Source organism: Ambystoma mexicanum, chromosome 8, assembly GCF_040938575.1.
Source record: "Ambystoma mexicanum isolate Mex_15411 chromosome 8, UKY_AmexF1_1, whole genome shotgun sequence".
NCBI lineage: Eukaryota > Metazoa > Chordata > Amphibia > Caudata > Ambystomatidae > Ambystoma > Ambystoma mexicanum.
Window position 1 is genome coordinate 407,608,052 of NC_090929.1, and position 144,179 is coordinate 407,752,230.

Genomic DNA, 144,179 nt, shown 5'->3' on the forward strand with positions numbered 1-144,179 from the left:
AACCCGGGATCAGAAGAGCTGCACAGGAACAGAAGCCAGCCAAAGCCCTTTTCTTCTAACCAAAAGGTAATGTACAGTCTAAGAGAACTTCCCTCTTGTCGTGCAACCTCACTTGTTCTCTGCTGAGACCGGTCTGGGTTGCTTTGTAGAGTTGCTAACAGCTTCTTTACTTCACAAGCCTTAAAAACTTGTGGCCCTACTTTTGATTTCTTCAAAGGCTTCTAAAACATTGTGCAAGACTTTTACCTACCTCTGAGAAGTGCTTTAGCTCACCTAGATTTTTGCCCAATTGACTTTGCCCTAACCTGGCTCCCTGAATGACTCTTCTTCCCTTTGACATTTTGTTTGGTCTTCCTTCCAGGAACGGGTTAACTAACTTTGCATTGTTTTTTTTTCCAAGTACTTACCTGCTTTCAGAATATTTGTGAGATATCTTGTTTTGTCCTAAAAACCTTTTTCTTCGACAAACTCTTAAGTCTGATTCTAAATGCCAACAGTGATATATTAATGTCCAGTGTCCTAGTTACTAGTGTCACCTGAGGGTGTAGGAAGTGTCTGTGTGCCATCCCAAAAGAGTACTTACTGATTTCGAAATATTAAGAGTGTGTATTTTGGAGTGTGTTCCTATTATATTGCCCCTTCTGAAGAAGGCTTATTCAAAATGATTTAAATAAATTAATAATTGTTTAATCAAGAAACCTTGTGTGTAAGAGTTTATTTTAATACTTGCCACTGTGAATCTCTGTCTAACTCCACTACAACTCACATTGACCCCTCTTGAGATAAGCCTGGCTGTTCAATCATGCTACCAACCTGTGTAGTACTGACTTATACCAAAGGTTGGGTTCCTATTGCCAGGTCAGGGTTGTTGTAGTGCATCCAAACGGTACTGCATACAATCTTGCCTAACACCCAGTGCGGGAGCCTACAAGCAGCTCTGTGGATTGGGAGACACTGACCTGACACACATGGCATGCAGCCATAAAGGGGTCTCAGAAGTGATTTCTATTGTTAGAAATGTAAAGAGCAAGAATAGGATTGTTAAAAAAAAGGATCCTGAAAAAGTCAGAAACGCACAAAAATACTAGGGTTCAAAGTGTTGCAAGCTAAAAAGATAGGCCAAATGAAGCATCTTGCAACTAACATGGTACAACTAAAGAGCTCAGAGCTAGACTGGCCCGCTGAGACACTTTTGTTGGAGCCTAAACATATTCCCCCCCACACCTCCAAAATACCTTTAAATGATTAGCATCGATTAGAGTGGGGTCGAAGATGCAATAAAACAAAGGAAAAATAGCACTGCATTGAGACCATTTTTTTATTGTTCATCAAAAGCATTGCACAGTTTATGTGAGGTTTTAATGTAAAACCTCTAGTTACACATTCTACATCTGCTGTACAACACTCAGGGTAAACACTTACAGTACTGGTCTCTATCAACAGGTTTGTTGCAACTTCCTATATCTGTCCAGCAGCAGGATGCTGCTGATGTTCAGAAGGAGGAGGGGAGCCAAAATGGACGTGGGGGAATGCAGGAGATCTCCTCACGCTATATTATATGCAGGGAAATATGCAATATTCCTACCAACACGACTCAAGACTCTTCTCTTCCCCAAGGGAGAGCTATTCTACACAACCTTTGTGTAGCTCAACCTATAAGCTGTTCAAGGCACTTTTGGCTTCCATTGTCAGAATGATGGGATACTGGGCAAGACTGCACAGCTGCTTCAGAACAGAGTAAATTTACGTAATGGAGAGAAAGCAAAATGCTTACTTTGAAATGTCAGTGCTGCCCACATACAGCATACTGGAATGCCCCACTTTCATACACACGTGAGCAGTACCCAGTCATACACATGGCATACTCACATTCTGGTATCAAATACTGTGCTTCAGATGGCCACAGTACAGCAAGTCACAACTCATGAAATCCCAACCTGCTGTATAAAAACCTTCCAGCAGGGAATAGTATTCACCGATATGTCTCCCAGCTTCTTTCATCCTATGCAAATGGTTTTTCTTTTGGGAGCTAGAAATTATCATGGTTATTTTTTATGTTTTCCCTCTTAAAATGCTATTCAGTGATTTCAAAGGAGTTGGCACATGTCTGTGACAAAACAAACTCCAATTATCCTTCTAGTTTTGGGAGGCCCACCGTGTGCTGGCAATGTCCATACCTACCTACCTACCTACCTACCTACCTACCTACCTACCAGTCAGCAAGGTTCAAGTATGCTACTTTGTCAGGAGAATATCATACAAATAAGAAATAAAAAAAATACTGTCATAGGGTTGTTGCACATCCCCTCTACCATGTGATGGCCCCGGCAGCGCTGGCTCTTCCGATTGCATTACCAATGTACACATACACTTTTCACTGTAAACTAAGACCATTAAAAGCACAGGCATTGCAGTGCCCCCAAATATCAAAAGCCTATAGGCAGAATTCTACAAGCCGGTTCTGTCTCTTGTCAAGAGTGTCCTGCACACAGGTCAAATACTGACCCAGCTCACAGAGGCCTGGATAAGAACACGTACCTTTCACAGATCAGCAGAAAATAGTCTCTGAAAACAGAACCAATTCACCCAAAAAATTTGAAACCTAAAACTTGTGTTGAATAAGTGTATCGGAGTGAACAACTCCAGTATCAGAAGCTAAACACAAAGACGTCTCGGAAGCCAGATGAATCACAGACGGTCCAACAACGTTTGGCAACTGACATGGTCTTCGACGGACTGTAAGAAAAACTGGCCTCTTATGGGTCGACAAATGAGACGTGGATGTAGCGGGTGCCTTTTGTGGTTGGCAGTCCTTCGTGGTAGTGTGTCAGACGTCCTGGATGCATCAGTGCCCACCCCTTCCGGGGGGCTCTGATGGAGCAGTTATACCGTAGGAAGTTACAACCCCCTCCCTAAAAAACAAAACAAAACAAATGGAATGTAAACAGACATTTTTATAAAAACATCATTAATTATCTGCACATCTGACCCTCTACAACAAAAAGTGGATTTGACAAAGCCAACTGGGAACATCCGGTCTGGTTTTTCATGTGCCTCGCCACACAGAGGAGAGCTGGGACCAGGGTGTTCAGTCTCTTATGTGCCAGTATGGACACAGCAATGGGTATTAATACATTTGATATGCGTCAGAAAACCTGCTGCGACTATAGCCTTCACAGCGTGCTTCACATGGGAATAGTGCATGGATTTCGAACATAAAACAGATCCATATGGACCCAATCAATTACCAGAGCTTCACTATAAAATCCGGTTTAAGGGAACATGTGGTTGGGTTGCATAGTTCCTCGTAGATAAAGGAAGAACTAAAAATAAATTGCTAATAAAGATTTTTTTTTTTTTAAAACAAGAACAAAACAAAAAAAACACTGATCATTACCATTTTCTCCTACACCCAGCATGTGCAGTATTATAGATAAAACCAGTTGGGAGAGCACAAGAAATTATCGAAGACTTACCTCATAGTCCGTGCCCACACTGTTCAGAGCAATGTTAATGGTGAACGTAGAGGCATCGTGATGAGGCATGAGAGACGGTTGTTCATCTGGCTTGTATCGGACGACAAAGGCCAGATCAAACAGGGCCTACAAATCAAGAACAAAAGTCAAGTTGCATAATCAAAAGGGACTGCCTGCAATCCCTAGCACTCTACATTGTACCACTTTGCTGCCCTCCCAACAGTGATCTGATCTGAACTCATTCTATCTGCTACAGTAATTAGTTGCCTCTTTCTGAACTTGCTGTCTTAATCACAGGAATGAGCTTCCAATATCCCAGGAATGAGCCGTCACTGAAGTTCACTGTCCAAGGAGTGACCCACTCATGCCAGCCACTGTTACAGGGGTGAGCCGCCTCAACCTGGCACTATCCAGGTCAGAGTTTATGTAGGTTGCATTTATCGTAGAGGTACGCCATCACTGTCTGCGTCTTAAGGAGCTGCATCAGGCATCAATTAATCCTGTTTACCAATGAGGTGGGAGCTTATTTTACCCATCACCGTCTCATGTGAAGCTGAACTGTACTACTAGGATAGCCCCCACCTATTTAAGTGACATCTACAAATATCTATGGCTTGGCCTCTTCAAGTAATGGAGCAAACAGCAGACATACTGAAGGTTCTCTAGAAAATTATTTAGGGATTCACTAGAAACAATTGGTGCACTACAAAACGTTCTTCTCCTGTTTCCCTACTTCGGAGGAGTAGGAATGGGGCCCTTCAAACACCTGTGAAATGGCTTTTGGAAACGTGCTCATTACCTTATGACAACCAGCTATATTTTGAACTACTGCAGTCTTGATATTACACATAACAATGCTCACACAAAAGGATGTTCCAATTTGTTAGCAGTGCCTGTAATGCAATAAGTATATCTACTTTGATGTGTTAAACATTTGTGAAAACTATTTATTTGCGATTTATAGTGCCTTTAATGCCGTCCTCCAACTTTGATGGGCTGGGGCTCGAACCAATGTTGCACAGCATTGCCCTGTTCCAAAGGTGGGCATATTGCTCCATGCCATTCTCCCAGTCAATAGTATAAAATTAGATGGTTAGCCAGGGCTGTACTTGTGATTTTCAAATTCCTTTTCCCACTTTACAGCAGACATTCTGTTTTTGTTTTGGGTCTTTCTTTGCCCAAACACCTCCTATGTTTAGAATAAAAGTGTTTTATCAACCAATTGAAGTTATCATGGAACCGCCAGGAAGTAGCGTTTAACATCTGAAAGAATACTGTGCAATTTAAGGACCTCTGATGCTACTGGAGCATTTCGGGTCTTGGGCCCGCCTATGTACCGAGGTCTTATCCCTAGAGGCTTAGGGCCCCATTGTGATTAAGTGATCCCGGGCAGGGCAGTCAGAAAGGAGTGTGCAGCGGGTACAAATTATACCAGGCATTACATGGTCAGGGGCCACATGGCTCCTACCCTTAACACCAACACCTTTGAACCAAATCACACAGGGCAATCAGTGACCTCTCAGTCCAGCGCCAAGCAGTAAATGATACATATCCATGGAAGTAGAAGCACCCCTTCCTTATATGGACATGAATTGCACTTCCTTCATCCTGATTGACTGCCACTTCTGTGTCTGGATTTCCCGCTTTTCCAGAACTAAGGGTATGAGATGAAGGGGCATGTGTGAAATTCGAGGAGGTGGGGTAGGCATAGGAGATTATCACCTTCAGTTCAGTTACTCTCAGACCCTAATTTTGATGCGACTTTAGCACTACAAAAGTGATATAGATGTTCATGGTGTTACTTGTGTCCCATCAAAACAGATGTGAAACTTATCAATAATGTAGTGAAAGGTGGCAGGGGTAAATGACTAGCCTGGGTACCATCCTGTTACAGCACAAATGCATGCTAGAGCCCCGAGGTGTGCAACCTGCTGCTCTCTAGAGGTTTTGGATCACGATGCCCATGAGCCACAGCACTGGAAATGGGGACTATGGCTGATGTTGTAGTCCAGAGCATCTTGAGGGCCAAAGGTCACAGACCACAGCCTGGCCCTCCTTTGAAAAAGAACCACAAAGTGGATAGCTTTTTAAAGGTGCTTCTTACATGGAAGTGCTATAGAAAAGTATGATATTAGAAAGAGCAGCACTGTTTAAACTACACTATGCATCACTGCCACCAATGTATAGCTCATTTTACTTTCAGGTAGAGGAGCTTAGCAAGATGAGTGCTGTCCTCGAACATCTGTTTAAATTCAATTGTTTTCACCTTTCTTATCAGAATTGGAACTAATCATAACATTTGAGGTCCTGTATTGAAAACTACACTTGTGTTCCATGTCACGTTTACTTGAACGTATCCCAAATAATTGCATTTATTTTTGTATGGTATCCCCGAGGCCAATGTAATTGTATTGTATGGCAATATTTGTATAGCGTACACAATAATAGTACCTTAAAGCAGTTAAAACCATAGAAGAAGTTGGACCTTATCAGATTAGGCCGTGAGTGTTCCTAACAAATATATTCAGAGAGGAGTTGGATGTGACTGCTGACAGTAACTTGGAAATATACCAGTAAAGATTCGGTAAGAGGAGGTGATGCATCATGAAGAGGTGGAGACCCAGTGTGAAGTGGTGGTGAAATCACAAGGAGGTGAAGATGGTCAAGCAGTGGAGCAAAGTGAACAGAAGAACAAGTAGAGGAGAGAAAGAATAGCATAGAAAGGCTTAACCAGAGAAATGAGCAACCCCAGGTACATCAATCAGTTGTATGAGCGGATAGGAGGAGGAGGAGGAAGCATGGGCATGTGGCAAGATCGCAAAGACCACAGAACAAGGAAAAAGAGAGGGAAAGTAGAAAAGAATCCCCGCAGGTATAAGGACACCCATGTATGGCAAGGAGGTTTACGAAAGGTAGGGGAGTGGGAAACAAAGTCAAGTCCCTTAGAGGGGAATAGCCATACCAAACCAGGCTTCAGTGGTCAAGTCCTTGTTGGAAGCTCTGGTGCATAGCCTTGTGATGGGCGCTGCCTTCCCGCTGCCTAGCCTGAAGGCATGGGTGCACTTGGGCCCAGAGACTCAGATGGAGATGTCTTTCAAAAAGTAAGAACACCCAAAATGAGCAGCAGAGGAGCAACCCAGACAAGTGAAATAGCATCCAGAAAAGGAGTTGAGGTACAGGGTCACAGGGATACCCCCTCAGACTTTAAGTGACCAAGACTACATTGCTTTTTGTTTAAAGGAGAGGCAAGACTTTAAAAGGATAAGAAACCCCCTCTGGCCACCAGGTTCTACCGTAGCCACCTGCCATAACGCTACAATCTCCTTGGCCAAAGGGCTGAAACCCAGAAGTGGAACGAAGTGGATGATCATGTGTTGCACATCATTTATAACACATTCATGTAGGCAAGTGAGAAATATAAACTGAAACGGGTGTCTGTATTTTGATCCTACACAGCTTCGTGACAGAGTATCTATGTATCACATTATTGCCCACAGTCTGGGGTCCTTCAGGTCTACGATTCACGCAAAGAGTGAGGTACTTATTAGACTGGCGATTAGGTGCTTGCAGAGTCACAGTATTTGAAGCTGGCAGAAATACGTTGCAAGTGGCATCTGTGACTTGGAGGAATCCAAGACTGGAGTTTGATAATTGGATACAACTAGGGTTTGGCATATGCCGAGTTGGGGGATCAGCCTGTCTGGATAACATTCTAGCCATGGGTTAATTTTCTCTTTTATTTATAATTAATAATCAAAAATCAGATCAAATCAAAAGCATATCTTCCAAACCAAACCTCGATTTGTGAACAAAGTCAGACCGATATACCCAAATAGCCACTGGTAGCACTGCTGGGCCAGTGCCACATAAGTGCCATGCATGTATTTCTATTTGGCCTGGGTTCCACAGATGCCCACAACTATCCTGATCCTGGGACCGTGAACCCGTTGCTTGCTCACCTTCGTGTAATATCCTGGGTATCTAGCTTCGGTCACAGGCGCAATGTAATCCAGCAGGAACTTTTGCCACTCACGCTCGAAGCCAACTTGGGTCATGTGGATATCAATGGTTGGGACATTTTCATACCCACCTTGAAGCCTCTGGTCCTGAAATGACAGCACTATGAATATCAAAGCACCTAATTCACAAAAGCAGGCAAAGACAAAATCCAGCTTAATGATGGCAAGATTGTACAATGCATGTTAACCCAACGCAGTAATGTGAAAAAATACCAAGGGCATAAAAGCAGTCAATCTGGATTTTCCCACTAGACAGCTGGAGTGTCATTGCACGACATATCTAATGCAGTCACACTGCAAAATACCAGGGCACCCCACACTAACAAAACTATGCATGCACCATAAAAATGGCAGGATTATGCAAGTGAATAAAAATCCAGGGCCACCCAGTCACAAAGGGAATGCCAACTTCAGATAGAGCTACTACATGAGAGGATTGGAATAAGCATCTTAATCGGAAACACGTTCAAAAGCAAAATACAACTCTTTCTAAATTCACTAAACCAGATAAGTATACAGAGCAGGTGAATAAGCAGGCATTGGCACAGCAAACAGTTTTGGCTTTTGGGTAGATACAAGATTGGGGTGAGATCAAGCCGGATTTGCATATGGTCTTTACCCTTCTGCAATGGCTTGGCAGGCTGAAAAGCTATGGTCTGGAGTGTTGGGTAAGAATTGATGCAGTAACACTCTGAGACTACACAACATTTATCTGCTTGGCATTAGGTAACCCACCTTTTGGTATAGGTCTGTACTACACAAGTTGGTAGTGTGGCAGTGTGAGTGAGCAGCCAGGCCTATCTCAAGGAGGGGTAAACGCGAGTTGTAGCAATGAAATTCGTAAATACAAGTAACACGTACACTCAAGGTTTCTGTTATAGTTATTTAACATCAATCTTTAAATAAGCATTTTTTTTAAAGGCAATTCATGTAACAATGTAAATATACTTTAAAATACTTTTCAGGATCAGCACAAGTTAGTGGATAATCTTTGGATATGCTTCTTACACAATTCCTACACCCTGAGGTGACTTCAATCACAAGGACAGTAATGGCAGTTATATATCAAACTAGTTATACTTTGCAGATTCCGAGGTTGCAGAAAGGAAAGGTTTAAGGAAGGAAAAGGTTAAACAGGTACCAAGTATATGTGAGGACACTTAAAAATCTCCCTAGGAAATCTAGACAAACCTTTCCCATCAATAACAGTCTAAAACAAGTTATCACCTATGAGGGACAGCATGGGCTAGAAGAGTCTGCAGAGAGCCAGGACAGCCAAAGTCAATTTGACACAGTCTATGAAGCGGAGGCACATCAAAGTCTTGCACAAAATTAGAGAATTTGTTAAAATAAAATCACTTGTAGGTTCACAAGCTGCCAGCCTGTGGAAGAAGATTTGAAATCAACTCTAGCACAGCCAAAAAACAGTGAGGTAAGTACCCCAAGTCTAAACAGTAACTCTGGTTTGAAGAAGAGTGGTCCAGCTGGAATCTATAATGTTACAGCAGTGCAGAACCCTGCGTTCCTGACCCTCAGTCGTGGGGACAAGAAGGAGGACATCTGGAGGGCTCCTGTGGCAGTAGTTTGGAGGTCATCGGCAGATACAGGCTCTTTTCAGTTCAACGGCACTTTGTGGTTTCAGCACTTAACAGCACCATCACGGATCTCGGATATCATTTGGGCTTCCTTCACTCTTTGCGACCGGCACTCTGGTGAGGGGACTCGAGCTCTGGTCGGATTTCAGACGTTGCACTTCACTACGGATTTCTCGACCCCTGGTACTCGGTTCTTGAAGCAGCAAAGAAGTACAGCCAATCAGGGAAGATGGTCCAGTGGAGTTCGTCTTGGGATTAGTTAGTCACTAACCCAAGGAAAGAAGTCGTCCCTTCCGGAGCTTCGCTGTCGAATTGAAAAAGGAATTTCAGCGCAGCAGCAGGGCTTCACCGGGCAATTCAAAGGTCCAGTAGGATGCAGCAAGCTTTGTTCATGGTTTCTTCGTCGGGTATTTCTCCAAGGGGTCGACTCTGCCTCTAGTCCCAAAACCCTCACATTTTAAGCAGGTTTCTAGGCTGTTAATCACACAGCAGGGTGGCTGTCCTAAAAGGACAGCTAGCCAATCAGGACTGGTTGCATTCAGGCATTCCTAGAGACAAAGGACAGGGGAGTTCCGGGAACCTCTCATCCTGCCTTTCCAGAGACATTGGCGCCAGAGGTGGGCTTAAAGGCTGAAGCTCGCCAAAGGCAAAACGAACAAAGGGCTCAAACCTGGCTCAACACACAATAAAACTCAAGAAAGACCTCACAAACAGAAAATGCCGAAAAAAGGAAGACCGGGCCATTTTGACAAAATGGTCACCCAAGGCTGCTGTACTGCAGCCGAGGATTCAGCCTGCGGTAAAAAAGCACAATGGTAAGAAAATTAAACCACTGCCACCAGTCATTTAAAGTAGTGAGGTTAACATAAAAATGTTAATTAAGAGTGTGTAGGATAAAGAGGCTACTAGATAACCACCCCCGCCCCACCAGGCAGTGCACATAAGATGGGGTGTGGTGGACCTAAAAAGAGAAAAGGTAATTAAAGTCAATTTCACTTTACTATTCATGGGAATGGTAGTTCACACAAGAAAAGGTATTTAAACCTTATGCAAAATCTAAAGGATTCCTCTGACACTGCACTGAAGGTGCAGAGTGCGTCACCAAACAAAAAAGTCAATGCCTGTGGAGTTTGACAGACTCCAAACACAGAGGAAACAGTCCAAATCAGGTCAAAACACATGAGGGAATGAGAAAAAGGTCACTCGCACCAGGGTTAAAATTAAAAATGTCCTTAAATCCAGCAAAAGAGCTGGGGGTCTCTAAGTTTGAAGGGAATTAGCACAAAAATGAGAATCCTCCCCAACATGGAGGGTTGCCCAGAGCTGAGCAGTGGTTAGGCCTTCTGCCTCTGCCGGAATCCCTGTGTGGCTTACCCCAGCATCCATGCGTCTTGAAGGTAACATTAAAGCCTAATGGCTGGCATTTTGTGACTGTCTTTAAAAATTTCAGAACGTGTCTGCATTTAACTTGTGCTCCGTGCCCAGTACACCCTCCCAATCTACTCCCACCAGCAGCTGCCGAAGCCTAGGACTTCTCTGCACTAAGTCCTGCTGCTCACCCTACTGCTCGCCATGCTCCCGTTTGTGACTGTAATATCATGTGCCTGCATAGTGCTTTTACATGGCCCCCCACTTTTGCGAGATGATGACTAGACAAATGTATCCTACGTGCTGCATCCACTGAATTACTGCCTAACTATTAACTATTGACCTTAGACTGATGAAAGTAACAACAGCCCCTACTATTGTTGTATGATCAGCCCTTATAGGGGTCTATAGCATTTAGCTGAACCATCACTGCTTTACCAGTCACATGTACTCATAGCCTTCACTGTGTCCGCCATATTTAGACTTACCTTCATTGCTTCAAATCATTACATGCATCAAAACTATTATTGTTACTAGGCTACATTGACTAGCCTAGATATGCCCTGCGCCTACAATTGCATTTAGCCTATGTGTGTTTTGCATTGACTAGCCTAGATGTGCCTTGCGCCCACAATTGCATTTAGCCTATGTGTGCTCTGCATTGACTAGCCTAGATGTGCCCTGCGCCTACAACTGCATTTCGTTTATGTGTGTTTTGCATTGACTAGACTAGATGTGTTCTAACTACAACATAGGCTAGGTATAGCACAGAAGTCCCGCCAACCCTTCATTTACACTGAATCAACACTTAGATGTTAGTATGTCCTCAGCATAGTTTGACAATGACCTCTGCCTACTCGACTAAACTAGCCCAGACGGCACTACTTACCTGTGCCATCATAACCATTATGGCCACTGCCATCATAACAATCCCTCCTAAGGATAGAAATCTGAGACTTAGGTCTAGATTGTCTCCTATCTATGAACCTTATAGAAACTTCCCTAACAACGTCAATAATCGAACGACTACCCGGTCTAAGAACCCCTTCTCCACATTAACCCAAACTACTAATACCACGGACAAAACTCCCCCTAAAAATCACACTTCCCGAGATACCCTCTCTCACAAAACCTTGCTAACCGCCAACCCTTACAGTACCCTAATGCTAACAGGGTCCCTCAAACTCTAGATCAGTGGTAGCCCATGCTACTGAAATTGCAGACATCTTAAATAATGACAATCTAGATTCACTGGCCATAACTGAGACTTGGCTACATGAGGCCGCAGGACCAACTCTCATGTTAGCAGTTCCTGACAACTACCAAATCAGAGTGGACAGGCCGAATACCAGAGGTGGTGGCCTAGCCATCATCTTCAAAACAACCCACCCTATTAGACTTGCCACCTCAGCTCCCTTTACATCCTGTGAAGTACTAACAGCCAAATTGCCCTTTCTCCAACAACCGTACTCTAACTATCCATTTGATATATAGACCCCCTGGGCCTCTAGGCACCTTCAAAGACGACCTAACCAGTCTTCTAGCCGACAACACCAAAGATCACTCCCAAACACTACTGTTGGGAGATTTCAATCTAGGCTTTAATGATACTGACAACAAACATGCTGAATCTATTGCTGCCTTATTAAATGACCACGGTTTTACGCAAAAAGTCCTTTGACCAACGCATATCAACAGGAAGAACCCTTGACTGGGTATCTGAACTAAACTGTAACATCAACATTACCAATATCGTCCCACAATCCTGGACAGATCATCACTTAATACATTTCTCTGCCGCATTAGACCTCAGCCCCAAGCCTAATAATATGGCACTGCCTCTCCCTACCAGAAGTAAGAAGGACATCACTGCTGAAAAGCTTATCCCTCTTCTCCTGCCTGCCATCTCTGGAATGGAAAATAACAACCCTGACGCATTGGTAAATACCTTTAACAATGCTATGGCTAAGGCACTGGACATGATTGCTCCTGTCAAACTGCGCAAAGCTAGGCAAATAGCGCACCTGAATGCCTGGTTCAACCCCCCAACTCAAATTTTAAGATCACAAAAAAGGAAACTCCAGTCCATTTGGCGTCACTCCCCTTCTGAAAATTTGTGAGAATGTACAAAAAAGAAATAACCAAAGCCAAAAAGAACACCTTCAATGACAGGATTGAGAAAGCTAAATCCAGCACTAAAGAATTATTCTCCATCCTCGTGAACTAGAATCCCCAATTCAAACGGTAGAAAATGCCCCAAAGGATAAAGTATGGTGTGCTAACATACAAAATGCTCTATCGAATAAAATCCTGTCCTTACAATGCAAAATTTCAACAACAAAAAAAAGGCCTCACTACCACTCACTGACCAACAAACTAGTCAACCTTCGCTGACTAGGACAACCACACCTTTTAGATTCAAGACTATCTCCATAATTGAAACAGAAAAAATAATCTCTCCCTCAAACCTTCTAACTGTAAAGGCGAAACATGCCCGGCAAAGATAATAAAGGATGCAGCTAGAGACCTAGCCCCTTTTATCTCCAAGCTGATAAACTCCTCATTTAAAACTAATACAGTACCGGCCAATCTTAAAGAATCCTAGCTCCTCCCGTTACTTAAAAAACAAACTCTGGACCCTTCTATCCCTACCAATTACAGACCCATCACCACTGTGCCATTTCTACTTAAAATTTTAGATAGAGCTGTTTACATACAAATTCAGGACTATCTACAAGCCAACCACCTACTTGGCTCACGACAATCGGGCTTCCGCCCTCTCCATGGCACTGAAACGGCGCTGCTAGACCTCAAGACACAAATTGAAGAGCTAAAGGATAATGGAAAAATAGCTTTGCTACTCCTACTGGACTTGTCGGCAGCGTTCGACTTGGTGGACCATGCAGTGTTATGCAACCAACTCCAATCTGCCGCCAACTTCACCAAGGATGCTATAGCTTGGGTCCAATCCTTCTTAGCTAACCGGACCATGAGAGTCTTCTCTATTTCAGCCTCTGCCGACCCCATTAAAATAACCTGCGGGGTCCCACAAGGTCCCTGCGTCTCCCATACTATGTATAATATCTTCACCAAGCCTCTGTTTGACAAGTTGGATAGACTGGGTGTCACCTACACTAATTATGCAGATGACACAGATCCTCATACCCCTTTCGGGCAACTTCGAGACTGACTCAGCCTTGATGAACAAAATATACACCCTCATTCAGGCATGGATGGCATCCCATGGCCTCTGCCTGAATGACGAAAAAACGGAATTACTAATCTTAGGTTCTGAAGCTAATATCCAAAAAACTCAGCACAAACTACACATCCTTCAACATTGATAACAACCCTATCAAGGTGATGTCTGTAGTTAAAACTTTAGGATTCTACTCAGACTCCTCTCTCACTCTTAAAAAGCAAATCAATTCCCTTGCCTCATCCACAGCGTACACTTGCAAACTCAGAGCTTCCAGACCATACCTCTCGAGAGCGAGCTGCACCACACTAGCCAACGCTCTTATGTCAAGATTAGATTACTGTAATGCCCTGTACTCAGGAACCAACAAATACATTACAGACAAAATGCAAAGACTGCAGAATAACGCCCTGAGGGCAGCATTGAACATCCCTTACAGGGAACATATTACCGAATTCAGGAAGGAGGTTAACTGGCTGAAAATAATCGACAGAATTCTCCTCAAAACAGCATCCCTCACCTCCAAATGCCTGAATAACCTAGCACCCCCATACCTTATGGATAAAATTACCAGGAGAACAGCTACCCGCCCTACGAGATCTGCTAACTCATTCATGTTAGAGATTCCTAGGTTCAAACGCTCAACAGCAGGAGGAACCATTTTCCCTGTTAAAGCGGCACAATGTTGGAACAAATTACCAGTTGACCCCAGACTAGAACAACCCTACCCTATATTCAGACATAAGATACTCAATTGGCTACACACTAATGACACCTAACTGCCGAACTACACTTCTACCTCTGCACCCCCTACATGACCCTTTGTTCCCTCAAACTACACGGTAGATTGGTTACCTATACACGCATGGTTGTCTGTTATGTCACATTTGCATGCACCATGGATACAGGTTAAGGTAGACATGTAAGGTGGTATATACATATCTGTATATGTATGCGTGCATATATTGTTACTCATGATAATGCCTCCTTGACTTACCAAGACCATTGCTTTGTATTTAAAGTATCTTGTACCTGTATTTTTGCTCCTACTGCAATCACTGCTCTATGTATTGCTACCTTGTACTGTAACTAAGATTTCTTGTTTCTGTTTCGCCCGTCTACCTAAGGACTTGGTGCGCATTACCAAACAAATAAACAAACATTGATTCAAACCCTTGCAGCCATCAACTTTTGGTTTTGCATTTGCCATGTTAATAGTGCTATCTGGTCATAAAATGGCCAAAGCTATCTAAGCTATCAAATGGAGTGATTTCTTGGGCATGTGATGCAGAAGCCTGGCAAATGTCCATCTAATTCCCATTAAAAAGTAAGAACTATTGGAAATGCTTGTTTTTAACAGAAATAGAAAGCAAGGTATAGGGACGGATTTACAACTTCAATTTAGCCGTTACTTTTCAGAGAACTCCTTAGAGAGACCAAAGGCAGTCTCATAAACACCTTTAATTTGCTTTATTGCAAGATATAACTAGCTGAAAGAGACCACCACAGGAGATGTACTTTGGTGGGGGAGGGGCCAGTAGTGGGTGGGAATAGCTATAGGCATTAGCCAGTTCATTGGTGGTCCGTGGGTGGATAAAAATCTATACAACAGACACAGGCCGTCTGATCCTCCTCACATTGCATCTGCTGCCTAGATGTACTCCTATATAGGTAGCGCTGAGGGGCCACCTAACAGTCCAAACCCCAAAACAGCAACAAACTGGTCAACTCTTAAAGCTAAGCACCCTGAGTTTTGAGAGACTATGAGACTTGTGCTTTAAGACCGGTCTGAAAGTTGGTGGCGCAGAAGGGTGTTTTGAATGGTCTACCATGAAAAGATAGACCTGTGCATTCCGAAATTCTACAGCAGATGCTTTTATACCGTTCCGGCTAATGGAAACCATGTAAATGGGTATAAAATGGAGCTTGGCTGGAAAAAAGCGGCTCAGGTAGCAAGCTGCACGTTGCCAACCATTTTAGTTTATGCAGATCATTTCCTCAATGGTTTTAAAGGTTTCAAGTGCCTTGAGTAATGGCTTTGGCTATTAAGTGGAACCCAAGCACCAACTTGAGACATATATATACTGCTCTACAGTGCAACGAGGGAAATGGCATGCTGAAGGCAGAAAACAGATCTTAGTTGTCCAAAGGTTACTTAGTTCTGCCCCACAGGTTGTCCTTTAGCCAGAATTACTGTAGTTGCCCCCAAGCACCACAATTAGCTCTGGATCATAGACAGTGCTACAATTAAAGTTGGGGTTATTTTTGGCACATTGGCTCGGGATTTATTTCTGACTCATGGCACTTAACCTCCACAAATTAGGTTAGGCTCATAGGGCTTTATCTCCACAACAGGTTTGCCCTTTAAATTGGTGCTGTAGCCCACCACCACAATTATTTTATTGGTGCTCTATACTGTACCGAAACAATTCCCTTCAGTGTGCACTAGGGCAGGGGCATGTAAAAGGAGAAAAAAAGGGGAGTGGGAAATGGATACAAGGTACAGCATTAACAAGTAAACAATTAAGTAATAGCATTTGCATGCAGCACAAGGTATAAACATTCTTGCCCATCATAGTGCTAGAGTTGTTGTGGTGCGTCTGGTTCAGCCGTGGTGTATCCCCCCACCCCTCGGTAGAGGGGGGGGGGGGGGAAGTCAGCAAGCTGGTGCCATATAGTACCTAAGCAGTTGGTGATGTAGTCTATGTCAAAGTTATTATCTTGCAGTTTGGACAGTATTTGAGAGTCAGCCACGTAGAGACGGATCAATGTGGAGAATTTGGTAAGACTATCTGCCAGCACACTAGTGAAACTGTTGAACAGTTATGGCAGAATGGCGGAGCCATGAGGAACCATGTATAATAATACAAGTGAGGCTGGATTGGAAAGGCACAAGTTTCACAGTGGTGGATCAGCCTGGGATGGGCCACCCATGTATACAACTCGTGTATCGGATGAGGTTGACGGAGAAGTTATCTACTGTGTCAAACTGCCAACATGTTGGTGTGACAGCATAATTGGAAAAAGTTGATGAAATTGACCAGAGTGGTTGTAGGGATGAAAGCCATACCCTTCTTGTGAAAATGTTTTTCTATCACAGAAAACTCTTTAAGTTGCAAGATTTTATCTTTTGCAAGTTCTTCCCCATATGGGTGAGGGCAGGGTGGTTAGATTGGTGATAGGTATCTACTGTATTTCTTTAGTAGTGGTGTTACAACAACTTTTAGTTTATCAGGTACTATTGGGGAGTAATAACTTACAGAGCACAGGGAATTAGGATGCTGGACATGGGTTTGCCTGAGCTTTGGTGGCCTTCCTTTTCCCAATTATTTTTGTCAACTCTTGATACGACACGGGTGAAAAGATGGTGAACTTCACCTTTTAGGGTGCTCTGATAACTATATATCATTTAAAAGAGATTTTTTATTAGCATTGTCAGGGTAGATTATTGTAAGGGTAGATTTGAATGCACAATCTCCTACATTTGTGATTCCCCAGCACTTTTTGCTGGACTTGAGGATTTTTGGTCTGTTCCCCTGAGTGAGTGGGAACCTTTTCCCGCACTCACTCATTCCTTTACCCTATCTTTTGGGATACTTTGTATTTCTTTTTGCAACTCTTGGAGAAATGCATTCCTCCAAATTCTATGGCATCCATCATTGAATTTTGGTACACATTTGCAGCGTGGCTGGGAGCCCCTTGGGTTTCCCTTTTTATTTCCTGGCATTTTCCTTGTAAGAACGAATGTTCCCATAGTCAGGGGGTATTTAGTATCCTTCCTAACTTTTATATTGCAAGATCAGCACACCCTACTTAATGTGGAGTGCTGAGGGGTTGCACTGTATCCCCTTTCTCAATGTTCCTGTAACATTTTGGTTAGTGACAAGCAATTCTGAATGGCTGGTGGCAGTGGTTTTACCCTACCTACTTTTGCGCAATTTTTACTTCTGTGCACTACCACGGCTGTGAACATCGCCTGGAAGGGTCATTATTGACCAAAATGGTGGCTGTATTCTTTTTTTCGCCATTTCTGGTTTGCGTGTCACTTCTTGGTCCTCCTTCTGCCATGCTGGGTGGGGGAGGTCCTGGTTTGACTGGTCTTCGCTGGAATCCTTTGTGAAGCCCGCCAAGGCTCAAGCGTGTCTGAGGACAGGAAATGGAGGAGGACTCTGAAACTCGACTGTTCTTAAGTCTTCTGATGTGTCTGCCTGGAACAGGTTCCAACTGGGAAGGACAGCCACCACTCAGAGTCTGAATGGCTCATGGGTACAGATTGGCTGGGTTCCTGCATAAAAGGCATGGATCCTGAGGCTGAAGACAAGCTGGTCACTGGAACTGAAGAAACAATGAGGAAGAAGAGGAGCCGCTCACAGCCACTTCCTGACAACCGGAGATGCCTTCTGTGTAACTGCTCATGTGCGACCCCTCCTTCCAAGCGTCAGGAGAACTACAAAGAGGACGACTGTCTCCCATAGAATGGTGGGACCAATCACTCGTGAGACAACCTGCATTTCGAGCCATCCCACGACGAGCTGTGATCTTCACGGGCTGCAAAATGTCAATACCCTGGGACCTGTAGACATTGCGCAGTACATTGTCTTCCGAAGACGGAATCCTCCCGAAACTTTGGTGGACTCCTTCTGGACCTTCAGAGGCAAGATTCCACTCTTTAAAATCCCCTCACCAGAGTGCTGTACTGAGATAGCGAGACAAATAGACTGGGCGGTAATCGTTCTTCACTGGTGCTTCCCAAAAGGCACCAAAATTACAGAACCCAGAAGAATTCTTTGCTGAGAGCCTCTTCACTCGACTGCTGCTGTAAGATTCACTCCAGTGTCCCTTTGATTTAGTTGCAATGCAACTTAAAAAATATAGAACATTTTCAAATTTAAAAAAAAAGGAAAATGTATAGCTAATCATTAAAAATCAGCAGCATTCGATACATTGCAAGTACAAGCATTTAAAGTCCTTTCGCAAAGGAGTGCATAACAAATTACCAATCTGCAGTTTTGAATGTTACTGGCATTTTCGATACATTTTTCTTTAGGTTATCAACACTTTTCACTCAATGCATCATGTGGACTGTTAGGGAGAATTCTCAGAAATGTGCTAATTCCTCTCCACCTTAGAGAGCCCCAGGAACTTTGATGGCTTTTGACGACTTGATTTTTTTACCTGGAGAGAGTGAGACCCTTTCCCCCCACTCTTATATATTTTAATGTGATTTTTGAAGTCTGTTTCTTTTCGTTATGGAGTCTGACATACTCCATAGGCATCATCTTTTACATTGTGTCACACAGCACCTTCAGTGCAGTGGCACAGGGAAGTCTTTTAGATTTCCCAAAGGTTTCAATACCTTCTCTTGGATAAACTACTGTTTCCAAGAGCAGTAAAGTGAAATTGACTTTACTTACAATTGTAACTTTCGAAACCCAGCACACGCTATCTTACAATAGGATCCTGGAGGGGTTACTTAGTATCCCCTTTTGTCTAGCGTCTCATGTAACATTTGTAGGTTACCCTTTCCTCGATGAATGGCTGATGGTAGTGGTTTACTTTTAACTACCTTGGTGTGCATTTACCACAGGCTCCAGCTACAGTAAAGCACACAAGTGTGCCATTTTTGTCTAAAGGGCCGGGTCTTCTTTTTTCACCATTTCTTTGTGTAAAGGTACTTTACTCTGCACGCCAAACCAGGTTTGGTCCCTTTGTTTGCTTTGCCTTTGGCAGGATTCACGAGTGAAGCCCGCCTCTGGCTCCAGGATTTCTGGTGGAGCAGGAAGTGAGAGGTGCCCGAAGCTCCCTGTCCTTAGTCTCCTAGGAGACCTAAATGCACTCTGTGGTGATTAGCCGGCTCACTGTCCGGCAAGGACAGCCACCCTGCTGGGTGACTGACAGCTAGGCTGGAATGAATGGGAGAAACCTGCATAAAAGGTGAGGCATTTTGGCTTGGAAGGCGGAGTCGAGCACTGGACAAAGGAACCGAAGAAGAACTTTAAGAGGACACCTGCGGCAACTCCTGGACCTTTGGTTTGCCCAGTGAAGCCCTACTGCTGTGCTGAAACTCCTACTTCTCCCCTTGAGTTGGTGGGTCCAAAAAACTCCAAAGTAAGCCACTTGGACATCCTCTCGGAGCCGGCTATATTTCCACAGAGTTGCTGCTGGGAACCGAAACGCCAGGGAGAGGAACACCAGATTGTGTGCGCTGCTTTTAAGTTGGCCAGAGCTCCAGGAAGATCCTCCGGACTCCCAGGAAACAGGACTGACCGAGCCTGAGCCACCGGAACAGAGTGCTGCACCCCAGATGCAAGGAAAGTCCATCTCAACAGCCAGAAACCGCAGTGTTGCCATTTGCAGTAGACGGGAGGAGCTGAAACACCGAAGTGCCACTTGTTTGAAATTATCAGTTGCGGTCTGTGACCGTCCCATTGCAGTGTAGGAGTCCCCAGAAGTCCTCCCTCTTGTCCCCACGACTGAGGCCCAGGAACACTAGGATATGCAGAGCTGCACAGGAACAGAAGTCATCTGCTGCAATTTTCTTCAACCCAACGGTACTGTACAGTCTAAGAGAATTTACCTCTTGTCGTGTAACTACACTTGTTCTCTGTTGGTGAGACTTGTTGTGGTTGCTCTGTAGAGTTGCTGACAGCTTCTTTACCTCACAAGCTTAAACAGTTTGTGGCCCTACTTTGAATTCTTCTTTCTTCAAAGACTTTTAAAAACATTGTATAAAACTTTTACCTACCTCTGAGAAGTGCTTCAGTTTCACCTAGACTTTTGCTCAAATTGACTTTGGCTTAGCCTGGCTACCTGAATAACTTGTCTTCCCTCTGTGAATGTGTTTGGTCTTCCTTCCAAGAAAGGGTTAACTAACTTTGCCTTGGGGGGTTTAGAAAAGTACTTACCTGCTTTGAGAAATATTTGTGAGATCTCTTGTTGTGTCATAATAACCTCTCTCTTTGACAAACTCTTAAATCTGATTCTAAATGCAACAGTGATATATTAATGTCCCCAGCACCCTAACTATTGAAGTCACCCGAGGGTGTAGGTAGTGTCTGTGGGCCATCCCAAAAGGGTACTTACGGATTTGGAAATATTAAGAGTGTATTTTTGAAGTGTATTTGAGTGTTCCTGTTATAAATCCCCCTTCTGAGGTTTACTCCAACTGGACTGATAAATTAATAATTGTATATTCAAGAAACCTTGTGTGTAAGGGTTTATTTAAAAAAAAAAAAATGTATTACTTGTATGTAATCAACTTGTGATTTTTACAAGGACGAGTAACATTAAGAATTTCTTCATAGGAAAAATCCAAGTTCAGTGTTCTACACTCTGTCTCTGTTTTCCCTATACTTTCATTTTTTTTCATTTTGTCGAAGGGAATGTTCAGAAGTTTTGCTGTTGTGATGGTCAATTTGGTTTTTTCCCCCGATAGTAAGTCTGTTCCACCCACCACACGTCTTCTTCTAGAACTGAAGAAAGCATCCCAAGAGGTGAAAGATAGGCCCTTCTTTCTTGATCTAACATTTTACAGTGCAGTAGTCAATGCTTCAGATTTTCAGGTTCCTCAGGTGACTTACATAGTCTGCATTCTTTGGACACCGATTGAAGCCTAATACACATGATTTCACGTGTATGCATTAGATTCAAACGTGCTCTCAGGAATGTCTTCATTAGGTTTTTGTCAGGAGATTTTGAACAGTATAGCAGAGGGGCTTTTAGTTTGTTCACAGTTGGTGGCAGGTGTGTGGCTAGTTTGTTAGCTTCGGCTTTATCGATCGTATTGATACAGTCCATGAGCTCCATTGTATGCTTTATTCTCTCAGGGTTTCCAACCAATTCGTCTTCAGTGCAAGCTATTTCATCAAGTTTTGTTTTTTGCTTTACAGCCCATTTTTTTTTAAATGTTGATTTGGCAAGTTGAAAGTTCTGCAGCAATCAATTTGTCAATTTGTATATCGGCAGAGTGTCTTGAAGAAGGGTTTTTCTGTAAATTTGCATGGAATTCTGTTCCACTGATGACAGTAGGGATGGTAGCCCTAGGTCACGCCTAATATTTGCGATTGCGGCTGAATTGGGTAGACCCAGGACTGAACGCTATAGTAGACCTTCTATTTTGGTCCAGATTGAAGTCGGCATGGACAGGGTTGTGCCCATTCCATAAGTTAAGGCCGGGACGACTTTGCCTCTGTAGAATTGAATAGTGGGAACCAGGGAAAATTTACCGTACTGTTTGTCGATGGCTCTCATCTGGGCAGCTAGGTTCCTGGCTTTGCCCCAGAGGATAGATTGCATAGATGTTTCCTGTGCTGAATTGTCTATCATTATGCCCAGGTATTTGTACTGCTCAACTACTTCAATCTTGGTATTTTCCATAAACCAACCTTTATTACGTCTGTTGTAGGAGCAATTTTTTGATAAAATCATGACTTTCGTTTTGGCTTTGTTTATTTCCAGGTTGTTTGAACTTATGTATTGTGCCAAATTAGATAGTTGCCGCTGTAATCCTATTTCCGTCTGATCTAATATTAGATTGTCTGCGTACAATAGGAGAGACATGTTTAAGTTTCCTATTTTAGGTGGAAATGCTCGGACTGCGGCTCCTGTCTCCTTCAAGTCATCGAGAAAGCTGGTAAAGAGGGCCAGGGCTAAAGGACAGCCCCGTTTCACCCCACGCTCTGCTGGAATCTCTTCAGACAATGCTCCTTGGTTATTGAGTCGAACTCGTAGTTTGGTAGCTGGTATTGGTAGTCGTAAGTGTTTATTTGAATATTTGTCACTGTGAATCTCTGTGCAACTTCCCTACAGCTCAAATTGACCCCTCTTGAGATAAGCCTGGCTGCTCAACATGCTACCAACCTGTGTAGTACAAGCTTACACTCGGCGTGGTAGGCCATAAATCAAATCGAAATCGTATGATTTTTTATCTGTAAAATAAGTCAGGTTGTCTCTATTTAGGGAGTTCATTTATCATATTTCATCCAAAATTTTCTATTTTGAATTGCTTATATTTCTCACGTTCAGATATTGTTTTAATCCAATCTGTCCACAAGAATTTTTTCTTAGCTCACTTTGGGTTATTTGTTAGCAGATCAGAGCTTCTGTCTGCATCTTTCATTATGGTTTCACATTCTGATTCCAAAATGTTTATCGTTTCCACTCGATCTTCAGTGAAAGCCTGGGAGATGATGTTGATCACCGTTGTTGCAAAGCTAGGTTCATTTCTACATTTAACAAAGTAACAGGGCATTCCAATTTATAACAGATCTCAAGGAGGCCAGACCCAGCTCATAATGGATTATGGGCATAGGGAAACTTTTCCGTAGTCTTGAAAGCCTTCTCCAATATAGACCCTCCAGATAAGACCATTTTGTCTGATCTACAGCTATTTCGCTTGAGGCTTCATATGAAATGGATGGAACGACTTTGTCTGTCGTATGCTAATATAGGGAGACTCTTGAATTTGGCATATTTGTTCTGTATAAGAATGGTTTGAGAGCATAGAATCTTCATCTTTATATGGAGAGTCGGTCTTACTGTCATTTATGTTAATACCCAGGTATTCATACATTCTTGTTACCAATATTCTCTCCCCCCCAATATCCCAAAGGTTTGTCACATTTTTTGGCAGGCCCTTGTCTCCCCCCCCCTCCACCAATATCATAACATTTGACTTGTTAGTATTTATTTGGAGATCATTAACCTTTGCATGCTTTTCCAGAGCACTTAATGATCTGTGTAGTCCTATAGGTGTTTGATCTAAAATTACAAGATCATCTGCATACAGGAGATGGGTTATACTCATTAGATTTATTTTCGGCGAAAAAGATCTTATTTTTTTGCAAGTAATTAATGATGCCTCGAATGTAAGAGTTAAACAGCGTCGCCACCAACAGACATCCCTGGTTTAGGCCAACATTTGTGGGCATTGGTCTTGATAAGAGCCCTTCTCTATTCAGTTTGACTTGGATTGTAGTTCCCGTATAAAACTGTTGTATTAAGCTTAATCATTTTCTGGACAATTCGCCACTTTTAATTTATCCCATAATTTGGGATGCGAAACAGTGTCAAATGCCGGTCTATAATCTATAAAAGCAATATAGACATGCTGCTTTCGTCTTATAGTATGGTGCTTTATAGTCTGAACTATCAAGAGATTAGGGGCTGTTCCCACACCTGCCACAAACCCAGATTGGTTTATATCCAATAGCTTTTTATCTTTTAGCCATCTGTTTATGTCATTAAGCAGGATCTTTGCAAATATTTTGCCTATAGAATCCAAAGGAGCTAATGGTCTATAGTGAATAGGGTTTAAAGCCCGTGTGCCTTTAGGGAGCCTTCTCTGAAGAGCCCAACCCTTTTTCCAACAACGACTTACTTGCTACATAAAACTTCCCCTGGAACCTTCCACCATCCTATGAACATCCTACAGCTTGTGCCTACCCATTTTGAACAGTGAGACCTGCAGAGCTGCACAGGAACAGAAGTCATCAGCTCCATCTTTTATTCATTGCTAAGGTACTGTAAAACAAGTCTTAGAGAACTTACCTCTTACTGTAGAAGTGCTTGTAACTTCCACAACTCACAAGTCTAATCAACTTGTGGCCCTACATTTGATTCTTCTTTTCAACAAAGACTCCTAAGAACGTGTGCAAAGACTTTTCCATTTACTTATCAGAAGTGCTTCATCCTATACAAGACTTTGCCCACTGACTTTGGCTTTGCCTATTGAATTGTATGACTGTCACCAGGATCGGTGATATCCTCGTCAGAGAACGTAGAATCCGATTCACCACCCTCCCCTAACTCCTCACCTTCATCTCTTCTTCCTGTACCCTTCTTTCCTTTACTTCTTGGTCGCTCCTTTTTTTTTTATGTAGGTAAGGGCGCCCACGGAAGGAAGCCACCATGTCACCCAAGAAGGGTACCCGGTGCCTCCTCCCGGGAACGCCGGGAAGGGGAAAAAGCCAAGTGGCACAAAAAACCTCTACGCGACCTGCGTGACTCTCCTAATGAATGAGCTGGTATGCTGGGAGAATGCAGTCGGCTGAAGCTGAACTCTGTGGTAGAAAGGTAGATGCTCCGGAGGAAGGTAGTCAGTAAGTAGTAAGGAATACCACAAGGGGAACCAAGTCCATAGGTGTAGCACAAGAGAATAGGCAGTCCAAATACAGGCCAGGATCCGGTACACGGGAGATCACAGAGGAAGGTATCCGAACAGTAGAATCAGCAATCCAAGAAAACAGGCCTAGGTCTGGTACACAAGGAGGCAGGCAGAAGGAGAAAACAGGAAGGGGAAAATAAGGTATAAGAACGGGAACAGAGAAAAGCCGGGAGAAGGAGGGTGGCGAGGAGAGAGGAAGGAAAATAGGCAAAGAAAAAGGGCAGAAGGCAAACAAGGAGAAAGAGGACAGGGACCCGATGGAGATCGGGAAAAATTTGCAACAAGGGCGAGCGAGAGAAAAGCAGGCAAGGGGCAGACAGCACTAACGGAGGAAACCGGAAGCGTTGCAACGCGTACGCAACCCGGAAGCAGCTGTATTTAAACTCCGGGCCGCATACGCGCATACGCACGGGCAGTGCTGCAGGTGGGCGTGACAGGCTACCAGCGTGTGCGGCGGAATAACGTCCGCGCCGCCAGCGGTTCCACAGGCGCCAAGTGCCGCGTGGCATGACAGACTCTTCCAAGAGGATGTAAAAGTGTTTGCCCTGCCTAATAATATTTGTGATCTAATAACCTTTGCCTTTTACCAACTTTTTAAGAGTGTTCTGAATGCCAACAGTAAGATATTAATGTCTCCAGCACCCTTGTTACTGAAAACACCTGTGGGTGTAGGTTGGGTCTGTGGGCCAGAGTGTACAGTATTGAAGAATATTTGTGTGTTACTTGTATATTGCTCCCTTCTAAAGAAGGCTTTATAACTGACTGATAAATAATTGTTTATGCAAGAAACCTCGAGTGTAAGAGTTTATTTGAATACCTGTAACTGTGAATCTTTGTGTAACTCCACTACTGCTCACATTTCCTCTCTTGAGATAAGCCTGGCTGCTCATCACGCTACCAAAACAGTGTAGTACAAGCTTATACCAAAAGTTGGGTTGCCTATACCTGTAGTCAGAGTTGGGTGTAGTGGTCCCAGAGGGTACTGCATACAAACTTTGCCTAACAGCTCCCGTGGTGTACACAATAATAATGCCCGAGTGTCAGTAAAAGGACGCCTCTCATTGTTGTCAGACGTCTTTTTGGCCGCATTGTATCGGATACTGCACGTGCTTTTCAATTACTGTCCCCCCTCTGCGGTAGACTGGTTGTTTACTTCGGTTAGCAGATTTTTGGTGTCCATCCACTTGTGCACGTCATCTGAGTTATCAAAAAAGACGCTTCGGCCTTTATGTATTACTTTCAAGCGCTCCTGGTATAGTAGCATATACTTTAAGTTCCCTGCGCATAGCCTTTTCTTGGCGGACATAAAGTTCATTCGCTGACGCTGCACCTGCAGAGTGTATCTGGGTATGCAATAATATTGTCCGATGCCCGTTGTATTGTGCCTCCCTTCCGGAAATGTTAAAGTATTTTTTCTCTGTCTTTATAGTTCAGAATTCAAGCTATAATTGGTTGCGGCGGGGCACCTGGTGCTGGTCTCCTTGTCGGGGATCTACGTGCCTTTTCAACCGTGAAGACCTGGGTGAGGGTGCCTGGGCCAATTTCTTGAAGCAGCATATTTTCAATGAAATTGGTGGGATTATCACCTTCTCCTTCTGGAAGTCCAATAATGAGTACGTTGTTACGTCTGGCTCGGCCTTCTGCATCTTCAACGTTTCCTTCCAAGTTCTGCACTTGTTGCTGTAGGGTTTTGACTTCCCTGGAGGTGTCCTTTAGACTGGTGGCATTCGTTGCGACCTCCTTCTCAAGGATCCCTGTGCGTTCTGCAAGTGACCGAACATCTTGCCGTAGGAGGTTTACATCCAGGCTAATGGCATCCATTTTAGACTCAATGCCGCAATGGTCTCCAGAACCTGTCGCTCTCCTGTCATGTGCATTAGTTCCTCCTGTGAAGACTGGGTTCTTGGTGGGATTTCTTCCGCATTCGTGAGCTTAGTAAAGGTGTCCAGTGTAGGCTGCTTAGCCTTATTTTTCTGGGACTTGGATGCCATGACTACTCCTGTGTCGGTATCCTGGTCTCTTCAGTGCGATCTTGTTCGGCCAGCCCTCAACTACGGCAAGGTGTCTCTCAAGCAGGCGGTCACTCGTATCCGCGGATATTGTGTCACAATTGTTGCTTGGTATAATGTACTAGAGGTAGGGTAGCATCTTGTCACTGCGTGACGATGGCATCTTTTGCGCATGTGCGTCGCCTTGAGCTTATGCTGCCCAAACCTGCCACCAATAAGCTACTTATATCTGTTGAGGGCCATCCGTTATCTGTTGGCACCCTCTGGTGTGCTTATCAAATTGACACCAAGGTGCGTAAATACCCCCAGGACTCCGGCACGACCACAAGATTATGCCCCAGTGCAGCCAGGGAAGCCGGTAATGTTCTCTCCTTCGATACACAGCAGTGGCTTACATGGGGTGGCACCGATCTGTGCCCCATGCAAACCTACTCATCAGGTCACTACAGGGTGCATGTATATGGCAGCCTTGTTCCTCTGTAATCCCGACTTCTGGGCAGTGCTTGAGTTGTTATCAGTTGCCCAAGTGTCACAGGGCGCCCTGGTGTCCTGTCCTTCGATGATGGTACTTCCAAGTGTATTGGTCCCTGTCTCGCTGCTGGAACCGTTTGCCACTTATATGTCCCACCTGCCGACTACAGCTCCTTCATGGAAGTCTTTGTCGTACAGCTGCAATGTAAGGGCTAGCATCAACATTGACATCCTTCAACCCGCGTTGCCAGAATCGTGCGGTTCACTCACAGTTGAAGTTGAGCGCAGCGTTACTGCCGCAACTTTAATCTTGGTAACAACCTGCCGACCCGCTGTGCAGCTAGGTTGTTTACTCACCAGTGTCTTCATTCGTGGCCGCCATTTTATACTTCGTCCTTCCGGCGGAGCTACAATCTTCACACGCTCGTTTTCCTCAACCACGTTGTCTGCCAGCAGTACATCAAATTGTGCCTGCAACCTTCATTTCTTCAGCAGGATGTTATTCAAGGTCCAGCGCGAACCGGGTCCATAATTTCAGGCCACGAACTTAGAGGATCACCACGAGCTGTAACAGAAAGTCTCTACAGCATGGCTGCTTAGACACACCCCCTCACTCTCCAAGTTAGTAACTTCTGGCACAAGTAGAAGTGTTTCAAGAGCTCAAACTTCCCACATTATTTTAAAATCAGAGACCCCTAGGACTCAGCAGCTCCATCAGCAGGGGCAAGTGCATAGGGGAGCAGAGATCTCAGATCTTTACAGTCACTAATATATAATCCACAAATCATGATATTTATATTCCCTGCCTCCTTACTGGATTCCCCCACAGCCTCCTTTAGACCTATCCTGGGGGCCAGGGGCACAATAACCATGGCAAAAGGAATCAGGAGAGAGGGGTAAAGCAAAGCCCTGCCCCATACCCTTGGTAAAATGTGCCTACCCTGAAAGAAAGCAGGTTAGAGCGATATTTGCCAATGGGTGAATCTAGTTAGACAAGCTACTCTATGTGAAAGAGGCCTAATCTAAAGGAAGGTACATGTCACGCTTTCGTACAGCTTCTTAAAAAGTAGGATTGATTGAATTCTTGTCCTGTGTGAGAGGTCATTCAAATTGGCAAACTTCTCAACATTGACTGTGGTCTGTCTCCCCATAATACATCGAGATTGATCATTGTGTACCAGCTTGGGTAATAAGGTTTCCAACTAGTGAAACAAAGCATGCGTGTACAGTTTAGAGCCCATGTTCAAAAAGGGCTATAGGCCAATAGCTGGCACTTTCATACAATCCTTGCCCCTCCCCAACCGAAGGAATCATTGTAATGATAGAGTCAGACAGATTGTGTAGTTGCCACCATCTAATGGAAAGTGTTAAAGGCTCTATAGAATTTGGCTGCAAAACCAGTGGCAAGGGGGCTTGTTTGCCTTGAGGTCAGAGATAGCCTGGATAATCTCTTAAGGTCCCTAACTGCATCCAGTGTAAGTGCTGGAAGCTGGATTTTGGCTTACTCTGCCCCAAGAATGGATGAATAAAGAGATTGAAGAGAGTCTCGAGAGGATAGCTCAGGGGCAACGGGCTTGCCTTGGAAGCAAGACGGCACGAAGCAACTCAGGCTCGATCCCCGGGTCTGCACTTCGAAACCTCTGTGTATTAAGCATGCTATAAATAACCAATCACAATCAGTAAAATGTCATACAATTATTGTTGCCAGGTATACTCCCCTGCCAGGGCTTCTTGTTCACACACTTGTATTTGCCCGGTATACTTTCCTGCCAGGACTTCTCATATTCACACAGGGCTTCTGCCCTTCTCCAAAGTTGCATATATACTTTGTTAAAACTATCCTCTGGATGTATTATCTGGTTTGGCTTTTCCCCCCACATGTGCATAACATATATCCTTTTGCTTGAAAGGGGTTTATTAGTGGTTCCATTCCGCTCGTTACATCAAGTTCATTCGTTCTTTCTCTCCCGTTGACTTGTACTTCATTTACTTTTACTCTGCGTTGCCGCAAAACGTGCCCCGGGGTCTTTGCTGCCTCTGAGTGGACTAACAGGCTCTGGTTGGCATCTTCCAGTTCCCCCAGTCAATATGAGATGCCCCTCCATCTGCTTCCTTCTCACGACCACCTCAGTTTCCTTTGTTCATTCGCTGCAGCATCCACTTCATGCGTCTGCTTCTCTCTGGGCTCCGGTAAGTAAAGCGCTGCTCTTTATCACCTGCGAATGCCCAGGAGTCTCTCACCTGCTCCTGGCATTCCAACAGCATGTCCTTCTCGCGCAGCCTTTTCCGTATTCATGGCGAGCCTCATGGCTCCACCACGCCGGCAACTGATTTTCAGTTCCTTCAGCCTTACAGAGAAACGAGTTTCTCTCTCTCACCAGCAGCAGACCTTATCGGTTTCTGCTCACCGTAGACTTCAATGGGCCTCACCCCAGCTGGATAGATTAAGGAGTTCTACTGCCAGCCTGAAGAACCCAGTGGACTGCAATCCCCAGTTTCCCTTGTCTGGTGGATGGCTATTTCCCCCTCTGCTGGGCCAGTCTCTCCTTGTATCTGCGAGAGTCCAGCAGACTGAGCCCAAACTCTCCTGGTCCGCTCCTCCTCTTACTGGGCCAGTCTGTGGTCCTTGGATTCGTCAGATTCCACTGCCTCTAAGAAAGCACCCTGGTCTTCTTTCTTCTGGCTTCTCTGAACTGGCTTATCTCCTTTCACATGGTTTGCCCAGCAAGGGCTCCCCTCGAGTCTTTCCTTGCTTTTATATTGGCTCTGGAAAGGCTAGACCGCCGATAGGAGTGATCATTGCTGCACCTCGCCTCTTTCATCTCAGTAGTTGGAAAAAGACTGGACTGCTGAGAGTGGTTTCCTTTAGGAGTGATCATCATTCCTCCACTCCACTCCCTTGTCACAGTACTGGGAAAGTGATCTTCATGGGAGGTGGCTCCTATTCCTCCTCGTCCAGTACTTTTTAAGGGATTGATAAGGAGTACAATTTATGAGACTATTAGGGGAGGGATTGTTCTTAGGGTCATAGGAAGGTTGTTTTGGGTACCTTGATTGGTGGGAATACTGGGCATACTGAGTTCTATCTGGCAAGTCCACTTTACTCCCATTAGGATGGTCTCTCACCACATGGTCCTCTCTCGGGCAGCCACCGCCAGGGTCGGGATCAGGTAGTGTTTGCCCTTCCCTGGCCACATGGGGAAAGACCTTCCATGGGGAGACAGTGGTGACATCGACATATTCATCACAGATTCCTAGACATTCCTATATCTCCCTCATCTTCAGACTTCACCCACTGGTAGGTGAGGACTAAGGGTAATACTCTGACCCAGATCACTTCACACATCTCAATATTAGGAGTAGGGGTGTGTTAGGCAAGATTTAGAGCAGTACCCTTTAGGTGCACTACAACAATATTGACCTCCTGGCAATAGGAACCCAAATTCTGGTACAAGTCTGTACTACACAGGTTGGTAGTGTGGCTGAGCAGCCAGGCTGATCCCAAGAGGGTTCAATAAGAGCAGTAGGGGAGTTATACAGATTCACAGTGACAAGTATCTAAATAAACACTTATACTCAAGGTTTCTTGATTAAACAATTATCATTTTAACAGTCAGTTTTAATAAGCCTTCTTCAGAAGGGGCAATATATGAGTAACACACAAATACACTCCAAGATACACACTCTTGTTTTCTCGAAGTCAGAGCAATACTGAAAAGAATGTCAAAGAAAAGGGTTACAGAATAAAACAGGTGATTACACAATTATTCGGAAGCACGCAAGTACTTTTGAACCCCCCCAATGCAAAGTAAGTTAACACCTTCCTGGAAGGAAAGCTAAGACACAATGTCAGAGGAAAGAAGAGTTATTCAAGGAGCCAGGCCAGCCAATGTCAGTTGAGCAAAAGTCTAGGTGAGCTGAAGCTCTTCTTGTAGGTGAATTGCAATGTTTTAGAAGTCTTTGTAGAAAAAGTAGAATCAATGTAGGGCCACAAACTGGGAGGCTCGTGAGAAGTAGAAGATGCAAGCAACTCTACAGAAGCAACCAAGACAAGTCTCGAATGAGATCAAGTAAGGCTACAATGACAAGAGGTAAGACTGTGCAGTCCCTTTGGTTAGAAAAACGGATCCAGCTGGCTTCTGTTCCTGTGTGGCTCTGCAGATCCTTTTGTTCCTGTGACTCAGTCGTGGGGACAAGAGGGAGGACTTCTAGGGACGGGACGGTCAGCGACAGAAAAGGACAGCCAGCTCTGATAGGATATCCAAACGAGTTCACTTTCCTACCAACTCAAGGAGACAAGTTGTCCTTGCAGGGCTTCTCTAGTCAAAAGGAATACGGAGCTTCAGCCCCGAGCATAGCTTCACCGGGCAAACCAACAGTCCAGGAGTTGCAGCAGGCGTATCTTCCAAGTTCTTCTTCTGATTCCTTCGTCCAGTGGTCGACTCTGCCTTCCAAGCCAAAAAGACTTGCCCTTTATGCAGGTTTCTCCCATTCATTCCAGCCTAGCTGTCAATCACACAGCAGGGTGGCATTCCTGTAACCAAGGGGATTAAGCACAGGGAGTTTCGGGCACCTCCCTCACTTCCTGCCCATGCCAGACATACTAGAGCCAGAGGCGGGGTTCACGCGTGAATCCCGCCAAAGACAAAATGAACAAAGGGATTAAACCTGGTTTGGCGCGCAGAGTAAGTCTCAAGAATGAGCTTTCCAGCAAGAAATGGCGAAAAAAGAAGACTGGGGCCATTTTGACAAAATGGGCACCCATGGGTGCTTTACCAAGGCTGCAATTTCAGCCCGCGGTAAAAACACACAATGGTAGTAAAAAGTAAACCAATGCTACCAGCCACACATTGTAGAAAGGGCAACATAAAATTGTTACATGAGAAACCATACAAAGGGGAATACTAAGCAGCCCCTTATAGTGTGTGCTGGGTCTATAAAGTTACAAAATGTAAAGTCAATTTCACTTCACTGCTCTTGGAAACACTAGTTTCACCAAGAGAAGGTATTTAAACATTTGGGAAATCTAAGACTTCCCCGTGCCACTGCACTGAAGTTTCTGTGTGTCACAATGTAAAGATGATGCCTATGGAGTTTGTCAGACTCAAAACCAAAAGAAACACTGATCAAATCAAAGAAAAATATATGAGAGTGGGGAAAAGGGTCTCACTCTCTCCAGGATAAAAAATGTAATCCTGAAGTCCAGCAAAAGAGCTGGGGGTCTCTAAGGTAGAAGGGAATTAGCACATTTCTGAGAATTCTCCCGAAAAAGCACCCTCCTGGACCGCCAAGTTCTCGGTGAAGCCCTGCCACTGTGCTGACACAGTTTTCGTTTAGACTGGGAAGACCTGTACAGGATGACTTCCTCTCTTGGGCTGGTGGGACCAACTGGCCCGAGAGACAAGCTTCCTTTTGGCGCAACCCCCCGACTTGCTTAGACTTTCCAAGGTTGCAGAACCCCAATGCCTGGCTGTAACGCTCACCTGATTCTCGCAGAGGCGCCGGTCTTGACTGGGCGACTACCGTATCTTCAAAGGTGATGTGTAGCACCCGGTTGGCTCTTTGGGCTGGACCTCTGTGCACTGTATGCCTGACGTGTAGAGTAAGATGTCTGCAGATAGAAAATATGGGGTTAATGAACTGGGGTTATTGGGGTGTCCCTATCTCTTTCCTCTTCTCCTCTCCTGTAAACCCCCAAAGGTTAACGCTCTCACCTTAGGTAAGTGAATGCCGAGCTCTCCATCTGCCTCGGGGCAGGGTGCTGTAACCAGTTTCTTCACTGGATAGGTAGCGCAGGCCTCTTGACTTCAGGGGACTGCTGTCCGTCGTTTACTGCACGAACGGTAAGTTTCGAGTCATTCAAATGTCTTTAAAGTCTTTAGTAATGATGTCTCTTGTTTTGCAGGGTTCCGGCGATGGCGGATGACGGGCTGAAGTGAGTTGAAGATGGAGCCCGTGTGATGAATAGAAGCGCCTGGAAGCACGTAAGTAAGCGCTTGTTGCCTGCTTCACTATGCGCTCTAACTGTCTTTTTATTTTGCAGGTACGAGTTCGGAGCGGCTGCAGGGTGCCGGAATACCCACTGGATTAGATGTGGAAAGGAGTAATGGCACGTGAGTATTAAAGTTCCCCAATGTCTTTAAACGCACCTTGTTTTGTCTTTCAGATGCGGGATGCAGCGCCGAAGGCCTCCGGAGCGTGCGAAGAGTTGGTAAACTTTTGTCTTTCAGATGCCGGAATGCAGTGTGAAGACCTCCGGAGCGCACAAAGAGTAGGTAAGCCTTTGCCTTTCAGATACCGGAATGCTAACCTGTTCTTTCTTGTCTTTATAGGTGTTGCTGAAGACTGGATTCAGGATGGTAAGCCTTTGCCTTTCAGATGCCGGAATGCTAACCTGTTCTTTCTTGTCTTTATAGGTGTTGCTGAAGACTGGATTCAGGATGGTAAGCCTTTTTCCTTAGGCCCAGGACCGGATGCAGAAGACACGATGAGCGTTCTGCTGCAGAGGTTGCAGAATAACGCAAAGCAAGATTCATCCACCGGGTGTGGTTTAAATAGCCTCCTGTAGTGCTTAGGTGTCTTCCACAGCCACGCCTAAGTAAGAAAAGAGTTCCTGGTAAGAAAAGAGTCCCTGCCTTCCAGAAGAGTTCCAGTGTTCTGAATCTAGGGAGTGGCTCCAGCCCCACCCAACAGGAAAAGTAGTTCCAAACAGAAGAGGATCAGAGGCTCAACTGGCAGGCAAGTAAGCAGCATGGTCTGCTGAAGGTAAGTCCACCCAAGCATTATGAGCCCGGCGCTTCCAGCGCTGGGACTGGGCATATTTATGAGCCTGGTGCCACTGGCGCCAGGACTGGGTCCAAAAGGTCCCAATTGGGACTGGTTGACACTCGGAACCTGGGTTATGGATCTGCTTCCAAGGGAGTTGGGAAAACCCTGACCTTTTGGAAGCAGAGATCATGACAGTGGCGACCCCTGACCATCAGCGAGTGCATTGTCTTCGGAAGTGCGAATCCAGCCAAAGCTTCGTGGGCATCCAGAGGACCCTCACCAGAGTCCAGGACAGAGGAATCAAGGAATCAAGTTACTTCTAACCAGAGCGGTTCATTCTTCTTTGGCGTTGAAAAAAAGGCACCAAAACCACAAAGGTCGCACACCAGTTGGACTCTACAAATTCTTACCCAACAACATGGACACAGTGACGATGCTTAACTTTCAGATAGAAGTAAGGAACAAGTTACTTACCTGTAACTGTTGTTCTCCAGCATGGGTCTGGCATGGATTCACATGCTCATGAATATTCCCCGTTGTCAGGCTGGGAAACCTCAGTAAAGAAAAAAAGAGTATCAGTTTCGTTTCTGATCTGTCTTTCTTAGTAGTACCCAATCACTGCTCTCTGGGTCATACAGCCCCCAACCATTGACTGCCCTCTCCCTAAGCCCCACCCCTGGCAGCCATCCTCAGATTTGGTAGCACGTAATGTGGCAGTATGACCAAGTGAAGAGCCGCAGAGGGGTAGGAGGGAGGGTTCGCATGTGAATCCATGCCAGACCCACGCTGGAGAACAATAGTTACAGGTAAGTAACTTGTTCCTTCTCCAGCATGGGGTCTGGCATGGATTCACATGCACATAATTATAAGAATACATAGCAGTACACACATGCACAACCACAGGAGGTGGCAAGGCTCAACATTAAGCATTTCAACAACTCAACATTAAGCATCTCTTACCTCCTCACCAGGCTCACCTTCAAGCGAACAGGTTGCGCAGCACTGCCGGGCCGACTCTGGACTCCTCCCTGGAATCCCGGTCGACGCAGTAGAATTTCGTGAAGGTGTGCGTCGACCTCCACGTAGCAGCCCTGCAGATGTCCAGAAGGGGTACACCAGACAACCAGACAAGAACGCCGTGGTAGCAGCGATCGCTTTGGTCGAATGGGGTCTCGGACAGCCGGGCAACGGTCGGTTTGCCAACCGGTGACAGTGCATGATGCAGCCAGAGAACCATCTGGAAATGGAAGCCTTCGAGAGAGCCTTCCCATGGTTCACAGGTCCAAAGTTCACAAACAGCTGTGATGTCTTCCGAAAACTCTTTGTTCGGTCCACGTAGAACTTCAGCGCCCTAGCTACATCCAGCAAGGGCAAAGTCCTCTCGGCCGGCGACAAAGGCGTCGGGAAGAAAACTGGTAACACCAAGGGCTCATTTAGATGGAAGTCTGACGGCACCTAGGGCATGAAGGAGGGGTGCGTCCTCAGCACCACCCTCGTCTCGTGAAAAGTCAAGTATGGAGGCTTGCAGGATAGGGCCTGAATCTCTCCCACGCGTCATGCAGAGGTGATGGCCACAAGGAACGCAGTCTTCCACGACAGGAACTTCAACGGAGCCGAATGCAAAGGCTCGAATGGCGGGCCCATTAACCTGGTCAGCACCACGTTGAGTTCCCACGCCGGGGCTGGAGCCTTCACAGGCGGGAACGATCGGAACAGTCCTTTCGTAAACTCCTTCACCAGGCGATGAGACCACAGGGATGGCCGTCCTGAAGTTCTGGTGTATCGGGAAATCGCTGCCAGATGTATCTTGATGGAAGCATGAGCTAGTCCAGCTTTGGCCAGCGACAGTAAGTACGTTAACACTTGAGGGGCCGTAATCTGTAGACGGTTAATCTTCTGTGCACGGCACCAGACAGAGAACCTCTTCCACTTGTGTCCGTAGCACTTGAGAGTTGAGGACGCCCTGGCCTTTGCAAGAACCTCTCTGCAGTCTGCCGGGATATCGTACCCTCCAAACTCTAGTGCTGCAGGAGCCAGGCCTGCAAGTTCAGCGACTCTGGGTCGTGATGAAGGATGGCGCCTCCTTCTCTGGAGAGTAGATCTGCGTCCGTCAACAGTTTGACTGGTGCGGACACTGACAAGTCCAGAAGGTCCGGGAACCAGATCTGCCTCGGCCACGCCAGTGCGACGAGGATCATCCTGCACCGGGACCTCTTGAGCTGGTTGACGAGTCGCAGTAGCAACGGCAACGGAGGGAACACATACAGGAACAGGCCGTCCAAGGGAAACGAGAAAGCACCGCCCATGCTCCTCAGCTGGGGAAACCTGCTGGCGAACCTCTGGCACTTGGAGTTTGTCGCCGTCGCGAACAGGTCGATCTGGGGTTTGCCCCATTGTTGAAAGAGTCGATCCACTTGATCCTGACGCAGTTCCCACTCGTGGCAGGAGCGCAGCTCCCTGCTGAGCGAGTCAGCGATTGTGTTGTTTGTCCCTGCCAGATGAAAGGGTACCAGAAACATCCCCTGGGCAACGGCCCAGTGCCACAGATCCTGGGCTTCCTTGGACAGGGTTGGGGATCTTGTTCCCCCCTGCTTCCGGATGTAGAACATTGTGGTGGTGTTGTCGGTGAAGATCCTCACCACCTTGCCCTTGAGGGACGGGAGAAACGACTTGAGAGTCCAGAACACTGCTCGGAGCTCTAGTATGTTGATGTGGAGCGTCCTCTCCTCCGGGAGCCAGAGACCTCTCGTGTGGAGATCTCCGGTGTGCACTCCCCACCCCTCCAGGGAGGCATCCGTCGTCACAGTCACCTGGTGTGCTGGGGTCTGAAAGTCTGTGCCCGCCGCGAGATGCGCGCGGGTGCCCCACCACCGAATTGCTTGGCGGAATACCTCGTTGAACGAGACCTTGTCCTCGAAGCTGCCCGTTGCTTGCATCCAACGGGTGTCGGGGAACTCCTGTAGAGGGCGCATCCGAAGCCTGCACAGGCGCACCAGGTAGATGCATGAGGATATCCGCGACCAGCAGACGCTGCACCTTGCCCAGGATGGCCTTCGTCCTTTCCTCCGATGGCGAGGCCAATCGCGCTACTGTATCGAGCCTGGCTCCCAGTAACAGTGCGACCTGCGATGGAACCAGGTGGTATTTGGGGAAGTTGATGGAGAATCCCAGGTCCGTGAGCAGCCGGACGGTCTTCGCTGTGTGTTCGACGGCGAGTTCCCTTGTTCTTGCTCGGATGAGCCAATCGTCAAGGTAGGAGTAGACTTGGAACCCCTGCAGGCGCAGCCACACCGCCACTGGCGCTAAGCACTTGGTGAATACCCTGGGCGCCAACTTCAATCCGAATGGGAGGGCCTTGAACTGGTAGTGCCGTCCCTGGACCACGAACCTGAGAAACATTCAGTGTCCTTTTAGTATGGGGATGTGAAAGTACGCATCCTCCAAATCCAATGACGACAGGAAGTCTCCTTCCTCCAGCTGGCCCAGCACGTGCTGGAGGGTGACCAACCGGAACTTCTGTGCCTTGATGTATCTGTTTAGCCATCCTGTCTTCTTTCTGACGAGGAAGTATCCCGGAGCCTCTTTGGGATGAGCTTGATGACTCCTTTCTTGAGCATAGCCCTTACCTCTAACAGCAGTTGAGGGATGTGGTTTTCCTTCCTGGCCACGGGAGGAATTCGGGGGCACTTTAGAAATTCCAGGGTGTGCCGTGGGCCAGGGCATCCAGCACCCAACGGTCAGTGGAGATGGACTCCCACACGCTGATGAACTTAGTCAGCTGGCCTCCCACCGGGGTGCTTCGGTGGGGGCCCGACGCAACGGCCGGTTCAGTCTTGTTTGGAAGCAGCCTTGCCGCCTTGGCCTCCCTGGCGACGACGGCAAGTTCCACCTGACTTGCCTCGTCCCCTGTAAGCTTCTTGCGATGAGGAGCGGGCCACCCGACGGTACGTCGAGGAGCCGACGCCGAATCCTTTGGAGGCTCCTTGCTTGCCTCCGGAGTTCCGAAAGGGCGGCCGTCGTTGCTGCAGAACCCCCAAGGCCCGAGCCGTCTGTGTGTCAGTCTTGATGGCCTGCAGTGACTCATCCACTGTCTTTCCAAACAGATTGTTCCCGTCGAAGGGCATGTCCAAAACCTTGGCTTGCACGTCTTGGCGGAAATCCGTCGCCTTGAGCCACCCCTGCCGTTGTCCAACTGGCAGAAACCGGTGTTGGCAATGTCCGTGGCTACCATTATGGCATGGTCCGACGCCACCTCACCTTCCTGTACGATGGCCAGGGCCTCTGCCCTCTTGTTGTCTGGTAGGAAGTCCAACAGGGGGGGCGATCTTGTACCACAATTCCCCATCATAGTGGGCTACAATCGCTAGGGCGTTGGCCGCCTTAATCGTTGTTGCTGCCGACGAGATGACTCGCCAACCCATGGCGTCCAGTTTCTTTCCTTTGCCGTCCGGTGGGGAAGTTGAAGACGAAGCCGATGCCACCCCCCCTGCTTTCTTCTTGGCTGCTGCCGAGACGACCGAATCTGGGGTCTGCTGTGCCCTCAGGCACAAGGGGGCAGCGTCGGGGACCCGGTACTTCTTGTACCGGTCCCACTTGGCATGCGTCGTGGACTGGTTCTTCAGAAGCGCAGGTCCCTCATCCCAGATGTCATCTAGCAGCTGCACCGCGAGGACTGCTTCCTCTTGGCCTCGCGCCGTTGGAAGAGGAAGCCTTCCTTCTTCTGCTCTCCGGGGCAGAGCTGGAAAAGCTTGGATGCCCGGGCAATCATGGCGTGGAAGGAGCCAATTTCGTCGGGCGGGGAGGCCTGAGGAATTGGTGATGGGAGATCCGTCCCGTCACCACTGTCGTCATCCGTCCCTGTCGTGGCCGTATCTGTTCCCGTGTCATCCCCAGGGACAGGGCAAGGGGACAACTGCCGAGAGGGCTGTGAGGGCTGAAAAGGTGGGGCCAGATGAATCCTCCTCCTCCTGTTTGGAGGGCTTCCTGACGGGCCCGGCTCTGGGTCATCCGTCGGGGGTAGAGGCAATCTCGTCCTTATCTCTGTGCATAAGGATTGGATTGCCATCAAAATGGCCACTGAGTTGTCCTGCGGCTCAGGCTGCAACGGAACCTCGTTCCTTCACTGGAACCTTGATGGCGCCACCCTCGCTCTTGTCGTCCTCATCGGGATCCTTCCCGTGGGACCGGGCCTCCTCAACGTTCTTGTCGAGGCCCTCCAAGACTTCAACCAGCTCCTCCTCGGAGGCTGTGTCCGTGTCCGTAATGGCCACGGCCCCCCCCCTCTTTTTCCACCGGGGTCTTCACAGGGGTCCTCGACTGGCTAAAAAGAGGATTCCCTCCGTGGTGGCAGGGAAACTCTGGGCACCGAGGTCAAATCCACTGGGGTAGCCTCCACAGGCTGTGCCAGGGGCGTAGCGACTTCCTCGATTGAGGCCTTAGCCGGGTGAATCAAGGCCTTCACCACCTTGTGCGTGCCTACGGCCTTCACCTTGGGGGGGAGGGTCACTGTCTCGCTCACCCTCGGCTGGTTCCTTCGAGATTGACCGGGCCTATCCAGAAGCTTAAGCGGGTTCTCGGATTTTCTCTTCCCCGAGCCAGAGCTTTGGCTCGTGGTTGATGGCACCAGTGAGGAAGCGCCCTGCCTGGCAGCCGAGGTGCCCGACCGTTCGGAGCTCCCGGTGCCCGCGGACTTGCGGTGCTTTGCCTTCTGTTGGGGCCCCCCCATCGCTGGGGAGCCCTCATAGGACTTAGAAGACCGCTCGGACTTCTTCTCACCTGACGGGCTCTTGCCTTTCAGCCAGTTGGCGAGACGGATCTGACGATCCCTCATAGTCCGGTCCGACATGTTCATGCAAAACGCACAGTCCTTCTCCACGTGCGTTTTGTCTTTGTGGAGGCAGTAGAGGCATCTCGAATGCTCGTCCTCCTTGAACACATTCTGCAACTTGCATCCAGGGCAGTTCCTGAACAGCTTGGATCCGGGTGTCGAGCTTCCCTTTTCTTGGGTCAGGTCCACGAGGTAGGCCTCAGAAACTTCTGGAATCCTCCAAGAAGCGTAACTCGACGAGAACTTCACCCTTGAGGGGCGTAGAAAATTCCGAAACGGGTCCCCGTTGATCAGAAGTAGAACGGTGGAGCTTGAGGCTCGATTTAACCAAAAAAATGAGATAAGTCTCTTTGAAAAAGCACAAAACGCAATAAAAAAAACTCGAGAGCTATAGCACGAGGACTCTCAACACTTGAACGTGCGGTAGTGAGGATGGCTGCCAGGGGCGGGGCTAAGGGAGAGGGCAGTCATTGGCTGGGGGCAGTATGACCCAGAGACCAGTGATTGGTTACTACTAAGAAAGACAGATCAGAAACGAAACTGATACTGATTTTTTTTCTTTACCGAGGATTCCCAGCCTGACGACGGGGAATATTCATGAGCACGTGAATCCATGCCAGACCCCATGATGGAGAACAGGAGGACTGAAAGGTACAATTAATCCACACACCTCCCTATAAAATACACCACATCGATATACTGAACAAATGTCACACTTGGCCTGCACAATTCTGCACAGTTTCCTAAAGACGCAACCCACACGAATTATAGATGGCGGGATCAGGAACTAACAGATATAAGTAAGGGGTAGGCAGGAAAGGCACCTAGAGAATTTTAACCAGGCAGGAAAAATACAGTTAAAATAGCTAGAGCCTTCAGCAATACGCAACATTAATTTGGGAAATAATATTCAAATGAATGCAAATGCACACATCATAATACAGCCAATCAATAGAGAGTAGGGAATAGTTTCAAACTACAGCCAAAAGGCCTCCAGGAATTATTATGACATTTTAGAAACAGTTACCATAGTCATTCATTTCAGGGAAACATTTACATTGTATTTGAACATTGTACTGAATCTTGGGACAATCAATCATTGGAGAAAAATAACTCACAGTCAAGTAATACATTCCAGAGAAGGCAACTAGTGACCCCAAAGATTAGCTCCAGAGATTGATGGACAGACCAGAAGCCCCATCGGAAGAAGCAGCAGAGCAGGGGCGACCCCCAATAAAAGTCTATGGAAAATGTGGTAGAGAATCGGCTCCAAAGAACTTGGCTCCAGACCAGAGGAAACCTTGCAGGTATCACAAAGTCACCCACACTAGGACTCAAAAGTTGGTACGCATGTCAGCAGTTAAGCTAAAAAGGATCCAGCAGCACAAAACAACCCAGTAAGCATAGGGATTCTATTCCAGGTACAGTTTGCAGGATCCGGTGCCCAGGCACTTGTACCCAGAGCTGGAACCAACCCAGATGAATCAAAAAAGAAACAAAGGACCTTCAAGCCTGCATCAGATATTTCAGGGAACAAGACTTCGGAAAGATGAGGGAACCCGAAAAAACTACTCCTGGCAGCTTGGTGGACAAAAGATGAAGCCATCAAAGCAGCAAATGATCCCAGGGTGGGGACAATGGCTGGTGACCCCCTCTGACATCCTAAGCTGAAGAAATAGCAGGGTGGCAAAGTCTCATGACCCCCCTGGACACCAATAGCCACCCACAGCCAAGCAGAAGATCCTAGCAGGAAACAGTGTGACACAGTAGTAGAAAGCTGAGAAAATGGTTCCAGCAAAGAGGGTCCGACATGTGGGCTATCAGCAGGAGTCTTCAGGAGGTCCGGGCTAGACTTCTAGAGCCAAAGCACCTAAATGGGAATATGCCCAAGTCACTGCACTCAGGAGGTTTTTCCACGTGAGGGCTTTAAGAATTGCAGTAAGTGCAGGAAAACTCAGGCTTGCAGACCGGTCACCTCCAGGTTTCTGAAGCAAGGCAGCAAGAGAAAAGCAGGGGCAGAGCCCAAATACCACTGCAAAAGGGTTGTAGGGGGACTTCAGGAGAAGTTCCTCTGGCCAAGAATAAGAAGTCAATGACCCAAACAAGGCAAAAAAAGAAAATGTTGAGGGCCCCAAAAAGTGGGCAAAGAATCCCAAAAATAGGAAATCTGACTGGAAAAACATGGGAAGTGGGAGCACTACTCGGGGAAATGGGAAATAAAGAAAATCACACAATAAAATAATGAGGCATGGGGGTTGATTTGAAAATGAATCAGAAATTGGGTGGAGGGTGAGAGCATGTTAAAAAGAGGTAACATTTTGCTTTTAAAACTTCTGCTTACCGTATTGGTGCCAGAAGACCATTGCCCAAAATTCTCCATTTCCTCCACTAGCTCGTCACAGGTAACCTCCTTGAAGACAGGGAACCAGTACACATCTGGACAAGGCTAGAGAAGAAAGAATGACCGTTTATCATGGACAATCAGAAAAATACACGGGAGGTGAGGACAGTGTTTGTTCAGTTTTGGTATATCGAAGCTAACACTATGGAGGGGTAGCACGCAGCATGGGGTGGGGCTAATAAGTACCATGTTCAGCTGCATGGCACCGGCATACATTATCGCCATTCCCTCTTCCTCAACATTAGTACTGCATACAATTTTCAAAATAGAAAGTAAGGAGGCCCGGAATTAATGATTGTATCCACTATTCAGAGGTACATTACCATTTCCACAAGTTTCCCTTTCAGAGCAGCAGTATAATTTTCGTGGATGTATTTCTCTTTCCAATCCTACATGTGGGAAAGAGGAAAACATTGATTACAAGTATCGTAAACAACTTCTGCCAAACAGGCACCCTTACAATTCTTGGTACCATTGATCCACTCTAGACCTCCCCTACTCTGATCTTACATTTTGTAAAATGACATATTTAGTTCGGGCTACCAGGTGACTCATTAGCGCCACCTAGAAGCCAAATCTTTTTAGATTACAGATAGGGAGGAATAAGCAGGGACACAAAACTTGTAGGTGTTTCTTTTCACACTGACGAATCTCATGTCGTCGTCCCTGCTCCCCAAGGGGAGCCCCTTTTCATGAGGCTAGGCAGGCGAGGCTGATACCCAACAGTGCCCCAGGTGGGGGCACTCAGCGTGTGTCTCATGCAGAGGTATTCCCCTTTGGGATACAGGGAGGAGATCAGGAGCCAACGCTGTACAACACACATTCACCCACCTGTCTTTTCTCATCTTCTTTGCCTTCCCGATCCTATAGGTTCCTCCATCTATATAGCACTGATAGTACTATTGGGATGATGAAGGTCGACTCCCCTGAGCCGTCCTCTCAAAGTACTGGGATGAGGAAGATCAGGACTAACTCGAAAGTACTCTGACGAAGAAGATACCTCTCGTCCTAACCATCTCCTCAGAAAACCAGAGTGACTGGTCAAGTTAAACAGTCACAAGCATCTTCAAGATGGAAGGACTAACAGTGTTGTCAGTCCCTCCTTGGAGCCACCGTGAGCGGAGGTCCTTGCCCGCACGAAAAAGAGCTGCGCCTACAGCTGATGTCCGGGACGAAACGGGAAGAGTTCTGGGGTCGCTACCTGCTTTTCCAAAGTGCCACGTGCCAAGAACAAACGAAACAGAAGGCCCGGGAGTGGAAGAGTGCCGCCCGACGCAAGTGAGCAGATATGCACCATGCCGCTCCACAGAAGAATGGCAGAGCCATGTAAACCACTGCAAGAACAGGAAACAACTGAGAAGAGCTGCAGGAAGACTAAGAAAGAACCAAGAAGGAGGAGAAGGACAGGGAGCCCCGAGAGAAGGCACGGGGACCTCTGGGACACTTAAACCATTGAAAAGGGGTCAGGGACCCGCATTTGAGAACTCAGGTTAGGACAGTTTATCGAAAGTCCACACAAGGGGCTTTATAAACCTATACCTTGGAAAATACAGTGAACTCCAACTCTTAGTATATACCTGCATTATTTATTTTGGTAGGGTGGATGGAACAAGTTACTTACCTGTAACTGTTGGGTCTGGCATGGATTCACATGCTCATGAATATTCCCCGTCGTCAGGCTGGGAATCCTCGGTAAAGAAAAAAAAAAAAAATCAGTATCAGTTTTGTTTCTTTCTTAGTAGTAACCAATCACTGCCCTCTCCCTAAGCCCCTCCCCTGGCAGCCATCCTCAGATTTGGAATCCCGGTCGATGCAGTAGAATCTCGTGAAGGTGTGCATCGACCTCCACGTAGCAGCCCTGCAGATGTCCAGCAGGGGCACACTAGATAAGAATGCCGTGGTAACAGCGATCGCTCCGGTCGAATGGGCTCTCGGACGGCCGGGCAACAGTCGGTTTGCCAACCGGTGACAGTGCATGATGCAGCCGGAGAGCCATCTGGAAATGGAAGCCTTCGAGAGGGCCTACCCTTGATTCACAGGTCCACAGTTCACAAAAAGCTGCGATGTCTTCCGAAAACTCTTCGTGCGAACCACGTAGAACTTCAGCCCTCTAGCTACATCCAGCGAGTGCAAAGTCCTCTCGGCCGGCATCGAAGGCGACGGGAAGAAGACTGGTAACACTAAGGGATCGTTGAGGTGGAAGTCCGACGGCACCTTGGGCATGAAGGTGTGGCGAGTCCTCAGCACCACCCTTGTCTCGTGGAAAGTCAAGTACGGAGGCTTCCAGGAGAGGGCCTGGATCTCTCCCACTCGTCGTGCGGAGGTGATGGCCACAAGAAATGCTGTCTTCCACGATAAGTACTTCAACTGGACCAAATGCAGAGGCTCGAATGGCGGCCCCATGAGCCTGCTCAGCACCGCGTTGAGCTCCCACGCCGGAGCCTTCACCGGCGGGAATGAACGGACCAGTCCTTTCATAAACTACTTCACCAGGAGATGGGACCACAGAGATGATCGCCCAGGAGTTCTGGTGTAGCAGGAGATCACCGCTAGATGTATCTTCATGGAGGCATGAGCTAGCCCCGCCAGCGATAGCAGGTACGGCAGCACTCTCGGGTCCGTATTCCGTAGGGGGTTAATCTTCTGTGCGTGGCACCAGACAGAGAACCTCTTCCATTAGTGTCCATAGCACTTGAGAGTTGAGGACGCCCTGGCCTTTGCAAGCACCTCCTTGCAGTCCGGCAGAATATCGTACCCTCCAAACTCTAGTGCTGCAGTAGCCAGGCCTGCAAGTTCAGCGCCCCCGGGTCGTGATGGAGGATGGCGCCTCCTTCTCTGGAGAGAAGATCCGCGTCCATCGACAGTTTGACTGGGGGGGGACGCTGACAAGTCCAGAAGGTCCAGGAACCAGATCTGCCTCCGCCACCACCGGTGCGAGGATCATTCTGCACCGGGACCTCTTGAGTTGGTTGATGAGTCGCAGCAGCAACGGCAACGGGCCGGGGGGAAACGCATACAGGAACAAGCCGTCCCAGGGGAATGAGAAAGCATCGTCCATGCTCCTCGGCTGGGGAAATCTGCTGGCAAACCACTGGCACTTGGAGTTCGTCGCAAATAGGTCGATCTGGGGTTTGCCCCATCGTTGGAAGAGTCGATCCGCTTGATCCTGACGCAGCTCCCACTCATGGAACGAGCGCAGCTCCCTGTTGAGTGAGTCGGCGATGGTGTTCTTTATTCCTGCCAGATGGAAGAGTACCACAAACATCCGCTGGCCGACGGCCTCCTTGGATAGGGCTGGGGATCTGGTGCCTCCTTGCTTCCGGATGTAGAACATTGTGGTGGTGTCGGTGAAGACCCTCACCACCTTGCCCTTGAGGGACGGAAGGAATGACCTGAGGGCCTAGAACACGGCTCGGGGCTCCAGGATGTTGATGTGGAGTGACCTCTCCTCCGGGAGCCAAAGGCCTCGTGCATGGAGATCTCCGGTGTGCGCGCCCCATCCCTCCAGGGAGGCGTCCGTCGTCACCGTCTCCTGATGTGCCGGGGTCTGAAAGTCTGTGCCCGCCGCGAGATGCATGCAGGTGCCCCACCACCGAATCGCTTGGCGGAAGGCCTCATTGAACGGGATCTTGTCTTCGAAGCTGCCCGCCGCTTGTACCCAACGGGTGTCGAGGAACTCTTGAAGAGGACACATCCGCAGCCTGCACAGGCGCACCAGGTAGATGCATTAGGACATCATGCCGAGCAAGGACTTGATGGACCTCACCCTGGTGCTGGCTCCCAGAAACAGTGCGGCCTGCGACGGAACCAGGCGGGATTTCGGGTAGCTGATGGAGAATCCCAGATCCGTGAGCAGCTGGACGGTCTTTGCTGTGTGTTCGACGGCGAGTTCTCTTGTCCTTGCATGGATGAGCCAATCGTCCAGGTAGGGTTAAACGTGGATCCCCCACAGGCGCAGCCGTGCCGCCACTGGTGCTAGGCACTTGGTGAATACCCTGGGTGCCGACTTCAAACCGAATGGAAGGGCCTTGAACTGGTAGTGCCATCCCTGGACCACGGATTGAGAAACTTTCGGTGTCCTTTTAGAATGGGGATGTGAAAGTAAGCATCCTCCAAATCCAACGGCGACAGGAAGTCGCCCTCCTCCTGCTGTCCCAGCACGTGCTGGAGGGTGACCATCCAGAACTTTTGGGCCTTGATGTACTTGTTTAGCCGACGCAGGTCCAGGATGGGTCCCCAACCGCCTGTCTTCTTTCTGACGAGGAAGTATCGCAAGTACACTCCGAAGCCTCTTTGGGACGAGCTCAATGGCTCCTTTCTTCAGCATCGCCCTTACTTCCAACAGCAGTTGAGGGACGTGGTTCTCATTCCTGGCCACGGGAGTAATGCGGGGGCACTTCTTTAGAAATTCGAGAGTGTGCCCTTGTACCAGGGCATCCAGCACCCAACGGTCGATGGAGATGGGCGATGACGAACTTTGCCAGCCGGCCTCCCACCGGGGTGCTCAGGTGGGGGCCCGACGCTACGGCCGGTTCAGTCCTGCTTGGCAGCGGACTTGCCGCCTTGAACTCCTTGGCGACAACAAGATCCTCCTACCTTGCCTCGTCCTCTACAGGCCTCTTGCGATGAGGAGCAAGCCGCCTGGTGTTATGTCGAGGAGCCACCGCCGAATCCTTTGGAGGCACCTTGCTTGCCTCCAGAGTTCCGAAAGGGCGGCCGTCGTTGCTGCAAAACTCCCAAGGCCCGAGCCGTCTCCTTGTCAGTCTCGATGGCCTGCAGAGTCTCGTCTACTGTCTTTCCAAACAGGTTGTTCCCGTTGAAGGGCATGACCAAAACTTTGGTGTGTACGTCCTGACGGAAATCAGTCGCTTTGAGCCACCCCCGTCGCCGAAGGCAAACACGGTTGCTCAACTGGCGGAAACCGGTGTCAGCAGTGTCCGTGGCCACCGTAATGGCATGGTCCGACGCCACCTCACCTACCGGCAAGATCTCCATGGCCTCAGCCCTCTTGTCGTCCGGGAGAAAGTCCAGCAGGGGAGCGATCTTAAACCACAACTCCCTGTCGTAGCGGGCCACAATCGCTAGGGCGTTGACCACCTTAATTGTCGTCGCCGACAAGATGACTCGTCGTCCTATGGCGTCCAGTTTCTTCCCCTCATCATCCGGTGGGGAGGTCGAAGTTGAAGCAGTCGCCCCTGCCGCTTTCTTCTTGGCCGCCGCCGAGACGACCGAATCCGGGGTCGGCTGCGCCCTAAGGCACAAAGGGGCGGAATCCGGGTCCCGGTACTTCTTCTCGTACCGGTCCCTCTTGGTGGGCGTCATGGACGGGTTCTTCAGGAGGGACAGCCCTTCATCCCAGAAGTCATCAAGTAACGGGACTGAGAGTACCGTCCCTCTTGGCCTCACACCGTTGATAGAGGAAGCCTTCCTCCTTCTGTTCTTCGGGGCAGAGCTGGAAAAGCTCAGATGCCCTGGCAATCATGGCGTAGAAGGAGCCAATTTCGTCGGGCGGGGAGACCCGAGGGGGTGGTGATGGCAGGCCCATCCCATCATCACCACCGTCGTCATCCGTCCCCGTCGTGGCCGTATCCGTTCCCTCCCTAGGATCAGGGGAAGGCGATGAAGGCCGAGAGGGCCGCGAAGGCTGGAAGGGCTGGGGTGGATGAACTCTTCTCAGCTTGCTTGGAGGGCTCCCCGACGGCCCTGGTTCTGCTGGGTAAGGGTAACCTCGTCCTTATCTCTGTACATAAGGCTTGGATTGCCAGCAAAATGGCCCCCCGAGTTGTCCTGAGGCTCGGGCACCGGCTGCGACGGGCGCGACGGTTGGGGGGTGGAGTCCTCCTCCTCCACAGGCTCGTTGGCACCACTGTTGCTCTCTTCGTCCAGCTCATCAGGATTCCTCCCTTGGGAACGGACATCCTCGAACCTCTTGCTGAGGACCTTCACGACTCCAACCAGTTCCTCTTCAGAGGCTGAATCCGTGTCCGTGATGGCCACCGCCCCCCCCCTCTTTTTCCACCGGTGTTCTCATGCGGGTCTTATCGATGGGCTGAAAAGAGGATTGCCTCCGCGGTCGCAGGGAAACTCTGGGCCCCGAAGTCGCCTCCCGACCCTTCGGTGCTCCCAGTGCCCGCGGACTCACGGTGCTTTGCCTTCTGTTGGGCCCCCGCTGGCGGGGCGGATCCGACGATCCCTCATAGTCCGTTCCAACAAGATGTTGCAAAACGCACAGTCCTTCACCATGTGCATTTTGTCTTCGTGAAGGCAATAGAGACATCTCGAATTCTCATCCTCCTTGAAAATATTCTGTAATCTGCATCCAGGGCAGTTCCTGAACAGCTTGGATCTGGGCGTCGAGCTTCCCTTGTCCTGGGCCATGTCCACGAGGTAGGCCTCAGATCTTCTGGAATCCTCCAAGAAGCGTAACTCGGCAAAACTTCGAGGGTCCCCGTTGATCAGAAGTAGAAATGGTGGAGCTTGAGGCTGGATTGACCGAAAAAATGAGATAAAACTCTTTGAAAAAACGCAAAACGCAGTAAAAGCTCGAGAGCTATAGCAGGAGGGCTCCCAACACTTGAACGTGTGGTAAAAATCTGAGGATGGCTGCCAGGGGAGGGGCTTAGGGAGAGGGCAGTCATTGGCTGGGGGCAGTATGACCCAGAGACCAGTGATTGGTTACTACTAAGAAAGACAGATCAGAAACGAAACTGATACTGATTTGTTCTTTACCGAGGATTCCCAGCCTGGCGACAGGGAATATTCATGAGCATGTGAATCCATTCCCGATCCCATGCTGGAGAAAGAGCAGTCCGGCCTATTTTAGGAGGGAGAGGGCTGTAGATAGGTTCAGGTTCAAAGAAGTTGTAATTATAATTGTTCTTTTTATAACACTCTTAATAACAACGAGTGGTTTCTAAGCGTGGGATCGGGATTAAAATCTGTGTCGCGCTTCGTTAAATTAATTCCAAGACAAACCTGTTGCCCCTGAGCTATCATTCCTAGCATACATATGGTCCAAAGAAAAACATATAGATCTATTGTAAAAATAAAGGTGTATTTATATAAACACAGGCAAAGAGAATTCGGAAATGTAAGTACTATTAGAAGGCATAAACACATTATAAAAACCAACAGCATGCTTAAAGTAAACCACAGAATAAACCACATTTAAAATATCAGCATGCAGTTCATGGCGAGTACAACCTAGTGTTACACGTTTGGAATGACAGTATGCTAGGGCATATAAACCACATTAGCAGACTTTTAGAATGGCAATAGGCAATTCAAGATAAGCAGACCCTATTGTTAGCACTATGACACTTATTCAGTTTCAGGAATAACAGTTAAACCAAATTTACTTTTCAGAACACAGTTCTAAGGTAAGCAAGAACATACAAATTACTTTACAGGGGGGCAGTATCAAGGATAAGTAAAAACTCTGTATGCACATTTAGAATGGCAGTAGGCTATTCAAGGCAAGTAAAACCATATGGGCAATATACTTACACCATTTCTATTTCAGGAATATGTAGTTATGCCAATATTACATTTCAGAATGGTGAAACACAATTCGAAGGTAAGCAAGAACTCGACTTTTTCATAAAGGCAGTAGACAGTTCAAGGTATGCAAAACCTAATGTTACACATTTAGAATGGCAATATGCTATTCAAGGTGAGTAAACCCCTACTTGTATCAAACCCTTACACTAATTCCATTTCAGAAATATGTAGGAACACATTACTTTTTAGAAGAGTGGAACACAATTCAAAGGCAAGTAAATAACTGTGTTTACTTTTCAGAGGGGCAGTAAGCAATTCAAACTTTGTAACTTATTCTGTTTCATGAATCAAAGTTACAACACTAACCTATAGAAAGTAAGTACTTTGCAACACTGGTTATAATTTCATACGGAGGCCTAGCCTTTAAAATTCCTTCCCTATTCTAGGGCATGAGTGATCTCAGAGGAAGACGGGGGGACCCTGGTGGTCCAGGAGCCAGCTGTAGGCAGGTCAGGATAAGGCAGAACTGTAGGAAAGTCAGAGTTCCGCAGGATTTCTTGTCAGACAAGTAAGTGTCAGACTTTAGAGTTAGTGGAAGTGTTCAGGGACTTCATAAAGCCATTCCAGCATTAGGTTTGGGCGAACGGTATGGGTGAACTCCCAACTACACAAATCACCACCTTAGCCACACAGGAGCAACACAAGACTTTAGGTAAGTATTACCCTAAGCCACGCAGTTCCTCAGCAGTGAATAGCTTGTGGACAGGCACATTCGCGATGCAGCAGCACAGGACCCAGTCTCTGGAATCTTGGTCCTGGTGATGAAAGACAGGACAGTGGGTGGGAACTTGCAGCAGCAGTCCACAGAAAAGTCTCCCAACAAAGGATTCTTCAGTGCTTCTTGCGGGTCTGTGATTATGGCGCCATTTTCAAGATACCAGATGAAGGACAGTTGTCGCCGAACGGATTCGCCTCGCTATCTCGCTCCGGTACTCTGGTGAGGGAACTTCAAGGAGAGGAATTGTGTCTCTGGAGGTCCAGCAGGAGTCCAAAAGTTTCCACGAGATTCGTTCTTCAGAGGAGTTTGCACAACACTCAGGCTCGAGGTCCCAGAATATTGATTTGCAGCCCAGGAAGGTCACAGCCAGTCGTGAGATGGCTCAAAATGCAGGTCTTAAGACAGATTGGTACCACCAGTCTATGGGTCAGAGTTGTCGGGACTCCTCCGTCGAATCAAAGACAGAGTCAGCACAGGCAGCGATTACACAGCAGGAATCTACAGCAGTCTTCCCTTCATCAGCTTCAGCTCCAGTGGTCGACTTGTCTTTTGCTTCCAGATCCAAGCCATTTATTCAGGCACCCCCACACATCCTCTGCAAACTCTCCCTGCAGTTTACAAGTGTCTGGTGACTGTCCAATCAGAATAGCAAGCCCCAAGTGGGAACTGGATTCTCAAGCACACTAGAAGAAAGTGACACTCTTGAGCGTTGCCAGGCTACACAAAAGTGCTGAAGATAAATGTACAATCAGGACCTCCCCCACCAAGGACGGCAGACAAATGACCAAGAAAGGACAAGCACACTAAAAATGGTGAAAAAAGAAAGAAGCCACCATTCTAGCCGAATGGTGACCCTTATGTGCATTACTGCGGCTGTAGTGACAGCTTGAGAGTAAAAATCACACATTATAATATGTCCACTGCCACAATAATAGTAAGCTTGTTGCTGTAACAGAAATGTTACAGGAGCACCGAGAAAGGGGATACCAGGTATCTCCCCCGTACAGCACATAAGGTGGGGTGTGCTGGTCTCAATATAAAATGTAGGTAGAGGGGATAAAAGTCCCTCTCCACGCTTGAGAACATGTGTTCTGAAAGGCAAGTCAAGAGAAAATAAAAATGGAAGCCCAAGCGGCAACCACAGCAACACTGCACAGAAAGTGCAGTGTGCTGCAACAATAAAATGTAGATGCCCAAAATGTTACAGAAAGGTAGATTCAAAAAGACACCCATAAAAAATAAAACAAATAAAATTAAAAAATAAAGCAAAATAAAGAGTAAGTGGGGGAAAAGGTTCCCACTCACTCATGGACATATAAAAAGAAACCACAAATCCAGTAAAAAGTGCTCGGGGTCTCACTTGTGAAGGTGATTTGGCATATAAATGAAACTCTAACCTTACTAATACAAAGAGGTCTAGGACCTGCATTTAAGAAGACAATAGTGGTCTGGGACCCGCATTTAAGAAGCCAATACGAAGGGGTCTGCATTTAAGAAGTCTGAATAAAGGGGTATGGGACCTACAGATAATAAGTCAATACAAGGGGGCCCCAGACCCATACAAAGCAGAAGAAGGGGTCTGGGACCCATATAAAGCAGAAGAAGGGGTCTGGGACCCACACATGAGAAAGACAGCCCCTGGCAGGAGACTATATGGGGGCTGTCCAGTGAACTGCCAAGAGATGCCCAAGAACGACCTGGGGAAGGGAGGCAGTCGACCCTGAGGAGACAAATCCATTTAAGTTGTGTTTTAAGTGTGAGGGTTAGAAGTAGGAATTTGACACAGAGGACTTTTTAGTTATGGACATTCGGACATTTTCTTAGTTTTATTTGAGACGGGCAAAGGGTTAGATATGATTCTTTATTTTGGTACAAAATTAAAGTCTTGCCCAAAAGCATGCCTCCTGTGTGCCAGTTTCCTCCTTCACACCCATGGGTTAGGGAGAATTCTCATTGCTGTGCCAATTCCCTTCTACCTTAGAGACCCACAGCTCTTTTGCTGGACTTTTGGATTTTCTATCCCGTGTATTTCTCTTTGATTTAGACTCTGTTTCTTTTGGTTTTGGAGTCTGACAAACTCCATAGGCATCACCTTTTGTATTGTGACACACAGCACCCTCAGTGCAGTGTCAGAGAAGTTCTTTGGATTTCTCTTAAGGTTTAAATACCTTCACTTGGATAAACTACTGTTTCCAAGAGTAGTAAAGTGAAATTGACTTTACTTACCTTTCTTCTCTTTGTAGACCCAGCACACACCATGTTATGTGGAGTACTGGGGGTTACTTAGTATTTTCCTTGTCTACTTTCTCATGTAACATTTTTTATGTTGCCTTCACTACAATTAATGGCTAGTGGCAGTGGTTTAAATTGTCCTACCATTGTGTGTTTTTAACCGCAGGTTGAATCCTCAGCTGCAGTATTTCACCCATGGGTGCCCATTTTGTCAAAATGGCCCGGTCTTCTTTTCGCTATTTCTTCCTTGTGAGGTCGTTCTTAGGTTTTACTCTGCGCGCCAAACCAGGTTTGGTCGCTTTTTTCATTTTGTCTTTGGCGGGATTTACTGGTGAAGCCCACCTCTGGCTCCATCGTGTCTGGCAGGGCAGGAAGCGAGGGACGTTCCCAAAACTCCCTGTGCTTAGTCTCCTTGGTTACAGGAATGCACCCAAAGGTGATTAGCTGGCTGTCCTTGGGGGGACAGCCATCCTGCTGTGCGACTGACAGCTAGGCTGCAAATGAATGGAAGAAACCTGCATAAAAGGCTCGGTCTTTTGCAAGGAAGGCAGAGTCGACCACTGGATGAAGGAACCGAAGAAGAAACTGGAAGAGCAGCTTGCTACACCCTTCTGGACTGTTGGTTTGCCCGGTGAAGCCCTACTGCAGTGTTGAAGCTGCAAGTTTTGAATCGACTAGAAGCACGGAAATTACTACTTCTTCCCTTGGATTGGTGGGAACAACTGACCCCAAGACTAACTTCACTGGAACCCCTCTCCCTGCTGGCTGTACTTCTCTGCTGCTGGAACCGAGTGCCAGGGGAGGGGAACGAGTGCATCGTCTAAGCCGGACCCGAGCTCCAGGGAGATCCTAAGGACTACCTCGAAACAGGACGACCTAAGCCTGAGCCACCTCAACAGAGTGCTGGATCCCAGAAGCAAGGGGAGCCCACAAGGTGCCCAAGAACCGCAGTGGTGCTATTTGCCGGTAGCTGAAACCGTGAAGTGCAGCTGATCTGGAGTAAGCCGATTGCTGCCGCCGACCTCAAACCGTAGTGCAGGAGTCCCCAGATGTCCTCCCCCTTTTCCCCACGATTCAGGCCCAGGAACACAGGATCTGCCAGACTACAACAGTAACAGAAGACAGCTGGACCCTTTTCTTCAGACTTAAGGTACTGTTTAACTAGAAGTACTTACCTCTTGTTGTTAGAAGCTTGCTTTCTCTCACTGGAGGCTTGCATTGGCTGCCTTTTGCAGAGTTGCTTGCATCTTTGCTTTTCACAAGCCTGCCAGCTTGTGGCCCAACAGCGATTCTTTTCTAAAAACTCTCTATATAACATTTTGAAAGACTTGTGCTATCTTCAAGAAGTGCCTCAGCTCCCCTAGACTTTGTTCATTTGACATTGGCTGTCCAGGCTCCCTGCAGACTCTTCTTACCCGCTGACTTTGTGTTTATCTGCCCCTCAAAAAAGTAATACATAAGTTACTTGTATAGCTGGGAAAGGGTTAACCTATATTTCATTGGGGGATTGTAAAGTACTTACCTGTTCAGAGAACTTGCTAACCTTGGTTTCCTTCCCTAACCTTGTCACAGACCTCCAGTATTGCATTAAGTGTTTAAGTGATATATCAATGTCCATCGTGTCCTAGCTATTGAAGTCACCTCAGGGTGTAGGAAGAGTGTGTATGACATCACAAAAGGGTATCTACTTAACCGAAACTGAAGGACTGTATTTTTAAAGTGTATTTTAAAGTTGCATATTGCCCAAGAAGGCTTATTCTAAAACTGACTGTTAATTAATAAATAATTATTTTAATAAGAAACCATGAGTATAAGTATTATTTGAATACCTGTCACTGTGAAACTCTATGCTGCGCCTCTACAGCTCACATTGACCCCTCTTGAGATAAGCATGGCTGCTCAGTCACTCTACCAACTTGTGTAGTACATGCCTATACCAAAGGTTGGGTTACCCACTGCCAAGAGGACAAGGCTGGTGTAGTCTCCCACAGGGTTACTGTTAGGCAGAAACCTGTGCAGTTCCCTCTGGGACCACTGCAAAAGATTTAGGACTACAGGTGTTTGGCAGTAAACCCACTTGGTAGCAGTCTGTACCACACAGGTTCACTTGGTAGCTGTGGCTGAGCAGTCAGACTTCCCTCAAGAAGAGTTAGGCAGTATACAGAGTATTCACAATAGGTCAAGAGAACAGAATTGAACAAGTAAACACTGACCAGGGCTTGGTGTAAAAGAGATATAATTATTTATTTAAAACCACATCTAGAAAAACATACAGGCACTAACAGTAAGCAATTCAAAAACACGGTCACTAAAAGATATACACTCCCTTAAAAGAATATTAGGCAAGTCTTAAGTAAAGTCCCACTTATTTTCAGACAGCTGTGAGCGCTTAACGCAGATGGCACTCTAATAATTCGTTTTAAAAGGGAGAGAAAAGCAGAGAATAAATTGAAACAGATCCCAACACTTTTTCATGAACACAACAAGGGAGGAAGGCAAAGTAACACTAGGAATTCAGAGTCCGCTTAAGAGGATCCAAACGAAATGTGTCCAAGGTCACACGGTTGCAGCGCACAAAAAGTCTTGTAACGGTTTAAAAAGGAGTTGGATGAAAGAGAGGGACCAGTTAGAGGGTCAAGGCGGCCAGCCCAGTCCAGAAGGTTAAGGAGTTATTATTACCTTGTAGCAATCTTTAGAAAGGGAAGCCTGGCGGACACAGTATCTTAAAGTGGTGAGAACACTCCAGCGGGGGCAGTTGTTCCTGGCAGCGGATGCAAGTCGGTGCTTCGTCCGGGGGAAGAGAGGATCTCGTTGGGGAGGAAGACAGGAGTCCGTTGCACTGCCAGGGAAGAAACCAGTCGCGGAGTTTCTCAGGTACAAGGAGCGATTCGTGGTTCAGTGGTGAGTGGCTATCCGGCTGCCGGGGTGCTTGGCACGGGCAGTTCAACCACAAACCGGTCAGGGGAAGAAGCCTCTCCGGCCGGGAGATCTTCTCTGTCGTCGGGAAGTGGTGAGTCGGTTACGCAGGGCTCCACCGGTGGTGTCGTCGTGGTAGGTCGGCTCAGCTTCTCCCTAGTCGGATTCTCAGGTCCTGTGGCGACTTCTAAAGTTCCAGTCCCCAAAGCCCTGTTTTTATGCAGCATACCCCCATTCACTCAGCCTAGCTGTCAATCAAACATGCTAAGTGGTGAGCTGGCCGGCTCACCACTTGGGCCAATCACACAAGAGTGCGACTTGAGTTACCAAGGTAACTCAGTCCAGGGTGCCTAAACCCCCTCCCACACCCGCTGTGGTACCCAGACAGAGTGGCACCACTTTTGGAGGCTTTGCCAAAAAAGTGGAACAAAGGGCTCGACTTGGGTTGGAGTCACAGAAGAGAACACAAACGCCATTTTAGAATCAAGTCTTGGCAAAAAAATACCAACCGGCGAATATTAAATAAATAAACCGGCGGTATGTTCGAGGCTATGAGAATTAAATAATTAAAGTTGGTAGCCTCGAACAATGGGAAAATCCCATAGGGAAATATTTGCGGTCGAATATAAAAAGTAGTTTCCACTGCCACCAGCCAAAACTCGATCAGGGGGACGGAGACGTGCCCCCTCGACTAACAGACCCCGGGGCAATCGAATTGCCCCGACCAGTACGTCCACAATATGATGGTTTGTACTGGTTTCCGTTAATAATTTGGGACTAGTAAAGCCAATGGTGACTTTACATGCCCTGGGAGACAGTAGTCAGTCCCAGGGTATGGAGTCTATTGTGGGGTGTCACTATGACACCCCTGTGTTACGGCACGGAGGGTGCTGCGTAACACACATAGTAAAAAACACACGAGACCCTATGGAGTAAAGGACCCCATAGCCCATAAAACACATTAACAGTCAAAGGAACACCATAAATCATGTCCAAGAGTGGGAGAAAAAGTGTCTCACTCTTGGCAGGAGAAAAAAAACAAACTCCAGAAATCCAGCAAAGCTGCTGGGGGACTCACTAGGTTAGGAAATTCAGCCTAAAGAGAGAATTCTCCCTAACAGTTACTACATGCAATATTGCCTAACACTGGTGGCAGGCGGTGAGAAGTTGTGAAGAGTTGTTACATTATTTTGCTTTGCTTGGGTTCAACTAAACCCCCACAAGACTAATCTCCATCAGAAAGTGAAACGCTATTGCAACATGCCAAATATGGATAACTTCAGTCAGGAAGCCCTGATCATGCTTACATAGATCAGCTGAAAGAAATGTGTAAAGTCAGGAAACTTACTGTAAAAGTAAAGAAAAATGAATTGATTACAAGGTTGTTGAATCACCAAAGTTTGGGTAGTAGGCCTGTAACCCCTACTAATCCAAGAAGTGTGGAACATGATGAGGGTGACAGTTTAGAGTCATACTCCATTCTGGAAGAGAAGTCAGAGGAGGTAGAGGAGTCTCAGGATAGGAGCCCCTCTTTGCCACAGCCTGCCCCTTTGCCTTAACCCATGCCCACTGGCACACAAGGTCCAACATTGAGCCCAGAGTATGTTTCTATTGAGATGAAGATAATTGAATTGGAAGCCAAAAGACTAGATGCTCAAAGAGAAGCCACACATCAAGACATCAGAATCAGGGAAATGGAAATGCAGCATGCACTAGATATGAAAAGACTGTTATGGAATCTGCTTCCCTCCGAGGGTCCTCTAGGTCTTCCAGTCCCAAGAGGCCTTGCCTGCCCAAAGAAGCAGTGAGTATGTATGATGTGAAACTTGATATATTGGATTGGTTGAGTACTTTTGAATATAATCATGAGATACAGGGTCTCAAAAGGGAATGATTTAATTCCCTGGCTTTTGTCTAGGATACCCCAGAATGTAAATGATGGTATACTGGACTCGAGTGCCTTGGAGAGGCAAGAGTATGAAAATTTGAAGCTGGTCTTAATAGCCAGATTTGGGAAAATTCCTTCCCAGTACCTCAAGAGGTTTAGGACACTCAAAAATACTGATGGTACCCCTTGGGCTACCTTGGTGTGTGAATGTTTGAAAAAGTTAGAAGGTTGGGTTAAGGGTTACAAGGTAAATACCTTTGAAGGAATGAGAAATCGTTTTTTGTGAGAATCTATTTTTGATGCCGGCTCTCCTGAGCCGAGACAGCACTTTGCTAACTTTTTGGGATCAATCTCTTGAGTTAGCCAAGGCTGCTGACTTGTGGGTAGCCAAAAGGGCCAGTCACAGGGATTCTGGGGCGCCTCTCAAGAAGGATGAGGGTAAGCAGCACAAGAAAGAGGCAAAGAATTGTAATACCAACCATCCAAAAGAGGGCCACAAACATAAGGATAAGTCCCATGGGAACCCTGGTCAGTTTAGTGAAACCACTGGTGCTAAACCAGAGGGAGGTCAACAGAAACCCCCATTCCAGAGAGCATTTGGTAAATGATATGCATGTGGTTCTACTGACCAAGTGAAAGAGTGCAAGGGTAAACCTTCAAGGGTCTACACTGCCTCCTTAGCCTTCATCCCTGACAGAGAAGTTCATATGGCAATTGGTAACTCAACTGTTGGCTGATTATCCCATTGGAGTCTCAGCCAGTGTTTTAATGTCCCTGTGTCTGTGGGAAAAGTAGAAGGTGGATGTGTACAACTCCATTCCAGATAACACAAAAGAATATTACAAGGACACTGTACTTTTAAATGGTCAGGATACCCCTGCCACTAGAGACACTGGGGCAAGCATTACAGTGGTTGATGAAAGTTTTTTCAAACCCAAGGATATGATATGGCATTTATAACATGCCTATACACAAGTGTTTCAAGGCGCGACGAGGCAAGGGAGCGGGGACAAGGGAAGACAGACAACGATCTTACTAGGCCCAGTGTCATTCAGATCGCGCATGGGAAGGGGGAAAGGGAAAAGTGCGGCGGGAAGGGGGAGGGGGAAGAGTGCAGTACATGGGATAGTAGAATCAATAAAATAGTAAAAAGGCTAGAGGTGGCAAGTGCAAGGTAAGTGCATACGTAAGTGCTGGTAGGGGACTGTAGGGATACAGAGAAACAGTCCCCAGGTGCAAGGGTTGCCGGGGAGGCAGTGCAGGTGTGCAACTGGCAGGGCCTGGTCCCGAGATCAGAAGGGTGGCCAGGTAACCAGTGCAGTAACAGCCAGGACTTCAGCAGGGGAGGCGGGGGGAGAAAGCAGAAGCAAAGGGGAAGGTTTTGAGGTGCTTCTGGAACCGAAGATGGGTCTCCTCAATTTTAAGGGAGGCAGGAAGGCTGTTCCAGAGGGAGGCTCCTGACGAAGAGAGAGATCTACCACCAACTCGTTGCTTGGAGAAGCTACTGACCCTGAGGCAGTTGGAGGTGGATGTGCGAAGAGCTCGAGAAGGAAGATATTTAGGAAGAGAGAGCTGAAGGTATTGCGGCCCCAGAAGGCCTTGTGGACAATGCAGAGGGTTTTGAACTTAATCCTCGCAGCCACTGGGAGCCAGTGCAGAGATTTCAGTCCTAGAGGGATGCGATCCCTGGGCTTGAGGCCAAGGACAAGTCTCACAGTCCTGTTCTGGATAAGTTGCAGAGGGCGGAGGGTAGAGGCAGGCAGTTTTAGATAGAGGCTGTTACACTAGTCCAGCCTGGAGAGAACCAGAGCTCTGGAGACAGTGAGCTTCTGGGGGGAAGGAGAGGAAAGGAAGAATACCTCTGAGGAGGTGCAGATGGTAGTGTGACTTCTTAGAGACGTAAGACATGTGAGGAGAGAAGGAGAGTGTGGAGTCGAAGGTGACCAAGGTTTTTAGCCTTGCAGGTGGGAGCAGGAAGAGGGCCAAGAGAGGCCAGCCAGAGAGCTGCAGGGAAGGAGGGAGTGGGTGTGCCAATTTGTAGAATCTCAGTCTTACTGGCATTAAGGCAGAGGTCATTGGCGGCACACCACTCCTGGATAGCAGACAGTCAGACGAGAGAGGGAGAGGAGGAGGCCGGGGGGAACCTGAAAAGGAGCTGGGTATCATCTGCATAGCACTGAAAATTGGGACAGAGCGGCGATGCGGTGGGGAAGGAGTGCCAGGTATGGGTTGAACAGCCAGGGAGAGAGGTTAGATCCCTGGGGGACACCACAGGTAGAGAAAAGGATATCGGAGAGGAAGGACCCAAGTTGGACCTGGGAGGGTCGGTCAGAGAAGAAAGAAGTCAGCCACGCCAGAGCCTGACCAGTGATACCGAGGTTATCAAGGAGACAGTTGAGCAGGATGGCATGGTTGACAGTGTCAAAGGCAGAAGAGGGATCAAGCAAGATGAGGACACACAGGGTGTTAGAGTCAAGGTTGGAGAGCAGGTCTTCACGGATGTTCAGGAGAGCATTTTCCGTATGTTGCCAAGGCACCCAAAGGTCCCACTAAACTTGCAGGAGACCCAATCCAAATGGATCCAATACTGACAGCTCTCATCCAGTGCAATAATATGACTGTTAGAATACCTGTCGGTGTACAAAATGAGGTGAGTCCTGTTGGGGAATGACTTAAACACTCTTGGAGTTGTATCAAGCACCCCCAAGCCTCCCAGTAAAAACAAGCAGGAGCAAACAAGATTGGACAGAGAGGCAACTTTGGATGACTCAATGGGAGGTTACAGAGATTCCTATAACCCCCAGTACACAGGAAGGACACCTTTCTGATTCCAGGACAAAGAAAGAGAAAGGGGAAACCCAAGGTCTCAGGAAGAAAAAAGGTACAGTACCTAAACCACCCCAGTGACCCCTCCACCAGCTGAGGCTAAGTGGGAAGACCAACCAGAAAGTGGTTAAACAGCTACTGATCAAACAGAGCTGGAAGAAGCCCTTCCCCATGTTGGAGATCTGGATCCTAAAGATCATCCCGAGCTGCAGACTTTACTTGCAGAAGGTGGGCAGGGCAGACTTCAGCAGAGGTCAAAGAGAGTGTCCTACTCTTGATGGTCTTCGCCAGCAAGCAGCTTCCCAGCTGGAAGGGCAAGAGCCAGGGAAGCATAGGCTTTAATGGGAGGATGGCCTCCTCTACAGTGAACCCATTGAGTCTACCCCAGGAGACTACAGAAGACTTGTAGTGCCCCAGGAGGTGAGAGCCCAGTTCCTACAGTTAGTGCACAAGATCCCTCTGGCTGGTCCTTTGAGCTTCAAGAAGACCAAAGAGGATATCTATGTATTTCTACTGGCCCAAGATGGGGTCTGATGTAGATACATTCTGTAGGAGCTGTCACACTTGTCAGACATCTGGCAAGAGTGGAGCCAAGAATGTGGCACCTTTAGTGCATCTCCCAATGGTGGCAGTTCCTTTTGAGAGGGTGGGGATTGACATTCTCGGTCCCCTAGTCCCCCCCACTTCAGGCAACCGATTTATATTGTTGTGGTAGACCATGCTACCAGGTATCCTGAAGCCATACGCTTGAGGACTGTTACTGCTCAGGCAGTGGCTAAGGCCCTACTTGGTATCTTTACCAGGGTTGGTTTTCCTAGGGAGGTCATTTGTGACAGGGGGTCAAATGTTACGTCCCACTACATGCAAACCATGTGGAAAAACTGTGGAATGACCTACAAGTTCAACAGCCTATCATCCCCAAACCAATGGGTTGGTGGAGAGGTTTAACAGAACTATGAAGAGCATGATAGGTGCTTTAGGGGAACCCCTTAGAGGAAAGTGGGACCTTCAACTGCCATGCCTTCTCTTTGCTTATAGAGAAGTCCCTCAAGATGGGGTTGGATTCAGCCCCTTTGAGCTGCTCTATGGTCATTCGGTTAGCGGTCCTTTGGCCCTAATCAAGGAAGAGTTGGAGAGTGCTCCTTCCCTCAAGCCAGTGAGAGTCACTCTCTATGTGCTAAGTCTCTGGAGGAGAATGGAAGGCATTACCATGTGGGGACTTGGGTTCAGGTCACCGCAGTGAAATCAAGTCCCCTCAGCGTGTGCGTGTTATCAACCACAAGTCCCCACAAGGACATAGACACACACACACCACACACACACACACACACAGTACAGCAGTAAACTTAAATTCAACGCCAACAAGACATGGATCAAGATTTCTTGAATTAATCCCCCCACAGAATGCTTTACCTTTCAGATACTTGGTCCAGCCCTCCCTCCAGCTAGACAAATATGCATTTTCAACGATTACCAAATAACTTTAAAACTCCAAATCAACAAGTAATAAAATGTGTGTTCTTGCTCTCATGTGTTAAACTTAATCAGTGCAAAAATTAAACATTCTACCATAAACAGTTACTAATGGTTGTAAAGTGTCAGAAAACCTTTTTACAAGCAAGGAATTTGAAATGTTTGTCACAGCTTCAAATAAGTGCTGCGTTGACAGTTGGCTCAAGCAGCAAGAATTGTGACATCTGATTAGAGAGCAACTGTGATGTCATGCTCTTATTACAGGTAAATTGTCATGTTACAACAACCCTATAAAATTATTTTCAGGCTTTTTACGAGCTGTTCGGGAGAATTCTCAGAAATGTGCAAATTCCTCCCTCCTTAGAGACACCCAGCTATTTTGCTGGACTTTAACCTTGCAGTGAGAGACCATTTTCTCTCTCTCAGCCGGGTGTTACTCTGATTTGGTTATTTTGTTTCCTTTGGTTTTGGAGTCTGACAAACTCCATAGTCATCATCTTTTACATTGTGTCACACATGACCTTCAGTGAAGATGGCACAGGGAAGTCTTTCAGATTTCCCCAAAGTTTAAATACATTGTCTTGGTTAAACTACTGTTTCCAAGAGCAGTGAAGTGAAATTGGCTTTACTTGCATTGTAACTTTCTAGACCCAGCACACACCATCTTATAATAGAGTGCTGGAGGGGTTACTTAGTATCCCCTTTGTCTAGTTTCTCATGTTACCGTTTCTACGATTAATGGCTGGTGACGGTGGTTTACTTTTTACTACCATTGTGTGTTTTTACTGTGGGCTGCAATTGCAGCCTCATTAAAGCCCCCATGGGTGCCCATTTTGTCAAAATGGCCCAGTCTTTTTTCGGCATTTCTTGTTGGAAAGGTCCTTCTTGAGATTTACTGTGCGCGCCAAACCAGGTTTGGCCCCTTTGTTTGTTTTGTCTTTGGCGGGTTTCATTGCTGAAGCTCGCCTCTGGCTACAGTGTGTCTGGCAGGGGCAGGAAGTGAGGGAGGTGCCCGAAACTCCCTGTGCTTAATCTCCTAAGTGACAGGAATGCACTCTTAGGTGCTTGGTTGGCTGTCCTTGCAGGACAGCCACCCTGCTGTGTGCGTGACAGCTGGGCTGCGAATCAATGGGAGAAACCTGCATAAAAAGGCAAGGCTTTTTGCCTGGAAGGGAGAGTCGACCACTGGAACGAAGGAATCTGAAGAACAACCTGGAAGAGATGCCTGCTGCAACTCCTGGACCGTTGAGTTTGCCCGGTGAAGCCCTGCTGCTGTGCTGAAGCTCCGAATTTGCCTTGACTAGAGAAGCCCTGCAAGGACTACTCCCCCCTCCCCATCCCCGTCTTGGGTTGGTGGGGCAAATCAGCCCCAAAGCGAACTCATCTGGACATCCTCTCAGATCTGGCTGTACTTCCATTGCTGCTGCAGGAACCGATTGCCAGTGAGAGGAACACCAGAATCGAGTGTCTCGTTTTTAAGTCGGACCCGAGCTCCAGGAAGATCCTCTGGACTCCCAGGAAGCAGGACTGGCCAAGCCTGAGCCACCTCAACAGAGTGCTGGACCCCAGATGCGAGGAAAGTCCAACTCGGCAGCCGAGAACCACAGTGGTGATATTTGTGAGAGACGCAAGGAGCTGATACTGCAAAGTGCCGCTAATCTGAAGTTTGCCCATTGCTGCCGCTGATCTTCAATTCGTAGTGCAGGAGTCCCCAGACGTCCTCCCTCTTGTCCCCACGTGTCATAACTGGTAAATTCAGGTGTACTTTCCCGTGACCCCTCCTCACCTGTATCTTCAGGTGAACTGTTCCTTGTCTCCAGAATCTCTTTCCTCCGAGTCTTCTTTTCCTTGAAATTCTTCTTGATCTTGACAATTTTATCGTGCAGATAAGGACGGGCTCCACTGGAGGCCACCTTGGCAGGATATTGTTTCCTGACGAAAGGGAACCCCAGAAAGCCCACCTCGGGTACAGGGAAAAAGCTTCTTGGCACCAAAAAAACCCTGTTGTGGTCTGATCTGTTGCTGTATTAGGTGGTTCAAACGGTACAACTGCACGTCCACTGTGAGGATGACTGGAGGCTGGGTAAGTCCATAAGCGGCAATGCTAGATCAGCAGGATGGTCCAGGAGACTGACTGAAGGTAATGAGGTAACAAACAGGAGGAAAGAAGGTAAGCGAAAGTACAGGTAAAAGAAATATGGTGAAGAGCCAGAACGGCGGCGGCACAGCAAAGGGGGAACAACTCGGAGAACCCGGGAGTCCTCCGAGCGAAGGCAGAGGTCAGAGAGGAAGGCTAACACGAGAGAGAGAGAGAGACAGACAGAGAGAGAGAGAGAGCCAGAACGGCGGCGGCACAGCAAAGGGGGAACAACTCGGAGAACCCGGGAGTCCTCCGAGCGAAGGCAGAGGTCAGAGAGGAAGGCTAACACGAGAGAGAGAGAGAGAGAGAGAGAGAGAGAGAGACAGAGAGAGACAGAGAACGACTCAGGGAAAGGAACTGAGAGACCGTAGTAAGGAAGAAATTAGCCTTGTAGAAATCACAGCCGCCCGTGGAAGGGGGAGACTGACAAGGGCACCGGTACAAAGATTCAAGAAGCGCAAGTGGAAAACAAACAAGCGAAGAGGCAGAGCGCCAAGCGGGTACCAGGTAGAGAGATACAACGCGCCGAATGGAAGGCTGGGAGCGATGTTATAGCAACACCATCACAGACGGCCATCTTGGTAGAAGACTAGACTGTATCTAGTGCTTCTATGTAGTATTCAGCAACCTTGGTTACCTACGATGCGCTGAAGTCCATCAATGCCATACCTCCCAGGACTGCGGCATGACACCACGACTGAGGCCCAGGAACACCAGATCTGCAGACCTGCAACTAGAACCCAAGGCTGCTGGAGTCAGTTCTTCAAACCAAAAGGTATTGTAAATTAAGAGGTTGCTTACCTCTTGTCGTGTAGCGTTGAGACTTGTTTTGGTTGCCCTTGGTTGCTCTTTTGCAGAGTTGCTTGCAGCTTTGCTCCTCACAAGCCTAAACAGCTTGTGGTCCTTCACTGATCTTCATTTCTATAAACTTTTCTAAAAACATTGTGCAAGACGTTTACTTACCTGCAAGAATATCACCAGCTCCCCTAGACTTTGCTCAACTAACATTAGCTGTCCTGGCTCCCTAAAAGACTTCTTACATCTTTTCCTTACCTTTACCCCAGGAAAGGGTTAATTTACTTTGCATTGGAGGGTTTTAAAAGTACAAATTAGTTGTTAACCCCAGTTTTATTCCCATCTCAAATCTTTTGCCCCAAACTCAGTATTGCTCTAAATGTCCCAGTGATGAATCAATGGCCACACTGTCCTAGCTATTTAAGTTACCTGAGGGGGTAAGGAAGTGTGTGTGCCATCCCCAATGGGTATCATCTGATTTTAGAGAAACTAAGAGTGTGTTTCGAAGTCTATTTAAGTGTTACATGTTTTGCTCCCTTCTGAAGGCTTATAACTGACTGTTAAATTACTAAATAACTGTTTAATCAAGAAACCTTGAGAGTGTTTATTTGAATAACTGTCACTGTGAAACTCTGTTACAAACTTACAGCTCACGCGAGCATTGGAGGATGCCTTGTATTGGTCTTATGTGTGTAATGTTTGCATTGATGTAAGTTTAATTGACCTTTCTCAATCGGCGAAATGAAACGTACAAGAAAAAAAAAATAATAAATTGCATTGCCTCATTACGAAACCGGCGGTACACCTGCCTGTGCTAGCGGCAGGTTGCCGCCAGACTCATAATTTTGCGCCCCGGGAAGTTAGGTGCCGTAAAATGTTAGTCCCCATTCTCAAGGTCCCATAGGACTCTATGGGAGTGGGGACTCGGAAGCGCCGGCATCGTTGCGAACGGTGCCGGCGCTTCCGTGAAGAGTCTGCCTACCGTGGTCGCTGCACCCAGCAGGGTCAGACCTGTCGGGCGCAGCGGCCCCAGAGGCAAACACGTAGTGTGCAGGTCCGAAAACAAGGGTGCCGTGAGCTCACGGCACCCTCGTTTCCAGACCGGCAAACTTGTAATGAGGCCCATTGTATTCATTCAAATTCTTGCACATTATCAGCCACCATAGAACAAGCTGGCAGACAAGTGTGTAACCTGGACTCTGCCAAGATGTTCCCAAAATACGTCACCTCAGGATTGTTGAAGATCTGCCAGAGGTCATTGTGCAGCTTATCTGTCCTGTAATTCTCCAAGGAAAGGATGTGCCCGAAATTCTGTCTGTTTGTCACAAACATGAAGACGCCCTTCAGAGAAAAGGGATAATTGAAAGGTACGTTATAACCCCCCTAAAAAGGGATGAACAGAATCAACATCAAGTGTGGAATTGAACCTGACAATTATATGAAGATTGTTCGAGTTTAGATACAAAAGTAGAATAGGTGTTCCTTAGGTGGGACAATATTTCAATATCGCTGCAAGATATAATTTTTCTGTATGTCCTCACTTCAAGGAAGATTTTGTTATGTACAAGTGTTTTGTGGGTGTGATTACTCTTATAAATGATGCAAATGTATAGGTCTGATCTATAAACATTCTAAACTAGCTTACTTGCCCAAAATGATACCCTGCAATGAATGCGCTTTACAGTTAAAGTCCACCTACTCCCTCCCAAAAGAAACTTCTAACAGTCTTTTAAGACTTGGCAATGCCCATTCTTCGATGACCCTTCCAAAAATACCAAAAGCATCTCTCTCCCAGACCCCATCCTTGTCCCCCCAAAGAACAGCCCCCCCCTCCACAGACCCCAAATGCCAGTCTCCCCATCACATATCACAAAGACCTGCCTCCCCTTCACAGATTACTTAGGCCGATCCACAGTCAAGACCTCATACTCACCCGCTCGCGCACATTGTGGCAGAAAGCCATATCATGGTCCAGCCGGCCGCTGTAGTACAGATCTCTCTCCTTTAGCTCAGAGCGCAGTACGCTACCCTTCATAAGGTAAACATTGGAGATGTATGGAACATTCCAAACTCCACTGCAAACAAAAGGGGAGAGAAAAGATGGAATTCATATAAAGAAAGACAAGAGAGGAACAGATTGTCCCAAGGGGAAAACACTGGTTTCCACACGTGGAGAATCTGTGGTCCTTTAATTTTGCAGCAACTGCACTTTTGTCTCCCCCCATCTTCATGTCAACGCCATCCTACCCTCATTCATCCCACTCCCAAGGTCCTATGCCCCCAATGTGCGTCATCAACAAAGGCCCAAAGTGGTGGCATGATTTGTGTGTACAAAAATATGTCTGAATTGTGCCCTACAGAAGACCTTAAGAGAATACCAAACTCAAGCATGTGCTGCCATAGAAAGAACATGGCCAGGTACCACAGAGGACAGTGTCAGGGAACAAGGAAAGGGCTTGTGGGCGGTCATACATAGAGTCTCAGAGGGGCAGGCCATTCTGCCAAAGAGGGCAGGGACAGAGCACACCAGGAGTGTTACGGCAGTTTGCTACACCTGTAAATAAATCATTGAACAACGTGCCAGGTAGACTTACTGTTCTACAAGTTAGGTTTGCTAGAGTCCTGCAGGGGTGGATGGTCCACCCAAACATTGTTCAAGAACTGTTAAAACACTTCACAATGCTACAAGGATATCCTGGAAAGACTATCACTGCTCAATGGGTTTTTAGGATGCTTAATAGAAGAATCTGAATTGCAGCAACTTACACTCTCTGCCCCTGAACTATATCCACATAGTCCTCTGAACGGGCGTAGAAGCCATCTGCACTCAGTGCTCCCCAGAAATTGGACCACAGCTTTCCCAGAAGTCCCACAAGAGGAGCAATGATAGACCTGCAAAAGAAGAGACACGTGAGAGCAGTACACACTAAAAGGAACAATAATGCAAACTTTTTTCACGCGAGCAACTGCAAAAAAGGACAAATCAAGGACAACCAGCAGAAAAGATGTGCATCCATTGAATTTGATTGTGAGAAGACACCATCTCACCTTTAGATTCAAGGACATGACTCTGCGATGATGGTATAAACCAAGCAGAGCAAGACGGTCTGTGTGAGGAAGATGCCGTTATGTACAGTAATAAAAACCTGCCCAAAACATTGCAAACGTGGTCATGTAGCCAACAAAGCCCTCTCAAAAACAGGGCCGGGTGGCTAAAGGTACAGAAAACACTTTAGAATATGCAGTAAGGGAGCATTCATACAATGTAGTACTAAAAACATAGCCTTATCTTTACAGTGCAGGAAAAATGGAATGCAGAATTGCAGGCAAGTAGTTATAGGAAAGCACATCAGAAGTAGTCCAAAAGTTTACAAATAGTGTTAAAAGTAGAAGTTCCCCAAAACACTCCCACAGGGGAAGGGCAACTTTAACATTTCCAGATGCGATGCTGGACAGAAAACAAAAGGTGACCTAATTCTGGGGAATGGTGTAGCTGTCCGGAAGAATAGTGCATAGGACCAGTAGACAGGTTGTAGGGACATTGGCCAGCCGTGCAAGTCAGGTAAGTCTGGGATACGGTTCCAGCTAGGGGTCTTTGATCGATGTTCCTTCGGTTTTAATGTCCTTTGAAATAGTAGTCCTCTGGCGCGTTTTACCCAGGCCATCTGGCGTTTCCTCCTTCAATTCTGACCCAGCTGGTCCCAATAAGTAGGTCAAGGGGTGGTAGCAGTCAATGAGAAGGGTGAATTCTGTAGTTCACAGCAGCACTTTGTTGTCAGTGTGATCTTGGGCAGGCTGCCAAAGCAAAGCTTACACACGGTCGTGTTCTGGTAAAGGTACCTTCCCGGTGCTTCTGGACTCGTCCAGTGATTGACAAGGTTCAGGTGCCAGCAGAGCACAGACTATGCTCAATCACAATTGTGCACCCTTCAAATATTTGTCAGCAACAAACTTACTGGGCAAACACACAGCTGTGAACCAACACAGCTTATTAATGCGCTCACCAGATCGTCTCTGCTGGCTATGTCTGTATTCTTTCACACCAAAAGTCTGTATTCTTTCACAACAAAAAATAATGTTTGTCTTTTTTACTGCTTCACAGTTTGTAACGCACGAGTACCACTCGGGTATCCTGTGCCAGGCAACATAAGGTTCCCCTAATTTGCGCCTTGACAATTTAGGCTTGTTGCCACCAAAGACAAATGTTGTGTGCAACCGAGCTCCACAGGGATCACAACACACATACTAGCACCTTTAGTGAGGCCTTGGATGAGAACTCAATAAAGAAACTTTTCAGTGAACTAGTACACAAGAAAAAACGATTAGGGGGCTCATGTCGCGACTTTAGACCTAAACAGCTGATGACTGGAATCCCCCGGCAGAAGGGACAAAGTAGCCACTGGATTTTGGAAAGAAGGGGAAAGGGAAACTTACAACCAACTATCAGATTCAGGAGAGGAGTAAATATCAGGCCAATGGATGGTAGGCAAGGAATCTAAGAGGACAGATATTCAGACTTTTGGATCAGGATGTGTTGGGAGCAACATAGGCAATACATCTTCAGACTATCATATCTAAAAGGGGAAGAAACCCTCATATCAATATGGGATGAATCCAGCAGAAGACAATATGTGACCATTAAGCCTAAGCGATTAGACTGTCACCAATCAATCCTCCGTGAAAGGAGATTTTGACTAGATCAAATATCCAAGGACAGAAAATACCTCTTGTTATGACACTATTATGTCTAGTCAAATGCAATATATGCTTACGAACAGCAAACGTTACTGGATGCAGACTCATTTGTCAAAGTCTGTTAAAAAGCAAATGGGTGTTATGTTTCTCCGACTAGCCTGTGATATTCCTATTACACCAAGCTCCAAATGCAGTGCATTCCAGAAAATCATACAAGACTCTGGCTGTCTGCCTTCTCCCTGTATTTCAGAGATACTAGTGGACCAATACATCAGAACGGTTTGTGTATCAAAGAGAAAATATGATATGCAGCACTGTTAATAGAACACACACTACAAATTATTTGAGATACTGGCAGCACATGCAGTGCTTTAGGGCTACTGAGTATGACCAATTCCTTATTCCTTATTCTTGGAACAGTTGGCAGCGCTGACTATTTATTTGGTATTCTCTGCAGCTTGCATATGCATAAAGCAGATGCATGAATCAAGACCAGGCAGGCATAGTCTTTTCTATGAGAGGGTAAGTAGTTCTGGTAGAGAAACTGCGCTTGTAGGATGCAAATAGCCTGGAACGCACTAATGAATCCAAGGTGGCGGAAAGAAGAGACCTTCTGGCCAGTGAATTAGAAAGGGAGGAATGTGCCAGAAGAGGAGAATTTCTGGCCACTGTACTCGCGAGGAGAAGTGCACTTCTGACAACAGATACCAGAAAGGGGCACAGGGGAATCTTCCAGAAGAGGTTTATCAGGTTCTGGGGAAGGGTCAGGAATCTTATCCAGAGACGAAATTGTCTGAGTATCCGAAAGAAAGGACGGGCAATAGGATTAAAAAAAGATCTATTTCAACCAATAAAAGGAGCTAATTCGAAGAATTGAATCATGACCAAGTGCTGAAGAGCGGGGTGTTGTGAGAAGGAAGGAGCAGGTTTTGAGTCAAGGAGCAGGTTGTTAGTGGAGGTAAAGAAAGGGTTAACATGACTTGTAGAGAAGGGCACAAACAATGGGTTAACAGAGGCTGATGAATTGGGTTGGGGTATGCATTTGAATGTAAATAAAAATACAATACTCACTTGTTTTGTTCTACAAGGCTCTTCAAAATATTTGGGTTCTTGAGAACTACAGCTGCATCAAGGCTGAAATAATACTCACAGTCTGGAGACTGTCGACACATGTCCCTGAGAAGAACAGATGGAAGAGAAGAGGACTGTTAAACAAATCAGAAAGGGCAAGAGAGTTTGAGTGAAGGGGTGAAAGGAGATATGAGGAGGCAAACAGATGCACAATGGTACACAGACTGGTAAAAGAGGAAATGTAGACCGCAAAGGAACATAACCTCACACACACTTAATGCCTGTTCCACAGCTCTGCATATGTACGCCTCACTGGGCCACAGCAAACAGACTTTCTGACTAGAGACCATTCCTTGGACCCAAATACAAATATTTCATGCAGACATGCATGTGATCCCAGAATATACAAAGATCCCCAAAAATGTAAATCCTAATTCACAATAAGTGTGCTCGGTCTCTCCTCTGGACCCAAGCAGGAATCAAATTGCCATATTGAGATCAGCATGACAAGACCATGCGATATTCAACTGTATGCAGACCTAGTTCTGGATGCAAGCATGCCCATTTATAGGACCCCAACATACAAATGATTCCCTCAGAACTTCAGCATCTATAGTTCTTCCTGGGACCAGAGTTTACCCGCACACGCACAGCACTTAAAAGTGTACAGCCATTTCTTCTACTCCACATCCTTTCAAGAAACCAGGGTTCAAAGGCCCTTCTTTTGAATCTCCTGCATGCATGCTACACCTTTGACCACTTTGAGATCACCCCTGCACCTCTGGTCACAAGTACACCCATCACGCAACTCTAACACGCACAGAGTCTCCCTGAATCTAAGAATGTTCAGACCCTGCCTCGTACATTAGTATGCTCTGGAATGCAATTGTACATGTCCCTTTAGCCGTCCAGGACTCCACAGAGATCCACCTTTCTACGCTTAGGTTGTCTGCCCACCTTAAGTAATACTCACACAGCCATATTTCGAGCCTCGGCATTCTCGAGCGGTTCTTCTGGTGCAAGCACCTTCACTGCATTATACTCATTGCCATGCTCAGCCACAAATGCATCCACCCGAGACTGATGAAGGAACTCCTGAAAACAAAAAAATGACCTCTCATGACATGAGTGCTACAGGCTCATAACCAGTGACAAGCCCCAAGCTAACATGTAGACAGATTAAGTTCTAACACTCTATCCGGACAATACTTATTAATACTTTTATAAAGGGCCATGCTCAGGCTACAATGGGGAGGTACTGGGGGAGGGGGGTTATGAGAGGGGGTTGATTAAAACTCTGTTTGAACCCTGCTAAAAGCAACTTGTAATATCTAAATTGTCAAATTGCTGTTATTCATACATTTTCACAGAGGATCATTGGAACCCCAACCTGACATCCCTCAGTTGGCCTCTGATGAAATGCAGAGTGGAGTTCAAAGTCCTTTGCACCATCACTAAAGTCTACTGTGGAAAATACCCTAAAAATCTTCAAGCAATGGATAGATGATCTGACAACCGAAAGTAAGGCAAAAGCAGCATAGGACAAGAAGACTGAAATCCCAAGGTACACAGCTCTGGAACAGTCTTGCCTAACCACTCAATTAACAAGGAAACTACCAACAATTCAGGAAATACAATGCGCCTGGGCATAGCATAATTTTAAGCTTTCGCTCTACTTCATTGGAGCCAACCCATCCCTTCGTCTGATAAAAGGACTGGGCCTCATGTGACCATGGTGGCGGAGGGTTCTACTATGTCTACAGCATGGTTCTAAATTATCTACAGCCACCGGCTTTTGTCCCTGGTGCTACCTAACCGAAATTGCAACTGGAACAAGGTTACTCTAACAAAGATCATGCTCAGCCAACTGGGGGATGGTGTGGGGGTGACCTCGTACAACATATATGACACACATACCTATAAACAACCAGCTCTGAAAAGGCAAAAATCAAGCTTTTTTCAGGTGCAATAAAAATAATAAAGAATAAATTTAGTTATCTAGGAATCACATAGGTGACCATACATCCCGTCCCGGAAAGTAGGAAAAGGGGGCAGGCCTGTTTGCACCCACCCCTCTGCTAGGAACCTCTCATGTCACAAAGCCAACAGACAGATGGGGAGGGCCTATTGCCACTTGAACCCCACTGACAGCAGTGAGCAGGTATCACAAATACATTAATACATCACATTAATAAAGCCGGACAGGAAAGAAAAAAATAGGAGGCCTTACAGAAAGCAACCCTCCACCCCCCAATCAGGATTACCAGCCAACCTGGATATTCCAATCTGTAAGAGATGGGAATACATATAGTCACACCGATGCCGCTACTTTACATCTCCATAAAGAAATCAACATCCACACCTCATCTGAACAAACCAGGGCCAACATGAATTTCGAAGAGATTACAGTTAGCCTACACCCCTGCACTAGGACTACTCCTCCCAGACCTACACTATGACACGCCTACATGTTGGAGATGGGGAGTGGTGAGAGTTACCCAACCACTTGCTACAGAAACACACTGAAAAGGAACAACTGTTCATACAGCACCTCAACAAATCGGACCGGTGGGAGATAGCGGGTGGGGTGGCCTATAGGTACCCCGATGCTTCACCTCATGATCACACTTATCCCACAGAGCTATAGCACAACATCAGTAATACCTCAAAGATCTTGTATATGGTAGAGATGAACTTTATAAATCCTATGTAATATAACACAGGTAACGCCCGCACCCCAAAATACAGAGGAGAAGGAGTCCATCATGCTTCTGAGCATTTAAATGTTGAAATCCGGCAACTTCTTTATGTGAGGAAATCGAATGTCAATGTTCTGAGCTACATTTCCCAGCTTACAACTGTTCATTTCTTATGTAACACTTCAAAAAACAAATGTATTCCTTGCCACCTAGTTTAATTTGTTATGTCTTGTGAAAAGCAGACTACTCTAAACTGCATTACACATTTCTCTTTCAGCTCGGTCTGAGAGCTCTGCAGTGTGCTAAAATGTGCCTGTTTGTATTTGAGAGATGTCAGTCTTGGACTATCCAAAGTCAAGTTAATGCGATACTGATTTAATATGGCATTTTGAGATATTTATCTCAAGTCAAGAGATGGTTGAGTTTTTAGTTTTTGAAAAATGGACATGCACACAGGTTCTTTGTATGCTTGGATTCAGCAGTGCTATCACTAGGGGGCTGAAGATTAACACAGGGATTGCAATGTTCATGCGGCAAAAAACCAATAAGAGGAACTGGAAATTGAGGTTGTGTAGCGGACTGCATGGTCTTTGGCAGGGTTATTCAAACAAGCCTCTGCAGCATTAATTCCACTAGGAAGAGCCCCTCTTACCCTAAGCTACTGCATGGTCATTGGCCACCCGGTGACACTATTTGGCCATTGGTCACTAGGCAACAATTAGGCGCAGAATAGCAACTAGGTAGCCAAGAGGAAAACAAACCATCTAAGAGCCACTCAGCCCCTTGTCATCTTTACCCGGAATTATGCTTCTGGCACTTGTGTACATGCAGTGTAATGCTTATTTTATGTGCAGAAATTCTTCCTCTAGCTCAGGGTTCTGCAAACTTTTGCTCTCCAGATGTTTTAGACTACAACTACCATCAGTCCTACCCAACATAGTCCATGGTAGGGATCATAGTGAGCATGAGAGGCATAGTCCAAAACATATGGAGAGCCTCCGGTTGCAGACCCCTCTTCTAGCTCCATGTGTATGGAATGCTGATGTGGGACAGCTGGGAAGCTATATGATGTGCATACTGGGTATCTAGTTCTAGGATAGATCTTCCTGAAATATCTTTATGTAACCAAATAAAGACATCTCCTTTTCTTCTATAAGATTCTAGTATCTGTAGTGTGTTGCAGCATGCCTTCCCTCACTAGCATCCGTTGGGGCCAGAAGACTTACATGGTTGCGGATTAACAACTGTACCCTCTGCTTTGGGTACTGCAGGTTGTGCAGCCTCTTGAAGAACTCAGAAAGGAAGGGTGTTGGTTGTTCAATGAATATCCCGATTAAAACCAGAGGAAAGGAGTCTTCCTACAATCCACAGAAGTGAAAAAAGGAACATTGGTCAGGAACAGCATCAAGGTGAGTGGAAGACACCACATTAAAAATAAATAAATAAATAAAAGAAAACACAGCATGAAGCACAGCATGCATCCATCCCAGGAACACCAATAGACAGTATGAAGCCCACTGTGACAAACCTGGATAGAAGACGACAGAGAAAAGTACATAAGAGCTTGAGAAGAAACACAAACCAAGATGAATTAAAGTGTACACCAGCAAGTAGGAGGAACATGGAGTAGGATGAAGCACAGCATGCACCTACTTGAAGACTAGTACTCAGCGCAGAGTGTGTAGGAACTATACCCGAGACAGAATAGCCGGTGCCACCTGGTGAAAGACCATTACCATAAAACAGAGTATGAGGAAGAAGAGTACCGAGGATGGAGAGGGGCATTTACCACCCAGTGAATTACATTATTCAGGAAAGAAGGTACAATACACACAATCCAGAGGAACAATACCCAGGGGAAAAAAAGGCAGTGTAGAATAGCAGGAGCGTGTCAGCACACAAAACCATAAGACAACGAGGGTAGGCCCTCCTTCAGAGATAAGGCACCTTGACGGACTCCAAGCTCAACAGGCACTCTTACCTTGAAACCGGCAAGGTTCCGCAGTCCCTCATCACAAACAGTGCAGCCGGTCTCAAACGTCCACACGCGCGGGATATAGTTACCCAAATAGTTGAGCTGTAGCTGCATCATAAAAATGTTTTGTATTCAGTTTAGATCAGAGAAAGAAAAAAAAAATTCTCACCTAGTGTTCAAAACTACAGTTTCTTAAAGCCGAATCTGTTGTGGTTTATTCGTACATTTTGTGTTAGATAGCTGTACAGCTCATCATTGTGACAGGGAAGTGAGGGGGTGACAGAATTGCACACCAGATTACCTTTGTGGGTCCGTTTCCATGAATTAAGACAGGTAGCGTATCATGGACAATGTTCCGTGCTCTCACTTTTCCATTTTCAAACTTCAGAACAATATCATCTAAAAACAGCATGAAAACTAGTTACCAGACTGCGAGAGTAGGTGTTCATACCCGTGGAATGGCACTGGTGGTGATAATACTCAAGAGAGACACACACACACACACACACAGGATAGGGAGGATCGGGATTGAACAAATTTTCGAGGATCGGGATTGAACAAATTTTCCCAAACAAGTGCCTTCATTTATATGGCAAACACTACAACGGAACTTATTTTGTGTGGATTCCTAAAAGCACGTTCTATGGTCGGCATAAAAGCACTCCTTTTATTCTCCATAGGAGGATGACATTCTGAAACCACTCTTTTGGTATGAAACCTGTTACTAAATGATTATTCACATTTGCAGTAGGCAATTGACCCACGCAGCATGTGCTTTGCTAAAAAATATTGCACTAGATTTCTGTTAAAACACTTAGCAGATTTACAGGGAAGAATCCTAGCGCATGCCTGGCTCACCTACAGCTCCATTCAGATTTTGGAATATGCGACTTCGGTGATCTAAAGTCATGTTGAGTTTCTCCTAAAAGAAAAAAAAGAAAAGGTCATGTGAAATAATGCAAACACCTTTCCCTGAAATTCAGGCAGAACTGTCACACACACAGAACAAACCTCTACCTTCAAAGCCCCCACCACCACTACACATTTGGCTAGTTCTCTACAGACGCTCGGAGACGGTGAGTGTCATCTATATGTCTTATTTACCAGTGGACCAGCACACCGACAAACCTACTCCTCAACCCCCTCACCTCCATATACAACAGTCTTCCCCACACGTTCCACCTTCCATGCTTGTGAACACTGCGAGCATGGTTCAGATTACAACAGAGTCCTCTACCCAAAATCAAAAAGAAATAAAAAGAAAAAAAGACAAAATCAAAACAGTAGAATCCCAACAAATGCAACAGTAGAATACAAAGCATGAACAGTTCATATTTAAAGGCCCGTGAGCATGTAGCACCAACTAAAATTACATAGTAAGAAAACATAGCCAGTCTCCTTATTCCATAACAATGGTGTTCTGCGAATTCTACTCCCTGGAACAGACTCATTGCCATTATTCTCATAACATCCCATTTATTTATTTAAATTTGTATAGCGCACATCGGCCCAGGGGCATTGTGGCGCTTGTTATAGTATGCTCACTCAGTACAGGAATACATCACATCATGTAGGTAGGTTCAGTACAGGAATACATTACATCATGTGGGTAGGTTTGTTGCATTAAGAAACAGTCAATATATGAGTTACCTACAGTCAACATATGTTGAAATGGAGAAAAAAAAACGGGTTAGTTAAAAGCGTGGTTTTCAACAGTTTGCGGAAGGTGGTGTAGGATTTTTCGTTTCTTAGTGTGGGAGGTAGTGCGTTCCAGTTTTTTGGAGCTAGGTGTTGAAAGCTGGACCCACCGGCTTTGCTTCTTTTGAAGGTGGGTACGTATAACTGGTTGGTTAGATGGGATCTGGTGGGTCTGGTGGATGAGTTAATGGTGATCCTTTCGGAAAAGTAGGGAGGGGCATCTATGTGTGATGGCCATGGTTTTGAAAAGGAATGCGCTCTTTTACTGGAAGCCAATATGCATCTTTCCTGGCCTGGGCATTGAAGATTGGAAGGGTGAATATATTGTACAGTGTGGGGGCTGTGCATGAGCCCTGTCGGACTCCACAGTGGATGGTGGTTGGGGTGGCACAGGCGGAGTCTGAGAAGACTTTCATGAGTCGATCTATAAGGAAGGAAGTGACCCAGGAGATAGCTTGCAGAGAGAAGCGGGCCTTGTTTTTTAGTTGCATTCCTAGGATGTCGTAGTTGACCAGGTCGAAGGCAGCGGACAGATCAAGTAGGAGCAGAAGTGCAGGTTTACCCTTGTCCATGATGTCGCCGAGTTGTATTTTGAGATCGAGAAGGGCTGACTCAGTTCCGTGTCCTGGACGGAAGCCTGAATGTCTTTTACCTAGGATGGGATTTTCCTCCAAGTAATGCTGGATTTGCGTGTAGGCAACTTTATCCAGGAACTTGAGCAGGAAAGGGACGGTGGTGATGGGTCTGTAAGCATTTTCTGGGTCTACGGTGCGTTTTATGAGAAGTGGGTGCATCCAATCTTCTGTTAGGCTATCTGGAACTGAGTTGGAGTTGAAGGAGGCATTGATAAATGACTTGAGAAATGGTGCAAGTGTTTCTACGCAGTTTCTGACTAGTTTGGCGGGGCAGGCTTCACCTTTGCAGTTGGAGGGCTTGTTTTTATTCACAATTTCTATTACTTCTAGTTCAGAGATTTCTCGGAATTTGAAAGGTGTAATTGGGTCTTTTTTGGCTTCTGATTCTGTCTCAACGTGGGAGGCTGATTTGACGTACTGAATGAGGTTTTTGTGGTGGTCTAGGATTTTCTTCTGTAGGAGTTCGATTTTGTTTAGGAGGGCAGACTGAATGGTGTTGCACCATGTTCGATCTTTAAGGATCTCTTGTGTCTTGGTTGCTGGTGTGGATAGTTCTTTGAAAATGGCGAAGAGCTCTTTTGATTCAGTGCTGGCATGCGAGATTGCATCATTGTAAGCGGTAGATTTGGCAGTAATAATGGCTTTTTTGTATTGTTTAGCCAGTGATTGGTACAGGGATAGAGATGAGGCGTTGAGAGCTTTGCCATTTGTTCAGTGCCTTATGTTTTTTGGTGCACAGACCCCATGGTCTCATCTTGTACCCGGTCTCCACTACTTCCCCCTGGAACTTCTCGGCTCTACAGCAACTTCATCCATTCACAAGTCAGGCTTCCAACCACGACTACCATAAACCACACTCCCACCATTCCAATTCCACCTACACATATATCCATATTCCAAGCAGTAAAATGTTCAAATCTGACAGTCTTGTCAAACACCTCTTATTCTGACGGGATCAAAAACTTTGAACCTCCTTTACCAGGCAACACCTTTCTTTTATTCTTACAACGTCCCCCGGCTTGAATTTGCTCTTATCCACAATCAAAGAATGCAAATGTTTTTATTTTGTATTTGGCTGCTGCACACAAACATGATATCTGAAAATAAAGTGTGACGGGAGACCTAAGAATTACACTTTCCACGCCCGGATTAGATAGACAAGAGGACGTACAGGAAGAAATGCCTTAAGATTAATGAGAAGAAACGTTTAACACACATGCGACAGAAAGGGGTTTGGGGGGTCATATCTATAGAAACCCTTGCGTGTGAAAGTAGGACATTACACTTAGCCAAGAGAAAAAAAATAAAAAGATAGCAATCCACTGAGTTTTTTGCATTTTGACCCCAAGAGCATATGAGAAAGTAAGAAAAGTTAAAGGGTACAGCTCTTTTGCCCCATGGTATTAACTACATAGATATTGTTGGTCATTTAGGAGTCATGAAGGGCTTATGATATGCTTTGTCTGTCCATTTCCCCCTTCTAGGAGGATTTACTCGTGAATTCCATCCACGCTGGAAGTACTCCTTAAAGAGGCACTCGCTTTACCCCTCACCTAGTATCATTTTTCTAGTGACATACACTTTCAGCTGAAAGCACAAGGACTTCCTTTTGTAGCAGGAAATCAGTCAGCCGGTAGCTATGTTTCATTTACCTGCAGTCTCAGCTCACCAGGTGGCTAGAAGGTGGATCCACAGGCTTTGCTCTGGGCTGTTCTGAAGTACGGAATGTGTTGGGAGATGGTGGTTCTTTTCCAGTGTACACACACAAGTTGCATCAATAGTCAACTTGCATCTTTTCTGTAAGTCTGCTCTCTCGAAAATATTTTACAAGGCGTCACAATTTCTTCTGGATTTTGCGAGCACCTGGTGTATAGCTGTAGACGAAGGATTTCAAATAGGACTTTCCGTGGGACTGATATGCTGCTAGTTGGGTGTGAGAGCCAATGCCCGATTTATTGTTCTTTTCAGCCACATTTCAGATTACAGAAACAAATCAATCAGTAATTTTAGCAAATGCGCTTCTCTTTATGCTCCAGCTTATTTGATAAGTAGTGCCAGTCTTCATCCATTCTTGCCAGTGGTTACCAATTAGTTGGTTCCCAGATGAGGTTTTTTTGGTGGGACTACTGGACATTGCAAACTTCCTTGATTCAAGGCCCACATTTTCATATCCTACATTATGTTCTCGACAGGTTGAGGGCATTCACAAGACTCTTTTCTATGTCCCAGATCTAACCACCATATGGCTGGATACTTGTCACCTTTTCATCAACGACACCTGGGAAGAGGCTGATGCCCCCCGCTGTTTGGCAAGATTGTAGTAACCCTGTGGGAGACTGCACCAGCCTTGTCCTCTTGGCAATAGGTAACCCAACCTTTGGTAGAGGCCTGTACTACACAAGTTGGTAGAGAGATTTAGCAGCCAGGCTTATCTCAAGAAGGGCGAATGTGAGCGGAAGTGTTGTAACAGGGCTTCACTGTTCAAAAGTCAAATACCACATACTCGAGGTTTCTTGATAAAAATAATTTTAACAGTCAGTATTAAAATAAGCCTTCCTTAGAAAGGAGAAAGATTTAACACTTAAATACACTTTCAAAAATACACTTTCTCAGTTTCAGTAAATAAGTAGATACCCTTTTGGAATGGGACACAGACACTTCCTACACCCTACGGTGACTTCAATTGCTAGGAGAATGTGGACATTAAATTATCACTTGTACGTTTAAAGGAATACAGAAAGTTGTGGCAAAAGGAAAAGGTTAGGGAAGGAAACAAGGTTAACAAGTTTCTCAAACAGGTAAGCACTTTTCAATCCCCCAATGCAATGTAGTTTAACCCTTTCCCAGCTATACAAGTAAGGTATGTATGACTTTTGGAGTGACAGTTAAACTAAGTCAGAGGGTAAGAAGAGTCATCAGGGAACAATGACAGCCAAAGTCAATTGAGCAAACTCTACGGCAGCTGAGGCTCTTCTTGAAGATTAGCACAAAAGTCTTGCACAATGTTAGAGAGAGTTTGTGGTTAAAGAAATACTGTTGGGCCACTAGCTGGGAGGCTTGTGAAGGGCAAAGCTGCAAACAACTCTGCAAAAGGCAGCAAATGCAAGTCTCAACTGAGAGCGAGCAAGCTACACACAACAAGAAGTACCCCTAGTTCACATTACCTTGAGTCTGAAGAAAGGTTCCAGCTGGCTTCTGTTCCTGTTGTAGTTCCTGCAGATCCTGTTGTTCCTGGGCCTCTGTTGTGGAAACAAGAGGGAAGACATCTGGGGACTTCTGCACTACGGTTTGAAGGTCGGAGGCAGCAATGGACTGGGCACACTTCAGATCAGCTGCACTTCGTGGTTTCAGCTACTCGCCTATAGCACCACTGCGGTTCTTGGATGCCTTGTGGACTTCCCTTGCTTCTGGGGTCCAGCACTCTGTTGAGGTAGCTCAGGCTTGGCTAGTCCTGCTTTGAGGGAGTGCGCAGGATCTTCCTGGAGCTCGGGTCCAGCTTAAAAACGATACACTCGTGGCTGTCCCCTGGCACTCGGTACCAGCATCCTTGAAGAAGTACAGCCAACAGGGTGAGGGGTTCCAGGCAAGTTCATCTTGGGACAGATTGGTCCCACCAACCCAAAGGGAAAAATCATCCTTGCAGGGCTTCTCTAGTCGATTAGAAATTCAGAGCTTCAGCAATGCTGCAGGGTTTCACCAGGCAAGCCAACATTCCAGGAGGGTGCAGCAAGCTTCTCTTAGTTTCTTCTTCGGTTCCTTCATCCAGTGGTCGACTGCCTTCCTTTCAAGTGACCTCGCCTTTTATACAAGTTTCTCCCATTCATTTGCAGCCTAGCTGTCACTCACACAGCAGTGTGGCTGTCCTCTAGGGACAACCAGCAAACCAATCACCTTTGGGTGCATTCCTGTAACCAAGGAGACTAAGCACATCGGGAACCTCCCTTGCTTCCTGCCCTGCCAGGAACGCTGGAGCCAGAGGCGGGCTTCAGCAGTGAACCCCGCCAAAGACAAAGCAAACAATGGGACCAAACCTGGTTTGGCGCACAGAGTAAATCTCAAGAAGGACCTTTACAAGAAGAAATGGTGAAAAAAGAAAGACCAGGGCCATTTTGACAAAATGGGCACCCATGGGTGCAATACTGCAGCTGAGGATTCAGTCTGCGATAATAAAGCACAATGGTAGGAAAAATAAACCACTGCCACCAGCCATTAATTGTAGAAAGGGTAACATAAAAATGTTACATGAGAAAGTAGACGAAGGAGATTTAAGTAACCCCTCCAGTACTCCACTCCAAAACCAAAAGAAAGAGTTCAAGTCAAAGTAAAATAAATGAGCGGGAAAAAAGATCTCCCTATAGGATTAAACATTAAAAGTCTGAAAGTCCATCAAAAGAGCCAGGGGTCTCCAAGGTGGAAGGGAATTAACACATTTCTAAGAATTCTCCCTAACACCTGCCCCCAAAAAAACAGCAAAATTAAAAGGTTGCACTTGCCGCTGCTTTCAAGTTTTGATTCCTGAATAAAGCCACCTTTTCAACATCATAACTTCTATGGTGCACCTAACATGACCAACATGCACCCATGCTAGCCCAAATCACTCTTCCCTCTCAGATGGAATAAGTGGCACTTATTTATTTAGAAGCTTATAGATCGCGCCAAGCCCACAGGCATCTGGGCGCTTTCTAACAGAGTGCAGAGGTTACAGTTGTTACAAAGCAGGTACAGGACAGACACAGATAATGGCATTTACAAAAAGATGGCAAATGCAACAGTAGAATACAAAGCATGAACAGTTCATATTTAAAGGCCCGTGAGCATGTAGCACCAACTAAAATTACATAGTAAGAAAACATAGCCAGTCTCCTTATTCCATAACAATGGTGTTCTGCGAATTCTACTCCCTGGAACAGACTCATTGCCATTATTCTCATAACATCCCATTTATTTATTTAAATTTGTATAGCGCACATCGGCCCAGGGGCATTGTGGCGCTTGTTATAGTATGCTCACTCAGTACAGGAATACATCACATCATGTAGGTAGGTTCAGTACAGGAATACATTACATCATGTGGGTAGGTTTGTTGCATTAAGAAACAGTCAATATATGAGTTACCTACAGTCAACATATGTTGAAATGGAGAAAAAAAAACGGGTTAGTTAAAAGCGTGGTTTTCAACAGTTTGCGGAAGGTGGTGTAGGATTTTTCGTTTCTTAGTGTGGGAGGTAGTGCGTTCCAGTTTTTTGGAGCTAGGTGTTGAAAGCTGGACCCACCGGCTTTGCTTCTTTTGAAGGTGGGTACGTATAACTGGTTGGTTAGATGGGATCTGGTGGGTCTGGTGGATGAGTTAATGGTGATCCTTTCGGAAAAGTAGGGAGGGGCATCTATGTGTGATGGCCATGGTTTTGAAAAGGAATGCGCTCTTTTACTGGAAGCCAATATGCATCTTTCCTGGCCTGGGCATTGAAGATTGGAAGGGTGAATATATTGTACAGTGTGGGGGCTGTGCATGAGCCCTGTCGGACTCCACAGTGGATGGTGGTTGGGGTGGCACAGGCGGAGTCTGAGAAGACTTTCATGAGTCGATCTATAAGGAAGGAAGTGACCCAGGAGATAGCTTGCAGAGAGAAGCGGGCCTTGTTTTTTAGTTGCATTCCTAGGATGTCGTAGTTGACCAGGTCGAAGGCAGCGGACAGATCAAGTAGGAGCAGAAGTGCAGGTTTACCCTTGTCCATGATGTCGCCGAGTTGTATTTTGAGATCGAGAAGGGCTGACTCAGTTCCGTGTCCTGGACGGAAGCCTGAATGTCTTTTACCTAGGATGGGATTTTCCTCCAAGTAATGCTGGATTTGCGTGTAGGCAACTTTATCCAGGAACTTGAGCAGGAAAGGGACGGTGGTGATGGGTCTGTAAGCATTTTCTGGGTCTACGGTGCGTTTTATGAGAAGTGGGTGCATCCAATCTTCTGTTAGGCTATCTGGAACTGAGTTGGAGTTGAAGGAGGCATTGATAAATGACTTGAGAAATGGTGCAAGTGTTTCTACGCAGTTTCTGACTAGTTTGGCGGGGCAGGCTTCACCTTTGCAGTTGGAGGGCTTGTTTTTATTCACAATTTCTATTACTTCTAGTTCAGAGATTTCTCGGAATTTGAAAGGTGTAATTGGGTCTTTTTTGGCTTCTGATTCTGTCTCAACGTGGGAGGCTGATTTGACGTACTGAATGAGGTTTTTGTGGTGGTCTAGGATTTTCTTCTGTAGGAGTTCGATTTTGTTTAGGAGGGCAGACTGAATGGTGTTGCACCATGTTCGATCTTTAAGGATCTCTTGTGTCTTGGTTGCTGGTGTGGATAGTTCTTTGAAAATGGCGAAGAGCTCTTTTGATTCAGTGCTGGCATGCGAGATTGCATCATTGTAAGCGGTAGATTTGGCAGTAATAATGGCTTTTTTGTATTGTTTAGCCAGTGATTGGTACAGGGATAGAGATGAGGCGTTGAGAGCTTTGCCATTTGTTCAGTGCCTTATGTTTTTTGGTGCACAGACCCCATGGTCTCATCTTGTACCCGGTCTCCACTACTTCCCCCTGGAACTTCTCGGCTCTACAGCAACTTCATCCATTCACAAGTCAGGCTTCCAACCACGACTACCATAAACCACACTCCCACCATTCCAATTCCACCTACACATATATCCATATTCCAAGCAGTAAAATGTTCAAATCTGACAGTCTTGTCAAACACCTCTTATTCTGACGGGATCAAAAACTTTGAACCTCCTTTACCAGGCAACACCTTTCTTTTATTCTTACAACGTCCCCCGGCTTGAATTTGCTCTTATCCACAATCAAAGAATGCAAATGTTTTTATTTTGTATTTGGCTGCTGCACACAAACATGATATCTGAAAATAAAGTGTGACGGGAGACCTAAGAATTACACTTTCCACGCCCGGATTAGATAGACAAGAGGACGTACAGGAAGAAATGCCTTAAGATTAATGAGAAGAAACGTTTAACACACATGCGACAGAAAGGGGTTTGGGGGGTCATATCTATAGAAACCCTTGCGTGTGAAAGTAGGACATTACACTTAGCCAAGAGAAAAAAAATAAAAAGATAGCAATCCACTGAGTTTTTTGCATTTTGACCCCAAGAGCATATGAGAAAGTAAGAAAAGTTAAAGGGTACAGCTCTTTTGCCCCATGGTATTAACTACATAGATATTGTTGGTCATTTAGGAGTCATGAAGGGCTTATGATATGCTTTGTCTGTCCATTTCCCCCTTCTAGGAGGATTTACTCGTGAATTCCATCCACGCTGGAAGTACTCCTTAAAGAGGCACTCGCTTTACCCCTCACCTAGTATCATTTTTCTAGTGACATACACTTTCAGCTGAAAGCACAAGGACTTCCTTTTGTAGCAGGAAATCAGTCAGCCGGTAGCTATGTTTCATTTACCTGCAGTCTCAGCTCACCAGGTGGCTAGAAGGTGGATCCACAGGCTTTGCTCTGGGCTGTTCTGAAGTACGGAATGTGTTGGGAGATGGTGGTTCTTTTCCAGTGTACACACACAAGTTGCATCAATAGTCAACTTGCATCTTTTCTGTAAGTCTGCTCTCTCGAAAATATTTTACAAGGCGTCACAATTTCTTCTGGATTTTGCGAGCACCTGGTGTATAGCTGTAGACGAAGGATTTCAAATAGGACTTTCCGTGGGACTGATATGCTGCTAGTTGGGTGTGAGAGCCAATGCCCGATTTATTGTTCTTTTCAGCCACATTTCAGATTACAGAAACAAATCAATCAGTAATTTTAGCAAATGCGCTTCTCTTTATGCTCCAGCTTATTTGATAAGTAGTGCCAGTCTTCATCCATTCTTGCCAGTGGTTACCAATTAGTTGGTTCCCAGATGAGGTTTTTTTGGTGGGACTACTGGACATTGCAAACTTCCTTGATTCAAGGCCCACATTTTCATATCCTACATTATGTTCTCGACAGGTTGAGGGCATTCACAAGACTCTTTTCTATGTCCCAGATCTAACCACCATATGGCTGGATACTTGTCACCTTTTCATCAACGACACCTGGGAAGAGGCTGATGCCCCCCGCTGTTTGGCAAGATTGTAGTAACCCTGTGGGAGACTGCACCAGCCTTGTCCTCTTGGCAATAGGTAACCCAACCTTTGGTAGAGGCCTGTACTACACAAGTTGGTAGAGAGATTTAGCAGCCAGGCTTATCTCAAGAAGGGCGAATGTGAGCGGAAGTGTTGTAACAGGGCTTCACTGTTCAAAAGTCAAATACCACATACTCGAGGTTTCTTGATAAAAATAATTTTAACAGTCAGTATTAAAATAAGCCTTCCTTAGAAAGGAGAAAGATTTAACACTTAAATACACTTTCAAAAATACACTTTCTCAGTTTCAGTAAATAAGTAGATACCCTTTTGGAATGGGACACAGACACTTCCTACACCCTACGGTGACTTCAATTGCTAGGAGAATGTGGACATTAAATTATCACTTGTACGTTTAAAGGAATACAGAAAGTTGTGGCAAAAGGAAAAGGTTAGGGAAGGAAACAAGGTTAACAAGTTTCTCAAACAGGTAAGCACTTTTCAATCCCCCAATGCAATGTAGTTTAACCCTTTCCCAGCTATACAAGTAAGGTATGTATGACTTTTGGAGTGACAGTTAAACTAAGTCAGAGGGTAAGAAGAGTCATCAGGGAACAATGACAGCCAAAGTCAATTGAGCAAACTCTACGGCAGCTGAGGCTCTTCTTGAAGATTAGCACAAAAGTCTTGCACAATGTTAGAGAGAGTTTGTGGTTAAAGAAATACTGTTGGGCCACTAGCTGGGAGGCTTGTGAAGGGCAAAGCTGCAAACAACTCTGCAAAAGGCAGCAAATGCAAGTCTCAACTGAGAGCGAGCAAGCTACACACAACAAGAAGTACCCCTAGTTCACATTACCTTGAGTCTGAAGAAAGGTTCCAGCTGGCTTCTGTTCCTGTTGTAGTTCCTGCAGATCCTGTTGTTCCTGGGCCTCTGTTGTGGAAACAAGAGGGAAGACATCTGGGGACTTCTGCACTACGGTTTGAAGGTCGGAGGCAGCAATGGACTGGGCACACTTCAGATCAGCTGCACTTCGTGGTTTCAGCTACTCGCCTATAGCACCACTGCGGTTCTTGGATGCCTTGTGGACTTCCCTTGCTTCTGGGGTCCAGCACTCTGTTGAGGTAGCTCAGGCTTGGCTAGTCCTGCTTTGAGGGAGTGCGCAGGATCTTCCTGGAGCTCGGGTCCAGCTTAAAAACGATACACTCGTGGCTGTCCCCTGGCACTCGGTACCAGCATCCTTGAAGAAGTACAGCCAACAGGGTGAGGGGTTCCAGGCAAGTTCATCTTGGGACAGATTGGTCCCACCAACCCAAAGGGAAAAATCATCCTTGCAGGGCTTCTCTAGTCGATTAGAAATTCAGAGCTTCAGCAATGCTGCAGGGTTTCACCAGGCAAGCCAACATTCCAGGAGGGTGCAGCAAGCTTCTCTTAGTTTCTTCTTCGGTTCCTTCATCCAGTGGTCGACTGCCTTCCTTTCAAGTGACCTCGCCTTTTATACAAGTTTCTCCCATTCATTTGCAGCCTAGCTGTCACTCACACAGCAGTGTGGCTGTCCTCTAGGGACAACCAGCAAACCAATCACCTTTGGGTGCATTCCTGTAACCAAGGAGACTAAGCACATCGGGAACCTCCCTTGCTTCCTGCCCTGCCAGGAACGCTGGAGCCAGAGGCGGGCTTCAGCAGTGAACCCCGCCAAAGACAAAGCAAACAATGGGACCAAACCTGGTTTGGCGCACAGAGTAAATCTCAAGAAGGACCTTTACAAGAAGAAATGGTGAAAAAAGAAAGACCAGGGCCATTTTGACAAAATGGGCACCCATGGGTGCAATACTGCAGCTGAGGATTCAGTCTGCGATAATAAAGCACAATGGTAGGAAAAATAAACCACTGCCACCAGCCATTAATTGTAGAAAGGGTAACATAAAAATGTTACATGAGAAAGTAGACGAAGGAGATTTAAGTAACCCCTCCAGTACTCCACTCCAAAACCAAAAGAAAGAGTTCAAGTCAAAGTAAAATAAATGAGCGGGAAAAAAGATCTCCCTATAGGATTAAACATTAAAAGTCTGAAAGTCCATCAAAAGAGCCAGGGGTCTCCAAGGTGGAAGGGAATTAACACATTTCTAAGAATTCTCCCTAACACCTGCCCCCAAAAAAACAGCAAAATTAAAAGGTTGCACTTGCCGCTGCTTTCAAGTTTTGATTCCTGAATAAAGCCACCTTTTCAACATCATAACTTCTATGGTGCACCTAACATGACCAACATGCACCCATGCTAGCCCAAATCACTCTTCCCTCTCAGATGGAATAAGTGGCACTTATTTATTTAGAAGCTTATAGATCGCGCCAAGCCCACAGGCATCTGGGCGCTTTCTAACAGAGTGCAGAGGTTACAGTTGTTACAAAGCAGGTACAGGACAGACACAGATAATGGCATTTACAAAAAGATGGCTTGAGCATTATAACATGCAAAGTTTTCGAGTACAGGTAGGAGCAGGAGGTTGTGATGAGCTATGTGAGAGGGGGTGCTTGGTTGCTTAAGCTTTGGGTGAAGAGGTGGGTTTGGAGTGGTTTCTTGAAGATCAATAAAGAGTCTTGCGCTCTGAGTGGGAGAGGCCGTGAGTGGCTAGGCGGTGCGGATAGGTTGCTCGGGTGTGTCTAGAGCGCTGTGTCAGCGTGATTCTGTTGGACAGGTAGGCTGGGCCCATCTGGTGGAGACTTGTGTGTGAGGGTGAGCGATTTGAACATTATGAGTTCCTGTACTGGGCAAGTTGTTGGCTGTGATATTCTTTTTTGTTTCTCAAGGGAGCCTCCGGGGCTATATTGGGAAGGTTAGTAGGGCTGATCATGGTATTTATGTTGAAAATGATTAGGTGGTGATCAGTCCAGGGGCAGGGAGTGTTGGATATGGTGGTGGCAGTGCAGTTGATATCGGCAAGCCAGTCGAAAGTGCAACCTTTCGCATCCGTGGGATTCTGGATTATGTGCGCAAAGCCAAGTGCTGATATAGTGTTGGCCAGGGATAGAGCATTGGTGTTGAGTGGGTCATTCAGTCCTAGGTTGAAGTCCCCTAATTTGATGGTTTGAGATTGGAGTTTTGTATTAGACGAGATAAACTGAGTGACCTCGTTCTCAAAGGCGTGTGTGGGCCCAGGGGGACGGTAGATGAGGTGGACATTCCCTCTCTCCCATCCTCTTTTCTGATGGGTGCAAAATACACAAACTCCTGGACAAGCATAGGTATTATGTGAATACAGAGGTGAACTAAACTAAACATGTCAGTGGCGTCCCACTAGAAAAGAAAAAACGATTCTCCATCTAAAAACAGAGGTTTCCCATTGGCACAAGTTCTGGAAACAATTATTTGGATTTATTGATCTTAATGGAACAGCTAGTGGAGTGAAACTGTTGCAGAGAACAGTTTTTGTAATGCTTTCTCAGTCCTATCCAGAAACACAGAATTGCCACACTATAGCAGCTTCCTTCCAATGATGTCCAGTGCATCTTGGGTGGTCACTTCCATTCTCTCAGGATTGTGAATGGAAAGGGCACCAGTAGGCATTCTTGTTATACATGGTAAGTCTTTTTAGATAGGAAGTCTACCCTTGATCGGCTCTCTGCTTTTTCCCCTTGCATGATCAACCCGCCCCTAATAAGTCCAAAGTTAAGACCCCCTGAAGTGTACGTTGACTACCAGCTTCATATGACAGAGCACAAATATGGCAGTGAGCAGTTGCATCTATTTCTTGTGGCTTTTTTACCAAATCCAGCCTAATCTGGAAACACATCATTGGGTCACCATAGCAAGTGCCATCATTGGGGCTAAACTGTACTATTCCAACACCATCTACATAGGCACCACAAATTACCCAATATTCAGTTTACAGTCTATACAAAACGGTGCAGCTAAGATAACCACCCATTCCACTTATGGGGCGCTCATTACTCCTATTCATTGCCAATTACACTGGCATTCTGTAGCAAAAAGGATTACATTTAAATGTGCCACTTTAATTTTTAAATAAAGGCATAATATTGACCATTTGTATCTGAGATCCAGAATTCATAACCAATATGAGCATGGTGTTGTGCACAGGTTCATCTGTTTTCTGTTCCTAGATATAAGCTCAGTTCTGCTGGAAGCATAACATTCTTGGTTCAAGGCACACAAGTGTGGAAGTTGTTCCCCATTTCTGTGAAAACCATAACCGGTCTCAGTAAGTTCTGGAAGGAACTGTTTCTTTTTTGAGAATATTTCTCGGTTTAGACATCACTCCACCCCCCCCCCAAACCCCTTCCTGTTTTTGATATGCCTTGGGTCTTACCACAGTAGAAATAAACATCAGTTGCTGTTCTGAAAGGGGGAGCGGTTTGGCCCAAGTCATATCTAACTTGAGCTACCAACTCAAAAGATGTTTTGCAGAATTATATTTGGGGCGTAGAGGGGGTGGGGGTGCAGGATTATACTTTTGTTTTCCACCTTCCTCCAAAGAGTCGGCCTGCCTGGTCAATAAAAATCTGATGAGCAGCCATGCTATACAATGCTCTTAAACCTTCCCGGAAAGGTAGGAGAGATAATGGCCTCTTCCCCCAACCAGTTTTGAATGTTGTGCAGTTTTCATTTTGTAAGTGCTTACAGTTTATTTAAACTTTTACACTAAAATGACATGAAACTCATAATAAAACAAGTATGTAGTACTTTAAAGACATTGGCTGCTACATCCATCAGACGGAACGGTAAATAAATAAGGGCACGAGTATTGTTTTATATGGAGCAGAATGGTTACAAAAGTCTCACAAAATGGTGTAATTAAAAAGTTTGGCTTTCAATGTTGAAAAAGGGACAAATTGGGGGATCACTAATCTGGAAAATGCTTGAGACAGTTCCTGAAAGCACTGCTGAGAGCCAGTTTGGTTCCATGTAATAATGTCGCCACAAAAATATCGCCGAATTTTTTGTTAATTTTTTTTAAATTTTTTTTTTGTCCCTATCGCCACATATATGGTCACCCAAATAATATCGCCACGACATTTTCCCGGCGATATTATTTACGGCGACCATATATGTGGCGATATTAATACCTGGTTTTAAGTATGAACTCCTCTGCTGGACCTAGCTCTGTTTACACGAAAGGTTCCACTTGTTGTGAGGCCTGCATTTTAGTGAACAACTCAGGGGGTCATACAAGATTTTATCTGCCACCCAATAAATGTTGCAACGCATATCAAGACTTTGCATGAGTGCAAGTCTGTTTTATGGTTTCCCTCTGTGTTTTTTCAAATTGTCCAATGCTAGCTAGTACTACCTGCAGCTTACATTCCTTTTTCCTGGCAAAATCATGCAAACTGTGGTCGTCATTTTCTGTTTTCATGTTTCTTCCGAGTGTTGTATGTCAGAAATGCTTATTGCCCTCATCCACAATTGTCTGTAAAATTATCAAGATTGTAGCCCCCGTTTTTACAACCTTTTCGTTTTTACTTAATTGGAGGTTTCACCCTTCCCATGCCAATTTTGGCCCATACACCTGCCCGTCTTTTCGCTCTCCCATTTTTCTTTTTCCAACATTTACCTTTCCATCTGTGCATAGTCGGTAGGCTTTGTCAAAATTAGGTTTTCTGGAAGCTAGCCGTCTCTAGGCGCAAAGATTCTTTCCATCAATATTTGGTTTGCTTTTAAGGTTGGTCAGCCTTTACTCGTGGTTTAAGGAATGACAAGCTGCACTCACAGGCATCCATCAACATCACCCGGCATCTCAAAGACGCACACTACTTCACTTCTCCCATGGGTACCCCCTGTTTAGTTGGTCAGTATCCATTGGCCGTCCCACTCTGCACCCATTGCTGCTCACTGCACAAGGCAGCCCCCTTACATCCAACAATACATACCTTGCCACACACTAGACTGACATCCCTCAGTGGGTACCATTACCCTATACATTCTTCAGTGCTGTGGGCACTCCTCCCTCACCTACCCGCTTAGCTGGATCCAAGAAGGCCAGGGTGTAGTAGAGTTGATCACTATCGTTGTCCTTGCCATCCCAATCGGCCACCAGCTTCCAAAGGTTGTCTGCATAGCCCATGAAACCTGGGGAAATAAGTAGCAATTAAGTATTTAGTGCTGAGGTTATAAACACTAGAACCAAAAATGGTTAAGAGCTGAGAATAAGCAGGAAATACACAGCAGTGGATGGAAGCAATTGCAGGTTCCATCCACGTGAAATGAGGATAGCCAAGAGAGTAGATTACAAAAACAGCAGCCCTACAGATAAGGGGTGTATCGGCCACTTTTACTGTTTAATAAAAGACAAATCTTAACCAAAAAATAAAAATAAGGAGTAAAAATACTCCCAACAAAGAAATAGAAAACGGACACGTAGAACCTTGTGCTCCTACTTGAACCCACACAGCTCCAGGGAGATGTTTGGAACAGTAGTGCACGTTGTACCAAAGGAAGAAACTATTATTAGTACCTGATCAGAAGTAGTAAAGATGTGTATGAATAAATAGGTGCCAGAGAATAAGGATTACAAAAACATTTCCGTTTTCCTGTTACAACATATTTTAAAAATAATTTTTCTCCCAACAGTAAAATACTACAACTGTAAAATCTTATCTGGAACACTGGAAAACAGGAACCAAAAGAATAAATAGAAAGGCAGCAAAAAGAGATAAAGGCCAGTAGCAAGCAGAAGGAAGCAACAAACAAATGGGAGGCAGTGCTGGGCAGGAAGGTCACCATGCGGACAAAATTAGGCAGTAGAGTTGGAAATGGTACGAGAAAAACAGGCCTAGCAAGGAGGCAGGTACGAGAGGAATGGACAGGCAGGTGGGAAAGGACGGTGTCATGAAACTGAACTGCTGATATTCTTCACTCACCTCCAGATCCCAGGTACCGCTTACCAGTCCGCACCTCTGGGTACCTGGAGTCTAACCTGCGGTCAGGGTAGATTAGTGTTTCTGCTGAGAACAACACCCGACTTTTGGCCTGCTTGAATTTCTTGAGAAGTTCTGTTGGGCCAGAAGCAAATATGACATCATAGCTGTAAAAAGAAGGGTAAGCCAAGATTTAAGGAGAGCAAGCACGGGAGAATGGTTGTACATGGAAAGACATACAATTGGGAATGACAGAGCATGGAGGAGAACAAAACAACTATGCGGGCTGACAGCAGAATAAGGAACTGAAAGACTATCCCTCCACTAGGATGCAGTTGCACAGATTACACATGCAAGCTTCTGGTCTGGTTACCTCTCGGTGAAAAGAACAATTACATCCTCCTTGTCAGCAATATTCGACAAAGCGGACTTCAGCAACCGCACCTTCTGTCCCCCACCTGCTGGCGTCGACTCGTCTGCATGCCAGTCTTCTCCCAGACCCAGCACCTGCAGGTGAAGAAAAAGAGCCACCAGCATTCAGACCAGGAAGAAAGCACAAAGTACCCAAGACCAGAGAGAAGGTATCCTACACGGACAGCTCGACATCTCTCTGACACCACACTAAAAGATAACAGAGGTTGCCATCTCCCGCTGAGTCCCCACCAAAGACACTCACAATTGGACCTCTCCCACTGAGATCCTACCAAAGAATCAGCAAGCAGACCTGCCCCACCAAGACCTCACTGAAGCAACATCAGCTAAGGATTTACAACTAGACGCTTTGCACCAAGCTCATCTAACAGCCGTAGCTCACTGCAGCCAAACCAAGCAAAGAGGAGCTGGGCATCCTACCCTCCGCTTGCACAAAATAACTAGCAACCTAGGACACAGATTATATAAGATCTACACCAGAGATGCAGTACTGTGTAGTTGGGACTCTTCCCAAATATCCTGCTCGGTAGGCAAAACATGCAAAAGGCCTCATCAGAGCTGCAGGCGCTCCATACCAGAGGCAGACCATGCATGATGATTTCTAAAAAGATGCTTTCGCTAAAAGGTCGACTGTGGGCAGGGTCACACATCAAAAATGCGTCATTACCTTGACATCATAGTTGAACACTTTGGCCGATCTCTGGAAGCGCCGAAATCCTTCAGTCTCCTTCGTGGCAACGGTTAGCACAAGCACATTTTCTGCAGAAAAATACCCCAAGAATTAGAAAAAACAAACAAAAAGTTTCAAAATGTCAGCAGTTGGAATGCAACGGGTTATTACAACAGAAGTAAAATATTCGCTGTGGTCTTCACAAGTCACTTCCAGCTGCGGTCCTTCTCACACGGGTGGGACATTATCTCCACACTGCAACTGTTAAGTCACGCTATCGCAACATGTCACCTCACGTTAACTTGTCCCTTTTCATCCAGGTGATGGCAAAAACTAGAATATTAAAATATCTGGGTTGTCTGCCTCTTATTCAGAGATGATGGAAAAGTCACAAATCATGCTCTTCCTCCAAGTTCACTGTAGTTTACCCGATGCTACTAAATCATCTCAGATCATGCGGAGCAGCACTCGACCATTCTTAAAGGTTTCATTCAAGACTCTGAATACAGAAGGGGAAACCTATGTAAACATTTCCCTCCAATGTCAACATTTCCCGCCAATTTGAGTTTACCCAAAGAATCCTCACCATGTCGAGAGCTATGCGATCTTTACATGACCACTCTCCAAAATCAGTATGTTATAACCGGATAATCCAGAACTCTACGTCGAACAAGTGAAACCAACCCGCCATCCGCAAATGTTTTGGCCTGCTACTCCGTTCAGCCCCAGACAGCATAGTTAAAAGGCGATGGGTCATGGGAATTTAAGGCTGGAGGGTGACAAGTTGCCTACCCCCAACATGGTATTTATAAATCTCGGGCACAAATTAATACATCAAGAATATTGAAGGATCTCAAATGAGGGTCTACATGATGTGCAGCTTTGGACAGAGAAACAGCATAAAACTCAATGGGACAATGGCTGAACTCTTGACGTGCCATGAAGTTCTTCAGACAAGACTCTCTACATCCAAAGACCAGCAACACCCAGAACTGCATTTGCAATTAACACCAACGTAATTTAATTGTCTAGTTGGGGTGTTATGCAACTTCCTGATGTCTCTAGAAAGGATACAACCTTTCGTATTTTACACGGGCATGAAACTCATAATGGCTTTGTAATAAACAATCACCTGGATATCTTCAATGCACAATACGTTAAATTCCCTGCAAAAAACCTGTTGTGTATCTAAAAAGACTAGACATCTCAGTGGAGAGTCCGGCTGTGAAGCTGAAACCGTGGTAACACATCTCTGCTGTAACATATTCCTCTGAAGGGACCTTGAACTATGCCTGCATCCAAGGTTCTCTAATGCCCAAGAGTCAGAATTCCTTGCTAAAACAATACGACATTGGGGGGGGGGGGCAAGGGGACTCAAGTTGTGGGGAATGCTGTTGAACATGTGCTTTTTAACTATGCCTGAAATATCATTTACTCTTTAAACACGAACCAGGGATCTGGATTCCAGTCATCACTACGTTTTTCAACAGTATGAGCAACAATGTGGTGTTTTCATCAAGTTGAAATGGGGCTGAACTCCTCCCCCATCCACAAAGGAAAAGTGACATGAGCGATCCCTCCAACAAACGCTCATTATCACTGTTGGAGTCCGTATCAAAGTGTGTAGGTAAAGCTGTGTTGGTTCAGCTGGAAAAGCCACATCCCAACACATTTACAGACAGGATTCCAGAAGGGAATGTCCCCAATAGAGCAGGTGTTCTGCCTCAATCTGCTTTTGAATGAATACGTTATTTTGTGTAAGCAGGCAATATACATGGTCTTAGTGAATTTAAAAATCGGCATTTAACACAATGCCCCATAATCACCTTTAGAGAAACTCCATGTAGCAAGTCTGATCAGAGGTCGTACATTAATTATAATCAAAAAATTAAGCAGTGGTATGCTAGAGAATGGGAAAAGCGAAGCAACGCAACAATTCCCTGCAAATACAGGTGTGGGACAGGGTTGTGTCCTTTCTCCACTTCTCTTCTTGTGGTACCTAAATGATGTTGCCACCACCATCTCTAGGCTGGAGGCGGATTCTCGTCTCCTTGGTAGTGACTAGAGGGGTGTGCTTTTTTCCCCAAAGACTCCGTTAGAAACAGTTCAGCTGCACCACCCCTAAGTATTTGTAGCAAGAGAGAACTTAGTATCGATCTGAGCAAAAAAATAATATATATATATATATATAATAATAATTATGAAATATGTGTCCTGTCGTGCCAGGCACAACATCAGATTCACTGGAACATCAGCAGGTAAGGAGATGGAGCAGGCAGACACATTCATACTCCTACGCCCCGTCCCCTTTCCTTCATACTTTTGGGACATTCCGCCCATCAGGACCGGAGCATTTTGGAAGCATCAAAAATAACTTTGTCCTTCTTTTATACGCAGGGCCACTGCACGTGACAGCCCCGCCTTCACCCTTCAGTCCTTTTCTCCCCGCGGTCGGACGAACTTGCATCGTAGGGAATTTTCTTTTTTTTCCCTTGTCCTTCATCTTCCTGCTCCGGTTCCACTGTCTTCTTTTCTCAGTCTATGCTGGAGTGCCTGGGATTCTTGTCCTGTTCTTCGTGTGAATGCCATTTCGCAAGGGCAGATCCCCATTCTCTCTGTCTGGAGTGCTTGGGCCCGGAACATCATTAATTCCACTGCGACTCTCTCTCCGTCCAGGCACTCCAGCGTAGGCTCTTCAGAGGTGTTCCAACGGATTCCTCCTCCACACTTACTCCTCCTCGACATTTACAGCCGTTCAGGAAGCGTCCGGTAAGTTACTTCCTTTTTAAGGCACACCGGCCAGGGGACTCCTTCCCGGCGTCTTCTGGTTCCGGAAGGGGCCCAAGTGGCTCTGTTACCAGAGTTCTCCCTGAGGTGTCCTAGAGGGATCTAACCTGGATTCTGGAGCTCTGAAGCCCCCTTCAAGGGGCTATCAGGACCGGGGTTCACCATCTGGGGCCTAAAGCTAAGCCCAACATTTCTGGGGCTGTTTTGACCGGGGTTATTCCTGGGGTTTCCAAGCCTGAAACTAAACGTACCGAGATTAGTCTTGAGGTTTTGTGTAGGGTGACTAAAGGTACCGGAGGTAATCCCAGAATAGGGCCTATAATTAAAACCGGCAAGGCCTCCTTCAGGGGCTCTGGCTATGAGGTGTGACCCTAAGCCTTCCCACAAACAGTCTTGTGGTCAAACCGATCCTGCTGAGGGGGCAAAGAATGAGGGTAAAGGCCCCAAGTCTTCAAAAACTGGCGCTGACGAGGTTTCCTCACCAAGGGCTAATACTTCCGCAGAATCTAAAGGGGAAAAAAAAGAAGTCTAGATCTGCTAGTATCGGCTCTGCCGAGGTTCCCTGTCACAAGGCTAAAATGGATTTTAAAAAGCCCCTGAAACCTGTGGCGACAATGGCCTCACTGGAACCTGGGAAGCAGATCACCTCAGGCAGTGACAAAATGGCGGTTCAACCCATGCGGTCTGATGCGGCCATTTTGACAAGCTCGTTTATGTGGATCCAGTTGGTGGAGGGTCATCCTGGCAACCATCCTCTTTACAATCATGGTTGTATGCCCCTCCATAGCGGCTTCCACCCACTCCTCTGCCTAGACCTTCCTCTGAGGACGTTTTCTTTGGCAAATTTCTGGCCCTTATGCACTCTGACCAGATGAAGGCATACTTTAAGGATCTATTCAAAGAAATGTATCCAAAGCCTCGAGCCGCAGCCTGCTCCTACTACCCCTCAGCAGGTTTCTGTAGTGCCGCCCCATCCTCTTCCAGGGGGGCCCTCCTACACTACCACCACTTTCACCAGTGTTTAAGACGCCAGTTGCACAGACAAGTATGCCCACAGTGTCCGAGGTACCACGTGCTGCAGATCAGTTTTCCGTTCCTGCCACAACTAACGAGGACCAAGATAGCGAAGACCCGCCCCACTCTCTCAGAGCCTTCCATGACCAGGTTGTGGATATGATGTCATTGCTGAATATTCCAATACCCGAGCTTCCGGCTCCACAAGAAGGTACTTTCAGGAGCCTTAGCGCACAGGCCCTTTCCTTCAAAAAGGATGTGCATGCAGAAGCCTGCATGGTCTTGGAAAAACCTTATACCAGGCAGCACGTAAATAAGAAAATTGACATGGGCTACAAGCTACACTCCTCAGAGGACATACCTTTGACTGCATAGCCACTCCTCTCGTCAACTGTTGTAGCAGCAGCTACACTCCAGTCTAGGCTGTCCTCAACATCCTCTACGGCTGCCTCTCAGGTCCTGTCCAAACTTCTTCCCGCCATTGGTGAAAAAAGTGTTTTCCAATTCGGGCCTTCAGCTGCGCCAGGCGAATACCGAAGTTATCCTTGCAGCAGCAATACCAAGCTGTGGAACGTATCCCTCAGGACAGGCTGGAAGATTTTAAAGAGGGCCTATCTGATGCCAGAGTTCTAGCTCAGGGCCTGCTGGAGGCCGCAGCCCACCATGTAGACACTTGTGTATGGGCCTTAAGGTTGGCGTAGACATCTCACGCCAAGCGTGGTTGCATGCACAAAGTTCTCGAAAGCAAGCGCGCAAACGGCTAAATCTTTGTCGGTCCTTGCAAAATCCCCAGCTAAATCGGCCTATATGCAGAAGTCGGGGACCCAGATAAGGTCCGTCCCCAGTTTTATAGGGTTCCAGGAGCGTCAAGCACGCAGGGCAAGGTTCCTCTGGTGCACCTCGACGCAAGCAGCAAGACAAAGTGCCCGGTTTTTCTCTTGGTCATCAGCCTCCTCCTCCTCTGCAACAGGAGGTCTCGCCCCCAATAAATCATCCAAATGATGTTTTCCATCGGTCATGCGAGACTCTGGTGGGAGGACGTAGATCGTCACATCTGGAGGCGTGGCAGACCATCACATAAGATGAAACGGGACCACAAAGACTGGAATTACCTCTGAGGGTCACCATCTGGGGGCTACGACTAAGCCCAACACTTCTGGGGCTGTGACAACTGGGCTGATTCATGGGGTAAAACCCTAAGGAACCACAATCAGGGGCTTTTTCAAAGACCAGCGTGATTGAGGAGCTCCATTTAGGAACTTTGGCTACCGGGCGTGACCCTATCACCACAAACAATCTTGTGGTTGTACCAGTCCTGCTGAGGGGGCAAGTAAAGAGGGAAGAGCCCCAAGTCTTAAAGCACAGGCCCTGCCGAGGTTCCTTCACTGAGGGCTAATTCTTCTGCAGAAGCCAAACAGGGCTGAAAAGCGCTCCAGGTTTGCTAGTACCGGCACTGCCGAGGTTCCCCCTCAGAGGGCTAAAACCGATCCTAAAGACCCTACAATCCTTGTAGTGAAAATGGCCTCACTAAAACCTGTGACGGAGATCACTTCAGGGAGGGACAGAATGGCGGTTCAATCCACACGGTCATAATGCAGGAGGCACGTAAAACTTCTACAGGAGCGCAGTACAAAAGGAAATGGCTTTCTGTCTGGGTCTTGTCTTTTATATCGGACCTTGCAGCCTTTGGCATCCACGTCTTATCGTGCAGAACATATCTGTCAGCTATTGCAACTTATCTTCCTACAGATAATTGCTCTTTTTCTCTGACAATTCAAGTAACCAAGAGGCATTTCACAGGCTTTCTGCCGGTCAAACCTCCTCACCCAAAATGGGATCAAAACGTAGTCCCAACGCTTTGTGTCACAAGGCATTTGAACCAATGGCTACTACGGAGCTCAAGTTTCTCTCCTGGAAAGTGGCCTTCTTGATTGCAGTGACATCCGCGAGAAGAATAAGCGAGTTTCAAGCTCCATCAAACACTTGTTCTTGACCTTTCACATGGATATGGTTGTGCTTTGCACTCATCCTTCTTTTCTTCCAGAAATTGTCTCAGGGTTCCACATAAATCAGTTCATATCCCTACTGGGTTCTACATAACATGGATGTCAGAAGAGCTCTAAAGTTTACCTTGACAGAACAAGCAAACTTAGAAGCTCCTCAAAACTCTTCTGTTACTTTCAGGGACCCAAAGGGGAAACCGGCTTCAAAAGCATCCATCTCACGCTGGATTGCTTCATGCATCTCAGAGGCTTATTTATTTAATGTGATATAGTTTTAAAGAAAACACACATAAAAATATAAATCTCTAAAAAACGTGTACAAAACGTGTACATAAACAGTATATACTCACATAAATTCTAAAATTCATACTGAATAATAAAGAGTAGCTTTAACAACATGAGCATATCAACTATCCATGGTCAATACAATAGACAGCAAAATTAAGACTAAAAACATCTCACATTTCATTTCCTTTTCCAGGTTTATCATAAAATTATCGTCTCATAGTTTAGAGGTCGATCACTTCCATTTGTAACATTCCTACCAAAAAACGGTATTAACAGCAACCTCATAATATCAATCTCGTTGTCAATAGTGTGCAAAGGCATATTTAGCTACTGTAGACCCTATGAGGGCCTATGATGAGCATAGAACAGGAGAAAAGATAATGGCAATGAGTGTACTGTCTCCTCTGGCCCTTTGACCAATCCCTGCATCCCTTAAGCTGTATAATTTATGCATAGTTGTTTTAGCGTCATAAAATACAACATACAGTAAGGTAATAACAGTGAGACGATATAATAATAAAGTAGTAATAAGATCTTATCGGGCCCACAGATTTGCACTGCAGATTTTATTCTGCCATCAACATAGACTTTTATGCTACCTTCCATATGCTATACAGGGACATAAGAAGGCTTAAATTGTTGGTGTTTATACACTGTTTGCAGAAAAGGAGGTCCCCGGTTTGTGTAGAGTTGATGGACAAATCTACCTAGATGGACTATGTAGACTTTCCCCAGGCAGGGACATTCAGTCAGGACATGCTTTGCAGTCTCAGCTGATCTTTATTGTGACAAATACGGCAGCAGCGATCCTGTTCCTCAGCTGCACGTGCCGCACCTATAGCTGCCAGTACTGGTAAATAGTTAATCCGCAACAGGAGGATAAATCTTACGAGACTGGGGAGGGATGGACATAAATTCAAATATGACTGGGCTTTCTTAAACGTATATAATACGTCAGATACAAATTTATAACTTTTCAGCCGGCCCAGCCAAATAATGTTTTCGTTCCAATCTCAGAGATCAATATGTTCCCCAGTGAGATCCTCATACTAGTATAATCGTCCCCCCCAATTAGGTGTCTAACCTATATCAAACAATACATGCATACTCTTACTCAGAGATGCTTTCTCCTGCTGTCTACGTTCATCGATGCCCATACTGGTTAGAAGCGGGTTTGGGGGAGCATTAATCATCTTAATATAAAGTTGTGCTCTCTTTTTTAATACCAGAGATTTGAGCAACATAATTCCCAGTTCCAATCTAATGATTGCCATGGGTATGCAATTAGGCAGATCCAACAGCTTTCTCCAAAATCTCCCCTCAACCAGTTGAAGCCATTTCAGCTCCATCTCAGTAAGGGTTTCAAGCCTGTATATCGCTGTGGGTGTCTAAAACTGAATATACAGCTCTCTGGCCCACCACTGTGAATACCCTCTTCTTTTGGAGGATTGGAGCATTAATGCAATCAGCTTCGCTGCCTTCCTAATCAATGCAGGTACTATAACCCTTGCCCGTATTAAATTTGACACAAGATATTTGTAGTAGGGGGTGTATGCGATCTGCACAGCCTGCACTTCCAGGCGAGGTCTAGCGATCTTTTTGCCTGTGAATAACATCAGGCCATTAGAATCTGCATACTCCCAAAATGATTGTGCCGATCGCTGGATACCAAAAAAAGTGTAATCCAGCATCACTAAATCATCAGCATAGGCCAAAACTGTACAGTGCGTAGTGCCGATTTTAGGGGACAATTCTGAACATATGACGCACGCGGCAAGCCGGAATCCATGAAAGCATGGAGCGGACCGGAGTGTGTGGAGCAGACTAGGTTGCATGGAATGGACTGGAGCGCATATAATTTGCTGTCGTATATAATATGGTTTGGAATGCACAGAACGTCTGACAGAGCATATAACCCATCATATCACACCACCACGCTTACTCTCTCCTTAAATCACCACTCAACTAGATCACAGAGATACTATGACACCATTCGGTATAACAGTTCTCATACCAACATCCACCGCTCACTCCACATCATTCTAAGTAATCACTGCTGGTTACACCCGCCCCAGCCAGGCGTCCTCCTCAGGCCTAACGCAGCCACATCCGATCTGGATAAATCCTGCCAGAACGAACACATACTCCTGATCTCTCAACCATCACACCTACCGCTAAAAAGCAGCTATTACACAGATACCGCACGAGCTGCACACATACCTGGTGCTCACACGCACCTTTTGACTCTCTCTACTGATCTGAACTTCGGTTCCCAAGGGCGTTCAACCAACCAGCGCCTTCAGACCATACCAATGGTATATAAACGCAGGGAGATCAGATACAAATAGGTGGTACAATAACGATGCTGTAACACAACCCAGATTTACCCCACTCCTGGCTAATCGATCTCGTCATAGTTCCCTTAGCATCCAATCTTAAGCACGGTGAAGTATTTTTATGTAAAAATTTCGATAATACAAAATTGCAGTAGGACAACCCATGAGTTCTAATTTGTGCCAAAGAAGCTTCCTACAAATCATGTCGAACGCGGCTTTAAAATCTATGAATAGAGCATACAGTGGTGGGCTGTTAGGTCTGCGTGCCCTGGTAACCAATACAAGAGGAGCAAAGTGTAAGCAGTGGAATAATCTGACCAAAATGCACTTTAGATTCTGTTGAGAATACCCTCTTGATCCACCCAATTCTGCAATTTTCGCAGAAGTGAAGGAAAGAGCTTCACTTAACAATCGAACATGGAAAGAAGCCGGTAATTACCAGGATCGCTCTTACTGCCCTTGTTATAAACCGGAATTAAAATCGCTCTCTGCCACGACAATGGTATCTCCCCATCCTCTAGTACCTCATCAAGGAGGATTTTGAGCAAACAGGACCAACACTGTGATTGCTTTTAAGAACTACATTAGCTAATCCATTAGGCCCTTGAGGATTTGAGATTCTTAATTTTAGTTGCTAAATCTGCAGCATTAACTACAGAGGGAGGGCAAACGGGCTTGAGGTAAGTAGCTATAACTAAATGGGAAGGCTCAGGGACATTATGTTTGATCAGAAATGACTACCATATATGTGCACTAATGGGGTTGATTAGGGACTGCTCCCTGCTGCCTTTTGCCTCACCCAGTATGACCAGATACTACGAGTATTACCACTGCACAATGTCGTTACCATCTGATGCCAAAAGGAGTCTTTACTGCGATCAGCGTCCTGGGCCCTTATGCATTCTCAGGGCCACCAATTCTGCCAAGCTCCCATCTACCCACAGCACTTGCATCTGCACACCCTCTGCCCTGGAGATTCGCACCTACTCCTCCCGCGGCTCGAGTCCGTGTAGCACTCAACATTCCTAGCACTTACATCTGTGGTTCAACCATGAGCTCGGACTCCCCAGGACTTAACCCCGTGTTCCTTGCTGCACTTGCACGTAGGTTCATCCTTTCTACCTTTTTCCCTCTCTGCTCTTACATCTAGTGTTTTTAATGTTTTTTCCACCCTTGCTCCCTCCCTACCCTTTTTGAAACAGTATTGTCTTATTGTACAAGCAAACAATACAAAATAGTTATTTCAATGTATTCTTAGCTGCATGTCTGATATATATGTACTTGCTGTTCTCAAACAGACGTTTAATGGGATTTGTAATTCGAATACATGTATTGCCAATAATGGTGTGCACCAGTGTCAACTTCCGCCTACCTACAAAATCAACAAATTCTGACCTCCAAACCAGCAGCGGTGCTTCCACGTCAAAGATACACCCACCAACCTAGCGTCCCACCGGGGCCTTTCAGAACCATGCCCTCGGCAGGTCATGCACAAATCGCAAGCCAGAAATGATCTCCAATTTCGAAAATGACACTACTGCAGGGTTTCGCGAACTGTTCACTGACACGACTCCATGTTCGTATAGCAACTCCAGGTTGCCAGGCCAGCGTCATGACTTCGCGCACTCTATTTGAAACTTCACCGAACGGGGTCGTAAAATGCGAGCATAGGAATGTCCGGCAGCTAAGTTTAGGACGAGAGCTGGACCAACAAACCAAGAAGCGACAGAACCCTCGGCGGGTCGGTGGGACTGGGAATGCAGGAGCGGACAGTTTTCACAGCTCCTCGGCTAGACAGACTTGTCTCTGCCCTCAACCCGTCGAAATCCACAAAACATAAAAAGTTATTTTAAGCATTCTTGAACCAATTGCAGTTTGGTACTAATTATGCACCGTAATGGACCGTGTAGAAGCGATATGACATTGGCTAGTCCTGTACTCATCCATCACTGTAAAATCCAATATACCTAACCCGCTCCATCATCTGACCACTTCCACAATCCCCTGTGGCCCAGTGTCTAACAGATGACTCTCCCGCGTACCTCCAGCTCTACAATGCACAAAAACCCCTTCCATGCCCACATACCTCACCCGGGTACCCCCCTGCAGTCTGCCTCTAACCCTCCATACTTCCCACCTCTTTCCACAAAACCCCAAGCATGTCATGTGCAATGCAATAAGCCAGCGTGACCTCAGTTCCTCTTCCTACATGCCCTCAGCCCCAACGGCGCCCCGCGCACCCCTCTTTCCACAGCACCCCAGCCCCACTCTTACTTGGGGGGTCAGATCCACATGTCCCCCTTTGGAGCAGCAACAATAGCGCCGGGAGCAGCAAGAGGCGAGCCATGGAATACGGCAGCAGCCCAGTCAGTGGCGCTGCTTAGATCGGGGGTGCTGGGCTGCCCTGGCAAGCTGTGACTGTGGTGCTGGAGCCTTCTCCGGTGCCTGCCTGTTGTGTCTCGGTGGCGTCTACTGTAGAGTCTAGACCGGCTGTCTCTAGTTTCCGCAGTTCTACTGTGCTGAACCTGCTGGGGGGTCTCACTTCCCTCTGCCACGCACAAACCACGCCTCCCTTTCTGCTCTCGCGAGAGCAGTTGCCCCCTCGCCCCCTCAGTTACAGATGTTTGTAAGGACGTGCGGTGCGTGACTGATGTGCTCACGTTCCACATCTGTAGGGTGGGGGAAACAGAGAACATCTGTCTCGCCACCCCCCACAAAAACGACCAGAATTCGCAGCAGGCGGAAAAGCTGCCCGATGATACTCACTCCTTGCAAAGTTACAAATAAATACACCCCTCTCTTTAGACTCACGGTGATAGAGACCCATGTGAAGGGAACATCACAAGCACGTTATGATCTCTTGGAATGAGCAGGTACTGGAATGAGCAGGCCAGGCACCTGGATATCCCCCCACCCCGCCGCCCAGGCACACCCACCTACGTCCATACACAAACCGAGAGAGCGCAAGACTCAAAAGGCACTTGACTTGACCCCTCACCCCCCCCCCAAGCTAAAGCATCCCCGCGGACCACACGTGTGACTCCGAGCACCTCCTCTCCAGCCCACCCTTCTCTGCAAAGTCACCAGCATGCTGAACCACAGTGAAGTGCATTTTAAAAGTCACACTCTGAATTTAGTATGTGCAACATGGACGAGATAAAGCAATAGCTTACTTTGTAGATAATAATCCACGGGGGGGCAGTTATATGTATGTCATCATCATAAAGCTTTTATTCGACGATTTAGTCAATTAAAAACGCATAGTTACAATAATAATAAGAATTCAATACATAAATAAGAAATTGAAACTTAATAACCAATGATATATCCTACTATATTTCGTCTAAGTCTAGCACATTTACAGAGAGTGGATCCAAATGACCAAATACAAATGTGCACATATAAAAAGTGGCCATCATTTGGCTCCTGTATTTAAAATCTGCTGTTGGGCTGTGCACATATATGGCGACAGGTGCATTCATTTATCTACTAGCAACATTACATTGTGCAAAAAGCAATAAAGTGCATGTGTAATTTTTAGAACAGGTACAAATGTTCACCTTCCAATACTTAAAGTTTTTCTTTCACCAAGCCTAATAGCTATAGCATTCTGCAAAAATATGACAGATTTTGGAAGCTAACTTCATAAATGTGCTAAATTTAGCAATAGCAGCATCATTGTTTACGGGGATCATAAAGTGCATATTTAAATATAAGACAATAGTTACAATTCCATATTCAAAGGTCAGGGCAGAGTTGTATTGATTGAGATCCCAGTTCATTCCAATGATTTAGATGCAGGTCCTGTCACCTCCGGTTTGTAATGCTTTAGCTCTTATTTGCCAAGCCTAATGGATATAACTTGCTACAAAGAATATTACATGTATGTCATCACAGCACCTAAACAGCAAAATGGTTTCACTCGTGCAGAGTATTGCATGTGCATTACAAATTGTCTTCAGATATTTATTCCTAGCCCCACGATAGCCCAAGAAAAAGAATAGAAAAGTGACTATGGATTTCCTTGCTAGTCCACATAGCAGGCATGGGTCGTCTCCAGTCCTATCCCACAATCTGGTGTGGTATGCCAGATTCAATTGACCTAGCCTAAATTTCACATAGAGGGTACGTGCAAGCTGGGGGTTAACCAAATATGGGTACCTCTCAAACCCAAGCACTGGCTTGCTTGCCAGATAAGTAACTCCTATGGAAAACACACTGCACACATTAACCACTTCAGTCTCAGGAACCTCCTGTGAGATTCTCTTGGCTTTTTCCACATCACTCATGGTGATGCCCATGTGATTATTCCATAGTTCTTACATGTTACATTCTAACAAGGATGTTTTCAGATGTTGGACCTAGGCCAAAGATCTACCTCTCTCGGTCTCCAACATGTATTGCAGTGCTTCTCGGTACACTGTGAGTTCCAGAGTCATCCACGGTCTGCAGCAATAGGCTACAGGTATAAAGGAGGCATCACTGTTGATCACTCTAAGAACAAATTCTCGATAGACAGGGTTGCCCGGACATACTGCTGAAAGCCCACAAAGTCATTTGAGGAAGTGTCTTTCAGCCAAGCCCAGCTTATTGAGTATCCACATATCCCTGCCCCGTACAAGGTGGCTGATTTAGCCGGAGCTGTATACATAGTAAGTGCTGGAGAAATTGCACCCCGGCCGTGGTCCAGAAAAAACCTCCATATTGTCCCCCCATATTTTTCCAGTGTTGTGCTGCATTTGAATATCTGTGGGGTCCAATTGCATTGGTCATTAAATATGACCCCCAGATAATCGTAACATTGGACTTGTTCAATGGTAATTCCATTAATATTTAATTTGAGTTTTATCTGTTTTTTTAAACTTTGGTCAGAAGACTAACTATTTTGTTTTCCTGGTGTTAATTTCCATGTGGAGCTCTGTACACTTCTCAACAAATGCTTCTAGTGTAGTTGTGATCCCCTTTACAGGCGTTGATAAAAGTACTGCATCATCTGCAAGTAATAGTATTGGAATTGATTCTTGGCCGAGTTTCAGATGATCCAAACACTTTGATCTAACATATTGCATTACCTCATCAATATACAGCACGAACAACTCGGGGGCAAGTATGCATCCCTGCCTCACCCCTCTGGTCACCATGAATGGTTCTGCTAGTTCTCCCCCCAGCTCTCATTGCACTGAGGCTCTAGTTTCGGAATAAAATTATACTATGATTCTCAACAAGTTGGCTGGTACTCCCCTTTTGGCCAAAATGGACCACAGCTTATCTCTTGCCACACAGTCAAAAGCAGTCCTGAGATCAACAAACACTGAAAACAGGCTCATGTTTCTCAGGACCTTGTATTTCTGTGTGACTAGATGATGTCGGAATGCCTGGTCGATTGTACTTGTTTTGGGCCTAAACCCTGCTTGGAGGTGATCAATCGACCCTTCTTGTACCAACCATGCCTGCAAATTCTCGTGGATGATTCTGGTAAATATCTTCCCTACACCGTCCAATAACGAGATCGACCTAAAGTTTCCGTAAATAGGGATTATAGTTGCTTTTTATCCAGGAAGAGGGGAACTTATTTAATCTAAGAACAGCATCACATAATTGTCATAATACCGTTGTCCAGATGGTTGGTTCATCTTTGCCAAATCAATATCTATTAAGTCTGGTCCTGGGGCCTTTCCCCTTTTTGCAGTCGGATAGCATTTGCGACCTCTTGTAAATCAAACTGGAGTACATTTAGGCCGTTTACTCTCTCCAGGACTTGTAAGGTGGTGCCCCGAGTGGCAGATGTAATTTCTCCACTATACAAACCCTGGAAATGGTTCCTCTAAGTACTGTCAGGCCAGAAAAAGTAGACACCCCTCGATCGTAAGGCAATGCATTTTGTAGGCCGAAGACCAACCGCCTCATGCTCTTAGTATTAGGAATATGTAGCCATAAGCTTGACTGAAGTGCAGCCATTTTTTCTTTATTATGGTAACTGAAATCGCCATTTTGTTTTCTCTAACGTTCGCCTTTTGCTTCATGTCAAAACTGCTTCGCTGAAATATTATTCTGCTCTACTGATGCATAACACAATGCTGCGAGAGACATGTTGAAACATAACGCAGTAACCCAGACAGAAATGCCCGGTTGCCTCCCTCACATATCCTTGAAAGTAAGCGGCGAGGCATTCTATCAGTACAGCAGGTGCCAGCTAGTCTCGGAAATGCAGTAGAAATGCTAGAAGCGAACATTAAATGACTTGAATTATGCTCTTCTTTGCGGCCCCCCTTTCCTGAGCCCTGTAGAGCTCAGGGGAGCAAGTTGACCGCCAGCACACAAATAGAAACCAGGAGATAGCAAGGCCTGGAATGTGTCTCTCCCCTACGCTCAGCTTGTTCACGAAAACAGAAGCATTGTGTTCTTTTAAACAAAGACTTATGTCTGTAGGCTCACAAAATTGCAAACTGTTGCCAAATAAATGTTAGAAAGTTTCATACTCGTCACCATTGTCAATCATCGTGCCCAATTCAAAGGAAATGTATTAGGGGTGGTATTGGATGTGTCATTACTGATTGTGAGATACTTGCTTTGTATATATGTAACTGTTGTATGATTCTGGGGGCTCTTGTGTCCCCCAAGGTTTGGCAGCACACGTCGCGGGACGTGGGACCCAGTTGGCCAACTGAAACTATTTTGCTTTGCAATAAACCCTAGATTTTGAGAATACAGCCTCGTGTTTGGCATATCTATTAGTGTGTGGTGGTTGTGCCTTGTTTCCACATGCGAGGGTCCCTCAGGGGACCCTTCAAGATGGCGCCCGAATAGGGACCCTCCGCCACTTGTTCCATCGTGTACGTTGTAGGAAAAGGAAGGCGGAGAGAACGGCGAGGATGGGACGATCGAGCCGGGATCAAGAGGTGTTCGGGGCGCCCCTGCAAAAGCGATGAGAGATTCCTTTGCAGATCTGCACACAACTGATTCCTGATCAACGTGCCCGGCCAGAGAACAAGGAGGCGAGGGTCCCGAAATGAGGCAGAGTGAGCCAAGATACGCAGACACGATGTCATTGGTTGCATCAGTATAAGGACGAATTGTATCTTGAGAAGACAAATTGATAGATCAGGTGAGTCATGCCCTGATTCAAAAGTGATCCTGATATTGGTTGAGAGTTGATTTTGCAAAATCAAACACCCAGCGTAAGTTTGATTAGCCAAAGGTACTTTTAAAACATGCCTGGGGTATTGTCTACCCTATCAGGATTTTTCTGCTGCGTTGGACAATCTTTGGAAACTGGCCAGGTTGCACCACCCGGGGGAATGCTGGCTTATGATATGTATGTGAAATATGGCGTGGAGCGATAATGTTTTGTGAGACTTGGCATAGGCAAACCAGAAAACAGGAAGATCTTCAGTGGCCGAATCATGGGAGTTTTGAAATGACGAGAATAGATAATTTGCAGAAGGCGTTGATGAAAAAGAAAGCAAGCCCTGCAGAATTTGATATTCTTAGGGACTGGAGAAGGGAAGCTATGCTTCGCTGGAGAAGCAGAGAGAAACATGCACGCAGGCATAAGTCGAAAGCAGAGAGAGTGAGAGAGAAGGAGGAGGAGGAGTGGAATGATAGTTTGAGGAAATCAAATAGACGCGATCTATTGAGTATAGAAAAGATATACCCGCAACGAGAGCTGCATTCGTCAGATGAATTAATAAATAAAATATTAACTGATACAAAGCGAGGCCCAAGGGAAGAGACTAAAAAGACTGCGTCGGTACCTACTGCTCAGCCCCCTCCAGTTGCTCCGCCCCTCCCAATTGACCAGATACCAGCACAGCCACAGACCGCACAATCAGCGCCTCCCATTAGCCAGTCAGCGACGCAACAGTCATTTCCTGTTCCCGTTGTCCCCTCTGCACCTCCCTCCCCAGAGATTGTTTCTGTCCCATCCGCCCCTCCCGTGATTGAACTTGAACTAATTGAAACAGAAGAAGGGACTGGACGAGGTGGATGTGTGAGAGTGACCCGCAGTGCGATCAGCAAGGAGAGAAAGTGAGAGTTGCAAGAACAGGCCGAAATGTACATAAACGGGAATTATGCAACGTCAGCGCTAGCTTCGATGTATGACTTCAGAAGGAGCAATGAAAGACAGGTAGTGTGGGAATGCATGGGGGAATATTTAGTGACGAAATGGAAACAGTTAATTGGAAAGTTACCGCCGCAACGATTGTTGGATTTGAATGCATTAGCGCGCTGCACAGGAAGAGAGGAAGAGATAAGGGAACATGTAGACCGACTTTTTGAACTTAAGAATGAACTTGATGATGAATATGCTGAAATATTTGCCACACCAGGGTATAGGAGTAGAGATATTAGGAGAGGTAGGACGGAAGAGGTAGAGCCCTATATACAGCGGCAATATTTCCCGTCAACAAGACAGACAGGCGATAAACTAAAGGTATGCGTAAGGGAGGCGTTAAAATGGATTTCAGATCCAAGCATTCCCACAATGGAAATACATGAAATGTTTGATGAGTACCCCTTGCCAATGAGAATAGAAGCACTACGAACAATGATTGAGGTGCTACTCCAGCAGATAGCAGGACACAATAGGGGAAGAGGAAACACCCAGGGCAGAGATAATTCAAACGTGCATGGAGGGCCTCCGGGATTGAATCAATGTGCGTATTGTAGAGAGGAAGGTCACTGGTGAGCGCAATGTCCACACTTGCAAAATAGAAATGGGTATGGCCAGAGAAGACAGCATAGGGGGCATCCAGGAACAAATGGGCAAAATAGAAATAGCGTGCAGCAGCACCAGAATAGTCAAGGGAATGGTAGCCAAAATCAGAACCTAGCACAGAATCAAACTTCTACTCCGAATCAGAGCCATCAAAACATGCAAAATGGAAATAGAGGTAGGGGTGGGAACATTTTTGATTCCCAATCGGGTGCGTACTATAGTAATAGTAATGATTACACATCGGATGATGTGTTGTTTCCCCAATAGGACAGCCCAAGACAGGGGTTGGAAACAGTGTCTATTCCCGTGAATCAGAAAGGACCCTACGTAGAAATAAAAGTCGGGAATGGAGAGCATAGCTTTCTCGTAGATACAGGGGCACAAAAGTGTTCAATAGATCATCACTTGGTTCCAGATATACCACTGTCAGGGCGAAAGAATATTTCAGTAGGGTTCGCAGGCACCCCAGTGATAAATCCCATGTCCCAACCGGTAGCAGTGACATTAAGCCCATTCACTGAATATTGTCCATTTCTCTTAACAGAGAATTGTGTGAGAACCTTTTGGAGTTAAATCTATTGAAAAAACTGAGTGCAGTCATTCACTATACACTAGATGGAGTATTTGTGACCATTTCACCACATAATGTACCGGTATCTGAATCTTTGTCCAAATCCTTGTCAGGGGAATTAAGTGAAGTGCCAACCTGTATATGAGCGATGAATGACAATGATGTGGGGTGTTTGAAGATAGAGCCAGTGAAGATTGTTTTGAAAGAAGGAGTAACATTACTGCGTATTCCACAATACAAAATCTCAGCAGAAGGAGAGAAAGTATTGTTTCTGATTTGGTAAAATTGGGAGTGATTGAAGAGATTACAGGCAGTACATGTAACAGTCTGATTCTTCCAGTGTATAAGAAAGGAGGTAATGAGGTACTTTATCGTTTCATAATTGATCTGCGTGCACTAAACAAGGTAGTAGATCCCCAGTTCCCATTGGTTCCAGACGTTACGACAGTTTTGACAATGATTCCTGCCTCGGCTGAATACGTTAGTGTTATTGACTTGAAGAATGCGTTCTTTAGCATTCCAATACACAAGCGAAAGTAGATATTTGTTCGCCTTCACACTAGGAGGACGATCATTCACATTCACGCGTATTCCACAAGGCTACACAGAGAGTCCGAGTATTTACAGTAGAGCATTGAAAGAACAACTAGACATGCTAGAATTACCAGCAGGTTGTGTTTTGTTACAATATATAGATGATTTATTGATCGCTGCAGACACAGAAGAGATTTGTAAAAAGAGTACTGTGTTGTTATTGACCCATTTAGCTGTGCATGGCCATAAAGCAAGCTTAAAGAAATTCCAATATTGTCGAAAGGAGGTGGCTTATTTGGGTTACCTACTTTAGAAAGAAGGGAGAAGACTGACGCCAGAAAGAATAGAGAGCATTTCTGGTATGCCTATTCCAAAAACACAGAAAGGAGTCAGAGCTATAATAGGCATAGCTTCCTATTGCCGGCAGTGGATCGTGAATTTTGCATTGATTGTGAAGCCAATGGTGGAGTTGACAAAGAATGATGTTGTGATGCCTTTGCAGTGGAATGAAGAATGCCAGAGAGCATTTGATCTGCTCAAAACTGCATTGTGTTCTGCTCCAGTTTTGGGCATACCAAATTATGAAAATTGTTTCTGATTGTTTGTACACAAGAGTGAAGGTTGTGCATTGGCTGTTTTGACACAGGAACAAGGTGGAAGAAATAGGGCATGCGGCTATTTTTCTTACGTGCTGGACCCTGTAGCGCGCTTATTACCACGATGTTTGAAAGCTGTTGCAGCAGCTGCTGCATCAGTGAAACAAACGGAAGGGATGCTATTGGGGCACACCTTAATTTTGATGGTGCCACATGCCATAGACGTTCTACTCAATAGAACGCAGACGCAACACCTCACTTCTGCTAGATTGACTAGATATGAAATTGTCCTCTTTGCGCCACACATCCAAATTATGAGGTGTAGCGCTTTGAATCCTGCAGAATTAATGCCACTGCCCATGGAAGAACTCGGTGAGAATGAATCACCTCCCCATGATTGCTTAGTGGTTAGTGAGGAAGAAACAAAGGGGAGAATTGATTTAAGAGATACCCTACAAAAAGAGCCGGATGGAGAACTGTTTTGTGACGGCTGCTGTTTTAAATTACCTGACGGCACATCAACTGCTGCCTACGCTATCACCACGTTAAAAAGTATTGTGGAGAGTAAAAGAATCCCCTACAACTCTGCACAAGCCGCAGAGATAATAGCCTTGACCAGAGCTTGTGACATTTCTGAAAATCTGAGTGTAAACATATATACTGACAGCCAATACGCCTTTGGCCGACTCTGGGCAGAAAGAGGTTTCCTAACATCACACGGGGCTAGAATCCAGCATGGCCTTTGATTGTACGATTGCTATCTGCACTTACGTGTCCGAAGCGCCTGGCAATAGTAAAATGCGAGGCACATAAAAAAGTAACATGCAAAGTGGGAGAGGGAAACGCATTTGCAGACAGGATTGCGAAACAAACTGCCACTGACTTGAATACCAAAATGTTAACAGTACAGTCTGAGGAAGTACCCTGCATGATAGAGAATGGAATTGCTACTGTCAAAGAGATGCAGGCGGAAGCCACTATTGATGAAATCCGAGGGTGGGCTGAGGGCTCAGCAGAATTAGATCTAGAAGGTTGCTCGGTGGACAAGAAGAGTAGAAACTGGATGCTGCCCAATTCCTATGTAACTGCAATGGTCATGATGGCCCACAGCCCCACTCATATTTGTGCCAAAAAGATATTCCAACATCTAGCCACAGTATGGGAGAATGCACACATAAAGAAAAATGCAGAGAGGTTGGTCCAGAACTGTATCACGTGTTTACAACACAATGTGGGGAAAGGAACAGTGACTCCACCAGGCAGTTTTGGCCCTCCCTCTATGCCTTTTGAAGTAATCCATTTTGATTTCATAGAAATGGAGAGATGCCAAAACTTGAAGTACGTTCTGGTGGTCATATTTGCATTTAGCAAATGGGTGGAAGCATATTCATTAAATGACTGCACTGCCATGAGCACGGCGAAAGTAATGCTAAAGGAATACTTCTCCCGTTTTGGCTTGCCCCGTGTAATATGGTCAGACAACGGTCTGCATTTTGTGGGCGCAGTAATACTACAGATTTGCGCAGGTTTCCATATCGATAAGCGATTTCATTGTTCTAGACACCCCATGAGTGCCGGTCTTATTGAACGCCACAACGGCATCCTAAAAGCCAAGATTAGCAAGATCTGTGCAGGAAACAAGTTGAGTTGGGTAGACGCATTACCGATAGCGTTACTATGTATGCCTACATCTGTTCAGGCGAGAACTGGACTCTCCCCGTACGAAATCATAATGGGGAGACCAGCAAATGTTTGGTGTACCCCCAGCTGAAAAGGCTGAGGGAACTTGAATATCCTGTGCTCAGCATTTATTGTAATCTTTTAATTCAAAAATTGCGTTTGATTCATCAGCAGGTGCAGGAGGCATTACCAATAAGATACACTGGCCCAGGACACGCACTGGAGCCAGGAAACTGGGTGCTAATTAAGAACTTTGAGCGGAAGACATCATTCGCACCCAGATGGCGTGGACCGCATCTGATCCTTCTAACTACGCAAACGGCAATTCGTGTGGATGGAAGGAAGGCGTGGATCCATGCGACACACGCCAAGAAGGTCCCATCACCGTCTGAAAAACTGACTGATCAGGACGACCAGAAAGAGACAGCTGTCCTAGAAACGAAAGAAATGATTGCCAGTTCTTTACCACAAAATTTGCCTGATCCTGACATAAAGCCTGAAAAGATTGCTGTAAAAAGGGAAGGGCAAGGAGTGCCCCAGCGTTGTTCAGCAGAACCTGCATCACTGCCGGCAGACACAAAACGTGTACCACTTTGGCGCCCACCCTCTTTCATTGCCCCACAGCCTGAAACGAAAGCTGCATCATCACTGTGGCGCCCACCATCATCTGCTATTGCGCCACAGGCTGACTCCGAGCTTCAGTCTAGAAGTTCATCCACACTATTCATTGATCACACGATACCAGGAGCGAGGCGATACAATTTGCGACCTCGAAAGAAGGAGTGATCAAACCTACATTTCTGTTGATCTTTTTGTTGCCTCTGTTTCCTATTCTCGGATGAAGTAGGAACCGGAGGCCTAGAGGAGAGTAGCGTGAGGGTTGTGCAACTAGGACAGCCCAATAAACGAGGCTCCTCGGCGCTAACATAAAATCCATGTGTCCTGAACCCGTGCGAACGAACGGGCGCACATGGTACGAAGGCAATTGATAACTGCTCTGGAGTTCTTTGAGCAATGTGCAGATGCACAGAGATCTTGCCCAGCGTGTAGCAATCCAGGCTGCTAAGAACTGGCAGAACAGACTGTTGACATTTATCGAACCTATTGACATTCCAACAAGTGCAACAAAGAGAGATATTCACAATGAACACTGCTGAAGAAGAGCCGTGAGAGAAAAAATGCCAGAACCAGCTTCTGCCCCTCCTGCACCACTGCTGATAATGAATTAAACATAGCGCATAGAAGATTACAAAAAGGAAATGGTCGGAAAAATTGTATGCTGAGCTTAACGATAATAATGTGTATAATGAGCATATTGGCCCCAATAATGACAGTACTGTTATTTTGGTACTTGGAAGAAATGGACCCGTTAGAGGTACTCTTGCCTGTTATAAACATTTCCACGACCGAAAGCCCAGTTCATGTGATTTCCTACACCTTATCCCCAATGGAAGAGAGACATAGGGAAGGGTATGGGAATAACACATTACTGCTAATAATGAACATGACACACTCAATATTAAGGAAATATAATTGCTGGGTTTGTTCCCACTTGCCACAGCATGGTGGTAAGGGGACAAGGGGACTGGTTGGTATGTGCAGCCCCTGCCATCAAGTTCTGCATGTTACGCCTCTTTGAGTGCATTGTATTATGGGAAATGGAACGAGAGTGAAACTGGTCAGCTAGACAAAACAAACATGAATGAATTTGAAGAGATCATTATGAAACCTGTAGGTTGCTCTATATTCCACAAAGCACGATTAATTACACCAATATTGATACCACAGGACAGATTATCTGTGCCCTATAAATCATCTGTAATCACGTTTCATATGAACCCAGAAGGAAATAAAGATACAGTGCCCCCCTGCTATCCAGTAGAGTATAATCCACGTTCTGTCCCCTTTTGCCTGAAAAAGAAGGATTCTTATTCAGTAGGGACATTCACTAGATGTATGAATATAGAATTCCTTGATAGAGAGGTAGAGCCAGTTTATGTAGGAGACCCCGTTTATTTTATATGCGTAGAAAAAGCGTATCCCTGGTTACCCAGAAACTGGGGAGGTACTTGTTACTTAGGATTCTTGCTCCCTGGGGTATTCCTTTCAAAAACAGCAGACATAGCAAAATTGGCCAGGTCAAGACCACGGCGAAATGAGGAAGGAGGGTTGATAGTGGAGGACATAGCAAAATCATTCGTACCATTCCTGGGCCAAGCAGTAAACTCCTATAATTTAAGACAACTGTCTAAAATATTAGAGAAAACAATAAATGGAGCAACCAATATATTATATAATATGACATTAGAGGAAAAAGGAATCAGATTAATGTCACTTCAAAATTGAATGGCTCGTGATTCTGGTTGATCGTGGTGGTGTTTACAAAATCGTGGGATCAGCATTCTGCGTATTTGTAAGCGACTCTCCCTCCACGATTTTTAAAGCGATAAGAAAATTGCATGTTTTAAGCTCGCTCTGACCTTCACCCTCCTGAAGGAAGTTGGGAATTAAACATATGTTCCTGGTTCTGGGAAGTGTTACGATCATGGGGATGGAAATTATTTGCGATCCTAGTAGCAGTACTAGGAATATTCATAACATGTTGCTGTTGATACACTGCTTACCTATAATATGCACTGAAATAAGCGAGGAATGTGTACAGATGATGGAAAGGAAAAACACTACTAAAGCAAACACTGACGGTAATGATGAATCAAAGACAATGAGAGAATTCATGTCAATCAATATTGATGACAATGAAGAGGAGACCAGTAGTGTGCAAGATTCAGAATCTGATTCTGACTTGGTCAGAGGAGGATGCAATGTATAGATGAGGCATTTGGCATACGGCCAAAAGGAGGGTTTGTCAGTTCAGAAAAAGTAGACACCCCTCGATCGTAAGGCAATGCATTTTGTTGGCCAAAGACCAACCGCCTCATGCTCTTAGTATTAGAAATATGTAGCCATAAGCTTGACTGAAGTGTAGGTATTTTTTCTTTATTATGGTAACTGAAATCACCATTTTGTTTTCTCTAACTTTCGCCTTTTGCTTCATGTCAAAACTGCTTCGCTGAAATATTATTCTGCTCTACTGATGCATAACACAAGGCTGCGAGAGACATGTTGAAACATAACGCAGTAACCCAGACAGAAATGCCCGGTTGCCTCCCTCACATATCCTTGAAAGTAACCAGCGAGGCATTCTAATCAGTACAGCAGGTGCCAGCTAGTCTCGGAAATACAGTAGAAATGCTAGAAGCGAACATTAAATGACTTGAGTTATGATCTTCTTTGCTCTTCTTTGCGGCCCCCCTTTCCTGATCCCTGTAGAGCTCATGGGAGCAAGTTGACTGCCAGCACACAAATAGAAACCAGGAGATAGCAAGGCCTGGAATGTGTCTCTCCCCTACGCGCAGCTTGTTCGCGAAAACCGAAAGACTTATGTCTGTAGGCTCACGAAATTGCAAACTGTTGCCAAATAAATGTTAGAAAGTGTCATACTCGTCACCATTGTCAATCATTGTGCCCAATTCAAAGGAAATGTATTAGGGGCGGTATTGGATGTGTCATTACTGATTGTGAGATACTTGCTTTGTATATATGTAACTGTTGTACGATTCTGGGGGCTCTTGCGTCCCCCGAGGTTTAGCAGCACACGTCACAGGACATGGGACCCAGTTGGCCAACTGAAACTATTTTGCTTGGCAATAAAACCTAGATTTTGGGAATACAGCCTTGTGTCTGACGTATCTATTCGTGTGTGGTGATTGTGCCTTGTTTCCACATGCAGGGTCCCTCAGGGACCCCTTCAGTACTTAGACTAGTATTAACAGGCACTTTGTTACTGCTACCTTCTTTATTACCACTAACTAGCTTCCAGAATAAGCAGGTATGCCCAAATCCGATGCTTCCTGTAGTCTATCCCATTCATGCTGAACATGCTCATCTTTTTTAGTCTTAATAAGTCGTCTGTAGAATGCTCTTGGGGACCTCAACTCAGTCCTATCACCACTCCGTCCTCTCTTTAAGCATATCAGAATATCTAATTTGGCTGTCTTACAGTCCACATCATACCAGATGTTATGTTTGAGGGTCCGTTGACTTATCAGACTCTCCAGTTTATAGCGATTTTGCGATCCTGCAAAATGCCGCGAAAAACAGCTGTTTTTGGAAAAAAGAAAAAAAACCAGCAGTTTTTGCAAAAACACCCACAAAAATGTCTGTTTTGAAAAAAAGAAAAAAAACCCAAGGGGCCAAGGGGCTCAACTCTTATTTTTTGGACTCAAGAAATGAAATGTGCAAGCACATTTCATCACTTGAGCAAAAAAAAAAAAAAGAGCAGTCCGATCCACAAAGGACATCTGAATGGACGCTTCTTATATGTGCCCATTCAGATGTCCTTTGCGCAAATCAGGGGCCCGTTTCTGCGCATTTAAAAGCGCATACCAAATTGACAAGCAAGATGGGCTTTTAAATGTGCAGAAATTGTAGGCCACTCTATGCGCCCACGTTAAATATGTGCTCAAAGGGTGCCACTGCTGTACAGGGTCTTTATTGACCCTACTGACTCATGCAATACTTACAAAAGAAAACATTTTTAAGTGTGACAGTTGCTGTCTCACTTGCATGTCTGTTGCCCTAAAAGGGATAAAAATGTGTTTTTTGGGTCACATTTTACAGTGGCGGGACCCTTAAGGGCCAGTCACAGTGAAATTCATGGGGAGCCTGTAGACCATTGTCGCAAGAGTGTTTCTAACACAAACGTATTCAAGGTGGCTGGCCAGCGCATCATTTGCACTACAGCTCTGTCCCGTGGAAATGCGCAGGTCACCTTTGAGATTAAGGTGGCCTGCTGATTTCCAAAAATGGCTTATCTAAAAGCAGCACATCTTCTGCTCTATTTTTAGATGCCCCATGTTTTGAGGAAAAAATCTAGTTTTCTTACAAAATTGAAAAATGGTCACAATATGTGAGAGAAAGGAGTGAGAGCGGAGTGGTGGGTGAGCTGTGGTGTGGTAGGCAAGAAAACGAAGGGAGATCAGAGGGAGAGCAGTGGGTCAGAGGGGGAAGCAGTGGGCAAGACAGCATAGCAGATGCAGTAGGAGAGTGGGCCAGAAATCAGAGAGATCGGAGGTACAGAAAGTGGAAGGAATGTGGGCTCAGGGGTAGTAGTGGGCTGCAGATTGGGAGAAAGGATGAGGGAAGAGTGTGATAGAATGGGAGAAAGGATGAAAGATGCAGAAGTAGCATGCAAGAATGAAGGACTGTATGCTGCGGGAGGAATTGGGGAGCGTACAGTGTGAGTTGGGAGTATGATTTGGAGTTTGGCAGGGACTATAGAGCGTAAATTGTGACTTGGCAGTGTGAGTATGTGTATGACTGAGCATGAGGTTCAAAAATACAAGTTGTGATGGGGAATTGGTGAGACATGTGAGGTGTCTTGGGAGAGAGAGGTGTGTGGGTGTTTGCGGGATTGTGGAACATACAAGGGGAATATTTTCAGCATTACAACTGATAATGATTAATAACGTTAATAATATTAAATAGGCATGCAGGAGACCACCAGGGGGCGCAGACGTGATGGTTGCCTAAGCCACCGTCTCCCTCTTCAGGCCCGCAAAATGTTATACTTTCGGACAGTGCAAGGAAAGATTAAAGCAGCAAATTCAGCAGAAAAGTGAAATAAAGCGATTTGGCAACCGCACAAGCGAAACCTGGTGGAAAAGATTGTGGGGAAAGGCAGATATCAGCCTTTTACCAGGAGCCCCCAAGCGTGATAGAGGGCCCGGACTCGAAGAAGGGGGAAAATGGCGGCCGCCATCTGAACTACGCGCTGTGCGCGTTAGAGGAGAGTTTGCGCCGGAAGGAATTGGCTTATCAGCAGCGACCTGTTCCCGGCATACAAAGGGCATCCTGGGCCTCTGGCGAGGTGCTACAGCGATGAAGACGCCGTCTGCGGGGGCATCTGCCAGCCGTCGCACCCAGCTCGCTGGCAGATGTTAAGCGACCAGACAGGCAGTGGCTGGTGCGGGCGGCCCGGCAGGGGTAAGCAGCAGCCCCGTGCGAGTGTTCCGCTCCCGTCCCACTCTCCCCCTCCGCCGGAGCCCGTTCCTCAGCCCTCTCGTTACTGACACTGTACTGTGCTCCCTCCAGGAGCGAGCCGCGAGCGGGGCCTCCCCCCCCTCGCCTCAGCATATGCGAGAGCTCTCCTGCTACACAGCTCCAGTCCCCGCGGCAGGCAAGCCCCCGCGGGCATCAAGACACAGCCACCCGACGTCGGGGGAGGCGCTGCTGCCCCCCCCTAGCAGGCCTCACGCCGCGGTCAAGCCTGGTCTGAGACTCTCTTTCCCCAGCTCTCTTTATGAATATTCGGCTCCTGCCATACACGGGGACAAGAGGCTTACAGCCCTCCAAGCGGCAACTCACGCCCCTCTCCCCATTCCAGGAATCTCACCTCAGCAGCACCAGCTCTTTACCGCTGCCCCCCCCCCTTTCAAGCAACAGGGGCACAATACAACCATATCCAGGGTCCTGGACTTGCAGTGAGCACTGGGATCAGTCCAACGGGCTGGTTTCAGGCCTGGGAGCTCGGTGCAGCTCCCACACCACGGGACCCTTTGTGCAAGTAGCACTGCGGAGGCCCACTACCACCAACAGAGCCTTGTGGCTGTCCCAACGGTCCTCCACAATCTAAGCACCCCTACACAACACCAAGGAAGCTGCGCAGCAGAGCATTAGACCTACTTGAGAGGCGCCTAGGGGGAGGCGAGGAGACTAGGAGCGTACTAAGGCCAACACACCCGCAGAGGGCCACGAAGTCCGGGGCAGTTAACCGCTGAGCCTGAAGAATTGAGCACAGCAATACGACCAAGGGAGAGAGCCCCCCTTCACCCAGCTGTCCCCTCCCACAGCTACAGACACCCAGGGGCTCAATTGGTGATAAGGCTGGATCCACAGACTCTGGCGACCCTGAGGAGGTTTAGACGCATTGACACAATCATGGAAGCAGAGGAAGCCCAAAGCCCTTCGGATATCCCTGGCAACGACTGCGACAGTGCGACTAAGTCCGACATCCACCTGCTGAAGTGGCCAAAGTGGAAGACCGCTTGGAAGCGGTTGAGAACAACCAACAATCTGGAGACATCGTGACTATGCAATATGAAGCTAGACTCTTAGACCTTGAGCAGAATGAACGAGACATGGAATCAAAGGTGGACGACCTCGAAAATCAGGAGCGACGCTCCAACATCCGCATAATCGGACTGGAGGCGGAGCGAGGAGAGACCCAGTCAAGCCTGGAGAGCACAGTAAAGTCCCTAATTCTGTCTCTCTACGATGAAACAAACCCCCTGAAGCTCGAGTTCGACAGAGTGCACAAGGCGGGTGGCTCAATGAGAGGCCCTCGCTCGGTCCTAGTTAAATGTTATTACTATATGCAAAGGCAGGACATCCTACAAAAAGCAATAATAAAAGACACAATTGAATTCCGTGGCTCGAAAGTGAAGCTATACCAGGATCTCTCAGCGATGACCCTGGCAAAGAGGAGAGGGTGCCGTCCCCTCACGATCTGGCTCCAAGAAAAGGGCGTGAGGTACCGATGGGGCCACCCATTCTCTCTCACATTTGAGTACAACAGCGAGGAGTATAGGCTCACCTCAGTGGAAGAAGCGGAGCAAGCTCGCCGCCATCTACAGGGCCCAGCCAAGGACTCAGAAGCGGAGGGCAGAAGGGAACCAAAGGGCCCGCATCGAGAACTAGCCGATAAACCCCCGAGAAGAGGTTGTGCACAACAAAAATGGAAATATAAACGATTGAATACTCCTTGAACTGCTTACATTGTACCTCCTGAGCATGCTATGTGATTGTGCTCTAACTCCTGCTGAAATGGCTATCGCAATGTTCTGCTGAAGTTTTGTTTTTGATAATTGTTTGTCCGGGTTGTAACCCACGGGTTGAGTTAAGTTCTTGGGGCTCACTATACCCTAGTCCACTCTTGTGGACGCACTGTTTTTTCCTTGCACGATGGTTAAGGTCATAATTAGGGCTTGAAGAGGGGTCCTCTCCGAGTGGCCCTTTCTGAATGAGGGCGTCTCTTTTCTTTTTTCTTTTCCTTTTTCCCAGTGAAAATGCACCTAGCAGCACTCCACACAAGGGAGGGGGATGAGAGGGGGGATCCACTTATAGAATCTACTCACACACACGAAGAAACATGGCAATTGTTTTTTAACCTTATCACAGGACAAAGGGGTCAGGCAAGCGATGGTACAGAGAACGCTACCTTTACTTCAGAATATGGCTAGCTCTGATGGCATAGTCTTTGGTCAACGTTAAGGGCTTGAACTCCCCGCAAAAGAGGTCAATGTTAGCGAGACAGTTTGTATAATCCAAACTAGATGTCCTCTTCATACAGGAATCAAAATATATTAAGGGCGTAGAAAGAAGGATCTTCGGGAAGGGCAAAGGGGACACAATCTGGGCATCCGGCCCGCAGAAGAAGGGGGGCGTGGGTATTCTATTACGTAAGTCCCTGGGAATGCAGGTGAACCATATACATAGGGACACGCACGGGAGATATGTTGCGCTCAAGGGTGAACTAAGAACGCGTCCCATCACACTGTGTGCTGCCTATGCCCCCAACCAAGGGCAGTCGAGTTTCATCAAACCCCTATTTGATTTCATTGAAAAATGGAGGGAGGGCACACTGATTTGCGGGGGAGATTTTAATGTGGTTATAGACCGAGAATGCGATTAGCACGACAAAAAAAAAAGCACACTCCAAGGCGACAGATTCTCGAGTCAGCTTAGTCAGCTTAGGGAACACCACTTGATAGATACCTGGCGTGTAACTCACCCGGGAGAAAAATCTTTAACTTTTTTTCACCACCACATTGCTCTTTCTCCAGAATTGACTACCTGCTACTGGGAGCTGAAAATGAGAGTGATATCCTGGGAACAACCATCCAAATAGTAGCTTGGTCAGATCACGACCTATGCACCTTAGAATTAGACCTGGTCCCTCTCCCTACCCCGGACCGCCGGTGGCGGTGTAATGACCTGCTATGCAGAGACCCAATTTTTAAGGAAACACTTTCCGAGGCCATCACAGAATATTTTGAAATTAATGACACAAATGGTATGCCGCTGAACACAGTCTGGGAAGCGGAGAAGGCTACTATAAGGGGCATCCTAATATCAGAAGGAGCAGCCAAAAAAAGGCTCCAGCTACTCAAAGAGAGGGAACTGAAAGGTGACATTACTCGCTTGGAACGCACCCTTATGGAGCACTCTGTAAGCGACAATGACACCATAATGAAAATTAGGAAAATGAGAGAACTAAAAGACATATGGAATGGCAAGGCCCTCACTCAACTTAAATACCTCAAACAGAAGTTCTTCGAAAAAGGAGACAAAGCACACACCATGCTAGCAAATAGACTCCGTAAACAGAGGGCGGACAGAGCAGTCTACAAAGTCAAAGACGAACTCGGCGTCCCACTCACAAATCCCCAACACATAGTAAATCGCTTCTCCGATTTCTACTCGGAACTATACACGGCCGAGACCAGTGGCACCCACCTCCATACTGAGGAATACTTAACCGGCCTGCCACGCCCGCCTATCACTGAAGAACACCTAGAAATGCTCAACGCCCCGATCACTGCGACAGAGGTGCAGGGAGCAATTTCAGCTCTTAAGGCAGGCTCAGCTCCGGGGCAGGATGGATTCACGCCAGCCTTTTACAAAAGAAACTCTAACACACTCGCCCCATTCCTCACCAAACTATTCACTTCTATCTTAGAATCTGGACAAGCTCCCGACTCCTTCACCGAATCCATCATTATTGTAATCCCCAAAGAAGGTAAAGACCCCACAGAATGCGCATCATACCGGCCAATCTCCCTAATAAACGTAGATGCTAAAATCTACTCCAGCATATTAGCCATCCGCCTCGCTCAGGTTCTTCCGCAACAAGTCCACACTGACCAAGTAGGGTATGTAAGAGACCGGCAAAGGGCAGACAACGTTAGAAAAACCCTAGACCTCATGGCAACACTTCGAGAAGCGGGTGAAGACCCCTTCTTATTGTCAGTAGACGCCTAGAAGGCTTTTGATCGGGTAGAGTGGCCTTTTTTGAGGGCTTCCTGGAGTGGGTGGGGTTGGGAGCTGCGTGGATACAGGGGGCGGAAGCATTATATCGTTCTGCCCATGCAAAGGTTTAATTAATGGTGTCTCATCGCGTTCCTTCAAACTTACTCAAGGTACGAGGCAAGGTTGCCCACTCTCCCCTCTTATTTTCGCACTGATTGTTGAACCCTTCGCCCAGGCCATTCGGTCCAACCCAAGGATTAGAGGGATCCCGCGGGGGGGCAGGGAGTACAAGCTGGCAATGTTCGCCAATGACATTCTCTTATACCTGACCAAGCCTTCTAACTCCATCCCCACTTTTTTCCAGGAGCTGTCACGATACGGGACCCTTTCGGGCTTCCGGGTCCACCTACAGAAAACCATAGCCGTCCCCTTAAAAGACAACACCGATTTGGCACTACGTTTAAAGTCTAACTGGAACTTCAAGGTGCAAACTGACTCAGTCCGTTACTTTGGGGTTAATATAACAGTCTCCCTGCTTGACCTCTTTGAAGCCAACTACACTCCACTGTGGGTAGCTATCCAAAACGCCATCTCTAGATGGCGCAAACTTCCCATGTCATGGGCGGCGCGCTTCACTGCCATCAAAATTAATGTTCTCCCACGATTCCTAATTTTATTCCAATCTCTCCCGGTTTTGGTCCCAGAGTCCTTACTAGCAGAGGTGCAATGCATACTATTGAGATTTCTATGGGCCGACAAAAGAGCAAGGATCCCATACTCCACACTGATCCAACCCAAAGAAGAGGGAGGTATGAGTTTCCCAGATCTAGGGGAATATTACAGAGCAACACAACTTCGTGTACTCCCGGACCACCTGTAGGAAAACCCCGTAAAACAGTGGGTGGCAATAGAAAACGTAATTTTCGCTCCGGTCACCCTGGGAGAGTGGTTATGGGTCCCGATGACAGCCATGAACACAGAGGATTAAAAAACACCCCATTCTTAATGTTTTGTGGTCTCTCTGGCGCCCATCCCGGGCCATGCAGGGTATCACAACTTGGCCCTCACCCCTGAGTTGCATTTGGTCCCCACCCATTCAAAACTCGTTGAGTGCTATCCAGCAATCCCAGTCATGGTACGAGGCGGGTCTTAGCCGGGCGGGACAGTTGTGGAAGAATGAAGTGTTTACTACCAGAGAGGAACTGCAGCCTGACCTGCAGGGCATGGATGTCTCCCCATTGTCCTTTCTCCAGTTGAGAAGCGCCCTGCACGATGCTAGGTGGGGCAACACCCTAAAGCGCTCCTTGACACCGTTTGAGCAAATATTGAGTTCTCCCCAGGCGTCGAGAGGCCTTGTATCGAAGATGTACAAATCACTAATTACAAGGGGACATTGTCATCGCCCACCGCCAGAGGTGAAATGGGAAGCTGACTTAGCCATAGAAGTCCAAACGGAGGTATGGAAGGGTATATATAGAGCGGTATGGTCGTCATCAGTCTCCATGCAATACAAGATGCACAACGTACGACTACTGATGAGATGGCATTACACACCCCTTAGATTATCCAAAATGTTCCCCGGGACATCTCCCTACTGCTGGAGGGGGTGCGGAGAACAATGCGATTACTGGCATCAATGGTGGGGATGTGATAAGGTTCAGGTATATTGGCGGGAAGTGCTGAGCTGGATCCGAGGAATAGATGGGGTCCACAGGGACCCAACGCCCATACTGGTTTTGTTCGGAGTGGAATCAGAAGAAGATGAAATATATGAATCACTATTGTATCTGCCACGCAACCTCTTACTAGCAGCTAGATTGTGCCTAACCATTAAATGGAAATCAATAGCACTACCCTCAAAGAGGGAATAGTTAATAAAAGCTCACGCTATATACGAGATGGAAAGCCTTACGGCAGCTGTTAATGAATCGCGCAGAAATATTGAAATGATATGGTTGCCCTTCCTAGAATATTACACCGCGTACTGGGAGTCCACAGACTAATTAGACTTATTTACCATCCTGGCCAACCAGTGGAGCTTGGGGCAGTGCCCCATGCTACCAGTCAATTGTTTACCCCAGGCTCTGTACTGTTTTTCTTTGTGTGGTAACTTGTAGAGCAAAAGCAACACGGTAATGCCAATTGTCGATTCGCACTCCAATCCTGAGTCTTGTCCCAAGAGAATGTGATGAGTGGAAAGGGGGGTGGGGGGAGGTTGGGGATGGAGGGGTATCAAAATCACAAGACTTGAGTTTAACACTGCTTCGCACTTCTTTCTTTTTTTATAGTTTCTATATGATTGTTTTATGAAAATATTACGAAGGAATACTGTGAATGTAACAAGTATTGAAAATGTCTTGTGGTTAAAATTGTTAATGAAAACACATTTTAAAAAAAAATAGGCATGCACATTAAACCAAAAAACGTAGCCAAAACAAACACTGTTCTGCCAAGCCAGAGACATCTAGGACTATTCCTAATTGATATAAAAAGATACATATATTGACACCTTGGCTCTCTTGTAGCCTTGCACACAGCCTCTTTCCTGCAATGTACCAATTTTGCACCCTCCAGTCAATAAGAATTGTGCTGCAAAAATGCCACCATAAATAAAGGTTTGTGCCGCAAAATTTGCCATTTCATGCTGCAAAATTTGCCATTTCATGCCGCAAAATCCTGCAGGGTCTGATTTATGGACTTGCAGATTCTGGTGACAAATGGATGAATGGTCTGAATCAGATTATCATATACAGTATATATGTCGGTATCTCCCAATTCTATTATTGATAACTGCTCTAGGTCAGGCAGAATCAACTCATGCATTTTTGGTCCCAGACATTCCAGATCGAGATCAAGCCATTTTAATCCTTTGTTTGGATTGTTCCTGAACTTGAACAGCATTACTATGGGTGCTTTGATAGTCAATCATTTCTTTAGCTAAGTCGATCAGTGTTAGTGACAGGGGTTTATGATCACGCCCCTCTTATTCCAGGACCACAAAATCCTTTATATGGGTCAACATTTTCAAGGATAGAAAAATATAATCTATATGCGTAGTACTATTGATCCCTTGATATGTGGGTTTTGCCGGCTGATATTTTACAAGGCACCCATTGCAGACCCTCAGCCCCATGCCAAACAATGAGGCTGCACAACCAAGAGCCTGCGAGTGGACCCTGCTTTGAATGTTAGTGTCCAATGGGGGAATGTCCCACACTTCGTCTAGGTCATCTCATAGCCCTCCATATCAGGCAGGGGCTTGATTTGCAGGTTCAAATCTCCAAAAAGTATGGATCGTGGGCCCATACCCCTCTGGGTTTCATTTGTATCTCCAAGTTTCCTTGCTATTTCAATCATGTGGTTAATTCCCTTTTTTGTAACCCAATTGTAGATGTTAAAAAAGGAGATGGTTTCAGTACCCGGTGGCGTAAGTGCCAAGTACTGGACATCAATGTAGCCAGATTCAATAACTGAGATATTCCAGTCAGGAAGAGTACTTATGAATATAGCCAGCACACCAAATGGTGTTCCTCTAGCCCCCTTGGTTTCCAGTACCTCGGATATCTCGTACCCCTCGAATGTGACTGATCCCATTTTCCATGTTTCCTGGAAACATGCTATATCATGTCCCTGAATGAAGCTACACCAATCAGGGTCTGCCAGGTGTTTTCTAAGACCCGCTATATTCCAAGAGATGATTTTAATTTCTCTCTCCCTTGGCTGTTGTTTCAATTTGGGGACAGGAATCTGTCAATCTAGATCCTCAAGGTCGTTTTCATCCCACCTATTACCAAATCCTTGTCCATTTGGTCCCCTTTCTACTGGTCCAGACCGTGCAGTGTATGGTTGATATTTTGGAAATCCATGGTTTAAATGTGGGCAGTTGGCCTAATTGTGATTTTGACCCCATTGGTGGGTATGCCCGTAATTATATGAACAGTAAGCCCTCCCTTAACCAATCATTTTTTAAGAACACCACAATCTTATCCTCGTTCTGGGCATGCATACTATATCTTACACATTTAAGTATGTCACTTCGAATGATGGCCATGCACCCTCTTACGAGCCTGAAATAGTGAATACATTCATTAGTCAGGGACTCCTGTGTTTTATGGGACCCTTTTGTGAGCTTCTCTACTTTAAAGAGTATGACTGATGGATAAATCAACCCTGCCCCCCCCTAGAAATTGGGTCTTTTTGGTATTTACTACAGTCGCTTTTGAAATGTCTCAACAACCCTCGCGTCCTCATATTCGCCAAGGATGTCAAATTTGGGAGCATTCATCGATGGCGGCATTAATTTATGTGTACTTTGACTGTGCGTCTGCATGTTTCCCGCTGGTGGACGGAGGGGGCCTTTCTGCATTCTTGGATACCCAAGGTCCATCCCGCCGGACCCATGCATGTATTCAGTCTGAGGATGGGGAGGTGGGGGGCTTTAGAGTCCCTTATGTGTCTCCTACCCACCTGACTCACCACGTCTCTTCCTCCATTAATCTGTGGGCAGGTGGTTTGCCCATTAACCAATGGACCAGCCTTAGCAGAGCTAGCTTTGGTATTTTTCTCGATTCTTCGATTGCTTGAAATCCCATCGCCTGAGGGTCCGCATGATCTATACGTAGCGATTGCCCGACAATCTTTCCTTAGTGCAAGCCAAATCAATAGCAAAGGAATCAAATTGTTCCTTGATTACTTTTCCAAGTGACCCACACATTGTTTTTAACATTTGTATGTCCTGCATCAATTCCAATGCATAACCACCTGTCACCAGCTGGGGTATATTTAGCTTTTTGGAACCATCCATTTGAGTATCTATACTTCTAGATGTACTAGCACCCTTCAAATGATTTGGGCCTTGCAGTGTTCTAATTACTCCTCTGGTGGTTTCTAGAGTAACACCATTCTCCTTGGCATCATGGTGCTGTTCATCTCCCAGTACCTGTTACCTATTTGATATTGGGATTTCTGTTTTACCATCATCCTCCTCTTTGGGTGATTTTCGAACCCCACCCCCGCCATCTCTTGTTGTGGGTTCCGGATGTTAACATCATCAACTTCATTAATTGGATTATCCGGGGTTAATAGGTCCACTGCATTTGTATGTAGTTCTATGACCTGGATCCTGGGTCTCCATCATTCAATATTGGAATGACATAATTTCTCCCTCCTGACCCATCTCGTAGGGACGCTAGGGGTCCTTCTGCTTTTCAAGGCGTCTCAGCATTTTTGTATGAGGGGAGGGTTTCAGGACTGGGGCTACACTCTCTGGAATAATTTCAATATCTTCCATTACAGATACACAATTTGGTGCGGCTGCCGCCCTTCGGCCATCTAGCCTGTCTACCTTTTTAGTATTTGTACCTTCTATATCATGCAACCAATCTTTTATTTCTATGATAAGTATATGTACATCCCTTTTTGGTTGGAATAATTTGAATACCCTTTTGCCACCCCCTTTGGGAGAGATAGATTGCACTGCTTTATGCTTTGACATGTTACCTAATTAATATGGCAATATTACTCTTATAACAGGATTGCACAATGTCCCTTATTGCACACACCACTGACAGTAGTATTAAACACCGTCCATTTTATACGCACCAAATAAATGCAGGGATGTGGCTCCTGTGGGGATATTGCACTATGTGTACCAAAGAGTTGGGTATCCCCTTCATCATGGACATGGGGGAAGCTAATGAACATGAAGTACAAGGGGGGATTATGTCTCACCGAGCAAAAAAGTAATCAACTGGTGAATAGGAAAGTGAACCAGGTCAGGAAAACAAGAGAGCCAACATATGTTCACATTTTATTATCATAATAGACATAAAAAAGTAGCCAAATGTTCATTATAAATAATTTATCCAAAAACATCAGGTATTGTTAAAAATCACAAGGTATCATGAGGAACATGTATTCCTTAAAGCTTAAAGTGCAAATGAGCTACTCAATCAATGCCACTGTATAATGTGAGAAGGACAGAACTCTCTCCACGTGATCGGTGGTTCACGAAGAGTACATGTCCCTTATAATATGTCCTTATTGCACGCTCCTCTTATTTCAGTATTGCACAATGTCCCTTATTGCACATACCTCTCGTAGTAGTATTACACACTGGGCCCCATTACAACGAGGGCGGCCACGGAATGAACAATGCCGGTAAGGGACCGGCACTGTTAATTCCGGGCCGCCCCATTACGAGGTCTGCAGCGGATCCCGCTCTGGATGCCTGGCCAGACCAGACGTCCAGAGTGGGACCCGCTAGCAGACCAGGATGCTAACAACGGGCCCGTCATTAAGCATCCTCCCCATTCCCATTAAGCCCTATGGGGGCTCAAATGGGAATGGGGATGTACCGGGTCCCGGGAAGGGGAATTACTGGGCCCTCCAAGGTCGGAATGGCCCGGTAATTCCCTATTCCTGGAACCCGGACCCGGTACCCGGGCTAAAAGCGGCATGGCTACCTCCAAACTCGTAATGAGGCCCACTGTCCCTGTCTCCAATTTCCCTCCGACAATCTCACTACTCCAATCCTGCCCTCAACCGTACATCTGAACTCAGGATTCAAATTCAACAACGTATCCATACCTGTGGTACAAAAAAATGATAGCATCACTAAAACCATCTAACTGTAAAGGTGACAATTTCCCAGCTCAGATCATAAAAGATGCAGCCAGAGATCTGTCTCCTTTTATCACCAAACTAATAAATGCTTAATTCGCTAACAACTTAGTCCTAAGCAACTTGAAACAATCTTGGGTTTTCCCATTACTCAAGAAGCAAACATTAGATCCGTCTATACCCACAAATTATAGACCGATTACCACAGTCCCTTTTCTTCTGAAAATCTTAGATAGAGTTGCATACCTGCAAATTCAAGAATATCTAGAGAATAATCAACTACTAGGAACCCTTCAATCTGGCCTTAGACCCCGGCATGAACGTAAAATGCCCTTGTTGACCTCAAAAGCCAGATTGATGAAATCAAAGACAAAGGTAGAGTTGCCATCCTACTACTCTTAGACCTATCGGCAGCCTTTGATTTGGTTGACCACTTTTCCAACTCTGCTGTCACGTGGATCCAATCTTTCCTCGCGAATAGAACTATGCAGGTCTTCTCACCTACAGATGCGGCTGATCCAATCCCCATCACCTGCGGGATCCCACAAGGGTCCTGCGTATCGTCTACTTTGTACAATATCTTTACAAAGCCCCTATTCGACAAATTGGACTGTCTGGGTGTCACCTACACTAATTATTCAGACAACACCAAGATACTCCTAACACTATCAGGCATCTACGACATAGATGTCTGTCGGATCAATGAAGTCTACTCTATCATTCAGGCATGGATGGCCACACATGGCCTCTGCCTGAATGACGAGAAGACTGAGCTGCTCCTAGTCGGCTCACCCAATAACCTTCAGAAACTTAGTCCTACTTACAACAGCATCTGTATCAATGGGAACAACATACCCATTGCCAAAAAATGTAAAAACACTGGGTTTTTACCTCGATGCCAACACCAATTTAACCAAACAGGTTAATATGACTGCCTCAGCCACTGCCTATATGGGCAAGCTGATCGGGGCTTGTAGACCCCTACTGTCGCCTAACAGTTGCCTCACACTGGCCAGAGCACTTGCATAGTCCAAACTGGACTACTGCAATGGCCTATACGTAGGCGCTAACAAATCTATAATCAATAAATTACAGGTTCTGCAAAATAATGCGCTCAGAGCCGCACTAAACATACCAAGAAGAGAGCACATATCAGCAACCAGAAAGTCTTACAAATGGCTCTCCATACAATAGAAAATGTACTTAAAAACGTTCTGCCTTGCCCACAAGGCCTTGAACCATCAAGCCCCACCATACCTCGCTGACAAATTCACTATGAAAGTGTCAACTAGAATCACAAGATCTACCAACACATCCTGCCTGGTGGTGCCCAGGTACAACCGAAAGAGAGCTGGTGGAACTAGCTTCCCGGTTCTTGTCACCCAATTATGGAACACTCTTCCACAGGACATCAAATCTATTCAAACCTTTTCCAATTCAGAAGTCAAGTCATCACTTGGTTACTGAATAAAAACTAACACCACTTACCTTACACTTGCAACTTCTCTTTACTCCTCATACCTTATGTATACTTCTCTCCCTACTTCGTATCACTCACTCTCACATGCTCCCCACCTACCATCGCTTCTTCATTTGATACTTGAACTCATTATCGGTCTGTCCTTTATAATTTATCATGTAACCTCTGTATTATTTGTATCATACAACCATGATACTTGAATGTATTATCTGTAATCTGTCTTTCACAACTATATCATGTAATCTCTGTATAATTTGTATTTGTAACCACCTCCTTTACCCAAAGCGCCCAGATACCTCTGGGTCAGGCGCCCTATATAAATAAAATAAACAAACAAACAAAATCATGTAGCCATGGTCATCATTTTCACTAGAAGCTGTCAGGGGTGAAGACAGGGCTCTCCATGTCATGTGGCGAACATGGCTCACCAGTTCTCGATGGTTCCATGTGATTATGACGAAAACAGGAATAACGAAAACTTTTTTCACAACTCTAAAACCTGTTTCTTTAGGTCCATAACCCCACCCCAAACCCATCCTGACCCGTTTTATTCCCTTAGCCCGCCCCCCATATATATATTTTAAATAAAGAAATCTGTATTTTTCATTATTTTAGGGTCGTTTAAAAAGTTGTTTGTTATTCCAAATTCGTTATTATCACTGTATACCATTCTCTCCTGGGATTCACATCACATCTGACAGGAATCGAATTGCACACATTTGCCAGCTGATTTTCCCTGTCTCTGTGCACTTCTGTCCAAGAGCCAGGCACTGTTCATTCTTCTCATGTTCATTAGGCAGTCCGCACTGGTAGCATCTCCCTCTACAGGCATACTTCCATACCTAGGTACCTAGGTATTTCCACCAAATTTGTTCTTCAATGAATGGGGCAGCTGAAATATGGTCTCACCTTTCTGATATTTGCTGGCTTCGATTTGCGTCACCTGTGCTTCTGCTCTTGCCTCCGATCTAGTCATCATGAGAACTGATTGTACCTGAAGTGGTTCCCTCATGAGTTTCTTTCAAAAGGAAGAGGACAGACATCCACCTATAATGCGAAGACAAATGGCTTCTGATCGGTGGTAGTGTGGGGATAAGATCCTCGACTTCATTTCCAACCAGATTAATTAGTAACTTGTGAAATGAGTGGTAATTATAGGTATCCAGTTCGTTCTCAAATTACCTCAGCCTGCACTCCCACCTTGGCCCAAGCGCCGGAGCGCCAGAGATGTCAAAGGGCGTGGAGGGAGAAAGGCAGCTGCACCTGACTGCTCAGCACCAGATGTTTCTTTGTCCGACTTCGTATGCGCTGTTCTGTGACAGGAAACTGGGGTGGATGAGCAATGGGCGTATCCAGTTTTTCACAAGTACTGGTGTGTACAGGTGTGGAGTATGTACTGGGATAGAAACATGTGATCAGGGTGATTGAGAAGCACACACACTCTTCACATTGCCAAAAGTAACAGGGAAAATAACTCTCGATAAGATAGTCGGCAAACACCTATGTTTTGCCTCAATGGTTTTAATACATACAAAATGAATTTCACAGTTGAAATTGTAGGGAAGGACACACATTATTAACATAAACCTTGTACATAATATATATACTTTTACTCCTGTTCGAATTGCTGGATTCAAATACTAAAACACATATATTGTCCCCTATATGAAGAAGGGGGGTTGATATACAAATGACATGTATGAGAGGTACAGCAAGAAACAGTGCTCAAATGACAGTTCCTCCACCTTGCTGATATTTTAGCTTTAACCTGTATAATATCCTGTACATAAATTGCTGTACTACTGCTATAACCTATATACTTTATTAGCAGTATATGAAATTATGTAACTACGTAACCTCCTTCCCCCACCACCCTGATGACACATCACCTGTAACCTGTATAAATATCCTGTAGATAATTTACTGTACTATTGCTACGACCTGTATATCCTACAAGCATTGTGTGTAATTATGTACCTATGTACTATGTGTAATTATGTAACTATGTATCCTAAGCCTCGCATATCCTGTACTGCTGCGCCCTCTTACCCCCGGGTCTGGTGCGCCTTATAAGTGAAAACAAACAAACAGTGTAGACAATATACACTATAAAAACAAATAGGTAGTCGACACTACTGTGTTTCGGCCAAATACATGCTGTTTAGTAAAGCTGACATGTGCTAGGCCTTCATCAGGACGGAAGCAGGTCGAATTCAGGGTGTCCTACAGTTTTCTGCCTAAAAATAACATGAGATGTATGGTGTTTAGAATGTGTGTGGTCTCAAAGAATTTGAAAGTACTTTAGAGATGCAAATAAATGCTGCTTGGTTATAGCAAAGAGATGACCTGTTCATAAGATATAGGTCACTGATCTTACCGTGAGCAGGGATTTGCACAGAGTTGATCGTTATGGGCGCTCCGATACCGAGTCTAGGAGAACCTTGAAGTTGCTGTTTGTCTTATATGTTCACCGAGAACCTGTGGGTAACAGATAGGAAACAGGAAGCACACCAAAATTTAGTGGGTGTGTGCTTTTTTAAAAATTTCTTTTGAGCTTACAAGATATCCAAGGTAAGGGAATTAGTACCTTAATTGTCAGACTTAATGACCTGGTTTCTTGATCAGGTAGTCTCGAGATCCTCTTGCTGGAATGGGAGGATCTTGACATCTGTGCAGATTTATTCGTCAAAGGGCCATCAAATGGCTGGAAGAACCTTGACGTTGGTGTTTGTCTTATGTGTTTACCCGAGAACCTATGGGTAACAGATAAGAAAACAAGAAGCACCACAGAGTTTAGATGGTGTGTGCTTTTAAAAAAAGAAAACTCTATTGAGCTTAAAAATACAAATATCAAGAAGGGGAATTGGTACCTTAGTGGTCAGACTAATTGGCCTGGTTGCTTGATCTGGTAATCTCGAGGTCCTCTTGCTAGAGTCGGAGGGTCTCAAACTCTGTGTGGATTTGTTCGTCAAAATGCCTTTAAATGGCTACAAAAGAAGGTGTTGGAAAGGCAGTGGTAAAGTGCTCGGTAGCCACTCTGCCTGTTTAGTGAAGAATACAGGCCAAGTAGCCCCAGTAGTAGACAGCCAAAAGAAGACAGGAAACATGTACAGAGAGCGCGAAGATGGAAGCAGCCACAATTAATGGAGAGTGTGAGGAGAAAGAGCAGAAAGGGCTGAGCCACAGACAAAGGGAAGAAAAGCTAGAAAACACGAGACAGGGGCTGGAAGAAAATAAAAGGGGAAGTGCTGAGCTAGATATTTACCTATTGTTGAGACGCAAGGCACTGAAGGAAACTGATTGTATAAGGTCTGTTGAAACCGGAAGCGCCCAAAAAAATCTGGAAAAAACAACTAGAGGGGAAAGGTGGATCCCTGCCGATACTGGCAGCACCATCTTGGAATGGATAGCTGTATGTAACAAACGTGGTGATAAACGCCAGTAGGACTACAAGGACCAGGGACAATACCTTGTGACAGTTTGCAGTCATTTTGAGTGTGATAAAAACGATTTATTTAAATATAATTAGGGCAGACTACAATAGAGCGGCTTCAATTATATGTAAAATGAGACAAAACCTTTTCCAAATGGCCACAAAGAACGGTGCAAGTGACATGATCACGTAACACGGCATGCAAAATGGTGTCAGTGTCAATATAAATATGGGACGCCATTTTGGAAACACAGAGTACCACGTGGAAAGGCGGTTTGGTTTGGAAGAGTCCTGCATCTTGCGAAGGGGTGAATGAGGTTAGTTTGAGATGATACATTTGTTATTTTTGTATTGTATGATTTCAGGAATTTTAATACTATTGAAGTCCTTAGAGTAGCCAATTGTCAACCAAGATGGGGAGGATTTAATGATATAGATCACCCAAATTATTATTTTGAAAAGAATATAAACATGATTGTGAAATGTGCAACGGGACAAACTAGGAGTGGGTGATTTCATTTTCTCCACGTTTCCTATTTGACAGATTTAACCATTTGATTACATAACTATTTTTAAAATCCTCATGAAGATCCACCTATGAGTGGTGAAATGCATGTAGAGGTGATCAACTGAGGAGAAATTAAAAATGATTTATGATTTTGAAAAATAAGTCTGAATTGATTTATTAGAAGCTCCATAATTTGAATTAACAAGAGGAGATTCTTGTCAAGGAAAGCATTCTAAACATGAATTAGTGTTATGCTCACCTGGTATCCAGGAGGCGCCACACGATACTGGATGGAGGTCTAAGCGCTATCCCGGACCCCTCTCTGTTTGGTTATGTGCCAAACGTTGGGTAGTGCCCATAACAGGACAATGGAGGGTTAAGATACTGGTTCTGTGATGGGTGGACTCCTAACTCCCTCTGGTCCAAATCCCCTCCCTTGCGGTTATTGCTCACCTTAGGTTTTTGTGCGTTGAACTCTCCGTCCTGCGTCTCTGTGCAGGGGCGCGTGGTTGGTGCGGGCGTTCTGTGGACCTAGTTGCTTCACTGGTCAGTGTGCCCTTATGTCAGGTCCAGACCGGCTGTGACTCTGACTCTGCTTGCTGTCTTCCAGGTGAGTTATAATGTCTTTTCCGTCCTTATTCTGTCTCTTTCTTTCCCTCCGTTTTCTCTGTCTTCTTGGCGTCTTGCTCCACTATGCTGTTCCCTAACAATGTCTCTTTTTGGTTTCACAGGGATGGTGGCGATCTCGGAGTTGCCGCGCTGATGGCGAAGACCACCTTAAGTTACTGATGCGTGGAGTGCTGCACTGTTTATTGGTGTTAATTGCTGACCTGTGTTCTCGTCTCTTCTTTGTACAGGTTGCGGTGATGTTCTGGAGTGATGAGCAATCGAAGCGCTGCTTGCCGAGGCAAGTGCTTTGTTAATGCTGATCTTGTTCCTTCTCCCTTGCAGGTTGCGGTGAAACCCGAAGATGGGCGAGGTAAGAGAAGCGCAGGGTGCTGCCAGGACTCGCTGCTTGCCCAGGTAAGAATTGTTATTAATCCTGTCCTTGTTTCTTTACCTTTGCAGGTTGCGGCGAACTCCGGAGATGGGCGAGGTAAGCGAAGCGCAGGATGGATTCAAGGCTGGTTACTTCACAGGTAAGTGTTCTTGCTTGCTAATGCTGTTCTTGTTCTTCCACGTTATTAATGGAATCCGGATCTAGGGCTTCAGGATCGGTTCGCCGGAGAAGTAGATGAGCAGGAGCTGGACACTGTGAGCGTTACGCTGCAGGAGTGCAGAATAACTCAAAGCCTGTTCTGCTGTTTGGGTGTGGTTTAAATAGCCCAGGTAAAGTAGTTCCAGGCCAAGTAGTTCCAGGCCCAGCCACATCCAAAACACTAGACCGCATGGCTTGGTTCTAAAGAACTGAGCTGTGTAATAGGCCTCCATGTTGGATTAAGGTCCAAAACTGGTATTGCTTTATTCCTGATAATAATGAGCCTGGCGTCAAAGGCACCAGGACTAACTCCATGTATATTTCTGATGGAGTTTTAAGGCCTTTGGGCAAGTGTGAATGGCTTTAGCCCCACTGCTGCCAGGGGGTTGTTATACCTGAGGGGGTCAGGAGCATGAATCATGACAGCACTCCCCCCTAAGGCCCCTCTCGAGGTATTTCCTCCGTCTGGCCCTGCTTTGGTAGGATGGTTCCGATGAAATCGTCTTACCAGGCGTGGCGCATGGACATGCTCGCTGTGCTCCCATGTCCCGTCCTGAGGGCCGTATCCCTTCCAGTCCACTAAGTAATATAACTTGGACCTGGTGAGTTTAGGATCTAGGATGTCCTTGACTTCAAATTCGGGTTCTCTGTTAACCAGTACCGGATTTGGTGGTGTTTTGACCCGAGTTCCAGGCTGAACAGGTTTTAAGAGTGACACGTGGAATACGGGATGGATCTGCATATTCGGTGGTAAAGCTAGTTTTACTGCCACATGATTTATAATAGCCTTGATGGTATAGGGCCCTAGATATCTGGGATGAAATGTTTGAGTTCCTCTTATGGGCACGTGCCGAGACGCCAACCACACTTCATCTCCGACTTGGTAGTCTGGGGCCTTTCTTCGGTGTTGATCAGAGAATCTTTTATGTCTTTCTTTGGCTTGAATCAAGTGTTCTGCTGCCTTTTTGAAGGCTTGAGTGATGGTTGTATGTAAAGTCCAAGGCCATGGAGGTATCTAATTCGGAAGTACTTGGGTGCCTTCCATTTACAGTATAGAATGGACGCTGTCCGGTAATGGTGTGTAGAGAGTTGTAGTAGGCGTATTCGGCTATCCACAGCACATCCTTCCCGCTTTCTTCCACTTGATGTAACATGCACCGTAGATATTGCTCTAGGATCTGATTTGTGTGCTCCGTTTGGCCATCAGTTTGGGGATGGTGACTAGTGGACAGATGAATATCGATTTGGGCAATTGCACAACTCTTCCTCCAGAAGTTAGACACAAACTGACTCCCTCAGTCAGATATCAGGATGGAGGGGAAACCATGTAATCGTACGGTTTGCTCTAAAAACGCCTTTGCCAGACTGGATGCGTTTGGTAGACCCTTAAGCGGAATGAAATGGGCCATTTAAGAGAATAGGTCGACAACCACTAGGATAGTGTTGAACCCTTGACAGGGAGGCAGAACTGTGATGAAATCGAGGGAGAGTGTGTGCCAAGGTGCAGGTGGAATTTACGGGGATTGAAGAAGGCCTGCAGGTCTTTGTTTCTGGGATTTATTCTGTGCACAAATGCTACATGACAGAATAAACTGCATATGTTCTTTCGCCAGGTCGGCCACCGATAATTTCTTTTCACCTTGCCTAGGGTCTTGGAAATTCCTGGATGTACTTCTATCAGGGGGTCGTCATAACCAGAAATGACTTGTTCTTGTAGTGCCTTATTCTGTAGAGATAAACGCCCTCTGAAATACGGGAGTTGGTTCTTTGTTCTGTAATGTTCACCTTGAGTGGTCCAGTCTTGTAGAGCCACAGTGTTCATTAGGAGCCAAATTTCCTTTTGGAGTTCGTCCAGTGCTAACGTTGTTGTAAGTCCTAGTAGTTTGTCACCTGGAATAATGGCCACCGGGTCTGGGGTTGAATATGCGTTCTCATCAATACCCATGCGGGATAGGGCGTTGGCTTTTCCGTTCTGGACTCCAGATCGGTACGTGATTATGTAATCATATTCTGCAAAGAATAAAGCCCATCAGAGTTTACGGGATGATTGAGCCTTTGCCGTCTTGAGGTATTGTAGATTGCGATGGTCCGTGATGACTTTGATGGTATGTCTGGCGCCTAGGAGGTAATGCCGCCAAACCTTTAAGACTACCTTGATCGCTAGGAGTTTCTTGTCTGTTATTGCATAGTTAAGTTCAGGTGTAGTAAACTTTCGCAACCAAAAGGCCACGGGATGTAACTGGCCTGTTTCGGGTCCCTTTGGGAAAGAACAGCCCCCATTGCCATGCTGGAGGCATCTGTTTCCACTACATATGGGAGATCTGGGTGGGGGTGTCGTAGTACCGGGGCTGAGGTAAATCTTTCCTTGAGTTCCTGGAAGGCCTTCTCCGCCTCTTCTGTCCATTGGAACAGTTTGTTGTTTTTTGTAATAAAGAAGTGATCGGGTGCACAATCTGGGAGAAACCCGGGATGAATCGGTGATAAAAGTTCGCAAAGCCGAGGATACTTTGGACACCTTTGACTGAAGACGGTGATGTCCAGTTAAGGATGGTGTCTACTTCGTGCATTTCCATCCGGACGCCTCTGGGAGTGAGGACAATACCAACAAACTCGACTTCAGTGACATGAAAGGTGCATTTTTCAAGTTTGGCGTATAGCTGGTGCTGTCAGAGTTTTGCAAGGACGGAGTGAACGTGCCTGACATGGTCCCGTTTAGAAGAGGAGTACACCAAGATGTTGTCGATGTAAACTAGGGCACATACGTCGATGAATTCCCGTAGTACATTGTTCATGAAGTACTGGAATGCGGTGGGAGCATTGCAAAGCCCAAAGGGCATCACCTGATAGTAGTACAGCCCATACTTAGTACGAAAGGCGGTCTTCCATTCATCTCCTTTCTTTACACTCATGAGATGGTATGTCCCATGAGGTCCAATTTGGTGTAAATTTGGGCATCCTTGACTTGGTCCAGCAGTTCTGGGATAAGGGGAAGGGGATAATGGTTTTTAACTGTTACCTGGTTTAGTGCACAGTAGTCGATGCACGCTCTCAAGTCCCCCTCCTTCTTGGGTACGAAGAATAGGGGCGAGGCTGCCAGGGATTTGGATGGACGGATAAAACCGTTTGCCAGGTATTGGTCCAGATATGATTTCAAGTGGAGATTTTCAGGTTCGGTGAGTGCATAAATTCGACTACACAGGTTTTGTGCACCAGGTATGAGTTTGATGTGACAGTCATATGGCCTGTGAGGGGGTAAGGCATTAGCCTGTTCTTTTTGTTAAACATCTTGGAAATCGTGATATTCGCTTGGTAGTGTACTTGTTACACCTAGTACCAACGCCTCTTTATCTTGGACAGGTGCATCTGGGTCAGACTATGGCATTTCCACTTGGTAGCATGCATGAGCACACTCATTGGAGAAGGTTAATTTCTTGGCTTGCCAGTCGGTGTTAGGATTGTGAGCCACCAACCACGGCATCCCTAGAATCACCCGGAACGGAGGGGCCTTGATAAGGTCGAAGGCAATGGCTTCCCAAAGTCCGTCTTGGCACAGAAGGGTACAATTCTGCTGTGCGTTGAGTTACAGGACCAGAAGCTATCTCAGTACCATCGACAATGGTGACCTTCTCAGTTGTCGTTTTCTGACAGAGGGGAAGCCCCATCCTTGTTGCCAGGCCTTGGTCTATGTAGTTACCAACGGCTCCGCTGTCTATGTATGCCTCCACAGCATGCATCTGAGACAGTTGTTGGTGACTGATCAAAATCACAGGCAGGGCAAGGTGTGAGGTCTGTGGTTCTTTTCCTTCGCTCGACAAACGGACCTCTACGCTTGCCGGGCCTGGAAGTTTTCCGACTCTTGTTCTCCTTCTTTCTCTGTAGCTCCAACTGTTCTCCTAGGGGGTTTTATGGGACATTCTCTGAGGAAGTGACCGGATTTCCCGCAGTACAGGCATAATTGCTGTTGTCTCCTTTTGTCTCTTTCGGCCTTGGTTAATGGGCGCCGTACCCCCCCAATTTGCATGGGTTCTGAAGTGTTTTCTGATGAACGGGGACTGTTCTCCTTTGAGCGTACATACACAGTCCGATTATCCGTTCTGGCTCGATCTGTCCTTCGATCTTGCAGACTGTGGTCTAGCTGCACCACTAGGTTGATGAACTCTGCACAATCTTTTGGTGGCTTTACCACCTGAGCTAGGACGTCTTTCAATTCCCCCCGTAATCCTCGATGGAATAACGTTGTTTGTTTCTCCTCAGGCCACCCAGTTTCAACAACAAGTCTGTTAAAAGTGGCAATATATGTTAAGAAATCTTGGCTGCCTTGGTGGAGGGATAGAAGTTCGTTATCCAGAGCTTGGCCCTGGGTATGTCGGGCGAACAGCTTCTCCATCTCCTGTTGAAACCCCCTGAAATCCCGCAGGAGTGGGTCATCCTGGCTTACTAACGGTAGGACCAATCGGTGGCACTGCCACTCAGATATGACAGAATGAAGGCAACCCGCGACTGATCGTTAGGTAAGGCTCCGGGTCTACAAAGAAAATGGAGACGGCACTGGTTCATGAATACTGCATATTTTCTTGGGTCCCCCGTAAAACGTTACGGTGGGACCAAAGGAACTGCCCCAGGGAGGACCACCTGCAGTGGATTGACGGATGTGGCTGGTACCAACGGAATACTTCCTGGCAACGGAGCCTGCCCAGCCTGTGTTTAGAGCAATTGTCTGGCTAATTCATCAGTGTGGTCCTTGGTAACAATCAAATCCCTCCTAAGGGCGTTGATTTCTTGCCAGGCAGAGTGCACCTCGGCCCGTAATGCTCCCAGTAACTGGGCTAGTTGGTCAGTCTCTGATGTTTCCATGACACCCAGGTGGATGTTTTAATATAGGCTCCAAGTTCTGTTACGCTCACCTGGTATCCACGGGGTGTCACACGATACTGGATGGAGGTCTAAGCGCTATCCCGGACCCCTCTCTGCTTGGTTATGTGCCAGATGTTGGGCAGCGCCTATAACAGGAGAATGGCGGGTTAAGATACTGGTTCTGTGATGGGTGGACTTCCACCTCCCTCTGGTCCAAAGCCCCTCCCTTGGGGTTATTGCTCACCTTAGGTTTTTGTGCGTTGAACTCTCTGTCCTGCATCTCTGTTCACGGGTGCATGGTTTGTGCAGGCGCTCCGTGGTCCTAGTTGCTTCACTGGTCCCTGTGCCCTTATGTCAGGTCAAGACCGGCTGTGACTCTGACTCTGCTTGCTGTCTTCCAGGTGAGTTATAATGTCTTTTCCATCTTTATTCTGTCTCTTTCTTTCCCTCTGTTTTCTCTGTCTTCTCAGTGTCTTGCCCCACTACGCTGTTCCCTAGCAATGTCTGTTTTTGTTTTCACAGGGATGGTTGCGATCCCGGAGTTGCCGCGCCGATGGCGAAGACCACATTGAGTTATTGATGCGTGGAGCGCTGCGCTGTTTATTGGTGTTAATTGCTAACCTGTGTTCTCGTCTCTTCTTTGTACAGGTTGCGGTGACGTTCCGATGTGATGAGCGATCGAAGCGCTGCTTTCCCAGGTAAGTGCTTTGTTAATGCTGACCTTGTTCCTTCTCCCTTGCAGGTTGCGGTGAAACCCAGAGATTGGCGAGGTAAGAGAAGCGCACGGTGCTGCCAGGACTCGCTGCTTGCCCAGGTAAGAATTGTTATTAATGCTGTCCTTCTTTCTTTACCTTTGCAGGTTGCGGCGAACTCCGGAGATGGGCGAGGTAAGTGAAGCGCAGGATGTATTCAAGGCCGGTTACTTCACATGTAAGTGTTCTTGCTTGCTAATGCTGTTCTTGTTCTTCCAGGTTATTAATGGAATCCGGATCTAGGGCTTCAGGTTCAGGCCGCCGGAGAAGCAGATGAGCAGGAGCTGGACACGGTGAGCGTTACGCTGCAGGAGTGCAGAATAACTCGAAGCATGTTCTGCTGTTTGGATGTGGTTTAAATAGCCCAGGTAAAGTAGTTTCAGGCCAAGTAGTTCCAGGCCCAGCCACACCCAAAACACTAGACCGCATGGCTTGGTTCTAAAGAACCGAGTTGTATAATAGGCCTCCATGTTGGATTAAAGTCCAAAACTGGTATTGCTTTATTCCTGATAATAAGCCTGGCGCCAAAGGCGCCAGGACTGACTCCATGCATGTTTCTGATGGAGTTTGTAAGGCCTTTGGGGCCAGTGTGGAGGGCTTTAGCCCCACTGCTGCCAGGGGGCTGTTCTACTTGAGGGGGTCAGGGACATGGATCATGACAATTAGTCCTCAAGGGGCTTTTGTCATTGACCAACTACAACGTTCTAGATCAAATATATGTATGTATGTATGGAATACAAAACAGAATATGATATTAAATTGAACAGTTGGTACGAGGCAGACTTGATCACTTGGAAAGACAAAAAGTATCTAACTAAGGACTTCCTTATAACACCCATCATCCACTTTATACCAAAGTTACATAAATCCACAATCAGATCCCCGGGCAGGCCGATAGGTGCATCCATTGACTCCCTCTTAGAAAATACTTCCAAATATTTGGACAATTTTTTGTTTCCTTTTGTAGAATCTCTGTCATCATACACAAGAGATACAACAGACTTTTTGATGCAAAT

General features: G+C 46.1%; 1 protein-coding gene across 1 annotated transcript; it reads right to left on the bottom strand.

The window, feature by feature from the left end:
* Positions 1-1,300: 1,300 nt before the first annotated feature.
* Positions 1,301-104,674, bottom strand: PLOD1 (procollagen-lysine,2-oxoglutarate 5-dioxygenase 1). The gene is made up of 19 exons (XM_069609908.1): positions 104,403-104,674; positions 93,698-93,789; positions 92,972-93,105; positions 92,602-92,765; positions 91,698-91,810; positions 76,144-76,207; positions 75,587-75,684; positions 75,292-75,393; positions 74,537-74,668; positions 71,585-71,706; positions 70,612-70,716; positions 67,612-67,737; positions 66,779-66,920; positions 66,073-66,186; positions 42,621-42,686; positions 42,238-42,342; positions 7,436-7,582; positions 3,477-3,602; positions 1,301-2,912 (listed from the first exon to the last, which is right to left on the bottom strand). Exons 1-19 carry the CDS (start codon positions 104,473-104,475, stop codon positions 2,757-2,759), a joined length of 2,181 nt encoding a protein of 726 aa, XP_069466009.1. The 5' UTR covers positions 104,476-104,674; the 3' UTR covers positions 1,301-2,756.
* Between the last annotated feature and the right edge of the window lie 39,505 nt (positions 104,675-144,179).

What these genes read in the sequence shown, in the direction of transcription:
- PLOD1 (XM_069609908.1), bottom strand. Translation starts at nt 104,475, where the DNA reads ATGGCTCGCCTCTTGCTGCTCCCGGCGCTATTGTTGCTGCTCCAAAGG. An exon ending in AGTTGTTAATCCGCAACCAT is followed by an intron (nt 71,707 to 74,536) that starts GTAAGTCTTCTG and finishes TTTTGTTTTCAG; the next exon opens with GAGTTCCTTCATCAGTCTCG. An exon ending in GAGGCTCGAAATATGGCTGT is followed by an intron (nt 70,717 to 71,584) that starts GTGAGTATTACT and finishes TGTTCTTCTCAG; the next exon opens with GGACATGTGTCGACAGTCTC.